The sequence below is a fragment of the Marmota marmota genome, unplaced genomic scaffold (assembly GCF_001458135.2).
Source record: "Marmota marmota marmota unplaced genomic scaffold, marMar, whole genome shotgun sequence".
NCBI lineage: Eukaryota > Metazoa > Chordata > Mammalia > Rodentia > Sciuridae > Marmota > Marmota marmota.
In genome coordinates this window covers 4,638,457-4,782,635 of record NW_026000171.1, presented here as the reverse complement: position 1 = coordinate 4,782,635, position 144,179 = coordinate 4,638,457, and the positions used below count along the sequence as shown (strand labels likewise).

Here is a 144,179-nt window from a genome sequence, read left to right as displayed (position 1 = left end):
CTGGGTATTTTTCTTCGTATTATCCTAATTGCAGTCTTACACAATACTTGGGTGTGTAAACATATATGTGTGTGTGTGTTTCTGTGTGTGTATGTGTGTTTTCCTGTCTGATCTCTTTCTCTTTTTGATCAGAAACTCCCATTAAAGATATGTTATGTATTGTTTGTTGTTGTACCATAGCTCTTGGATGCTTTGTTTATTTTTTAATTTTTTTTCTCATTTTATTTAAGTTTGTCCTTTTTTTGACCTGATTTCTAGTTTGTTGATTATTGCCTCTGATGTATCCATTCTGCTAATGAGCTCATTAAAATAATTCTTCCTCTCTGATATTGTGAATTTGATTTCTAGCATTTCCATAGGCTTTAAGAAAATTCTTTCCATCTCAGTGATGAAAATCTATGTACGTTCCTGTATGTTGTCTACCTTTTTTCTAGATCTTTTATCATAATTAGCATAGTTACTTTTTCATGTGTCTTATAATTTTCCATTCATGCTAGACATTGTGGGTAAAAGAATAGTAGAGACAGATGGATAATATTTATGCTCAGAAAAGAGGCTTTTCCTCTGTCAGGCTATTAGAATGGGGGTTTGAGTTAGTATAATCTGTAGTTGTGGACTTTGTTGTTCGCTGTAGTTACATTCATTACACCACAGTGCAGTTCTTTTCAGGAGCTAATTTTAATCCATAAACAAAAGATTCACAGGTTCCTTTGATGTTACTTTTTAATAACTAGATAGTTAACAATATTTCTTGGTGTCCAGTAGCCATTACTTCACATTCCTTCATTCAACAGATAATACATAATTGCAATAAAAAAGTTAATGCATTTGATTTGAAACATAACCCATCCCTGCTCCACTTCTGGTAAAAGAGCCTAGTGGGAGTGAACAGTCAACAGAAAGGAGAAAAAATGTCTACTCTGGCTAATCTGTTTCCTGACTAGCTGAAGGTGGGGCAGTCTAGCTGGGAGATAAGACATCAGTTAAGCCCTAGAAAGGTAATGAAAACACCAGGCATTGCAAAGGGGTATAGCATTAAATGTTGGGGAATGGATTGCAACATGAAAAGTACTATGTTACCTGCGGACCTGTACCATGCCAAGGGCTCTGACTAGGTGCTAAGGATGCAGAAGAAGAGGCCCATGGTCAGGAGTAGCTGGAGAAAGTGTCACGAGGTTCATCACTTCAGGACTTGAAAAAAGACTTTAAAGATCATATACTCCAAAGATTTCCAAACTCTGGTTGGAATTGCCTATATAGATTTTATTTTAAAAATCCAGCTTCCTGTAATTTTTGCTTTCTAGCATTTTCATTGACTTCAAAAGTTGTTTCCATCTCACTGGTAAAATTCTGCATCTATCCATGCGTGTTGTCAACCTTTTCACTGGGTATTTGAACATACTTATTATAATTACTTTAAAGTCTCTGTGGGTAATTCCAACATGTGAGTCATGTCTGAATCTGGTCCCATGACTCTTTTTTCTTTTGATATTAAGTCTTTTTTCCCCCTTTTCTACATGTCTTTTAATTTTCTATTGATACAGCAGATCTGTATGGGCCCAGGAGTCTGCATTTGAGACTGTGTTCCTGATGAACTCACAGAACCTCTAAATCAAATTTCTCATTTTACAAATAAACTCAGTGTCATACAGCTCAGAAGGCAGCAAAGCCAGAGCACAAACCAAAAGATGATAATGTCTGCTGTGTATCAAGTTCTATGTGCCGAGCACTATCTTATGCACTTTACAACTGCTATCACATTTAATCCTCATAATGACCCTGATGGCAGCTGCCATCACCATCATCATCATCATCATCATCTTTATTTTATTTATTTATTTTTCAAATTGTGCTTTTATTTGGAGTCTTTTTTTAAGCATCATGAGGGATGGACGTAGTAAGATATGGGTGGGTGACATGGACAAGGAAAAGAAATATGAGAAACAAGAACTGATTCACATCTCAGCAGTAGACACCTTAGACAAATCAATTTCAGGAAAGAGTACATATGGAAATGGAAGAGCTGGAAATGGATTTGCTTAAAGTATCCCTGTCCCTGGGAGTATTTGAAGACTCTCTTAGGAATACTCTTTAGTTGGAACTGCTGGCATAAGGCACAACCCAGGAGATCATTCTGGAGATTTTTTTTTTTCTGGAAATGGGTTCCTCACCTCTATTTTAAAGAGAAAGAAACTTCCACAGGCTTAGAGAGGATTCATTCTTGCTCAAGATGACATAGCAAATAAATGGCAGAGCTCAGATTTGAACTCCAAAGCCCAACAACCCTCAGCAACCCTCAGGATTTGCCCAACACTTCCATTGAACTCTAACGTCATGGTGGGATCCAGGAGAGACAGAGTAGGGGTGTGGCTGCTGGTCTCTTAGGGGAGGGTTTAAACTGAAAGCAGTGTGTTTTAGTATGCGTTTTCATCTGGGGAGAGGATGAACGGCTATTTCCAGGTTCTGGGAGGGGGACTTCTCTGTAGCCTGTCCTATTGCCAACCGGGCAGCTTCCTCTCCATAATGTAGGTTTCAAGTGGGAGTTTGGCACAAACCTTGGGTGATTGAATGGGATTTGGCATCTTATCTTCAAGCTGAAATTTCACAAGTGCTTACCCTTTGGGAGACGATTACTTTTCCTGCTTTCTTTCCCCCCTGAGAAAGGTCTTTATGTACCTTAGAAAAGAATCTGAATCAAAGGAGCAAGTCTTTCATTGACCGCTCTCACCCCCCCTCCTCACCGCCCCCCCCCCAACTCTGCTCCATGTACACAGGGCCATGGGTTCCCCAAGGTACTTTTTATTTTTTCCTAATGAATGCTCTAAAAAAATTAAACTTCATAAGATTTTAGAGAAAAACACTTCTACTTCAAGGCATTTATAAACCCGGTTGAATAAACAGATAAATAAGATTCAGCTGCCCAGGAATCAGCCTCTCTGCACTGTGGGGTGAGAACGTGACATAGCTGTTGCGGCCTCAGTTGGGTCTCTGCTGCTCAAGGATTAGGGGGACAAGTTTGGCTCCATGCCTACCTTCATGATTTCCCCAACGAGTGACAGGGGCCAGATTTTTTGTATGAGCCAGATGCCAAATTCTCCCAGCCACAAATTTCTTATCTCTAGTGCAGAGATATTCTCAAGGAGTTGCTGGGTACATTCAATGAAGGTGGTTAATCAGTGGTAGCAGTTATGACCATCACTGATGACCTTGAGCCATGTGATTTAATTCCATTTACTCACCAACTCTGAGACCTCAAATCTTTCTCCCTCTGAAAGAAGCATCTTATGAGTAGTCTGAAGAACAAGGCCAACGAACAAGGCTGGGATGGCTTGTACCCCACCTGCGGGCCATTCCTTATCGGATGGATCCTTAGTGCTTCATGGCCTGTGGAGACAGAAAGGCTCTCTTGGACTCACTTAGTGGAGAAAATTGAGGTTCAGAGGGTTGGGGAGTCTGCACAGGGCCTGACTTGTCAGTGACGGTGCTGGGATTCACATCTAGTCTCTTTCACTTGAAGAGCCCATGCTTCCTTAGGCTGCATTAAAGGGTCACTGGGTGGGGCTGGGAGAAAGGCGAGAGAGGGGTCTTTTGGGGAAGACAACAGCTTGAGCACAGAAATAGGAAAGCAGCTGGCATATGAGGGAGTTCATAGGACACTCGCTGGCTTAGCAAGGGGACACAAAAGTAGACACCAGGAAGAGGAATTTGGGTTTTGGTTTTATCCTAGCTCTATTCTACCTGTGTGAACATAGAGAAATTAGTTTCCCAGCCTCTCTGAACTCTAGTTTACTGAATTATAAAGTGGGCCCTGCCTTTTCTAGAGATAAAAATGAGAAAATTGGTACATTGGTAAGCTCCCCATGCAGGTAAGCAGTGCTCACTCCATTTGATGCTGGGGACGTGGGCTGCCCCCACCTTCTAAAGCATGCTGTGCTCTAGCACTGAGGAGACCACGTGAGCTTCGGGGGTCCTGCAGCCTGCCTTGACATCTCACTCTGTTCCCACAGGGTGGGAGAACGTCTATGGCTTTGACATGACCTGTATCCGGGACGTTGCCATGAAGGAGCCCCTGGTGGACATCGTGGATCCAAAGCAAGTGGTGACCAATGCCTGTTTAATAAAGGTCTGGAGACATCCTGGTTGGGCCTGGGCATGCTGGGAACCCAGCTGAGCCACCTTGGAAAGCCAGGCATGGGGTGGGCCTGGAGTGTGGGCAGAACCAGCTCCTGTGCTGCCCCATCCTAGTGATGCAAGGCCACCTTGGCCAGAGCTCAGGGTGCTCTGCGGTGACAAGTCAAAAGCTGGGGTTCTCACTGAGCAGATCCCCTGAGGGGACTCCATGGTGGCATAGCTGAAGGAAGAGGGTCCAGATCAGGGCCATGGTGGTGTGAGGAGGGATAGATGGGGGACAACCATCAAAGGATAGGATGCTGTGGAGCCAGGAGGCTATGTGCAGGCTTGAGAAAGCGAGTCCATTCAGAGCTGGCTGTGCATCTTAGGAAAGAGCTCCCCCCGGCTCAGTCTACCATGCAGTCGTCTCCACTTCCAATAGCTCTCATCTGACCCAGCCAGAGCTTCTGGCCCCTTTCTAGTCCTGCTTACTCATTTCTGCTTTTAATATCTTTTCTTCCAAGGCCTTCTTTCGTAGTGCAGATGAACAGCTAGCTGGTCAGTATCCTCTCCATAGCCGTCCTCAATGCATGCTTATTATTAGCTACTCAAACACATCCAATTAGAGCACAGATAAAAGCTCTCTTTGCCTCCCCTCCCTTCCAATCCCACACTCCTCCCGGGGTGACAGCTCTTCAAGGCTGGATTGACTCTTCCAGTTCTCATTCTATGTGTTTGCATTTATACGTGCTGATATATTATGTTGAACTGTATAAAACTACCGATATCTGAATTTTTTATGTAGAAGACATCAATTTCACATGGCTGAAATTAATCTTTAATTTAAACATATGGGTTCCTTCTGTAAGTATTCATCAGACACCTGACTCTTGTCTTGCTAAAACATACTTGCCTGCTCTGATGACATTTTTTTTTCCTGAAAGTGAAAGGAGGGACTGGAGCATTCACAGTGAGATGGGGGTGAAGGGTGGGTCTAGGGCCGAGAAGGGTGAGTTGAAGTTTCTGAAAGATTGATGCAAACTGCTGCTTTGTCCCTTTGAGAAGTGTTCTCTCCTGCTGAGCATGGGCCTTTGCAGAACTATAGTCCATGATCTGGACTATCCCTTGGAATCTCAGGGGCAAATAAAATAGCAGAGCCTCATGCAGACCTCATCAGATGCCCTCCGTTGGTGACATCCTGCTTCAGAGGTTTGGCTTCGAGTCTAAGCCTGGGACTCTGCTTTTAGGGTTCCCACTACTTTCTGAAGCAGCCTCTTCCTGTGGCAGGCAGGATTAACTGTGAGCCATTTCTTCCGACCAGCCCATCTACCCTGAAGCCTCTTCACTTGGTACCCAAACAAGAAAAGGAAGGCACCCCCCAACACACACACATACAAAAAGAAGCTCACCCACAGTGTAAAACATTTCTGTCAATATTGTAGAACAGGTGGAAGTCCACCCACACCATCAAATTGGTCAAAATGACACATGGCAACTAGAGCCACCTTTAGGCATCTGCAGGCAATGGTTTCAGCTTGAGGATGAAACTCCTTTGATGTTCTTGGACATCTGATGGATTTCTACACTTGACTCCAGGCCCATTGCAGGCTTGGCCCCTATGCTTTTGGGTCCTGTTGGTTTCCTCATGAACTGGCCTGCTTCTTCCCACAGGGGCCTGTGTCCTTCTTCCCTCCTCCCATCTCTCAGCCCAGTACCAGCAAGGGCGTCTCTTGTGGTTGCCCCTGCGTGCATCCAGGGACAAAGCAGCCAGACTGATCAAGGAGGGACAGGAGGGAGGGTGGTGTCTCTCACACACTCTTCATGAAACTAAGGGGCACTGATGGTGTCTCAGGAGGGGACATCTGTGATGCCATCCTGCCCCTCCCCCCCGCCCCAGCCTCCCTTCCTGTTTTCTGAGAGGGACTGGCTGGCTGTGTCTGCTCCTGCGGCCAGGGGAGCCCTTCCATCAGCTCTCTTGCTAATGTGCTAAGCAGCGTCTGGCCCCACCTTTTGGGAAGACGCTTGCCCTTCTTCACACACTTAATTGCTATTTTCATCGTTATTAACATTGCCTAGTGTGACACTTTATTATAATTAAGACTCTGTTTTGACCAGACTTCTGCTTGGAGACATCCATTTGTAACATGATTTAGAGGCAGGACAGCCGGCCAGGGGCTCTTCTGAGTAATTTACTCCAGAGAAACGCTCTGCTTGCTGGGGTTGCCTGAGGCCAAGGCAGTGGGTCTCCCTGGGGTCTCCAAGAGACTGCTGCATCTGTGGAAAGAAAGAAACCTTCCAGCAAAGGGCTCTGGGGTTCAGAATAAGGGGGCTGATCTGAAACCTTTGGATCTGAAGGGGGATGGGCATGAACCCAGGGGCCTTTGTCTGCAAAGCCCAGCAGTGACTGTTCCCACTTTTACATGCGGCAGGACCCTCACTCCAGAGGACCAGCTGCCTCTGTAGTTGCCAGTTTAATGTATAGCTCTACTATTGTCCCCTTGAAGGCTTTTGTTCTGAGGAGGGGGGCTATTCAAATGCAAATGTCTCCAGGACTCAGTGAACACAGTCAGCTAAAGATTTTGACAGCTGACATTTGGTTGATGGACATTTGACTGCAAGACTGGCTAGAGGTAGAGTTCCTACTGGATGGGGTGATATGGTGTGTGTGAGAGTGTGTATGTGTGTGTGTATGTGTGTGTGTGTGTGTGTGTGTGTGTGTCCTAAAAGCAATTAAGAAGTGAGGGGAGTCTAGAAGGAGAAAGTAACTAAGTCTAGCTGATAAGCCACAGGGAGTCATTGCAGATTGTGGATCCAGGGAGTAACATCCTCTGAATGAACCTTAAGGAGTTTAGCCGGTTCATGGTTATGAGAGATCTGGGGAAGGAAGGAAAGACTTCAACAGGGAGATCTGTTCTGAGAAGATGGGTCCAACAAACATTACTGTGTTTGGCGTGCTGTGTCACTCAACGAGGATGCACGGGACAATGAGGGGCAGCTTCTGCATCTCAAGGATAGGAATAAGGGTAGAGGTGATGAGGCTTCGGAGATGAGCCAAAAGCCAGGCTGGGCTGGTGGCAGAGGGACCTAAACAAAAAGATGCCCAGGACCCTGGAGAGGACCTAGAGCCTGGCTGTCCCTGGCTGAGAAGGAGATAGAAAAATCACTGCATGTGGACACTGCAAGCCAGGTAGACCATGATGGTGGCATTAATAACCATGAGGGTCACCCAGGCTCACTCTAGCGCTCAGGAGCTGGAGGGAACTTGTGGATCACGTGTGGCTGGAGGAACAGTTAGCACTATGAAGGCCCATGGGTGCTGAGTCTATGAGGGTTTCCCAGACTGGGCCCTGGCCTGTACCAACAGGATGGCATGGGTGGGTGGGGGGCTTCTAGAAGTATGTTCCAAATGGAAAAGGAAGGGCTGATGTGGGTCAGCATCATGGTCAGCTTTGAAAGTGGTGGAACTCAACAGAGTAGAAAGGCCAGGATGACAAGGGGTCCAAAACCATGACTTAGGAGAAATTGGCCAACCAGGGACAATCGATGTTACAGAAGAAAAGGTTTAGGGGGCCTGTGTGAGTGGGAAGAGCCACTGGCCTTTTCTGTGGGTGGAAGTTGCAGAGACAGAGTGGGCTGTCTGGTTCTGAAGAGGGATCTAGTGGTTGGAGATGTCTGCATGTGGTGTGAGCTGCCCCGTGGGGAGTGCAGCACCCTAAAGGGTTCCGCAAACACTAGAGGGACACTGGCTGGGAATGCTGCAGAGGGATTTTGGATTCTTACGTTGAATAAAGGACTCCACTCCAGGGGTCGTCGAGTACAATCCCATCAACTTTTGCATGCCTGGCCAGGGCTCACCCTTCGATAGTTTTATCAGAACCCAGAAAACACAGTGCAACTTGAGCTGGAAAGTCAACTCAATGAGGGGCTACCACCTTCCTGAGCCCTGCAATCCCACCCTCTTCACAACCGTCAGAGAGCTTCAGTTTCCCAGAGGCCTTCATGGCTGCTCAACCCAGGCCACAGCAGGACTCATATGATCAGCCATGACTGCTCTTCTCCCTCCTCTCTCCATCTCTGTGGAGCCAGGACTTCTCTTTGCAGGTCCCAGGCAACTATGGATGTCTTTTTTCTTTATTTATCCTAGAAATATAGAGAGATAAAAGCTATTTTCTCAATGCTACTTTGTTTCTTCATCCATCCTGCTTCTGGGTCTCAGGAGCATCCCTAGAACCAGGAAGCACACAGGTGTCTTTCTGGCTCTTAGAGAATTATCAGGACAGTGGTTCTTGCTACACAAACATGACCTGTGGGGAGTTCTTCCTTGGGCCTCCTTGGAATCTTCTGAATGCTTCTTGGGCTCCTGGTGGGGTCTCCCTGTCTCATGGCAACCAGCAAACAACAGGTCTGTGTCCTTCACACTCAAAAGAACAGCACATTGTAGACCCGTCTCTCTATTACCCTTGCTCCCCACGCAAGATTGATTTCCAGTCACTTTCGGGCTGAAATTGTGAGAATTATTAGTTCTTTGTGTTCCACATTCCCCGGCCAGACCTGAAGATTCTCGCTCTTATTTCTCCCTTTTATTTATTTTTGAAAAACTGTCCAACCTTGTTATAAATGGTTGAGAGAACTTCCTTCAGTTCAGTCTGTGACTTTGTGAGCTGAGGCTTTGATTCCTGAGACAATGCTCAGTGTCTCCTATTACTGGGAGCTTGAATAGAAAAGAAAGAAAGGAAGAAAAAAAAAACAGGAAATAAATGGTCTGGTTCATGCAAATCCCTGGGAGAGCCTGACAAACCCAGACTGCTGTTTTGATTAAATAGGTCTGGGACCCCTCCCTGCCCCACTCAGAATTTGCTCCCAGGCGATATGGATGCTGACCATCTGGGGTCCACACTTTGAGGATAACTGGATGGAGGTAGTGTCTGGACCATGACTCAGTTCAGGGATTCATTGTCTAATGGATCCTTCTCTTCCCTGCCAGCCCCCTCCAGGGCCTATCCCCAGCAGATTTACCTCCCTCATTCTGTTTCCAGTTTTTAATTCAAGTCCATTTGTACCATTCCCTGAGCACCCTCCACCCCAGAATGGATGGAGGAGGTAATCTGGAGGGTGGAGGGTAGGCCTGGATTCACTCTAAGAATAATGACACCCCCAGAGAGGCCACTGCCCACAGTCTCTCTTGGAGTGAGTCTACTGACCAGGCCCTGGACCTGGTGGAGGCCACACGTTTCCAGCATTCTCTCCTGTCTGGACTACAGGAAGTGGACATCTACACGGTGAAGACAGAGGAGTTATCGTTCACATCTGCGTTCTGCCTGCAGATACAGCGCAATGACTACGTCCACGCCCTGGTCACCTATTTTAATATTGAATTTACCAAGTGCCACAAGAAAATGGGGTTTTCCACAGGTGAGCTGTTTTTTGGTTCTCTGGACCATCCCCCTCTCCTCCTTGGGGCTTCCCTGAAGCTTTGTGGGCGAGACCAAGTCTGGCCTCAACTGATGGAGAAGGTGCTTGGGGTTCAGCCAGGGAAGAAACGGCATGTCCCACACATTGGCTCCCCAAGGAGAAGGTAAACCAAATGTAGTTGATGCTTCCAGAGCTGAGAGCAAGTACTGGGTAAGGAGGAGGCAGGGGGAAACTACTGAGGACCCTGAGAGACTCTTCAAATCAATCTATTCCATTTGCATTTACTGAGCATATTCTGTATGAGAGGTAAGGACCCAGGGTTGAATTAGACTCCTCCAGCTCCCCTGCGATACCTCTGTCGGAACTCTACCAATCTCTCACTAGACTACAAATAGATCTCTTCTTCTCTCCGTACATCTACCCCAATCCATCCTTCATTGAGTCCCTGGTTAAGTTCCCCAAAGATCACCCGCACTGTCTTAGTCTGTGGTCTGTTGCTATCACAACATACTTGAGACTGGACAATTTATAAAGACTAGAAATTTATTTGATTCTGGAGGCTGCTGGGCATTTCAACAATACGGTGCTGGCATCTGCTGGGCTCTGATGAGGGCCTTGTGCTACATCACAACATGGTAGAGGCAGCACGCGGTGAGTGAGCCAGTGTGCCGGGGGAGCTTGCTTTTATGACAAGCTGCTACCCCCCAAAGCCCATGAATCCATCCAACTATGCATGGATTAATCCATTTGTGAGGGTAGAACCCTCCTGACCCAATCACTTCCCAAGGCCCCCCCCTCAACAGTGCTGCATCGGACACTACATTTCCAACACAACAACTTTTGGGGGACAAAAATTCAAGGAGGCTTCTTGTGTCTCTGGGCTGTTGCCTCTGCAGACACCACTCCCCTGTGTATCCAGCGTGTGTCCCAGGGGTGGGAGAGTCCAAGATCCCAAGGCTTTGCGATCTCCTTTCCTCCCATGTTGGGCTGTCAAAATGAGGTGCCATAGACCCTGGGGTGTGGGGATTAGACAGCAGATGTTTATTTTCTCACATTCTGGAAACTAGAACTCCAAGACCCAGGTGTTAGCAGGTTTGGCTCCTCCTGAGCCCTCTCTCCTTGGCTTGCAGATGCCTGTCTTCTGACTGTATCCCACATGGTGGTTCCTCATGCACCCTGGGGTTTTGTCTGTGCATCCCAATCTTCTCCTCTTCTTCTTATTCTGTCTTTGTTTTGTTTTGCTTTTTTAAATCTTTATTTGTTCTCTTTAGTTATACATGACAGTAGAGTGTGTTTTGGCATACTATACATACATGGACTAGAACATCCCATTCTTGTGGTTGTGCATGATGAGGGCTTTCACAGGTTGTGAGTTCCTATATGAACACAGGAAAGTTATGTCTGATTCATTCTACTGTCTTTCCCATTTCCACCATTCTCCCTTCCCCGCACTCTGCCCTGTCCAATCCAGTGAACCTCCCCTTCTGCCCCTTCACCACAGATGTCAGCATCTGCATATGGGAGAAAACATTTGAACTTTGGTTTGGGGGGACTGGCTTATTTCACTTAGCATGATAGTCTCCAGTTCCATCCATTTACTGAAAAATGCCATAATTTCATTTTTCTTTATGGCTGAGTAATATTCCATTGTGTATACATACCACATTTTCTTTACCCATTCATCTGTTGAAGTCCACCTAGTTGGTTCCATAGCTTAGCTATTGTGGATTGAGCTCCTATAAACACGGATGTGGATGTGTCACTATAGTATGCTGATTTGAAGTCCTTTGGGTATATGCCCAGGAGTTGGGTAACTAGGTCAAATGGTGAGTCCATTCTAGGTTTTCTGAGGAATCTCCATACTGCTTTATAGAGTGATTGCACCAATTTGCAGTCCCACCAGCAATGTATGAGTGTGCCTTTTCCCCAACATCCTCACCAACATTTATTGTTACTTTTATTCTTGATAATGGCCATTCTGACTGAGATGAAATCTCAGTGTAGTTTTAATTTGCATTTCTCTAATTGCTAGTGATGTTGAACATTTTTTCATATATTTGTTGACTGATTGTATTTCTTCTGTGAAGTATCTGCCTGTTTGTTGATTGGATTATTTGTTTTTCCGGTGTGAGGTTTTTTGAGTTCTTTATGTATCCAGGAGGTTATTGCTCTATCTGAGGTGCAGGTGACAAAGATTTTCTCCCATTCTGTAGGCTCTCTCTTTATGTTCCTAATCTCTTCTTATAAGGACAGTAGACTGTGTTAGGGTCCATGCTAAGGGCCCGTTTTAATTCAATCACGTCTCTAAATAGAGTCACAGTCTGAGGTTCTGGGTGTTAGGACTTCAATATGAACATGAGTGGCTACAGTTCAGCTCACAGTACCTTCCTGGTCCCCACCTCCTTTCCTGGTCAACTCCACCACAGGTTTCACCTCTTGACAGCTCAGGTGTTACTTGGTCCTCGCCTTTCCTTCAGGTCAACTTTAGGAGTCCTTCTCAGGGCCCCTAACATCCCCTGTAAATGCCTGTTATGCCTCTGTTAAGAGTGATACATATGCACAGTAACATTAAGAAATTGGTTCAAAACAAGATAACACGTCAAGGAACAAATTCTTTGCCCCATGTGTCCCGGGCCCCTCCTCAGAGGCATATGTGATTAATGATTTCTTTCATGTCCTTCCAAAATACTTCAGTGGGTGCTCAAGCATGTAAGTATTTATACATACTGCTTTTGTGTTTTATTTTGAAATAGTTATTAGACTCACAGGAAATTGCAAAAATAGCCCACAGAGTTCTGTGAGCTCTTCACCAGTTTTCCCCACTTGTGGCATTTTATTTAACCGTAACACAATATGAAAACTACATCCTTGAGAAATCACTGGTTGAGTCATCCTACCCACCCTGCCCTTTGTACCTTTTTGTTATTCAACAACATATCTTGGAGATATTTCCATAGCCTCACAGGAATGTTTACTTTCTTTCCCTTTAAGCAACTACATGGGATTCCATAGGGGAAGCCATTCTTTATTCAACATTTCCATTCTTCTTGAAACTACCTGTCTCCCCGGAGTAGGAATCACATTTCATTCATCTCTGGCTTCTACAACACAGTTGTAAACGCATCTCTGTTACATGAGTCTAGGATGCTATGCCTCTGCCTTTGTGTTCATAAGGGGACGGAAGTCTTCCTGGGACTAGAAGCCCATCCTAAGAGGATGGGTGGGTGTGTGTGCATCAGGGAAAGAGGAAGGGGAGTTGATTGGAGGATATGATTTGAACTTTCTGAAATCAGGATGATGAAGATTCTTTGTTTACCTGTGGATAGAGAAGCCAAGAGGCTTCCCTGGTCTTTCCTAGAAATGCTTTTCCCAGAACCAGTGTCCCCTGACAACCATGGTCAAGGTATTCTTGTCTGTATCAGCTTGTCTGTGCTGATGCCCTCCTGCCCTGGGGAAAGCCAGAACCCCCACTGGTCTAAGAGACTATCAGTTGCTACCCTCCTTAGAGAGGGACTAGGGGAGTTAACCTTCTCGGTGGAGAGCCAGGACAGAGAAGGAAGATTTTACTTGACCTTGAAGGATACATAAAGCTCAGTCCCAGTGACGGTGAGGGAGTGGAGATAGTGAGAGAGCTAAAGATGAGCGTGCTTGAGGACCATGGCTGTGGTCAGGGACACAGTGTTGCGATCTGCCCAGGGCCTGCCCTGCTGCGGGTGATGAGAAAGTCAGTAGATGAGGTCACTCTGGAAAAAGGTGTGGGTTTCTAAAGCCTGGCTCTAGCTCTGCAGCACTCAGCAAGGTTTGTCTCCCTTTGAAATGATCTTTTCTCCAATCCAAGCAGTCTCTTGGCTCTGTGGGTGGCAGGGATAACATTCCCAGTGGCCCATGTGGTGGAGGCTTGGTGAAACTGGAGTTCAGAATCTGGGCTTCCTGCTAGTGAGGATTTGTCCCAAAGATGAGTGTCTAACCCATGGCTCATTTCCTTCCTATTTGTTAGCCACACCCCTACCACCCTCCCACACAATCTCACGGACTGTGGTCTAAATCCAGGTGAAAGCCTGCTCCAGTGTCTGTCTTTTGGTGGTAATAGGGTCATATGCCATCCCCTTTGCACAGAATTTCATAAAGTTAGGCTGTAAGACATTTGGAACCCCTGCAAGTCCTCTGCTCCCTATGCCTTGGTGTAGTGTGGCCCATGGATCAGCAGCCTCAGCATCACCAGAGAGCGTGTAAGGCCTCACTTCAGACCCACTCACTCAGAAATTCTGGGGGTGGGGTCCAGCAATCTTGCTCTTAACAATACTTCTAGTTAGTTGCAGTGTCTGCTCAAGTTTGGGAACCACTGTCTTTGTGAAAGACTGTCCTCAATAATGTGGTTGAGAATTAGACCAATGTGGAGCCCCTCTGGAAAGGCGATTCCGTCTCCTCTGCGCTCATTGAGACTTTGTGCTTTTGGAATAGACACAGTTTACTTTTGCCTACAGCAATCTGGAGTAAGTAGATGTCAGGGGGAATATTTGTTTGGCTGCTTTCTCAGCCACCTTGGGGTGAGAGTGTGGGGTTTGTATCCAGCACGCAGCTGGATTCTGTACTGGATCATTTGTGTTGGACAGTGGGCTCTACTCAGACATCTGCGCTCTAACCACTGACCAAGAAATTCCTTTTTGTTTTTGAGGATCCCAGATGCACAGAATTAGATTAACCCTGTTCTTGGTTTATGACACACAGCCATCATTGGACCATGCCTGGGTCACTTTTTAAAAAATATTTATTATTATTTTTTTAGTTGTAGGTGGACACAGTATCCTTATTTTATTTTTATGTGATGCTGAGGATGGAACCCAGGGCTTCACACATGCTAGGCGAGCGCTCTACCACTGAGCCACAATCCCAGCCCACCTGGGTCACTTTTTGCTTATTTATTTTTTAATATCACCAACTCTCATGAATTCACCGCCTAACTAAAAAGCTAGGATGTCAATAAAGTAGTGTTAACTAGAATGTAAGTAGTAACTAGCAATAAATTTATTATTTCTATCGGAATGTAACTCTGTTAGTGATTAAACAATAAATAATTACTAAACTATAAATATCAAATAGAAATACATTGTTAATAAATATGATTATATTTATAATCAGTGTTAATTAATAGCCGTCTTGTTATGATAATATAATACTATTGATAATAATAATAGTAATAATAATATTAATAATAATAATAGTTATCTAACTCCCTGTGAGCCCACAGAACTCAGTGACTTAAATGCTGTATCAACACCTCTGCACCTACCTGGTATGCTTCACTTCTATCCTCTTCTCCTTTATATGGCCTTCAGTTGAACATTATCCTACATTTTGTGTTCCTTATTCCCTTGCTATTTTTAATGTTTTATCACAAGTATGAATATTCCTAAACAAAGTATTTTTTGGGTCTCCGTTGTTTTTGAATTTCTTGTAAATCAGAACCTGCTGATGGGACCCCTCCCCCACAACGGCTGACTGAGTTGTTCATCCCAGCCCAGGCGCGCAGATGACTCTGGGGGGCCCACTCCAAAGCACATCACATATTGTGCAGCCTGAAAATGATCCCTGTTAATGGCTCTGGCATCTCTGCAGCTCTGGCAGAAGCTGTCACAAATAGGCACAGGCACCCAGGCTTCCAGACTCTGCCAGCCAGCAGGCAGAGCTCTCCCCACCCCCTTGGACACATCTTCAGTGGGGCGGGGGTAGGAAATGGGCACTGGGAACCCTTGGGGCTTCTGTTCAATCCAGGAAAACTGTGTAGTAGGTGGAAGGCAGTAGGCCAGGTGAAAGCAGGCTTGGTTTCAAGACCTGCTTTTTCTGGAAAAATCTTCAAGATGGGGTGGCCATTCATTGGAGATGTCCTTGAATTAGTTACTTTCTGGCTCTTGGACTTAGGCAGCCCTGCTCCAGCTTTGCCATCCTGTGACATTGGGTTATTTTCTTAGGTCAAAGAAACCTCTTGGTACATGGTAATTCTTTTAAAACTATGTGAATTCCCTAGGGAATATAATTCCAAATTTACAACTAGGAAAGTTATTATATTTCAGAAAGAAGTTTTAGCCACTTAGTCATTAGGAATCAAGTTTCCCTTTCCAAAAGCACCAGGAAAAATCTAATGAGAGCCCCCTGCCACAGCTTCCTCTATTTCCAACTCTGTCCTTCATGCTGTGTCTCTCACTGTCCACCTGACTGTCTTGTCAGGCTGTAGGGCCTGCAGGGGTGAGGGGCATGCAAAGCTCTGTTCATTTTGGTTGCTGTTCCCCCGCCCCACTGAGGATGTGTCCAAGGGGGTGGGGACCTGGCACATAAGTTTCCTAAACAAAGATCTACTGAGTGAACGAATCTGTGCATTCACACTTGGGGTGCTATGGACAGTACTGATCACATTTGCTTCAAAATATAGAACACACATTGTCCAGAATCTAGAACCCAGAGAGACTGAGGGGGAGGAGGCTCGAGAAAGGGAGAAAAGTGGAGGCAGGCAGGTGGGGCCAGAATATTTCCAAGAGGAAGGCTTTGCCACGCTAGGGAAAGCTGAAAGCCAGTACCATCTCCAGAGTTGCAGTTGGGGTAGGGGAGAGAGGGAAGGTTTGTCACTCACATGGAGAGCTCTAGATGTTATTCACAGCCCTGTGCTGGGTGCTTATCCTTTTGCTGTGCAGCAGCATTCCAGATCCTTTCCCAGGATATTCTAGGCTGCTCGAATGAGGGAGCTTACCTTTGCAGACCAGAGCCACAGTTGATGGACGAACAAAATTACATACCACTTTATGTAGTGATTAAATAATTACCAGATGCAATGGCTTAGTGATACCCTAAATACAAGCCTAATATGTTATAGGTAGGCTAACTTTATAATTTATCTTTCAATTAAGGACGCTCTGCAAATAAAAGGGAGAGCTATTAATAATTATGCCAGGAAAACAGACATAAACTGGGACTGTCCTTGGCACTGCAGGAGACTGGGTCACCCTTAGCATATGATGCTTCCCCCTTCTCCTCTCATCTTATCCTCACACTGCCTCAGGGAACAAGTATCATGTCCCATATTCCACAGATGTAGAACATGAGCCCCAGTCTGTGGCAGGTCTGTGGCAAAGTAAAGACTGGAAACAGGGCTGATGGTCGCCTAATTAAATGTCTTTTCTACAGTGATTCAGTCCTGGCTGTGTGTCCACACTACCAGGGGGGAGGTTTCATGTCTTGGCAAGCTGTCCCCTCACCCTCCTCCCTAGAGTTACTGTATTGCCATCTCTTGGAAGAGATTCAAACATCCAGATTCTAAATTTTACTGAATACTTTGATGGAGAAATAGGATTGAGAAAACTGGTTTAGACAATTAGCCCATGGCTAAGGGACCCACCGTGGAAATAGATATTTGGGGAAATCTCTAACCTTTTGGTGTTGATGTTGATAGAAAAATAATTTTCTTCCAATCTGGAGCTGGTGTGTTTTTTTTAGGCCACCTTCCGATTCAGACTTCTGGGTTCACTGGCCAGCAATTCTGAGCCAGTGACGTCTTGGTTTCTCAGAAAGTATCTGATTGGGTGACAGAAAGAGGCTGCTTGAGTCCCCTTGCCTGAAGGTCTTTAGGAAAAAGAGACACCTGTCTGAGCTGGTGTAGGTGGGAGTGGGGGCGAGAGTGCTGTCAGTCATACACTGACATGCTCCACAGACAACCAGACACCATCTTTTGACAATTTATTTAGAGGTAGTTGGCAGGGAAGTGTGCCGGGAGCAGGTGGACTTGTCCACGGCAGCAGTATGTGGGAGGCTGGGCAGGCTGGATGCGTGTGAGGACCCAGGGTCTGAGACGCACAGGTTGCACATTTAAGGTACTCCTTCTCCTTCCAAGTGCACAGACTGTGCTTTCTCCCCATGACCTTGAGTTTACATTGATTTCCAAATGAGTACTTTGAAGGCTGCGGGAGTCTATCCAAACCACTGACATTTGATCAAGCCAGTTCACTGCAGAGGGCAAAGAGAGACTCTTCACCACCATTAACAGAGATCTCCGGGAAAGATCTTAGAGGTCACCTGGTCTGAGCTGGTATGTGATGACTACACTCACTCGGGGTGGTCCTGTGAGCCCTGCCCGGGCTGGGCCTTAGGTAGCTGGTGTGATTGTGAGACAGCTCTGATTCTTCCTGGTGAACTGAAAATCTGCCTTCCAGTAATTCCTGGTGACTAGCCTTTGTTCTGCCCCAGGGCCATATCGAATGCCACATATAAGTCTCTCTTTCGACAAGTTTGAAAGGCCTTCATTGGGTCTCCCCAAGTCTTGTCATCTCTGGCACAAGATGACAAAGAGGAAGCTGGCAGAGGAAAGCAATAGCCTTGGACAAGGACCTCGCTGTAAAGCGAGTTCTTCTACAATCCATAGACTCCCAGCATCATTGACCATCTCAGGGTACGTCGAAGTGTCACAGGGATCTGCTCTTTGGGTTCCTGCCACCGTCCATTTATCTAAAACTTACAGACTGAATATCATGGCAGGCACTGAGGATGTGGTCATCAGCAGGGCTGGTATGTCCCTACCTTCATGGAGACTTAAGTCTTGTGGAAGAGGCAAATGAGTGGTGGAGGGGGAGGCCTTTAGACTGTGATGCCTTCAGCTCAGGGTGCTGTTGCAGCCCTTGATCCAGGGGTGAGTGTCCAGAGAAGGCTGACCACAAGGAATGAGGGAAAAGGAGGAGAAGAATGTTCCAGAGACAGCTGCTGCAAAAAGATGATGATGTCCCCAAAGGCAGGACCCTCATGCTTAGCTGGAGAATATGCCATGTGCTAGGGGGTTCAGTGGATAATATTGGGGTGCTGTGGGCATCATGGTGGCTGTGGAGCATGTGGGATATATGAGCTATGCACCAGAGGGTGGCAGCTGTGGAGTGAGAATCATCCCTCGTTTCTTTCTAGTCCAGTAAGGAAGGCACAGCTGGGACCCCATAGTAGCCCTGGACCAAGGTGCTGGGCTCAGTTCCAGGACACAGAGTCACAGGCAGGGAAAGTTTTGAGGACTGAGGATCAAGTACATGGGATGTCAAAGGAATCAGGAAGCTGGTTTAGCCATGGAGTTTGCATAAATGATGCCATTTGAGGGGAGATGGGGGGCCTACTACACAAATTTTCCCCCCACACTATTTGAAAGTCTTAACTCTGTTGAACTAGTTGAAACAGCAGCATGGTGAGTTCATTGGCGCTAATGAGGTTCGTTGGTGAGAGGGCATTCATCATGCACCCTTGGTATGAACTTGTAATATCAGCTTCTTTCTCGGCTGATCCATGGTTGTGAATAACAGCCCTGCAGGGGTGGGGACTTGAAGGGAAGAGAGGGCATTGGGGCTGAGTGGGGAGTTCTGGTGGGGGCTCAGACTGGGCATCTGACTCCACAAGATTGTCAGTGAGTCCCATGGGAAGCCTCGCCCTTCTACAGACATAACCTCTGACTCCTCCTTCTCACCTCCTCTGATCTTCACCCCTCAGCCCCTGATGCTCCCTACACCCACTGGAAGCAGACCGTCTTCTACTTGGAAGATTACCTCACTGTCCGGAGGGGGGAGGAAATCTATGGAACCATATCCATGAAGCCAAATGCCAAAAACGTGGTGAGTGCTGAGGAGCCTGGTGTGGCCAGGGTCACCAAGGAGAAAGGTCCTAGGGAGCCCCCAGGACTCACTCTCCCAGGATCAAACGTCGTGTGTACAACTGGAAAAGTTCCCAAGGGAGGCAGTAGCTGGCTACATTTGGGGGTGACATGTGATTAGGCATAATGGAAGGACTCCCACCTTCACTCTTCAAAATCTGGCAACTGGGAGCCTTCTCTAGGTTCCCCCTGGACTCTCAGCCTTGAGGCAGCTCCCAACCTTCACATGAGGTGCTCTGAGGATGGACTCTGTCGAATGACTGGGTTCTACCTCGGTTAGGATGAGCTAGGCCACAAAATAACAGTTTCTGGTGCCTGAAAGACATTTGGTGTATATTTCTTCACCTTGCTTGGTAGATTGGACACCAGTTCTTCTTGAGTAACCCCAAGTGTACAGAATACTTGGAAGGTTATGGAATAGAACATTCAAGCACTCCCCCCGCCCCATTTTTTCCCAGGATGAAATCTGAGAGAACATTTTTACATTAGAACAGAAAGGATTTAGGTTAGAAATCAAAGAACTTCCTGTGAGAATAATGAGGCACCAGAATAGATCCTGAGGACGGTTCATAGAGAGGCCCTAGCTAGAAACCCTTAAGAAGCCCGAGACTGCCCACCCGCCTGGCACCAGGAGGAGGGCTCAACTTCCCTACCCAAACTAACGCGGCAACCCTTTGCTCTTTCTTTGCAGCGAGACCTCGATTTCACAGTGGACTTGGATTTTAAGGGACAGCTGTGTGAAACATCTGTATCTAATGACTACAAAATGCGTTAGCACATGTGGGAAAGCGCAGAGAACGAGCGGGAAAAGGAACTCTCACCTCGATCTGCCGCGCTGTCCCAAGGAACACTGTTCGCAGGACTACACACTCTAAAACCAGAGCTTTCAATTCTGCCTTGAAGATTGGTGGACTCACCAGGGCTCCGGTGGGCCCCGCCATGGACGGAAGGCCTCCAGCTCCTCCGCTCTGCCCTGGGAGCCTGCCACAAAGGCTTTGTCGTCGCCAACAAAGAGCAACCTCATGCGCTGTGGCTGGGCCCTGAGGATGGAAAAGCCCCTGTGTCTCCCCATCGTCCTCCTAAACTGTGACTCTGGATCTTCCAAGTTTTGCATGCTGCAGGCATCTAGGACAGATTGCTTCCACTAGAACCTGGAGACTAGTGTCTTTGATAGCATAAGCCAGATTATCTGTCTGTGTGGTGGTGTGTGTGTGTGCGCGTGCGTGTGTGTGCACAGCATATATATTAGTTTATTTGCCCACAAACACTGTTGTATATGCATGCATATACAACCAAGTGGGTATACTTCCGTGTTCATCCAGAGGGGTGTGTGCGTGCGTGTGTGCGTGCGCGTACCATATATATTACTCTCAGAGGAGATTCTGTTGCTTTCGAATAGGAATTTGTTTTGTGATTAGTTCTCCCCTTCCCCACCCTTTAACAGATGTTATGCAGCTATGAAAAATTCTCTGTACTAGCTCTGGTCTCCTTTGGACTAGACAGTGGCTCCGAACCCTGAGCACAGTACCACGGGCCCCGTGGGCACTCAATAAACACACATGAGAACGAAATGATGGGATGTCTGTGTTCCTGGTGCTCTGGAGGGGTGGGGAGGGCTGGGTGTGGGGAGCCAGAAGTCACAGTGGATGGGGAAAATTAAAGATGACAGCCTCCTCCACAAGTGACTGTGTTTACCCTCCGAAGGAAAGTGCCACAGCAGTAGCAGCCCAGAAGTCAGAGCCAGGTCTGAGAGCATCTTTCCTGCATACTGCAAGGTCCTGCCCCGGGGGAGAAGAGGGCTGGGAGGCCAGGGTTGGGGGAATAGGAGCTGACTGAGAGTGCTCCCCAATGGGAAGCTACCGATAGTCTGGGAGCTATGTGTGGCCTAAAGACCTGTTGGGAAAACTGCCAGCCTTGGCCTGAGTGTGGAATCAGAATCTCCATAGGAGATGGACGGATCCCATACTTTGCCAGGTGTGGTGGAATATTCGGATTTGGTTTCTTTTTAGGTTATTCATTAATTTCCTAGACCATTGGTCTCATCTATGTCATTTCCCCTGGGAGAGTCATTCCTGGTGCTGGGGAGGAAAGAGGGTCATTTAGAAACGGTGGGAGGAGCCGAGGGGGCTGGGAAGTCTTGTCAAGGAACTGTTCAGGATGATCTGCTGACAGGGTGGAGCACAGGGGCTGGTGACAGGCAGCACATCCTAGCACTAGCCCGACTCCCATGCCATATACCCTGGAGCCTCTCCAGGACCACCAGGCTGCAGTCCCTCTGAACTCCCCAGGAGATGCCAACATTTTCTCTTTATTTTTCTTCTTCTTTTATTGGTTCTTTTTAGTTATACATAACATCAGGATTATTTGGACATAATTATAAAGATATGGAATGGAATTTGCTCTAGCTCAGTCCCCAGTGTTTCCCCTTTCCCCGCCTCATCCTCCCCCTGTTCCTTTCCTTCAACTCTGCTGATCTTTCTACTATTTACTATTTTTTTTTGTAAGTTAGTGTTGTGTGAATTCACCCTTTACTTTCATAAAGCCACCTCTTGGAAGCTGTCACACTAGATAGACACAAGCTTCCATAAACTCTATGGCATTTCCATGATAATAACTGAATCTTGGGTCATGGGCTGTCGCTCAGTGGTAGAGCATTTGCCTTGCATGTCTGAGGCACTGGGTTCCATCCTCAGCACCACGTGAAAATAATAAAGTAAGGATATAGTGTCATCTACAACTAAAAAATATTTAAAAAAAATAATAACTGAATCCAATTGCAAAGGACCTTATGCTTCCAGAACCTTCTGATACCAATGCATTTTTATCAACTTCTGCCAAAAGCTTGGGAGTTAGGCACAGAGACATTATGGCCCATTTTATAGCTGAGGCATATTAAGACCCAGGGAGAAAAGTAGAGTCTGTGGTGGAGGTGGGCCAGAACCTCAAACCCAGTTTCACATGCTCTTTGCTGCCCCTTGTTGATTCTTCTGAGCCACAGAACCAGAGAGTAAGATGTTTATGGTACCTACAGTGAAAATTATCTGATCCTTTCTATTCATCTGTATCACACAAGAAAAATAGAGAAACTTAAAAGGGGACAAAGGCACATATATTAGAAAGGACCTTGAAGAAGGAGATCAAGGTGGGGCTCTCTCATTACAGTTTCCATTGTAGGAGCCTCCATTGTCGTAGGAACTGGGGCCTCTGCATTCTGCCTATTGTAACCAGCCCAGCCTCCGACAGGGAGTTCCTCCCACCTCCTGGAGGACTCCATCCAACAGGGCCAAATCCCACATTGTCGGAGCCCAGGGGAGGTGACAGGATGACCAATTTCAGGACCTCCAGGATTTGGAGCCTGTAGACATCCCTGGTGCCACTCCATCTCTCAGGTCCTCAGAGGTGAGGGTCTTTAGCTTCTGGAGGTGCCCTAGTCCCTGCTGGGAAGCCACGGAAGAGCAAGTCCACAGCTGCCTCCTCCCGCCTGCTCCTGGGGATGCTCCACTGGGAATTGTAACTTCCCTCTGTTTCAGTGGAAAATATCTGTTAGGAGCCTGTTCTGAGTGGAAGTCAGTGCATAAAACGAGCTCCCAGGGTGACAATAGGGATGCTATAAAGATGACTTCACGTGTGAAGTCTGTTTTTTTTTTTTGTCCCCAATCCATTGCCTTTTTTTTTTTTTCTGAGACTGTACCAACTCATCAGTGGCTCTCTCCCCTCTGGAGAACTTCCTTCCAGTGTCCACTCACATCTCTCAAGCTTGCAGCCAGGGGGCCTCTATTGTGATGGCATTGGGTTGGTTTATACCTGGGCTGCTGTGGCCATGTTCCTTAGTCCATTGCAGGGGTGATCTCTCTGCCTAACTAGAACTCAAGCTCCAAGAATGGAACCTGCCTAAACAGGGTGAGCTGCAGGAACTGGTGACAGGGCAGCAGCATATCCCAGCACTAGCTGGACTCCCATGCAATGAGCCCATAGCTTCTGCCGGACCACCAGGCTCCAGTCCCTCTGTCTGTGCTCCCCAGGAGATGCCGAAATTTTCTTTGCTTTCATAAAAGCCGCCACTTGCAGGCTGTCTCCCCAGTGAGACATGAGACTCCATAAGCTCCATAAGCAGAAAAGAGGACTTCACGGGACCCTACTCCTCCCCATCTCTGCAGCCTCCCTCTCTTCTTGGAATTGCACCCAGCTTCACATGTGGAAGCCCAGCCTGACCCCAGATCTCAGTAGTAGCATGGGATGCAGCCAGATAGCTCAGTCCATCTGCTGTTCTTTGAATAGGGTTTCTCTTCAATAAAACCCACATTGAGCTTGGTTCCCAGTGTGGCAGTGTTGGGAGGTGGAGCCTGATGGGAGGTTTGGGGTCCTGGGGGTAAAGGGATTCATGCCTTTCTCTTACGAGTGCATTCCTGCTCTTGTTTAGTTATTGCGGGAGCCTGTTGTTGTAGAGTGAGGTTGCCGATTGTATTTTGTCTCTTCTCTACACACCTGCTTGCCTTTCTGTTTTCTGCTGTGAATTGGAGTAGTTTGAGGCCATCACTGTCACCTTGTTCCTGGACTTCACAACCTCTAGAACCATGAATGAAAATAAACTTCTTTCCTTATAAATTACCCAGACTCAGGTATTTTGTTATAGCAACAGAAAATGGACTAAGATGGCATTTCTATATTGGGATCACTGGGTACCTGCCCTACCTTGATTCCTTGTCATAACCAGATCCTCACATAGAATGCAAGCAACATCTTGTTCTTGCAAATCCCCCTCCCTGCTGAGGGACCCTAGCCTGATTCCTGGAGCTCTATTTGTGAACAAACATGTTTCCTGATCCCCATAATCTGCCTGCCTTGGATCTTGAATGGCACCTCCCTGGATACCTTGTTTATGTGTGTAGCTCTACAGGGGTGGGTGGGGGGGTGGTGGGTAGCCTATCTTGCCTTAGACACTTGGACTGTCATGTGTTGTATGCAATCCTTGACCTGTTACCTTATGACTTCCAGGAACAAGTCTGACTCCCTGAGAATGAGTGGTCTCCTCGTGACTTGCTCAGCTACAACCTGTATACTCAGCTCTGGGTCTAGAGCCCCTAAGGTCCCTGTCTCATGGAATTAATCATCCCATATTCAGCAAAAGCTCAGACACAACGCATCCCAGAATCAGGAGATCCGCAACGAACTTCCACTGGGTAATTCATAAGTTCCAGGCACGGAACTGGGCACCAGCAAACAGCTGAGGCAGCAGACACCATCTCCATCTTCACGGAACTCACTGTGTTAACCTCTGAGTGGGCTGGGCTAGCTCTTACCTAAATCCTGAGAGAGAGGGTCCCATAGCCGTCCTCCTAACCAGCTCCAGCTCGGCCCTTCCCAGCTGTGGGCCATCCATAGGTCCTCTAGGAGAAGTGGTGAGGACTCTTTCTTCCTTCATCTAGGCTCTGGAAACAGGGAACACTTAAAAATTTCTCTGCTATCTAAATTCCACAGGAAGGCCCAACCTGCCATTTTAAGTGAATGCTAGTCCTCAAGGGAGCCTAGGACCATTTTTCTTGCTGGCAGTAGGTCATTTCTCACAACAGAAGTGCCGAAGGGACTTCATTGACCGTTAGCTAATATCTCAGTCTCAAAGGCAGCCAGAGCAAACTGGGCCGAGAAAACTCCTGGCCGGCTGGGTCTTTGGCTCAACCTGGCCCAATCCCCTCCTGCCCGATTCCAAAGGTGACCGGCAGTCACTGGACAGCTCTGCCACAGGACATGAGATCTGGAGCCATATGACGGATGGTGCGACTTTGGGGCAAGTCACTGTCCACCCAGGAGACTCAACATGTTCATGTGCCAAAAAGGACATGACTCAGAACAAAATGAAATAGACATAAAACAGGTTTGGAAACTGCACAGCACTGTGGAACATCCAGTCATAGTCATGTCGTCATAATAATACTGCCCTGAATTACAGTTCTGTTACTGCGAAGCACTGCTGGGTGCCAGGGCCTGGGTCCCATGGGCTCAGCAGATCCCAAGAGGCAGCAGATGCTGCAGTCAGAGACCAGAGCAGCCCCAGGCCAGGCCCCAGGGCCGCAGGCACTGGCCCAGAGTTTAGGAACAGCACTGCAGTGACAAGCACATGAAATTTGCCTGAAGCCCTGGACAGTGGTGGCCCTGCTTTATGGTTCTGCTTCATTAGCTCTTTAGAGGCTTTAAAAGTCCTGAGGAGGTCTTAAAATCCCTCTGGCAGGGAGTGACTAGCTGGCATCAGTAGATATGTGTCCTTAGTATGAAAAGTCATCAATTACAGTTTTGCCACAGTCCCACCTAGTATGCTGGGCAGGGGCTCACCTTCTGGCTGTCCCCACACCCATTTCCAATCACTGGAACTTCCTGGTGACCTTGAGGCAGAGCCAAGGGCCTTTGATTTAGTGCCTGCTTTGTGCTACCTGGAGAAGAAGGGGAGACAACCCAAGCATTTGTTTTACTTGGGGATTCAATATATGCTGCTTTTCCCAGGAGACTTACTCCTCTAGTCACACTTAGTTTTCGTTAATAACATATTGAGTTTGTATACTTGAAGTACTTATTCCCTTTGATGGCCAGAGTTAGTGGTTCAGAGACAGATTCTAAGAACTGGAAAGGGGAACAGAGTGGGAACCAGGCTAAAAACTGGGTCTGTACATCAAGACTTGAGAGTTGTTTGGCTGCATTTAATAGCAAATAACCAGCCAATTCTCCACTGTCATAAAGTGATACTAATATGACGGAGGCATGTGCCCATATGGCTTTGTGAGTCAGAGACACTAGAAGAATAGAACTATGGAGCTCCTTCTTCTTGCCCAGAAAAGGGTAGAGCTTCCTGAAAGCATTTGTGCAGAAAAGGCAGAACAAAGCCCAGAGATATGAAAATAGTACTTGTGTTAGTCAGCTTTCCATCACTGTGACAAGATACCTGAGATAAACAACTTAATAAGGAAAACATATTTTTGCTCACAGTTTCAGAGGGTCACTTTGCCCTATTGCCTAGTGGGTCTGTGGTGAGGAAATATATCATGGCAGGAAGCATGGGCAGAGGAAACTGTTCCCCTTAGGGCACTTGGGAAGCAAAGACCGAGACAGGAAATGGCTAAAATCCAAAAGCTCCTTCGAGGGCACACCCCCAAAGACCTAACCTTCTCCCACTAGGCCCCACCTCCTAAAGGTTCCACAACCTCCCAGTAGTGACAGGTTGGGGAGACCAAGCCTACAACATTTGGGCCTTTGGGGAACATTTAAGATCTAAACCACAGCCATGCTGCACACAAGTTAGACGGTCTGCGAACAGTGCGTCACCGTGAAACATGGAAGATCTATTTGGAAGAAGGAGGGAGAGATATACTTGCTGCCTGTCATCTGGATGCAGGGCAAGGTTCTCAGATAAGCACGGGGTACTGTTTCATTCAGAACGGTGGTTCCTGTTAAGGTCCCAGTTGGAACCAGGAGCGCTGAGTGAGCGGTCTCTCCCAACATCCTCCAGTTTGTAAATATTTCTCCTCGTGCATGGCGGACTCTATGCTAAGCTCGGGGAATAAACCAGTGAACAGAACAGACACCATCCTGCCCTCCTGGGATTTCCAGGCTGCTGGAAAACCAGGCGCAAAACACGAGGGATAAAAATCATGAAAAGAGAAGCACAGAGGCTGAGGAAGCAAGAGACTGGAACTATTGGGAGAGGAGGGGAGAGCTGGAAGGTGGCGGGAGATGCAGAGCATCCGGTGGAAACAGCATGCACCAAGGCCCAGCTCACAACAGCTCAGAGGGGTCGGCACAATGGAAAAACAGGCATGAGTAGGGGGCGGCGGGGGCCGGGGGCAGCATGAAGAGAGCCGGGAAAGGCAGCCTGAACTCCACGGTCAAGGGCCTTGTAAACCATGTCAAGGACACTTTTTCCTTAGCAATGAGAAGACGCTGAAGGAGTTTAATCAGGGAAGTGACAGGACAAGATTTGCATGCCACACATGCTCACCATTTAATGAGTTCAATTTGGCAGTAGCTTCCCCTGGAAATTGGTAATAGACTTAACCCATTGTCTACTTCAGAAAATTAACCACAGAAAATGTACATGGAAAGGCGGCAGAAGCTCTAGGGGCCAAGAGTGGAGGAAATTAGATCGAAGCTTCTCTGGGTTGCTGTTGTTAGAAAATGGCTTGAATACAGATCGCTTCGTTTTAGGATTGCCTTGTTCGCCAGTAGGGAATCTGCCACCTGCCGATTTGTGCGACTCTGAGATCATTTGCATTATCCTTTCTGGTGCCATGTCATCCTGTTCTTCCTACAAGAACAGGCTCCTCTGGGCTCAGAGGATGTCATTGTCTGGAAGGCAGAAGGCGGTTGGTAGGGTCTGTGTAAGACTGGATCTGCCTTTCAGGATTGTTCTGCTGTCTTCAAGCCCTGGGCAGCTGTTTCCAGGGAAGCATAATGCTTGGCTTGCTTTCAACTCACAGAATGTATTCTCGAAGCACCTTTCGGGGGCTCTGTGGGTCATAATGGGTTTCTGTTACGATGACAATTGCTTTCTGGCCACGGTTGGTTGGCTCAGTTGGATAGAGCATCGTGCTCGAAGCCAAAGGCACAGGCTTCACAGACTCGCGGCATGGTTTCATGGTCATGGATGATGCCTTGAACCCCAGCCAGCCTTGGAAAAGCATAGTCCTGAGGTGGAGCCTGACTCTTCCAGAGAATGACTGTGAGACCTGCAGTGAGATTCTTGAATCTCTTGCCTGCTCCCCTGTGAATTCTTTCCTTACAAAATGGGAATGATAATAACACTTTCCTCCTATGGTTGTTGCAAAGTGTCAAATGAGATAACATGAAGTTGCACAGTGATGTGCCCTGCATGGTGAGTGGCACATGGGGGCTGCTTAGAACTGTTGGCTCTCGCTGTTCTTGGAATGAGAGCCCCAAATGACAACACACAGATGCTCTGGGCAAGCCCTGGGAGAGAGGGAGAAACAGCTCCAAACTCTCCCCACAGTGGGGCAGAGTGCTTGTTTCATGTGGCCAAAGAGAAGGCACATGACCTCTGTTGCCTGGAAACAATTTTGAAGGTGGCCTTGGAGATGCCTGGATTAGAGATGCTGTGGGAATTCACAGCAGGGCCAGGAATTGTGGAGACCTGAGGTCATGCAATTCAGGGCCAGAGGTTTAGTGCAGAATCGGGTACCAGGTACCAACTGGCCAAAGGGCAGGAGGTTTCCCATGGCATCTTCCATGAAGGACCCAGAGGCCCCCGAGATAAAAGGAAGGACAGGACAGTGGTTAGGAGTGTAGAGCTGGAGGACTGAGGAATCAAAGCCTGATTCCCCCACTTGAGCCTGTGTAACCTCGAGCAAGTCATAATCTCTGCCTCCACTTCCATTCTGGTAAACTGGTGGCAATCATATTGTCAACCCCATAGGACTGTGATGAGAATTAAGTGAGAAGTGTGTCTGATGTGAGAATCAGTGCATGCGATAGCTGTGTATTACTATTATTTAGTAATATTAGTGTATAATATATATGCTAATCTGAAAGGCTTTACTACTTCCTGGAGCTAGAGACCTGGGCCCCTTCTGAGCCCATGGTTTGGCTTCTGTGCCCTCTAGGTGATACCTGTACTACACAGATCAGCATCAGCATCAGGTTTTGTGTTCATCTCCCCTCCGTGAGGGCAGGCTGGATGTCTCATTTATGTTGTATTTCAGTATCAGTTGTAGACCCTGATCATTCCCGGGTGTTCACTAAAGATTTGCTGTATGAACAGATGACGGTCTGTTGCCATGACATTCTAGTCAGTTGCCAGTTGCTTCAATTCTCACTGGGAACCTCCTGTGTGCCCTTGAGCAAGTCACTCACCATCTCTGGGCCTCAATTTTCTCATTCACGAAATGAAAGTATTAGCAATTTCCAGGTCCCCACCCAACTTGAGGAATCTGTGATTTTTCTGGTTTTACAGCTTTTATTTTTATAATCCTGGAGTTTTCCAAGAAGATTCTGTCACTAACTTTTTAGTGGAGGGGAATAGAATGGCTGCTGGGCTTTTTTGGGGGTGGTATGGGAAGGAGTGGGGTGTGGGGCTAAAAATGAAGTCTGAGAGAGCAAAGAAAATTTATGGCAGGGTTGTAGAAAGGTGTCAAGGAGCTTGGCCAAGGGGGAGCTAGAGGAAACGGGAGGGCGGGTCAAGCAGCGAGGCTCCTCCAGGGCTTGACTGCAGTTTATTAGTCTGGACTCCATAGAGATGGGTTATCTCTTGGAAGACCATTTTAATAACAGAGAGGACAGGGAATTAAGGATGCTGGCTGCTGGCTGGCCAGGGCTGGGTGACTCTTATTCAGACATGGAGTTAATTTGTCTTTGCTAAAATTGCCCATCTGATTAGATTCTCTTTCAGGTGTCACTCCCCAAGGAGTTTCTATCGAGGCGGCTCTGGAGATGTGGCTGCTAAGGACTTTGTGAGGGGAGACCATTGGGAAGTTGTCCAGACTCAGAGGAGGCCAAGGGGGGGAAGGCCAGCGGGGGGACACTGAGGGCAGTGAGCCATGTGTAAATGCAGAGCCTATGGCCCTGCACCTGTGGGTCCTGGGGCCAGACAAGTCTCAGCTCTGCTGCTTGCTAGTCGTGCTGTGGGGGCGGGCCTCACTTTCTCCCACCCCCAATTTTCACTGACAGAAAAGATTCCCCAGAGCATCATAGAAGTATCTTGTAAACTCACTCCCTTCAGTCCATATGCCACAGCTGGCTTTGGTTATTCACATTCGTGGAGGAGACTATGGCCTGGAGAACTCCAAGTAGTGGAGAAGACATGGAGTTGAATTGGGCTTGAGGCTTGCAGTCTATGATTCCCACGCCCCCGCCCCCTTTCTGAGAATCTGCTTTCCTAACAGTGTCAGGGCTGACATTGGAACAGGTAGCCAGCATGGTTCCTCAGAGCATGTGTGTCCAGGACCCTGAGCCCCACCTCCTCCTCCTGTCGATGACCAATCAGGGTTGATCTGCTGTCAGAGGCCTGGGCAGGGCTGGGGACCCTCAGAACATTGTCAAGCCATGTGCTTTACTATGGACCCACTGCATGGCATAGGCAAGTTGCTGAAATTCTCTGAAAGCCTCCAGACACAGGGAATGGCTTGGGCAAAGACATGGTGGCATCAAAGAGCAGATCCAAAAATCACAGCATCATTTGCACGTTTAGGAGTTTTTCACTATTATTCCATTTCACTAGCATTGTTGCTAATGATAGTAATGTTAAACAATTAAAAATAAAACTCTTCCAACTTTTAATTAAGTCAGAATCTCAGGTGGAGGGGGGTGGAGGTGGCAAGGATTGGCTTTGTTTTTTTTTTAGTAATAAAATAAATAAAACAGTTAAAAGTAAGATAAATGAAAATAAACTAGCAAAAAAAATAGAGAAAGTTCCCCAGGTGATTTGAACATGCACCCGAGGTTGAGCACTACAGCCAGGAGCCTTGCATGGGCTGGGCGGGCTGGGGTCACCATGTACACAGTTCAGGGCCAGTGGCACTAGCCAGGGAACAGCTACCTGCCACAGATGGAGGATGTGCTGTGGGGCCACATCAAATTTCAAAGATGACGCTCAGGGATTGGAGGAAATGTGACTTAATTTATAGCAAGAGAAATTGGGTTAGGTCAATGGAAGTGGGTCAAGGCCCCAGAAAGGTTCCCGGTGGACACTGTCCTTTGTGATGAAGGGACAGAATGGGGACTCTGCTGTGCAAAGAACTGTGAAACTCTCATTGGTGCGATACAGAGAGTGTGGGGTTGAAATGCTCCACCTGTGTGGCTTGGGAGACACTCACCCCCCTTCCTGGGCACTCAGTGGAAACTTTGGAAGGCCTGGGTTGAGTTGGTGTGGGTGGCAAGAGCTTTGGGCCGGGAGCCACACTGGTTGCCCACTGATCTTAAGCTCTGGGCAAGTCCCTCCTCCCACCTGGGTCACAGTCTCCTTTCTCACCTGGGACCTGAGGGAGCTGGGTGAAGGCAGGTCAGTCCCATGCTTCCTGTGCCCACACTATTCAGTGCCAAAGACTGTACAGGGCAGATGAGGAGTGGCCGGGGTAAAACCCCTCCTTTACGCTGCAGTGGGCAACCTCCTCGGTTCCCACAGAGCAGAGCCACTGAGAGAAGTCACTGAGAGAAGGGGCAGTGTGGGGAGTCGGGGGAGAGGGGCCTCATGAATGGAAACTGCTTTGGGAGGGGGCAGGGGAGGAGAGCTGGAGGAAGGGGACAGAGGGCCGGGAGGGCACGTGGAAGAAGGAAAATACAGCCTCATCTGCTTGTTTGTGTTTCTTGTATGTAAGATGTGGACTCCTAGCATATTTTTAAATCCATCAGACATGAAAAGCTGATTTAAATAGCCCCACAGTGTGAAGCTGGTAATTTCACTTGCCACGATGGAGAAGCTGGCAGGGCTCCGGCAGGACTCAGCACCTCTGCCCACGCCTGGGAAGCTGTGGAGCACGAAGCGCTCTGGGCTAGGCTTTCAGGCCAGGTGCCATCCTCTCCATGACTGGGGATCACAGAGAGAGGGAGGGAAAGAAGACAGTCGATGGGAGAAGAGGTCACATCCTTCACTTCACTCGGATCTCCAGAATGGCAAGGTGGAGGCCGGGACCTTCTCATTCATTGTGTCTCCTTTCTTCCCAGCATTCCTAAGAACCAAGTGTCAGGGAGCTCACTTCCTAGCAGGCAGCCTGGCCCAATGCTCAACAGTGCTGAGATAAACTCCTTTGGGATAAACTGGCCTTCCCTGATTCTAGTCCTGCCCCCATGAGTCACTCAGAACAAGCTTAATGCCAAAGTCAGGCCTTCCTCCTTGAACGGAGCACTCAGGTTCCCACTTCTACTTTAATCCTTCTTTACCATAAATGATTATAAAGAAAATGTGTGCAAGACCAAAATATTTTGGAGTGCTCATGAATGTATTTCCTGCTCTAGTCAATGTGACAAAATTCCAAGAACAACCAAAGACTTCCATCATTTTTGAGTTGTCACCTAAAACTAGCTACTCTAGGCCAGGCTAGGTGCTCCTGTTGGCATGCAGGACAGAGTTCCCACCAACAGGGAGTCCGTCTACAGATGATGGGGGCAAAGTCGCAAAGAGAAGTCTGTGGGGGCCGGAAGTACCAGGAGCACAGAGGCTCCCTCTGCAGAGTCCAGGAGGGCTGGGTGGAGGTCCCCGCGGGGATGCCCTCAGGTGTTGCAGCGGCTGTTAATCTATACTGGTGGGCTTCTAGGCCTCCCCACCCGCCGCTCGTCTTGCTTTCTAGCTCCCTCATCCCTTGATGTTTCCCAAGACCAACCAGAGCAGCTTAGGGTTTCAGTTGCTGGGGATAGAAAAGAATCACTCCTTTTCTTCATGGAACATACAAGCTTGTGAACATTTTTTTTTTGTTTTTAATTTTTATTGTAGTAAACTATACATAACATAAAATCTACAATTTTAACTATATCAAAATGTGCAATTCAACGGCATTAAGTACGTTCACAATATTGCATGTGTAGTCATCACCACCAGTCATCTCCAGAAGTATCCACCACCCTGATGTGAAAGTGCTTTATAACCCACATATACAAAGGTGGGTGCTTTAGGAAGGCACTCTCTAAAAGTCTGCCCTGGGCAGCAAACTCATCCATTCACCCACCTAGTGTCTCTTCTGTACCAGGCCCTGCTATATACAAAAATGAAAGTCAGAACCTTGCCAGCAAGACCTTGTATTCTGCGACCCTGGCCCCCTATGCAACTTTAATGCATGGTAGAGATGGGTGGGATGGTGCACGCCTATAATCACAATAACTTGGGGGAGGCTGAGGCAGGAAGATTGCAAATTCAAAGCCAGCCTCAGGAATTTAGCAAGGCCCTAATAAGCAACTTAGCAAGAACCCATCTCAAAATTGTTTAAAATGCAGGGCATAGGGGTTTGGGGACTTGGGGATATGGCTCAGTGGTTAAGCTCCCTGGGTTCCATTCCTGGTGCCCCCCAAAAGCATGGTAGAAAGAAACAAAGTGTACTTACATGAAAGTGTCTAGTTGAAAGGAATGCAAGTTTTACTTATTCTCCTTTCAAAGAGAAATGGGAAGTTCTTTGACCCATGACCGCAGCTTCTCCAAGTTACAGGGAACATTCTTTCTAACCCACTTTGTTGGGCTTTGGTCTCTTGCATAGGGTGCAGAGTTGGGTGGGGGGAGCAGGTGATGATGTTGTTTAAAGCCTTTCCGTGGATTAAGCTCTTTCCCTAGACTTCTCATTTGCTTTCCCACTACCTTGGGGGAGGGGAGGTAAGGCAGAGAGTACTATTTTACAGATGTGGATGTGGATTCAGAGCATCCAGCTGTTCCAGGTTTTGCCCATGGTTGCATAATTTGTATGCAGGTCCTTATTCTGAAGAGGCTAGAGAAAGCTTTTGGGAGAGGCACAATGGGGTACGTACAGCTGGTTCCACACCAGGAAGAAAGAGAACTGGGAAGGGACGCATCTTGTATGCACAGAGGCATGGAATCCAAGTTAAATTGAGACATTGGCTGCCTGAAGATAATATATTGCCACTGGCAGCAGCTGGGGAGGCTGCAGGGGGGTGAGAGAGGGTGCTTTGATGGGCATCACATTGAAGGCAATTGAATCGCAGCAGCTGGAATGCTCCCCAGGATGTTCTTGCAAAAAGCAGAGACAGCACCTCATTTGAACCAGGGAGGCAAAACTCAATTGATCTGCCCAAGCCACAGAGACTCAGTTGTCTAGTTTTGGAGACCCTGGGGTTCCAGTGAAGCAGCTCCAGCCTTTGGGGGTGTGGGGTGACGACCTTGTTCTAAAGAAATGATGCTCTGTTTTCAACTCCTATCAGGCAAACACAGTTTGCTAGACACTGGACCAAATGTGAGGCTCAGAGATGAATGTTCCTGCCCTACGTAACTTGATCCAGTTCCTAGTCCAGTCTTTTGCTCTTTAGAGCCTAGTAGGCAGCATGTCTGCATAACCATCCTGCAAAGTGGCACAACTAGCATCATTACAAAGGGGTCGGGAGACCGTGCACCTGTTGTTGGACCACACCCAATGCTCTGCCTTTGATGCCGTGCTGCACCTGCTCAGTGAATCCCACTTCCACCCCTACCTTTCTCAAATCCTGCTGAGTTCCACATCCACATGTTTCAATTCTTGTTCCCAAGTTTTAAAAGAATGCAATCCCATTCTCTCTGCATTCTTCAGACATTTTTGCTTAGTGGTGCAGTGTTTTTATGGGCAGTATTTATTTTTATAGGTCAGACAGATCCAGCCATAATTCATTATGATAGTACAGGCATTATTGGTCCTAGGAGTCCTCATTTGTAGGAAGAAAAGTCTCCTGGTGCTATGACAAGGGTCTCCAAGTACCACTTTTGAATCCTAGCCAAAGCCTTGATGAGGTCCCAATTTGGAACAAGGGTCAGTGCTTGGACCTGACTCAGCCCTGGCCCCAGAGTGATAAATGATACAGCCTCGCCTGTGCTCCTCAGTTTCCACATTGATTTCAGTTGTCTGCCAAGCACCATATGGCTTCCCAACCCCCATCATTTCCAGCACTGTTCTCCTAAGTAGGGCACTTTGATTAAATTGGCTCCGCTGAATTGGGTGAAAGGTGGAGTTATGATGTTCTTCGTTATTGCTATTGCTGGTAACTCTATTAATAGAAACACCAACAGAGGTAGGAATGGGTGTTGGACGTTCCGAAAGTGCTTGCATCCTGTCAATCACCCCTCTCTATAAGGAGGGAGGAATAACCCATAAAGAAAGACCTGTGGCTTTTGATTGAATTTGTTTAGCCTCTTTCTGATTCTTGGGTGAAAGGAGGAGAGGTGGCAGTACTTCCCGGGCCAGCCCCTGAAGCCAAGTTGAGGCTTTAATTCCAACCTGCAGGAACATACCACGTAGGTCTTGGGACTTTTATGTTTGTGGACTGTAATTTTTATTTATGTTGAAGTAAACTGCCTTTTCATTTCAAGCTTCAGATCTGGTGTGCTGTCTTCCCACATCCATCCCTTCGCAGCAGAGCTTTGCAGGGTGCTCTTGCCAGCACAGGGAGTCCTGCCTGAGGATGTCTGTCCTCCCCTGACTTCCCCAAGGGACTGAGCACCTCCCTGGGCAGCTCGCCTCCAGCAGGCAGCAGGGCATCTAGAAGCTCAGGTGGAAGGGAGGGTCTCTCAGGTCTCAAGGCCCTCTTCCCTTCTTCAATTCAGAAGAAAGGAGAGACTTAGGGTAGGTGGTCAGAAGTGGAGTTAAGCGATGGAACCAGATCCCAGTTGTGTTTTGTAGAATGTGAGAAAGGAAGCAGGGAATGGTGAGTAGAACTTGATTTGTGCCCAGGGAAGGTTTGAGATTTTAAATATAAACTGAAGTATGTTTAAACACCTAAAGTAAGACATGTCCAAAGAATAAGAGGAAAGGATGAGAATAATGTCCTACTAAGTAAAGAAGATCGATAAAGACAGAACGATTATGATATGGTACCAAATAGAAACTCTGGAGTTGAAAAATCCAATAAAGGAAATGAAAAATGCACTAAAATGTGCATAAAATTCCTATTTGATTAGGTAGAAGGAAGAATAAATGAACTTGAAAATAGGTTAACTGTGATTAGCCATTCTGAGGGACACAAAGAAAAAGGAAGAACAGAGTCTCAGAAACCTGAGGGACACCATCAAGAGTGCCAGATATGTACAATAAAAGTTCCAGAAGGAAAGGAGAAGGAGAAAAAGGTAGAAAGAATATTTGAAGAAATGAAGACAAAAAACTCTCCAGAGGGAGGGAACCATAGATTGGGGCTGAAATCATGCATCAGGCTCTGCTAGGCAGAGAACAAACAAGAGCAAGGGACAGCAAGGCCATGAGACAAAGCCAGCTCTGAGCTCAAAACCTAGGGAATGGGCTGGGCAGAGACACTCACTGAGGTAGTGTTTATAAAAGGGCTCAGTTCAGGGTAGATGCTTGGTAATTGTCAGCTGGATCCAAATTTGAAACTGAAGCAAGGCAAACGGGCTAGGTAGCGACTCAATGTTGACAACCCAAATTGACCTTGGTACTGTGCTAAATACTTCACCTCCATTACCCCCTTAAGCATTTGAAATATCCCTGTGAGGTAGACATTGAAACCTCCAATCTACACGTGAATGAGAAAACTGGGTTCAGGTCAAGGTCACTACCAAATGGGTTGGAGCCAGAAGGTTCTTCTGAGTAGTCTGTCAGTGGGCGACACCATGTGGGTATCTCTGACCCACATGATAGCTTAAAAGAAATGGGAGGAGGGGAGGTTGTGAGCAGGGGACAAGTATTACACCGAGTCCCCTGCTGTCCCCTCTTCTCTTCTCTTTTACAGTGAGGCTGGAGAAGGGAGCAGCAAAGGTGTCCCTGCCCCTGCTTCTCTGCCTGGACCTGTGAAGAACCATGGGAGTTACCCCACATGCCAGAAGGCCTGGCACCAGTGTGGTCACACCCTCCTCTGTATGGGAAAAATGTAACCTGGAAAGGGACAAGTGACTTGAATAAAGGCGTCTGTGGGCTTAGGGAACCCCAGGGGTAACCTGCTCCTCCTCCTGGTTTTCTCTCTCCATGACCATCACTACCTTCTACTGCCCACCCCACATACACAGAGGTATTGAGGGCCACCTCTGGGTGTCCCACACATCCCCCTTTCCTGCCAAAGTCCAATTATGAGGCTGCCACCACCGCCCTTCCCTTAGGAAAGGAGTTTCCTGTGAGTTCTTCAGAGTGAGGTCTGGGGCCACTGATGAAGGAAAGTGAATATGCCACTGTAAGCATCTGAGCAGGAAGCTCTGGAGCATCAAGTAGCCCCTCCCTCCATTTTCTAGAAGAGGCGGGGGCCCAGGGAGGAAGCTAGCTTGCTAAGATTATGGAGCATTTTCAGGAGCTCAGGCTTGGATATTGTTTGGCACCTCTATGGGCTCCCCCTACAAGTGCTGGAGCAGTGAGAGAGAAGACTGCAAAGAGGCACTTGCCGGAGACCTACAGGGGCTCTGAGTGTTTGGGGCCTGGGGAGGAGGCTGGAGCAACATCCTTGGGAACTCTAGTTAGTGGCTTCTCCCCTGTCCATTTGGCTGTGTGGGGGTGTCTTTAACCATCTTCTTGGAGGCCTGTGGACACCTTCTGCCCTCTGTCTCAGTGTGCTCCCCTTGAGTATGTTCCACCCACTTTCCTCTAGGACCTGAGTCTGCAGCCCTGAACTTATAACTGGCCATGATCTTTGTGACCTTTTTATCTAATCGGCCACCCAGGGCAAAAATGTCCTTGCCAGCACCCCGACAGCCAGCCAATGATGCTGGAACCTGGCTAGCGTCTGGGAATATACTGCCACCCAGCCGAAGGAACCCCACAGGGGCCCTGATTGTTCCTGCAGTCCAAGTGCCCTGTGGCAAAGCCACCAGCTACACTCGGTTTGCTTCTCAAACACCAGCAAAATGTCAACATCACAGCCGTGCAGTCCCTTGGAATAAAGGAAAATAAAATATAATGAAGCCGGTAACTATGGACCTAGTGTTGGGCCTCACTGCCGGCCTGCCAATCTACCCTGTTAATCATCATGTATGGTTTTTTGAAGAGCTATTTTGAGAAACATTTAGAAAATTGCTTTTATATAGCTATATAGACCTTATTCATACCCTCCAGAAATGGTCGCTTTTTTCTGCAGCAGATGGTTTTCCCCTTGGTTCTTTTCATCTCTTATTCAAAGTTAAGTAGGAAATAAGCCCACTCCCTAACTCCAGGCAAGAATTTGTCACCCACAGTTTACCCTGGAGTCAGGGTTGGGGGCGAGGGTAGCTGTGGCAGGAAAGGCTGTGGATTCTTTGTGAGGCACTGCTCCAGAGAGCTCGAGAGGGTAGAGCCAGTGGGCACTGTGACCACTGAGAGGCTCCAAAGTTTGGGATTAGGGAAAGAGCAGAGCCCCTGGGCTGGAGCTGGAGGGGCAGCTTAGAATATAGGTTCCTGGTTTGCTTCTCTCAGCAACTCAGGGCCCTTGAAGTTCATGAAGTACACATCAAGAACATTACTTTGACCTCTGGAGAATAGGGTCCAAAGCAAGACAAGACACCCTGGCCTTGCCCAAGTGGTCCATTTTGGCCCACAGGAAGCTGCAAGTCTGCCCTGCATGGTTGCCATGGCAACTGTAGTACAGAGGCTCCTAAGGACAAGGGGAGGAGATGGGAGGTGGAGAAGGCATATTGTGGCTTTTCTGGAAAAGCCCTTGTGTTTCTTTCCCCCAGGAAACCAGGCTGGAGGAAAACAAAACACAATAAAAATTTATAGGCATTTGGGGTCTAGCAGAGAAAGCAGAGCATAGACTCCACAATGCTCTAAGAGTATCATTCTTGACCACATGTGCCTCCTTCCTTTGGGGGAGGCAAGTTAGGACAAAGACATAGCTCTGCACGGGCCTGGCCAGGTGGTGCCACACAGCAGCCCATTTGCAGGATTGGGGTAGCCCTGAAATCTTAGGCTCTGTGGGACTAGTCCTTGAAAATAGTCCCTGCTATCCACCACAGCAGGATTTCTTCTTGGCAGGGCGACCAACCTGAATGGTGTCCATCCTTACTGTGTCTTCATGTTCCTTGAGGAACCTGGGAGAAGGCAAGAAACAGTGTCAGTGGCAGAAAAGCTGTTAAGTTTGGGGGCTGGCTGCATGGACTAGGCACTCTTATAGGATACAGATCTTTGGAGTAATTTAGAGAGCACCCCACTTCACCAGAGAATCAGACAACGTGTTTAAGTCTCCTGTGGGTAGGACAGGAGTGTGACTCTAATTGTAAAGCCAAAGGGTTTAATCAATACATATTCTTCAAAACACCTTCTCTAAAAGTCCCTCTTGACTCTCACTTGATTTGACTCTGAGCCTTTTCTCTTGGAACCCCATCACCCAGAATCATAATGCTTTTGGCCATATCCCTCACCGTAGTATGAGCTGCTTCAAGGCAGAGCTTTGGCCTTTACCTCTGTGTCTCCACAGCCTATCACCGTGATTGGCACACTGTTCGGGCTCAGAAAATAGATTTATTGGTTGTTAACTCTACAGAAGGGCTGCACCATGTGGCCACAGCTCCAGATGAAATGTAGGAGGTGAGGGATTAAAAATAATGGTAAGCGTCTTATCCCTGTTTTATGCTCTCAAAATACTTTCATCTTCTACGTCTCCTTTGATTCTCACAACAACCTGTGAGAGGGTGATTGATGTTCCTACATTACCAACAAAGCTTGGAGAGCCTTACCCAGGGAGTCAGAGGCAGAGGAAATTCTAGAACTTTCCCCAGAGTACGTACCATATCCATAATACCTCCAATGCTTGGAAGAGTTGCTCTGGGTTCTTAATTACTCAAATTCAAATATTTCAAATGCCCCAGCATGAGGGCTGAGTGTGACAGGAGCACTATTAAGTATTTATTGGGTGGATAGGTGGATGGATGGAATGGAATGAATGCCCAGATGGAGAGATGAATGAATGGATGCCTACGTATTGACAATGGCTCCCAGTGTGGTTTTGTTTTCTAAATATTTGGCGTAGGCAGGGTCTTAAGGAACAAATCTTTCTATGTGACTGGTCCTTTTAGCACCATGACTGTGGGTACCTCTGACTGAGTCTCCATCACAGCCCTGCCTCTTTCTGGTTCCTCCCCCTCCACCCCAGGAACTCCTATTATAACCCAGGCTTGTTCCCAGCTGGCTACCAACTAATCCCTGCTTTGATATTAGCCAGTACTGAGGGACAACTAATATGACCTTTCCCAAGAGCATCTGCATTTAAAAAAGAATCTCTGCAAAAAAGCAGCCTTTAAGACTCAGAAGAAGACTGCAATGGGGGTGACAGGCAGGGATGCTTCCTTTCTCTTCATTACTGTGTTTCAGAAGGCTGCACCTTATGGCTGAAATCCCACACAAAGGCGGTGGTCCCCACAGCCTGAACTCAGAGCACTGGAGCCCACACAGAGGGAGGGCCCAGGGGTATGGTTTGGGTGGAGGTGAACACAGGCCCCCATCAGGCCTGGCACAGGTTGGTCAGAAGATTCCTCCACCTGCTGACTGTCTTCCTACCTGGCTAGATGGAGCAGGGACTCCTTGGTATTGTGACCAGAATGGGCGCTGCATTCATAGAAGATCAGATTATTTTCCTAGAATCACAAAACAGAGAGAATTGGGGGAGTAAGAGTTAACTGTGAGAGATGTCTGCTTCTGTCTACCACCCTCAACTCCTCCTGCAGACCCTTGAACTCTTCACACCCCTTTGCACCCCAATGTGGTTGGTTTCTGGCTCCAAGGCTCCCTGCCTGATGCAAGTTTCTCTGGGGTGAGCCATTACAATTGTAAAACAACAAAGCTGTGTGCTGCTTAGGACTTTAGACTTTCTTGAATCACTCTCAAGACTGGATGTGCTCATTTCATGTTCACACCAGCCCTGGGGCCCAGGCAGAGGCACTGAAAAACCAGCCTCTATCTCAGAGCAAAACCTGTCCAAGGAAGGGACATGGCCTTTGTCCTTGGAAAGACCCACAGAGCACTCCTAAGCACATTCCCACCCTGCTAAGTTGTTTATCTACAAATAACAGGAGAGATCTGCTGCGCCAGGTGTCCCTGACTCAGTCAGGCTACGTGGGGATCCATAGCAGTCCCCTAGCAGCCACCAATCAGCATGAGACAGGGAAATACCTGGGATGCCAGATGACCCTCCCAGTAGTTTATGGTGTTGGGAAACAGTGTAGTTCAGCACGTACACCCCTCTTGGCTTAAGCCAATCAGTTCAAATGAATACCCCTTTTGTACTGACCAATCACCCCTACCCAACTTGTTCCCTCCAGTGAATGTGCTAATCATGTTTTAGAGTTGTTATTTGATTTTCTCGCGGTGTGTGATGATTTGCTATGATGTATGTGAAGTCCCTGCCTTCTCCAAAGAATGTATAAAACTGCTGCAAACTCTGGGCTCGGGGCCTCTCAGCGTCACCAGTTGCTGTGTGTGCGCGCGCGGAGGACCGAGCTAGCTCGCAATAAACACCTCTTTGCTGCTTACATCGATCTTGGGTCTCTGGTGGTCTTTGGGGGTCCCGAATTCTAGCATAACAGCACAAAGGCCAGGGCAGGCACCATGCTTCTCACTTCCCAGGAAGGGAAACCAAGGCTGAGAGGCCATGGCAGGTGGCTTGCCCAGGTCACACATTTAGTAAATGGCTTTTTTTTACCAGTAGCATGCTTTGCCCAGGATGCTGGTGTTCCGTGGACCTTAGGCAGACATCATGAGCCACTCCAAGTCTGAATTCTCCTCTACACCAGGAAATTAATATTCTGGCTGCCCAGGCTGTCATCACTGGGCACAGGACAATTGTCCATCGCCTCATCAGTCTGTGCTGCATGCATGGGGGGCCCTTGCCCAAGGCTCACCAGACTCCAGTTCTCATTTGCACTAAGAGTGCTTGCTTCATTATAATGCTGATGCCATTGGGCTCTCGCTCTTAGATGCTCTTTCTCTGGAAGCTCATACTTGTGGGGATCCAGACAGGTTGAGTGAGGAGGCTTCTGTGGTTGCAGTTGGCTTGCAGTCAGCTTTCCCATTCCCCTCCCCAGGCTCAGATCCATCCTCTGCCTGCTATACCCAGCTTCATCTCTCCCTGTCTCCCATCCAAGCACTAATTAGACCGCTTAGCTTCCAACACCAGGGAGATCGGTGTGTTTGGGATGGTGTGTCCACAGACTCATCTCTCCCTGTCCACACTTCTATCAGATCCTGACTCTGGGTCAGTCTATCAAAGAGTAGAGACTTTAAAAGTGGGGGTGGGGATGGGAGAAGAAGGCATAGGACCTATTATTGGAAAGCATGATTTGCCTTCCAGCCCCAAGTGCCAATCCCACCACTGATGAGTTGTGTGATAATTTGAATGAATCACTCAACTCCTGTCTCACTGCTTTTTTTTTTTTAACAGATCAAAAAGAGAAAAGAAGAAAAGAAAATGGAATAATAATTATATAGGTCTGCAGTTTCTTAACCAAAATCTTTAAATCTAGCTATATTTTGGGAATCAGAATTTTTTGAATTTTGAAAGGTAATGCATGTATATACTATATATTATAAAATGTCCTCAGGGGATCTGGGACTGCACTCTATAATCAAATAAATTAGCATTTCTTCAGTGAGACATTTGAATATTCATTCATTCAAAGTGAGGTAAAGCCCCATGTCAGTTCTAGTCAGATTTTCCTGCCAGATGAAACGTTAAGGAAACTTTGTATCTTCAGAGTGCTTTGGATTTCAGAATTGTAGACATGTAACCACATGTAGACCCTTCACCTAGTCACCTGCCAGCCTGGTCTCTATCCTTTCTTCTTGGGTCTTACTCCCTGTGCTCCTTTCCCAGGCTCTGAGCTCATGACTTCCTGTTCAGGCCAAGTGCACAAAGAACTGTAAAATCTCAGGGTTGGCCAGTATGCATGTGTATCCTCCCAGATACACAGCTCCATGAAAACCAAACGGAGGCCAAAAAGATGCCCAGCAACAAGCAAGCACTGCCTCATGGCCTGGTTTCCATTAGGCCCTGCTGGTCCCATTCTTGGGCCAGGGGGCGGATGCTGATTGTGGACTTTCCAATGCCTGCCCTGAATTAATTTTGAGGCTCCATCTTGACAGAAAGGAGGACTCATGAGCAGAGCAGTCCAAAGAAAAGCAAACTGCCCTGAAGATAGATAGAAATTTTCATCTTTGAGAGTAATCAAGGAGTGACACAGATGATGGGGTTCAAGCCTCAGTGGGGGATTGAAATAAGTGACCTCACTATCGATTATATAATTTATGATTCTACATTCCAAGGATTGGGATTTAGGATATTTGCCCATTCCCAGTGGCCCTCAGCCAACTCCTTCTGATGATATGTGTCTTTCTATGGAAAATGCTCAATGCATAGAAGTCAGGCTATTCCCATGATGCGGAGACATTCATCTTGCTTCCTTCTCAAGGGACTTCCAGAAGTTCCCATCAAGGCTCTTGGGTTCTTAGAGTCTGAGAGATGGTAATACTGGTTCTTACCTTAGCAAGCTGCTCTCCGAGGCCTTGGGGGACTTCTCGCTCCTTCTCGTTGTCAAGTTTATTGCCCAGCAGAAGAATGGGAACATGGCCTCCCACAGCTTCCTACAGAACAGAGAATCCCTCAGCTGAGAGAAGCATCCATAGGAGAGCCCAGGTGGGCAGGCTTACAGTGCTGATTGGAAAGATACAATGTGGTTTGAGAGTGCCCTGGTTTGAGAGCTGCCAAAACTGTGACCAAGACCTGAGAGAAGGGCCATCTTGTCTGATAGCCTCAGTTCACCATGCTTCTGCAAGAAGCCTGGACCTGCCTGTTGGTCTCTTTGTGACGCCTGCTCTCCTTTCACCACTCTCCCTGGATCTGAACAGAGCCTGCGGGCTCCCAGGTGTGCTGAGGGGAGGCAGCAGGACAAGGGGAGTGTTGACAAGAATGGCTGGCAGGTTCTTTCCAGGGCTCATCTCGAGGGCATTCCTAAGTGACCAAACTTGGTCTAAGGAGCCAAAATGGATCAAGGCAATTAATCAACATGGTTTGGGTCTGTTTTTCAGGCCGCTTTGATTAGAAGTGGTATGTCCAGCCGGATGTGTTGATGCACGCCTGTAGACCCAGTGCCTCAGGAGGCTGAAGCAGGAAGATTGCAAGTTCAAATCCAGCCTCAACAACTTAGTGAGGCACTAAGCAACTCGGTGAGACCCTGTCTCTAAATAAAATTTAAAAAAGGGCTGGGAATGTGGCTCAGTGATTAAGTGCCCCTGGGTTCCATCCCTGGTACCGAAAAATAAAAGTGGTTATATCCAGAGACCTTGTTGATACCTAAACTCCCTGAGGGTTGGATCCAAATCTGACTCACTGTATGGGGCCCACAGAGCTCCAAAAATGACTGCCGTGTGCCTAACTGGAGGTGGGCACTACAGATCTATGTCACTGGGTGCTGTGGTTCTAAAGAAAGTTCCGCACCAGAAAGAACCATGTGGCTACAGCAGCTGATGCTGGCGATGGAACTCAGGGCTGGCATCGCACCACCAAGCCGCCCCTCAGTGGCATTTCTTGGGTTCATTCAAGGTGTTGATTCTATTTACTCCTGCACTGACTGTGGCACATCAGCCAGGGGCCTGCTTCCCGGGGTCTCTGCCCTTCCTTGAGAGGGGATACTGCATGAGAACAAAGGCCCCAGGACTTACAGCTATTCAGTGAGGAAATATGGTAATGTTCACATTTAAGAAGGTTGTTATTTTTACTTTGTGAAATATTTAATTAGAGGCTTTTAATCATAATTTAGTAACGAATAGTTATTCATCATAGCTAAATGTTTTACTAAACACAGGGGGCCACAGGATAACAGAAGCTTATAAGCAGTTACAGTTTTGCTAATACTTTAGCTACTTTACTGCTGCATTTCTAATAGATGTCTAAAGTCCATCTGAAAGGCATACTTATTTTAAGTTTAAATGCAATTACCTTTCAAATTAAAGCCTCAATGTTTCCTTAATCTGTACATTTGTTTTTATTGCAGTTCAGTAGTAGAAGAAAAAAAATTCTCATTTACTAAATGAGAACATTAGGCTCACAGAAAACAGAAGAACATTCGACAATGAAGTCACTGAGTTGTGGGGACTGTTCAGTACTTGGCTCCACAATTCTCTCACCTTTCTGTCTAGATTCTTACTTCCAATGAACTCTCTGCCTCTTAGTGTCTTACTAAATAGAACTCTCTAAAAATGGCATCCATTGGTAGGATGGTAATTAATGTGCATAATGATGACTCAAAGGCACTTCAAGATCTTACAGTGTCTTCTGATTCATCAAAAATAAATTAAACTGGGCATGGTGGCTCATGTCTGTAATCCCAGGGATCTGGGAGTCTGAGGTGGGAGGATCGCAAGAGGGAGGCCAGCCTCGGCAACTTAGCAAGGCCTAAGCAACTTAGTGTGACTCTGTTTCAGAACGGAAAATTTTAAAAAAGTATTGAGGATGCAGCTTAATGATCAAGCATCCCTGGATTCAATCCCCAGTATCTAAATAAATTAATTAATTTGATTGTGTGCACTGTTGTTGATGTGTCAAGTAGATTGTATCATCTTCCAATTATCTGAAAGTGAGTAACACACTCATGGCATATAGACTTGATGGCTCCCTATTAGCCAGAGTTTTAGTTAATGGGATTACTCCCCTTTCTCCAACTGTACGTGAGACTGCATACTTATGTGAAGAGTTTTTCACTGAAAAGGAAGAAAAGAGGAGGAAACAGGGAACTGGGCCAAAAGGCTTGCTGTTTAGAGCACATGAGAAAGATATATTTGTAGATTTATGTGTGAGGAATGACTAAGGCTTGTGGGGTTTCTTGACATGGAAACTCTCTAAAAAGATGAGCATCAGACTGAAAATCACAGGGTAGAATTCTAACCTGCATTTTTGTTATTACTTGGCATGTGCGATGGCTGCAGTTTCCTCACTTGCAAAGGGGAGACTGAATGACCAAAAGGGACAATGTAGGGCACAAGTCATAAGCCCAAATTCTGGGCCCTATGCATTATGAACAGCAGTGCTGTCTCTTGTGGGAAAAAAGGGGGCAGTCTCCTTCTTCTTTTTTAAAAAAGCAATTCCTAGATATAAAAATAAGAGTTTAGAAGGAACAGAAAAAGAAGCACAGCACCCAGCTGAAGCTGTGGTTTCTGTTCTCTGCATTGTTCCTCTTATCCAAGCGCTCTGGACAAGTCACTTCCTTCCCTCTGGTGGCTATGGCCTGCCACTGATAGAGGAGAAGTCGGTCCATCTCTAAAGAAATGGCATAAAGAAATGAGAACACACATAAGGCCAGAGAGTGTGTTATCACAGGCAATCTGTCCTCATCATGTTGGCCTGAGGTTAGTCTCTGACCCAGAAGCATAGGGAAGGACTGGGTGTCTCATGACCCTCTTCAACTTTAAGTCCAAAGGTCTTGAACTATGTCTATACTTTAATACCTTTCTTTTTTTCTAACTAGGTTTTCAACCTGTCCACCACTTGGTATAACGAGGTTCATAATTATGCATTAGGTGACCCAACACCCCTTTTCCCCCCACTGTCATTGAGGGTAGAACCCAGAGCTTTATGCATACTATGCAAGCACTCCACCATTGAACTATGCCTCCAGCCCTACACTTCCCTTTCAAGGTCCAAAGTGTACCTCCTTCAAGCCTCTGGGGCTTTGGTGAACAAGTTTCAGGTCCACATGAGCTCTGTTGTTGATACCATTATGGATGCTAGTAAAGATCTCAGGGGCATGACAGGCCAGAATGAGAAAGCTTAGCTCCTCAGCCAGAGACACACAACCTCCGCTCAGGAGACTGGGGTTCTGCCATTTGTGACTTGTCTGATGCTTCCTCTCCTCTGAGTCTAATCTCTATCTATAAAATAGAGTTCTAGAGGTGACTTCTGTTCTAGGACTTTCTGACAGAGAAGCCTCTCTACACCTTCGATCATTTTAGCTGCCTTTCTCTGAATTTGAGTTTTTGGGAAGACAGATTTGTTGAAATTCAAAAGATTACCCATCTCTGACTTTAAATAATAAGAGCTGTCAACGTGGAGCAGAGGATTGGCATTCAGCTCAGGATGTGCAGCTGCTGGATTTGGTGGTTGTAGGGGGTGTGTGTGTGTGTGTGTGTGTGTGTATGTGTGTTAATATCTGTTTGCTGGGAGGCATGAAAAAGCACTTAGCTAGGATGGTGCTGTTATTTCTCTGGAGCCAGAACAAAAAAATTTCTCAGCACATTAAAGTATGCTGTTATGCTAAGAAAAAAAAATGACTGCAAAATTATATCTTGGGGGTTTCCATATTTATCCACCCCCCTGGACTATGAGTCAAAACAAGATTTATTTGTGTAGTTCGTTTTAAACTGCCAGCACTTCAAGCTCAACTTGGAACGTGGGGAAAAAAATCAAACTGCTATTTTTGCTCCATGCTATACATTGTCACCAAGGACAAAGATCAAGAGAATGAGATTTAGCTCGCAGCCCAGGAAAGGAGAAGGAAGTGGGCCAGAGTCCCTGGAGCCGAAGAACTCAAGAAGGACTGAAAAAGAAATGAACACTTATTTCTCAGCAGCAGATTTCATCCATGGACCATGTGACCAGAGAGAAGCACAGTGCAGTGGCAGGGCCTAGATTCTAGTTCTGGCTATGCTACTGACAAGCTGTAGGTGCCTTGGACAAGTCGTTTCCTTTCTTTAGATTTTGATTTTTTTCTCACCTATATTTATTTTAAAAAATGTATTGATCTCCAAGTTTTTTGTTTGTGTTAATCCCCAAGTTTTCTTCCAACTCAGAGATAAAGGTCTATCTGGTTTACCAATTTCGGTCATATTCTACTTCCTTGACTTACAGTCCTAACACTATAGTGTTACCAAAAGGTTGGTCCTTGTCTGGATGCCAATCCAATAATGAGGATACAGTTTTGAGAAAAAGGAAAAGAAGGTTTATTGCTTTGAAAGCAAAGGAGAAACACAGGGACTCCTGTCCCAGAGGCTGTGATTCTGCCCATCAGCAGGAACAGGAGGCTTTTAAAGAAGTGGTTCAAAGGCTACATTCCATGTGTTCTTTGTTGGAGTTGTAATTCACTCATTAATTTGGGAGACAGTCATTTCTAAGACCTTCTGGTGCCACCCACGAAGTCTGAATTACTTGTTCCTGTGGTGGGTGTGTGCTCAAGGACAGATAATTCTGTCTAGGATGGGGAAGAAAGATAATCCTGTCTCTATTACCCCCCACACATATATGATTACATGACCTGTGTAACTCTACATCATGTACAACCAGAAGAATGAGAAGTTATACTCCATTTATATATGATGTGTCAAAATGCATTCTACTGTCATATATAAATAATTAGAACAAATAAAAATATATCAAAAAAAGAAAGGTAATACTGTTTCCCCCGAGATTAGGGAGGGGGAGAAATTAGGGAGGAGCAGGGAGAGAAGAAGAGAAAGAAATATGTGCATTTTAAAAACAAGTCACAATATCAGAGCAGCAAGGGCTAATTCAAAGCATAAAGTGGACCACTGTTAAAATAGTGCCATCAGAATGACCAAAAAAAAAAAAATGGGGGGGATCTAAACAAGAAGTTTAACATCCTAGGACTATAGACATTGGAGATCAAAAATATGGATTTGAGAGGAAATATCAGCTCATACCGACCTATGCCCAAGTTGACTTTCTGTACCTGAAATAGGTCTCAAGATCTTCAGAGGTCTAGTTTGTCCCAGGGTCTTAATATGGAGCACCTAGGGCCTAAGAAGTGTCTTCTCCAAATTGGAATGGTTAGACTAGCTTTACCAATGGAGATGAGAAGAGCTTGGGGTGGGTTGGGAATACAGAGCTGGCACGAGTGACTGTCTGCTTTGACTTCCTACAAGGTGCACTGGAGAATTGGCAGAGCGTTGCTGGGTCCAGCTTAGCCTCTTCTCAGAGGGTCTGAAGGCAAGGGGAAGCTGCCCAGGTGGAGTGAATACTGGGAGGGGTGTGGTAGAACAGTCCTGAGAGCAGAAGCCTCCCATCTCATCCAGAAAGGAAGGTGTCTTGGTTCTCAGTATGAAGTTGGGAGGTGGGACCTTTGAGAGGTGGAGACCAGTGGGAGGGCATAAGGTCATTGAGGCTGTGTCCTTGGAAAAGATGAAGGTAGTTCTTGTGGGATCTTGCTTAGTTCTCCTGAGAAGGTTGTCATAAAGACAGTACGCCTGACCCCTCCTCTTCTTTTTGGCTTCCTGTTTGGTGATACAATTTATTCCTCCCACACTTGCTCCTGCCATGATGTGATCTGCCATGATGTGATGTGGCCAAGAGGGTCCTCACCAGAGCTAAGTCAGTGCAGGTGACATTCCCTTGATCCTTTTGAACTGTGAGCTAAGTAAACTTCTTTATGAGTAGCTTTCCTCAGATATTTTGTCATAGTAATGAAAAATAGACTAACACTGTAGGTATTTCCTTGCCTGAGGGTTTTGATTCCCTTTAGCAGAAAGGATTAAGGGTCCTCTCATTCATACATACTCCCACTCTATCCTAGCCTCCTTAAAAGAGTCCAGTGCCATCTACTGTAGAATTTGGGGTCAGTAGGAACATTTCAGATCATTGATCTACTCTCCCCTGAATGACTGACCAGAGTTTCATGGCCAGGAAGTGGCTGAGCTGGGATGGTAAGAACTTCCTTTCCCATTGCCTCCCCCACACAAACTCTTGCTGCCCATCTATGGCATGTATGGAAATTTAAGGCCTCTTTTCTTGTACTGATTTTCAGGTTGAGGGAGGAAGGGGCACTGCGAACAGCTGGCCACCATTCAGTTAATAATAAGGCTTGAGAACCATGAAGACTGTTATTAATGCTCCCCCTCCATCCTCCTTCCCCAGGCGAGGGAGTTAGTAAAGTGCTTGGAGCTCTTTGGAAAAATAAGGTGCTCCACAAATATAAAGTACTTATTATTTTCAGTTCTCCTTAGATCAAATTAGGTGTCAAGTTTTAATCTATCACCTGACATCTCTGATTGCTGGTTGCCAAGGCAGAATGACTTAGCTTTTCAAGAATCAGGAGAATAATTGCATTATGATGCCTCTGTTCCACACCTTCAACACACACTCTGCCACTTGACACAGCCTTCTGTGCTTGCTGCTGAAACCCTGTGCCACTGAACTGAATGCATTTCCTGGTCTATCATACGGAAATCTCTGGAATGCCAAGTGAATGCTGGGCACACAGTTTATGTTCAGCAAATTCTTGTTGAGGGGTCACAAATGTCTTTGAAAAGGATTCAGAGCATTGTTACTCAAAGAGTCGTCCATGGACTTGCAGCATTGTCCTTCCGTGGAATTTTTTTAGAAATATAAGATCTCAGCCCCCAGTCTAGTTTTACTGACATAGCCTGCAATTTAGCAAGAGCCCCAGGTATAGGTGAGTTTGAGAAGCACTTGTTTGGGCTGGGATGACTGAGAATCAAAACCACCAGGGGAACTGTATGTATGTATATAAACATACATATATAAATTTTCAGGCCCTTGATCATCTGTTTGGAAAAGAAGTTCTTAGGATCAGCATTGTTTAAAAGTCTAAAGGTGATCCTGATGTTTATCTGGAGTTCGAATCATGGTTTAGAGTTTAATTATACTTCTTGCTAAAAATTTTTTAAATGAAAAACTCTGACTACAAATTAAGCACAGTTAGATAATCCTGAGTTATCCAAGTATGGATTTATCACCTCATCCTGGCATTGAAGCCCAGGGTTGCTCCAAGGCTTCTGTGGGACATCTTACCAGGCATGTGCTGATGGCGCTGTCAGCCCCTTCCCACCAAGGAATCACTAAACACCCTGTGCTCAGTACACAGTTGTCTGGACAATGATTGAGCCCCAAGCTGCAAAGATGGCCTTCTGAGATTTCTTCACCTCTACCTCCACCACTGAATTCAACCTGCTGTTCCTTCTCTCACTAGATCCCAGTTCTCAAGATCCCTGGAAACTATACCCTTAATGATGGCAGAGATCACAGTTCCATAAATGTGTGTCCATCCACTCTTATTAATCCTGGACTGTCTCTGTCCATTCTAGTATAGATCATAGATATTAGGACAGAATTAAATGCCTCTGGAAAAAGAACAGGTGGCTTTGAAGAAGTTATAGCCTCCATTTCTTCATTCTAGAATGAGACAGGTATACCAGATTGAACTAAATTGGTGATTTTCAAGGGGAAACACTTTTGTCTAATAAAACTATACCTAGACTTCCAGTAAGTATACAAAGCTGAAAGAAACTGAGCAGAGCTGACTGAGAAAGGGAGATGAGGGGGGCTGGGGATGTGGCTCAAGCGGTAGCGCGCTCACCTGGCATGCGTGCGGCCCAGGTTCGATCCTCAGCACCACATACAAACAAAGATGTTGTGTCCACCGAAAACTAAAAAATAAATATTAAAAAATTCTCTCTCTCTCTCTCTCTCTCTCTCTCTCTCTCTCTCACTCTCTCTTTAAAAAAAAAAAGAAAAGAAAAGAAAGGGAGATGAAGGGACCAGAACTGTGACCATTGACGTTCCAGGGAATATCAGTCTCAGACTCCAGGGCTCTGAGAACACAAGTCTGAAGACTGCTGGGTTAGGTAGCCCCTGATGGTTCTCCTGGTGCCGCCCACAACAATGAAGAGAAAGAGGAGAAGGAAAAGGAATCCATTTTCTATAGGCCATTATTAGCTTGGAGTATAGATGATCCACTATATTTCAGAACTTACATTTTCTCATTTGTGTTTATATTTTTTTGTGGGGTGGGGGGGAGTACCAGGGATTGAACCCAGGGGCGCTTTACAACTGGGCCACATCCCCAGCCCTTTTTAAAATATTTTATTTAGAGACAGGTCTTGCTGAGTTGCCTAGGCCCTCACTAAGTTGCTGAGGCTGGCTTTGAACTCTCAATCCTCCTGCTTCAGCCTCCTGAACTGCTAGGATTATAGGTGTGTGCCACCATGCCTGGCTCCTCATTTATGTTTTATGCACAGTCATTGTTTGAGAACTGGTTTGTATTAAGAAAATTTCTGAGAAACCCTTGAATCTGGCTTCCATTCTGTTCCTTTTTTTTCTTGGTAATGGGAAGGGTGCAGATTAATAGCAGAAGAGAGTGGCTCAGCCCTTCAAAATCACACAAAAAACAGATATAAATGGGAGAAATAATAGATCTCAGTGCAAAAAGGGATGAAGAAATCAGTAAGTCCAGTGTCGTGTCTTTACGACAAAAGAGCATCTATCCATTCATTCTTCCCCCAATTACTTGGGGCCCCACACCAAGCATCCGGTTACAATCATGCAGCTCCAGTTCTCAGGAGGCACAGGGTCTGGCAGGGGATTCAGATGGGGAGCATGGGACTTACCACAGTGACAAGTATGTGACAGGGCTGCTCAGGCCTCATGAGCTTGGAGCAGGAGGCTGAACACACCCTCATGAGGGCAGGAGCTCTGCCTCTTTTATTTACTGCTTTAATTCTTGGTCCGGTAGAGAAGAACCTGGTGGTGTTTTGACAAATGCACGAACAAATGATGGATCCTGTTACTGGAATGATTAGTACATGCTACCTGAGTAATTTGTGAAAGTGATAAGTGGTGTATCCACACCACCCTTGGCCTTGAGAACATGCATGAAAGAATTATAGGAAGAACCTGCCATTGAACAGGAAGTGCTTTGCACTTACAAGGCAATATATAGCCACTATGAATCAAGAAGGTAGATCTTGCAGGTAATCCAGAATGCAAGGAACACAGTGGCTTCAGAGCCCTAGCAGGTCTCTGGCTGTGGGGGAAGCTTGGAACCCTTGTGCCATTGATCATGCTCCTCTGTGGGAAGGGTGGTGACAGAGGCCCCTGAACACTGAATGGAGTGGCTCTTGGACAGGGTGTAGCTGGACCCCGTAGAGCCATAAAGACTTAGGGGGTGGGAGAGAGATGGTGAAAGAGGGAAGAAAGACTCTAGAATGAATCAGACATAACTTTCCTACATTCATATATGAACACACCACCAGTGAATCCACATCATATACAAGCACAAGAATGGAAGTTACACTCCATGTATGGATGATATGTCAAAACACATTATACTGTCATGTGTAACTAGAAAGAACAAATAAAAAAATAAATTTTATTAAAAAAAGAATAAGGGAAGAACTCATCTGTGACTCAACTTAAACACTGATTCCTCAGGGGAACCTTCTTCTGTGCCCCTCCACCAGAAAAATCCCCCTTACTCTAGCGCTCAGCAATTGTAAGGATGCGATTACTGGCTGTCTCACTCTGTGTCTGTGTTGCGATAACTGAACACCACAGACTGAGGCATTTGTAAAGAATAAAGCTTATCTAGCTTATGGCTCTGAAGGCTGGGAAACTCAACATCAGGTAATCCAGAATGCAAGGAACACAGTTCCTATGTCTGGGAGGTCCTTATCACTGATAGGTCCCAAGGCCCCACAAGAGACACATGGTGAGACAGGTACCCTTGCTCAGGTTTCTTCTCTACTTCTTATAAAGCCACAGTCCCAATGGATTAGGGCAGCAACCTTAGGGCCTCTTGTAACCCAACAGTCCCACTTCTAATACCACAGGTGGATTAAGTAAGTCCCTGTACTCGGTACACAGTTGTCTGGACTCACAATAGGGGTAAATTTCACCATGAGTTTTGGTGGGAACATTCAAACTGGAGCACTGGTATAATCAGTATTTCTCGTGTCCCCTCTCTCCCTGAGAGTGGGAACTGTGTCTGCCTTGTTGGCTTCTGACTCACTAGTGTGGCCCTGGGAACCTGGATGACCAGGTGAGTAATTGCCTGACACGGTTTGTTCCTGGGCAGGTGAATTCCGAATCGGGATGTGAAAGCACAGAGGGCCAGGAGGGATTGGGCAGGGAAGAAAAAAGAAGTAATAGCAAGTAGGAGGGTCCCTAGGAGGTGGCCATCGTTACCTCCACGCTGCTCAGCCACTGCCGGACCGACAGGAACGACTGCTTGACCGTGAGATCGTACATGATGATGACGCCGTCCACCTTCCGGAAGAACTGCTGGGTGATGCAGCGATACCTGCCACAGGAGGCCAGGGGTCAGGGTGCACAGCCTTCCCAGCAGCCCAAGCCTCCAGAGGCAGCTCCTCACCTCTCTTGCCCTGCTGTGTCCCACAGCTGCAGGGCCACCTGGGAGTCGTCCACATTCACTGTCTTCACGCGATAATCAATGCCTGTGGGTGGAACAGGCCAGTCAGGGCTGCCCTGGGTCAGAGGCATCCTCACTTCCACCTCAGGAAATGAAGCCAGGGTGATATCATGTCAGGTCCAGGCTGATGACCTGCCCCTGCAGTTTCTGGGAAGCAGTGTGGGAAAATGCCTAGAGCACAGGACTGACTGGGTGGTGAGGGGACTGAGTTCTGGTCCTGTCTGCTCTTTCTGCTGTGGAACCTTGGTCCAGTCACTTAACCTCTTCCAACTACAAGCTCCTCATTGTAATGTAATCTTCAAGGTCTTTAGGGGATCAAGACCATAATTATAAAATCAACACGTCAATGCACAGGCAATTGTTAGTATTCATGAATTTACTTCTTCATTGGGAAAATGACAGAGGAGGAAAGAAGGTCCCCAAACTTATTCCCTCTCTCCCTCCCTCCTCTCCTCCCCTTCTTTCCTCCTTTCTTTCTTCCATCCTCCCTTCTCCTTTCTCTTTCTTCTTTCAGATAAAATCCTTTCCAAGTTTCCCTAATAGAATTCAAACACCCTCAGAGTTTGGATCATACTTTAAGATTTCCATCAGTGGGTTCAAAGACGTGTGGAGAAGAGGAGGAAGAAGGAAGGGAGGAAGCACGGCAGGAGGAGTGAAGGGTTACATTTGCCCTTGAGATAGTTTAGAATGCTAATCCATCATTGGCCATTGACAATCTTCTCTCCAGGGGTGTGATGCCCCCTGGGGTCCTCTACCTCAGAGAGTGACATGCATTTTGTATCTGACATCAGCCCTTGGATATAATGACCTCAATAAGGCTCTTTAATATTAGGCAGTCCTCTCTCTTAGCCACACCTAAGAATGTTCACAAATGCATAAAGATGTTCCAAAAGTCTCGGCTCTTAAGTACCTGATCTTAAGTACCTCTTAAGTACCTTGAGGGCATCCCCTCCCACCTTCAGAAAGGCCTGTGAGGTCCTAGCCCTGGAGAGCTCAGGAAAAGGAAGAACAATAGCAGCTGGGACAGAGAGCAACAGAAGAGACCAGACAGATAATGCAGAGGCAGGAAATGGAAAATGTCATCCAGCCCCTGCTGGATGCACTGGCAGCAGGGGCCAGGGCACTGAAGGAGCTGTGAGTATAGGAGAGGCAAGGGTCATCCTCCTCTGGAATATCAGAACCAGCAGGGACTCTAGAAGCCCTTTGCTTCACAGGTGAGGGTGAGACAGGAGTGGGTTTTTCTACACTGCAGAAAAAAAAAAAGCTAAATGCTTTGTATTTCCAGAGTTTCCATTGGCTGGGTTTCCATCTTCACTGTCCCTGTGACATCCACGTGAGAGGTACTCTCTGCTCAAACACATATGTACATTCACACATGTACACACACGTACCATGGAGAGATGGAGGAGCAGCAGCCCAGCAGCTGTGCCCTGCCCGAGCTGGCCAGCAGCTGCTGCAAGGTGCAAGCCCAGCTCTGAGGCTCACTGCTCTATGACAACAGTGCATCAAGTACAGGATGCCCAGCGTTTCGTTGCACCCAGAAAGCTGAGCGCCAAGTGTTCCCATCAAACAGATGACCTATGGAAATCAGTATGGAAGTTCCTCTTAGAAAACTAGGAATGGAAACACCATATGACCCAGAACTGAAGAACTATCCTATCCTAAAGAGCTAAAGTCAGCATGCTATCGCAATGTATGTGTACCCATGTTTATAGCAGCACAATTCACTAGAGCCAAATTATGGATCCAACCTAGGCGTCTGTCAAGGGATGAATGGATAAAGAAAATGTGGTATTTATACACAGTGGAGTTTATTCAGAAGAATGAAATTATGTCACTGTAGAAAATGGACAGAACTTGAGATCATTAGGTTAAACAATATAAGTGAAACTTAGAAAGCCAAGACTTGTAGATTTTTACTCATGTGGAAGCTAGAGAGAATAAAGGCAAACAAAGGTGTGTGTATGCATGTGTGTGTGTGTATGTATGTGTTTTGTTGGAGGTATCTCATGAAATAGAAGGGAGACCAGAAGAATAGAGGAAGAGGACCAGGGAGAGGGAGTAGGGAAAGGAGAGGCACTGGGGGATAAAATTTACCATTATACATTGTTATATTGCATTGCATGTACAAGTATGTAACGACAAATCTCACTATTATTGGTAATTATAATGTACCAATAAAAACCAGGACAGAGCTAGGCATGGTGGCACATGCCTGTACTCCCAGCGGAGGCTGAGCAGGAGGATCACAAGTTCAAAGCTAGCCTCAGCAATTTAGTGAGGTCCTAAGCAATTTAGCGAGACCCTGTCTCTAAATAAAATATAAAAAAGGGCTGGGGATGTGGCTGAGTTGTTGAGTGCCCCTGGGTTTAATCCCCAGTACCAACCCCCCCAAAAAATCTGAACAACAACAACAACAACAAAAGGATGACAAGGGTGAGTTTTCTTCTTGGTGAAAGCAGAGGAGCTTCCCTGGTCTATGCCGAGACTGAAGGGGCTGCCCTCTTTCTGATAACTACTCAGGAGAAAGTCCGCAATGCTCAATACCCCCACACCCCTGCAGGGCCAGATATGAATCAGCTGATGGGTCCAAAGCCCCAAAGGACAGCCCTCTGCTTGCTGGCAAGACACACAGGAGGTCAGCAGGTGGGAGCTGCCCTCAGCATACCTGCTGTACCTTTCCGGTTAGTTACTTTGTTGGAAGATGGGGAGCTCTGTGTCACAGGAAGTGGGGCAGACAAAGGGGTGCTGGGAAAATGTGTTCTGTGTGTGGTGAGCTTGGGAAGACTCCCTGCGGGACATGCAATGCCCATCTCTGCAGCCTCAGACAGGCAGGCCAAGGAAGCAGACAAGCCCACAGGGGTTGGGCGTATGGTCAGGAGATACAAGGAGAATAGAGGAGGTGCGGATGGAGACACAGCACATGCACACCTGTGGCAGGAGAATACAAGAGTCCAACAGAAGAGGCAGCACAGAAGATCATGGGGTCAGAGGCCCTGGATCAAACTGATTTTAAGACCACCACCAGCTCCAAAGGTCCAGGTATCAAGGAACCTGTGTTCTGTGTTCCTGCCATTGCCCAGCAGTGTGACCATGGTGACATGACTTTACCTCATTTGGGGATGGTTCACTTTCTTCTTCTATTAACTGAGGTGAGATGGAGGGTGTGTGGGGGGCTAAGTTGGGTATTCATGATCTTTAAGTTCAGCTGTAGCAGTCCATGACCACACTAAGGTGACCTTCAGTTGCAAGCTGATTGGTTCCTGCGTGACAGGTGAAGTCAGGAGCCACTGTCACTGGAAGTGCATTGTAGAAGTGGTATGGATTAGAGACGGATCCCCCAGAAGGTGACAGTAACCTTTCTGGAGAAGACAGGCTCATACTGTCACTGGGTAGCAGAGATGTGGAGTAGGGAGTGCCACCAAGTTTTCATGGAGAAAAGCCCAAGGTGGGGATGCTCCAGGGATTTCTCTGGAAGGAGGTGGAGTGGGATAGAAATCAGACTGATGCCAAGATAGGACAAAGGGCATTCTATCAGGAAATGCTTCGAGGAGAAATACCTTGGGCTCTGGACTATGATTTAAAGCAAACAGGTCGAGAACCAGCTTGGAGTCTTGGGTGCTAGTGAGCTTTCGTTTCTAATATTCAGCCTGATTGTGGACTTCAGTTTTCTCCCATACAACAGGACGGGATATGAACAGAACACCTATAGGGTTTGTTCCAGCGCCAGTATTCTACAAACCCATCATTTAATATCTCTAAGACATTCACAGGCCCCGGCAGCTGCTCTTGAAGGAATAGGCTGGCTCCTAAAGTGGGGTAGGTAGGATAACATGTGTTTTGAGCAGGGTGATGAAGGGCATTCCTGATTTGGAAACTTTGATTTTTTTCCCACTTCCTAAATTGTATGTGTTTCCATAATTGGTCTCTTGGGAAGTGCAAATTAGTCTGATTTTCTCTTTTTCAGGGCCTTCCATCTCAGGGCCATAGGTTGAAAATGTAAATGGAACCTGATCTTGTTGACACGAGAGGCACAGTGCTGGGAGGGGTGGCAGCAGGTCTTTAAGGGTCTGAGGCTGTCCATGCCCCTGCCTCCCATCTGTGCTGGAGCCATGACTTGGGCCCACTTCCTGGAGTGATCTCCAGAGGAGGTGCGTCCTCCCCACAGTCATTGATTCCTGCCTCACCACCTGGAAATAATCACTCAGCTTACAGATGACAGAAAACTGAAGCCCAAAGAGGGATCATGTCCTCTCAAGGTTACATAGTTGGTCAGTGGCAGAGCTGGGAGGAGGACACAGGACTTGTGATGTCTCACTGAACCTCCACAGCCTCTCCTGCTTGCACCAACCTCTCCTTGCTCCCAAGGCAGAGAAAGGTCCCTATCACCCACAGAGTACCAGTGCATACAACTCGATGTTATTTGGGGCTTTGTGGAATGGGATAGAAGGTGTGTTGGGGGGATTAGGGATTAGTATTAACCAACTGATAGAAGTGTGGACAAGCCTCTTAACCTCTCAGGGCCTCAGTCTCCTGATCTGACTATTGTGCTAATAACAATACCTGTCCTAAGGGTGTTAGGAAGATAGACTGAGATGATGAACATAACAGTCCTTGGTCAATACTCAGATCATCTAAATACATTAAGTACAGTTGATTTCTCCATCGGGTTAAATAGTACATGGTAGCCCTTCAATGTATTTATATTTTGTTGAGTGATTCGACTTGGTGGAAGCTAAAAGGTCAATATGCCCTTGGGTCTTGCTACGTATTCCAATGCAATGTGCAACTTAGGGTGAAGCAATTAATAGCCTCTATTTAAGTAAAATATTATCCAAGAGTGGGAATACATCCAGCCATGATCATCCATTAATGCTAAGCCTAATGAGCTTCCACAATTAATTCCAGCTGTCACCCAGCAGGACTGGGATGTAGGACAGGTAAAATTCAATTGGTAAGCAGAACACTGTGACACATCTGTGTACACACACACACACACACACACACACACACACTTGTGTGCACTTGAAGAGGCAAGGCAAGGAAGTACCAGTCCCTTTTCAAAGGCAGAGGGGTGTGGTGGCAGGGCATGAGTCCCTGGAGAAGCCCTGGTCAGTCCTGGGGGAGCATGAAGATTCTGGGTCTTGCTGACAAGGGGGAAGGAGCCGTGCAAGGTGGGTGGGAGCTCACACAATAAAAGGGCCCCAAATCCATCTTTGCCCACCTTCATCCCATAAACCCAGGGCTAGTTTATGGAGCATTCAGGGCTTCCATCACACGCGAATGAGCTCAGTGGCCCAGCAACGTCCCAGCCCCTCTAGGCCACCATCGAACCAATAGCAGACACTAGTGTCCCTACCAGCCAGTCCCATGGCCCCTCCTGTGGGCTCCTAATCCCTCTCTGGGACAGAACTCACCAACAGTGGCCGCCATGCCTGGGGAGAACCGTTCTTCACAGAACCGCCTGAGGAAAGATGTCTTCCCCACCGCTGAGTTGCCCACAAACACAATCTTGAAGAGCCGGTCTGGGGTAGAGGGAGAGCTTTCCTCCTGCTGAGGGCAGACAGTCTGGTCACCTCCTGGGCACGTCCACTAGCCCCTGCTGCTGCCAGGACTCGCCCTTCACCTGTCTCTGCTGGGCTCCACAGAAGATAGCACCAGGGCCGCCACTTCAGACCCAGAATGCAGTTAGGGCCCGGGTGTGGCATGGAAGCTCCTTCTAGCATCAGTAGAGGGGAAGAGAAATAGCCACCAACCAAGGGAAGCCCACCTGCTGTGACCCGGGAGGAGGCAGGCCCTGGTTGAGGTGCAGAGGAAGAGGCAGGCATGGAAGCAAACTATTAAAGCACAATGCTCCAAGAGTTCTGAGAGCATAGCGGAGGAGCCAAGGGTTCAGAGAGCAGGGCCTGAGGAGGAGCCAGGAAGCCTCTATGTGGGGAAGAACACACTGGGGCGTTTGCAGGGGGAAAGAGAGATGGAGAGAAGAAGGCCTATTCTTTAGTCAGGGTACAGAGATATCCGCATTTGCCCTGCCCTTGAAAGTCTGGATGGAAGGAGGATACTCTTGCCTCCCTGCACCTGGCTCTTGTGTCTTCTGTGTGACATCTTCCTCCAGTAATGAAGGCCTCCACTCAGTAAGTTGGGAAGTCCCATGATGTTCCCAGAAGCAGCCAGTAACAGTGCTGCTTCTCCCTGACCCACAGAGGGACAGAGCTGGGAACTAACCTGCCTATCAATCTGAGACATTAAAAGACAGAAATGGGACAGATTTGCTCTTGGACACCAAGTGCGTAGGAGGTGGTATAAAGAGTGGGTGGCTTTCCTGCACGGGTTCCCTTCTGCTCAGCGGTCGGTTCTTCCTTCCAAAGCACAGCTTGCTCTCCTGAGCCTTGCCTGCATCCCAGCTCAGCCCTGCCTGGCCAAAGGAGGAGCTCTTTGGAATCTATTTAAAAGTGGATTTGGGGGAAGTTAGCTGCTCTCATTGAGCAAATACTATAATGGAGGAGCAGCAGCGGATATTAGCAGCACTTGAGTTTTAGAGAAAAACCACTAACAACCTTTGGGGGAGAAATCTATTTCATACAGTACTTAGGAAGAAACTCAAGGTCAACTACAGGAATGTAAACTAAAAGTTAAAAGAAACAACAACAACCCACACTCAAAAATAATGCTCCCTGCCCCACTTTATTTATTCATGCAAAGCACAAGGGCACTGGTTCTCTGCCAGCATCTTGTCCCTGTGCCTTAATTATCATTTGTTTGAGATTAAAATGTAGTACACCCATCTGTTTACCCCCAGGCACAGACACAAGGTGGAGAATGGGGAGCACAGGAAGGAGGAGGCTGTCCTGGTGGCCAAGGCACTGCCTGACCCTTAACTCTGTGGTTACCACCCCTTTCCCCTGGGAAGAGGACTTTCTTTTGCAGGCCCACAAACAAACACAAAGATGGTTCAGCTTCAGGCAGGGCTTACCTCAGAAGAGCAGTGACCCACTGCTCACATTCAGGCACTGGGCCTGCTGTCCCCCCTGAGGGACAATCCACCTGCTGGTAACAGTGAACTGGGCTGCAGTCTGAGACAAAGGAAACCTCGGCTGGGAGTGGGAGGTGCGCTCATCTTCCCTCATATATGCCTTTTTAAAAAAGAACTCCCCAAAATGAAAGTAATATGTACTAATTTTTTAAATTAGGAAATACAGAAAAGTAGGAAGGAAAAAATAATCCTTCCTCAGCTACTCTATTTAAGGAGATTCGAGATATTTTTACGTAAAATATAAGTATACATACTCACACGAATGATATATAGTTGTATCTTCTTTTGTCATAGTCATATATATATATATATATATTCTGGTACCAGGGATTGAACCCAGGGGTACTGAACCACCTAACCACTGAGCCTCATCCCCAGCCCTTTTAAAATTTGAGACAGGTTCTTGCTAAGTTGCTTAGGGCCTCGATAAGTTGCCAAGACTGGCTTTGAACTTGTGATCCTTATGTCTCAGCCTCCAAAGCTGATGGCATTACAGGCATGTGGCACTGCACCTGTCTCTAATTTCATTTTTTTGTCATAATTATTAAATTATATGTATTTCTTCGAGTTGCTTTTTTTAAAAAATGTGATTTTTAACAACTGTATACTATTCCATTAAATTAATATAGTATAATTGATGGTTGGGTGATTTTTCAGCCATATGCTATTTTATTTATTTATTTATTTATTTGGTACTGAGAATTGAACCCAGGGATGCTTTACCACTGAGCTACATCCTCACTTTTTAAAATTTTGAGACAGGGCCTCACTAAGTTGCTTAGGGCCTCACCAAGTTGTTGAGGCTGGCCTTGAACTTGTGATCCTCCTGCTTCAGCCTCCTGAGTTGCTGGGTATAATCCTGACTACCATGTGTTATTTTGAATAACACATTCTTGACTTAAATCTTTACCCAATTTTGGTTATTTCCTTTGAAAAAAAAATTGCTAGAAGTGCTGGTTCTAAAGATATATTTTTTAAACTCTTCATTTCTATTGGGTACCATTTTATGCCTCCCCAGTCCTGTATAGCAGAGCCTGCCTCACATCAGCCTTCCAAAGAGCAGCCCCTCTTTGACACAGTCACGTGGCTTCTAGCAAATTATGTTTCCTCTCCATTGCAGTTTCTATTCCCAGCAAAATGGCAACATGGACTCACAGGGAGAGTACAGACATGAGAATGTGACTGTTAAAAGTGCACCCTCCCTTCTGCTAAGAGCCCAGCAGAGGGGCGGGGCCTCAGCCCTTAGGGCTCCTACTTTCCCATCTGTTAAGGGGGCCAAGCATTTCTGATAGGCCGCATCAGATAATGCCTCAGCAGATTTGCAAGTGTAGCTTTTTTCTTTACTCCAGTCTCCTACCGACCTCTTGACACTTCACCTTTTGGGAGGATACCCAGAGGCACTGAAAACATCACTTGTGCCCGCTGAAAAGCACATGCAGGTCTGAGCATGCACGGAGATGTGGACGGGCATGTTGGAGGAAGGGGCTCCACCAGTGGGTGCTACCCAGCTGCCCACTTTTTCCTTGTAATAAGATCTTCAAAGGGGAGAGATGTAGGCATGCACCCCAGGCCCCAAATGGCCACCAGTGTCAAGAAGTTCAGTGGTAATGGCCTCTTGCACATTGCTATGACATTTCTGAAGCTGTTTCAGAGGGTCAAGCAAAGAATGAGGACCTGAGCAGTTTATTTTGAGGTTTAGGTCACAAAGGAGGAGAAGGATATCATTACCACGAGCCAGAAGAAGACTTTTCACATGGTCTCCTTTCTCCCTGTGGAATTTAGCAGGCAACCTGGTGGGGAATGGGAGGTGGGTGGGATCACACTGAAGGGATGCTCAGGCCAGACATTTGAGAATAAACGGTGATTAGCTGATTAAAAACCTAAGAACCAAGAGAAAAATTATGGCATGCACACTTTTTTGAACTCAGGTTTTGAACTCAGGGGGTACTTAACCACTGAGCCACTTCCTCAGCTCTTTAAAAATTTTTATTTAGAGACAGGGTCTCACTAAGTTGTTTAGGGCCTTGCTAAATTGCTGAGGCTAGTTTTGAATTTGCGATCCTCCTGCCTCAGGAGGTGTGTACCACCATAATTCTAATGCAGGGATTGTAACTCAAGAGCAGTTACAAACTGTGCAACTTTGAACATATCTGATGGGATTATTGTTATTGCTTAATTTACTTTTTCTATTTGCAAGTATCTGATGTTGTATGCTAAGAGTCCAGCAGAAGGTGTAGCTTAAGTAGGTGCTCAATAAATGTTTCAGATCTGAATCAGAAGAGAAGGAAAAGGATGGAGAATGAGGCAAATAGCAGTTATAAAGGAAATGTGTCAGGACCCCTGGGTCTCTCCCCATGACATTCAACTAAGCAGGGGAAGGTGGCATTTGTAAGACACAAATGTGGTGAATCACAGGACCTACTACAAGTGACCTTCTGAGAGCCCCACAGGGCTCCTGGGCTCAAAGGCCAGGGACAGATCATAGGAGTGAGGTCTACAAATTGAGTCGTGCCGTGTCCTTACCTTATAGAGGGCTTCTTTGCCAACAGGTTGTCCTCTGGGAGATGTGGGGGTGAGTTCCAAAGGCGTGGCCTGCCGGATTTGTCTTCCTCCTGCCTGTTCAGAGGCTTCCCTCTCCTCTGGACATTTGCTCAGTGGCTGCTCAAAGCCACTACCCAGGAGCTGGGGCAGGGGATCTTCCTCAATGGAGATGATTCTGCGGAGGGCCCTGCGGGGTGGACCCCCAGCCCCTGTCTCCCCAGTCCCTGAGTCTTCTTCTGTAAGAGGATATCCACTCAGGCCCAGGGAGCTCTTCCTTCTCTGCAGGCTAAACACATCTTCCTCCTCCTCTGACTGGCTGTTGGGATTGGGGAGAAAGACACGTGGGAGAATGTCAGAAAGCCTGTCAATACCGAGGCCGAGGGCGGCCTGATGACCTCCGTGATAGCTGAAGAGCACCCTTGCTTTGGAGAAGAGAACTCCAGAAAGGAAAGGAAGACAACAGAGCCATCATTCTTCAGCTCGTACCTTCCACACACTCCCACTCAGGGCCTGAGGCTGTGGATGGGGAGAGTGTGCCCAGGTGCTAAGACCTAGGCAGGACGGGGCGGACACAGGCCCCATCTTCATGGAGTGCTGGGTCAGAGGGAGACCAAAGCAAAAATGACACAAATAAACACGTTTTCATAAGTGGCGAGAGGCCTGTGAAGGAGAAGGTAGTGAAGAAAGGCGCGCCAGACTCAGAATAAAGCACCCAGATTGACAATCAGCTGCCAGGTTCTGCTCCAGCACCAGCTGTTATTATCTGTGTGCCATCAGGTAAGGCACTTCCACTCCTCCAGCCCCCCCCCCCCACTTCGGCCCACCCTTGCCTCACAGATGAGATGATGACAGAAAACAGGTAGGTTCACACAGCCTCCTCAGCTCGGTGAGGGTACAGTTGTTTGGAGAAGACCCCCACCCCACACAGCAGGTGTCCACCAGCTCAGAGGCAGCTGCCCCTTGAGAAGGGGCCCTGGGTCAGAAGGCATGTCCATCTCTTTCCTTCCTCTCTCCGTTTCTCTTTCTGTGTCCCTAGAAATCAGAGCCAGGAGTAAGTGTACCTAAGTGCATACTTGCTTCTAGAAGCATTTGAACATTAATGGTGAGGAGGAGCAGCAGGAAGTGGGGGTACTGGGCACCTGGAATGTAGAGTAAATGCACTTTCAATTGTAAGGCAGAATATTTTCAGTAGTATTTTTGTTTGTTTGTTCATTTGTTTTGCAGTATTGAGGATTGGATCTGGGGCCTTGCACATGCTAGGTAAGTGCTTTACCCTGGGCTACACACCAGCCCTTTGTAAGGTTTTGAGAGCAAAAGTCTCACAGATCCTCCTGAGCATGGGAGTTCCTTTAGGTCTGTGTGAACAAGTAAAGCTGAGAATCGTCTTAGAAGGGATGGAAATTTGTCAGGCAATCTCTCTCTCTCTCTCTCTCTCTCTCTCACACACACACACACACACACACACACGCACATACACACGCACACACACACACACACACACATGAACTAGAAAACAGAATGGAATAGGGATAAAGTAATGAGGTGACATAGCCAAAGAAGGAAAGCAAGTGAAAGACACAGGATATACAGAATAGAGAAACATCTTTACTTTGCCCCCTAGCTTATCATATTTATTATCCCTAAGAACAAACAGTGGGAAGGAAAAGAAAACCAAAATGCACATGTCACCAAAATGCATTCTGAAAGATAAATTAATATCCAGTGCTTGCTCACAACAGTGATGAACTAGTTTGGATTCTTGATAGAAAAATAAGAGATCTGTAGCAATTCAAACACCTTTACTTTTCCTTATAAAATCATATTTTTAAGTAAAAGCCAACTGGCTTCTTTCCAGCATGCTTCCTATATATGCTCTCAAGCCTGTTAACTGGTTGTATGATGCAGAACAAATTAGAATTCCTGTCCATTTTCATTTGCTTATTTACACACAGTGTGAATATTTGTGTGCATGTGTGAGCAAATGTGCAAGTTTTTTCAGAGGCCTTACAATCAGAAAAGAAATAGCCACTTAGGCCCTAAAATGTAATATTTCTTGGAAAAAGCTTTTTATTTGGGAAATTCTTAAGTCCTCTTGACATTCTATAAAACTTCAGCTTAGCGTGATAAAGTTCATTTTTGGTTTTGCCACCAAATGCTCTCTGCCAGCAGTAGAGAGAGCAGCTACTTCTGCCTGGGTCTGTATTGGAATTTAGAGTTCACAATTTGTTGCTTATTGGATTATTGTCTCTTTCCTCTACTCAGCTCAAAGTTCATTGAACAGAGATGGGTTTATTTTTCTTACCACTGCATATCCAGTTCATGGCACAATAACATACACATAGTAGGCAATCAAAAATATTCACTAAATCAGCATTTAATAATGGATATTAATGATGGGATCCACATATAATTTCTTTGGAGCCTTTAAAAAATTCAAATGAATGTCTGGTATGGAGTACATAATCAATAAGGCCTGCGGAATCAGTCAATCAATGAATTCTTTCAGTACTGAGGGACCAACAGGGCAACTACTATTACATAAATTTTGTTCCCAAATTGTATCTTATTATTCAGCTATTTAGAGAAGGAATTCATGAGAATCAGACTCACAGATTTTACTGATTAGCTGATTTACATTCCCAAAGTCACTTTGCCTTTGCGTATCTTTTTATTTTGTGCTTGCAATCTTCAGGGTCTTCTACATGAGCAAGTTTATAGACTTTCTTCCTGGATCTGATCCTGAAGGGTCTGACTCCCCCTGCATCTCTGTGGCCATCTAGGTGTGCTTCTACCTTTTTGTGGCCATCTATGTTTTTACAGCACATGCCGAAAAGAGGAGGGGGCAGGGGACTGGTTTGAGTAATAGGCCAACTCTTTGGGTACTCAAACTCAATCATGTGCTTTCCAACAGCAACAAAACATGTTATCTTTGAGTTAGTTAAATATGAATCCCTGAAATGTTCTGTCAAAGCCCCAATCTTTTCTCTATGAGTTCAACTAGAATGTATCCAAATAGATAACTGCTGTCATGTATAACTAAAAAACAAATTAGAAAAAAAAAAGTTCAACCAGTGGAGACTCCATGTGACACTTCAATGAACTTTTACAGACAAGACAGTCATATTCCTGAAAAACTATGTGTCCATTCTGCTCAACAGACAACAGCACTGCCCTCCATCGCTCTCTTCCTCGAATCCCTCTCCCCTCCTCATTCTGTTTGTCTGTAGCACCCTTCAGTCCTCCACAGGCACATACTAGGGTGGGGTAGCAAGAAGACAATGCCCTGTCCTAGGGGTTTGCTCTGCATGGATGTGACAAGAGGAAGTGTTGTGCCCTCAAAGAATCGAGGAGAGTGCATGCAGCTGACCTCAGGCCTCCCTATCAGGATCATAACACCAGGAGCCAATCTGCACTGAGCGTAGGCCCAGAACTGGCTCCCAAAGAGCAGGAGATGAATGAATGGACGAAGGAGTACATGGCGACTTACCTTCTGAGAATCCCTCTGCTGTCCATATATTTGCCGATCACAGAGCCAGATCTCTGCTTCCTGCTTGCCTTGGGCGCAGCCTTGTCAGCCGTGGCTGCCTTTTCTTTCTGTAGAAACACAAAAGGCCCTGAGATCCATGCCTGTGGATTTGCCCCATTGTCTGAATAGAAAATGGCACACCATTCCCACCTCCTAGGTCAGACTCCAGACAAGACTGGAGTAAGCAAGTAGTGTCCTGGACTCCCTGTTACCACTCTCTCCCTCTCCACTTTTCCAACCTCCCCCACCAAAATTCCTCCATCTCCTTTCCAATAGTCCTAAAAAAATGAACAAATAATTTTGAGCCTAGGGTCTACCATGTTATTCTACACATAAGCATTATAATTTGCAAGAGGACAAAGAAGAGAAATGTTGAATGCATAAGAAAAAAAATATTTTAAAGTATAAAAAGACTTCTTTGCATTTTATTATTTGATTTATTTTCTTCTTCTTCTCCTCCTCCTCCTCCTCCTCCTCCTCCTCCTCCTCCTCCTCCTTTTTTCAGTGCTGGGAGTAGAACTAGGACCTCACACATGGCTAGGCAAGTGCTCTACCTACCACTGAGCTGCACTCCCCACACATTTCTGTGCATTTTAAATCACACTCTAATCCCTCTTTTTTCCAAATCCCCCAATATGATGAGAAAGGGACTAGCCTAGAGGGTCAATTAACCCAGTCCATCATGCTGTTCATGACTCCTATGCTAGTGTAAAATTTTTCAGATGTCTTGTATTAGCAGGTTGGGTGTAAACTGCTCAAACATCTGTAACAGAGAACCTGAGTGAAGTGGAGGCTTATGATCCCCTTTGCCAAGGCTCCCAAACAGATGTCTTCCAGGAGATGGGTTGGTTGGGGTGGGGGGTGTTAGATCACAGGAAGAACCTCTCATTAATCAGTCATCCCATGATTCCCAATGATCCTTAATGAGGGGAAGAGGTGCTGCGAGCTCCCAGGGCCCCTGAAGGTATGGCTTTAATGATGCCAATGAATCTTTAATTACTATTCACATCGACAGGATTTTATCCCTCTTCCTTCAATCTCCCACTGGAGTTCTTCATTCTACCGGCTTTTCAAAGCAGAATGAGTTTGGCAGGTAAAGGGAAGCCAAGTCAAGGGATTACGATGACATTTGTTTGAAAGTTTGAAAAAAAAATCAGTGTTAGTTCTAAAACAATTATAACCATTATCATCATCAAGCAAACATGTGTAGGCTTAAGCCTTGCTCTGATAGTACACACAGGTGGGCGGCAGAGATGTTTGCTGCCAGTTGGGAATATCAAAGAAATGATGGTATTACAAAGTTCCTTAGGGACTGGCAGTAAAAACCAGGTTGGGACCAGTTCAGGGTAATCTAGCTGCCTTAGGCTGACCATAATTAGGTTACTATTTAGCCAAAGGTCCAGTACCCATTATTCTCTTTCCAAGAACTTTTCTTGAAAACTTCTAGAACATGGGAAGACAAAAGGATAGGGATTCTCTTTCCTCATGTGACAGTAGGTCATGGTCCAAGATAGTTAATGACTTTCTCAAGAACACACACATGATTTGTACTATGATAATCCTGTAATTAGGAGGACATGTCAATCAATCTTGCTCCACTTTTCTTCCCTTAGAGAATTCAATGGCAACTTCTAAAGGGAATGATGAGCAGGGGAGCATGAAATATTAGATTTTGTTTCATGTGACCTACAGTGAAGACCTCTACATAAATATAGGATTTTATGTTATTTGGAAATAACATACATGAGTATGATGCTCAAATATGGAAGAGGAGGGGTCCCCTACAGAGTAGCAAAATGGCACATAAAATGGACTATGTAAATAGCAATATATGCATTTTTAATTTATTCTATGGCAGTGTAAAAATGCAAAATTTAAAGGAAAGCAAGAAACTAAACATTTTGATTTAAAAGTGATAGTGACATTTCAACTGTGCCATTTCATGGAAGGAACTATCATTTCTGCATTCAAGAAATATGTAGCCCACCCAAATTGTTGTTGTGCCAAGAGGAGGGTGTATTACTTCATGGAAAATTCACATACTCTTACCCAGTAGTCTACCTTACATTTTTATTATTGGCAAAACATCTTAGGCCATAGACCTGCCCACATCCAAAATATAAAACTCATCCCAAATGTCTAGATGACCTTGGGTCAGTCCAGGCATCGATCTGGTTGCCTCTGGACCACCACCCTTGTTTCCTGCTGTTCCCACCCCCCAGAGGCATCAGCCAATTACCTGAAAACTTATATCCTGTTCATCCCGAAGGTGTTTGTTCCTTTCCCTGTAGATAGTAAGGGGAAAGGTATTCAAATATGGAGTTTGAAGTTGACCAACCCAATAGTAGCCAATTTACTGTTCAGCTGTGTTCAGCGGAAGACCTGTTATAGAGGGCCCCGGGAGCCTGCATTGTCTTTCCTTAAGAAAGTGGCTGAAGACAGGAGAGTTTGTATGTAAATTAGCTCAGAGGAAATGAACGAGACAAATGGCTTTTTGCCCCACTGTTCTTCAGGCTCATGCCAGGTCCCCATTACTAGGGGTTGCCTCCCCCTCTGGGCTTGTTATGGGCCTCCCCTTTCTGAACCATTCATTCATTCTTCAAATGTCTCCTGAGCATCCACTATTTTTCAGGCCCTGTTCTAGTTATCAAGGACACATACATGAGTATGATGCTCACCTTGGTGAATAAAACACCACGTTCCTATCTCAGGGGATAACTGCTATTGAGAAGATACAGGGGGCAAGTGGAAAGAGGAGAGTGGCATGCTATTTTAACTAGAGTGGTCAGAAAAGGCCTTGATGGTAAGGCAGCCTCTGAGCAGAGACTTGAAGGGGAGGAGAGGAGCTAGGCAGGTACCTGGGGAGAACATTCCAGGAAGAGCAGAGCAAGGCAAAACCTGGAGTTGAAATGTGGCTGGTGTATGTGAGAAACAGGATAGCATAGAGTGCTCAAAGGGAGAGAAGTTAAAAGATGAGGTCAGAGAAAAATGTGTGTGTTGTGGGGCGAGCTGGCACTGCCCATGAACAGTGGCATGTGGATCACTGTAAGAACTTTGAGTACTAAGAGGGCATCACAGTCTGATTACAGCTTTAACAAGGGAGGGACCCTGAGAGCAGAGTAATATTTTAGTGAGGATAAGAACCATTTCAATGGAACAATAGCAAGACGGTGGAGGGTTAAGAATGTGAAGAAAAGGATGCAGATAGTAAAGGAAAATGACTTTTTTGAAAGTTATAAAGGGTTGGAAGAAATGGAAAGTACCTGGATGGGGAAGTGAAGACAAAAGATGTTAATTAAGTACAAAATGTTAGAGTATATTTGTAGGTCTCTTCCCCAAAGAGAAAGACCTGACAATGGAAGAGAACGAGAACAAATAGTCCTTGAGGAGGTGAGAGGAGGTAGGATCGATTCTAGAACACAGGCTGGGGACAGGGGTAGGGTGGGGTGGTCTCTGATAGGAGAACAAGGGGCTCACCCACCACAACAGCGAAGAAGGCAGAGACATGGGCACAGATCAGCATAGGAGCAAGATCTTTCTTGTGTAATGGTTCTGGCTGTCTCTGAACCAGGAGCCTAATCATGAGGGTGAAAAGGGGAGCTGGAGGCTTGATGAAAGAGGAGTGGGGGTGATGGTGAGTAGACTCTGGATGTAGTGTGACTGAAGGATGCACTTGAGGTTAATGTTGGCAATTTTATCTCTTAATGCAAGTGGTCGGGAGGGTGAACAGGTGACTTCAAAGTGCCTTGGCCTTGCAGTTCTGTGATTCTGTGACTCACTGGACCAGTGGCCTCTGAACCAATGCACATTTTTGAAGGAGAAGGGCAGGCACAGTTATGGTCAGGTCCCTAATGCAGCCATTTATTGGGTATTACTGTGGGCAAGGCATTCTGCTGAGCACACTATAAACTGTAGGAACAGACTTCAGGCAGGCCCCAGGAATGGCAGCCAGGACACCTGACCTCCAATTTCCCTAGTCTTGCAGAAAACATTAAGAATATGCCAGGGTTGTTTTCAGTTACCTGCAGATGAGTGGGTACAGCCAAGATGTTTGGGACAAGTCAGGGGCAGGGGCGTGGAGGGTATTTTGGAAACTCTGAGAATGGCCAAGTGAAATGCTCATGCCAGAAGGACCTTTGCTCTGTGCAGGCAGCAGGTAAGCAGGCTTGTTCCTGCATAGAGACGTGAGGACCTGAGATGCCACACCTTAAGCTGTGCTGTTTCCTGCCTTGTGTAGCCATCTCCATGCAGAAGTTTCAGTATTTGAAGAAACACTGCATTCTTTATATGTATCTGCTTTCATCCACACCATTGCCCTGTCGGGATTCTCATTCACACGTAGCATCTAATTCTTCAGTCACCCATGAGCTAGGCAGGAGAAAGTTAAGGCTCCAGCTGCTTAAGTCATCTACCCAAGGTTACACAAGACCATGAGGGGCAGTGTCTGTAACCAGATCCAACTCCAAGGTGCCTGCTCCCAGGCCACTGCCCTGAACTTGCATCTGTTTGCTCCCATTCTTGTTAGGCCGGTAGTCCTCCTCACATGCCATGTTGCAGCCATGGTTCAGATCCCATGGCCAGGCCTACCCCCACATTCCCACTGCCCTCCCCTCCCCACCCCAGGCATTATCTCTCCCCTGGATTCCTGGTGATTTCACTGTAATAGGAAAAAGGTCTGCTCTGCATTTATAGAGCACTGCTCTTTCATTAATTTTTTTTCTATTTTTTTCTTTGCAATAGAAAAAGAAATAAAAAACCTGTCCTTGTACATCTGGTTCTCTTCCTTTCATGAAAGCCTGCCTAAGAATAAGATCTCCTCTAAATGGGTGAGAACCTGGCCACCTAAGAGTCCCCTCCATCTCCCTGCCTGTAGATGCCGGCTTACTTCAGGCTTTGAGTGGAGAGTGTCTGAACTAGGTGGAGGGTCCTTTCCATCTGGCTCCATCATCGATACCAGACTTGGGGACCTAGCCTTGTTGTCACAAAGCCAAAACCCCAAACACCAAAACATATCTGGGCAGTGATTCACAAAGCACATATTCTTTAAAAATCAGGACCCAGAGCCCTTCTGATTAATCACTGTGCCCAAGAGGGGACCAGCAGGTAGCAGGTACAGTGACATAGAAACCTCAGAGGCAAAACTGAAAATTCCATCTTACCCCACATGAGTTTTTCTTGTTATCCTCCCCTACTCCCTTGCTCCCTCCCTCTGTCCTCCCTCCCTTCATTTCTTTCTTTCTCTTTCTTCTTCCTCTTCCTCTTCCTCCTCCTTTTCTTCTTCTTTGCACATTCCAGATTTGAATGTTATTTTTTTTTTAGAAAGCTCAGGAAACTCTTTTCTTGGTGCTGTTTGTGTTCATTTACTCAGTCCACAAACAGAAGCTGAATACAACTGAGCAAAAAGAACCATCCAGACATGGATTTCAATTCTGGCTCATCAGTGAGAAGCTATGTCTCTTATGATAAATTATTTCATTTCTCTAACATCAACTTCTTTATCAGTGAAGCACTGGGTTAACAACTGCCCTACTTACCTAACAGCTTTGTTGAAGATGAAAGAGATAATGTATCTGGCATAAAGTAGTTGCTCAATAAATCCAGTTCCAATCCTACTTGAGCAAGTACTATGCACAATACAATGAGGGACCCCAACAATGAGACAGTGCTTATCCACAAAGAAGAGCAAACTGTACAGGAGATGGGAAAGTGTGCAAAAGGACCCATCACAGAGTGTAGTACTCAGTTATAAACCATACATTGGAGACCAAGGGCATGAGCAGTCAGTCTCTCAGCATGTAGGCAGTGAAGAACTTTCAGAATGGCCCTCTGACCTGGGGCTTCTGTGATGTGCCCCACATGCACCTGAGGAAATCCAGCTGCTTCAGAAGTCCAGACTTCTCCCGCTGTAGACTCTCTGTCACCCGGTACACTTCCCTGAGGAGGAGGCAGACACAGCATGGTCAACATGATGAGTAGTGGCCAACAGGGGAGGGAAGGGGATGACAGGATCTGAGGCACTGTGCTGAAGTTAGAGGGAGGGAACCCTCATGCTGGAAACCAGCAGGCACAGCCTGCACTCGGGACAGAGCAGATGGAGAAACATGACCTTCCCTTGGAGAGCACATTCCCTTGGAGAGCATGTACAACGTACAGGTGCTTATGGCCTCAGCTCAGCTGCTCCTCCAGACATTGTATCTGAACATGAGAACATCCTTGTTTAACAGACAGGGACAGTCAGAGAAGCTTGATGACTCTCCCAGGTCACATGGACAGCTACATCTAGACCTCTGCCCCCAACCTGCTCATTCCAGGTCACGTGCCTGTTCCACCGTTCCAAGCTTCAAACCATCCTGTCCTCTCTAGACTCTAGGGAATTAATCTTCTCCAGCCTGACTTTGGATAGTGAGAGCAAAATTTGCATGATCCCACACACCCTACTAGATGCTGATTTTGTTTGTTTGGGGGGCCTCTAGAAGAAATCTTTCCCCTCTTCCACCTTCCCCCTCAAATCCCTAATATGTTCCTAGATCTCTGGAATTTTTCCACTGATGGGCATTCATTTCTTTGACAGGGTTTTTCAGTCTCTGGCTATAATAGAAAGATTGAATATATCAATTGCAATCACTCATTTATATCACAGTGTGAGCTTATCAGTCATATCAGGACTCTCAAGAAAGGTGGAGAGAGAGAGGAGAGGCTGATACACAGGACAACCCAGACTGGGAGACAGAGGCCATGCCCTACAAGCTTAACCCAGGGCCTGGCCTGGAGACCTGGTTCACAAATTGAAGCAGGAAGAAGAAATGAGGTGAGGGGAGGGGAGAAGTAAGGAGGGGAAAGCAGGAGGAAGAGGAGAAGGAAGGAGGGTGGGTGGGAGGGAATGTGGAAGAGAGGAAGGGAGGAGGGAAAGAGGGAAGGAAGGAATTGGGAGGTCTTCAGCATCACTCACAAAGGAAAGAGAAAGAAAAATATAAAGCAGAATTGGTTGACCTCGGGAAACTTGCTTCACAATGCTGCTGTACTTTGAACCACGGTTTAGAAATTTTCAAATCATTCTCCAATTTAACCACAAAGGCCTGGAGTGCACACTCCCAGGGCACAGCACAGTTGTTAGCATAGGAGCCTCCTACAACCTGATGAAGGGGTCACTTTTGGCAAGCAGTCCAGGCAGCCTGGCCTGTGTTCACTGGGCTGAGAGGGCAGTCACCCCTCTGCCATCCTATTGATATCATTACTGAGGGTGACAGGACTGGGTCCACAGGACTGTCCTGCTAAGCACCCAGTAATCGGATTCCTTAAGAGGAATCATGTTCTGTCTCTCTCTCTTTTTTTCTCCTTTATGGAACAATTATGAAGTCACTCTATGACAATAACAGACTGAATCAAATTCCAAGTTCACCTCAGACAATCCTAATTAAGCAGTAAAACTTCTCTGGCTCCTACAGAGCCACAAATTCCTCACATTTTATTACCAACTATATTTAATTTCAACTTAAGGGAAAACAATGCATTTCTCATTATCCAAATCGGGTCCCCGAACTCTGGTTTAGGACTTTGCTCTGATTAACACGAAGTGTGCCGATCTGCCTGTTCCTCCCTCTGTGCCCTGGGAGCTGCCAATTGCCTGTGCCTGTCTCTATGGTTCTCCCACCCCAGCCCTGGCTCCTGACTCTCTCCAGGGATAGCTACAGCAGATAGCTTTTCCCCTACTGAGGAAAAATCACCCACTGGAGATCCAAGGCCTGGGTTCTCACTGAGTGTTTGAGAAGCCAATTCCTAAATCACAATGCATTCTGGACCTTCTCCAGCCCTGTCTACAGCACCAGGGGATGGATGGAGATGCACAAACATGTGAAGGACATACATGATTTTGCTTGTTTATAGTGAAATGCATGGTCCTTCCACAACCAGCCATCCAAGAATTTGGATGGAAAGACTTGTGCAAATATATGTGTTATCTCCTTGTCCAGTGCACACATGTCTATTTAGATAAAAGTGCATGCACCCCCCCACACACACATATTCAGATACTTTTTGTGTGTTGACATAAAAAGAAAGGCTCTGGGAAAAAAATCACATGTGGATATTTGGCTCGCTGATTTTTAACCTCTAAGCTAGAGGTTCACAAATTCTAGTCCTTGGTAATATGCAAACTGAAAGAGAAAGAACCTGCTGTTTTTTGTTGTAGTCATTGGCAGGAGGTTTATGGGTCCCTTTAGGGAACTGCTGTTGGCTTGGTTTTTAGGAAAGAGAAGAGATATGGAACACTTTACAAAATACATTGTCAAGTGAGAAATGCAAGATTAAGCAGCACAGAATGCCTGGTATGCTACCATCTCCTAAAGAAAAACACACACATGTGTGAGTGTGAGTGTGTGTGTGTGTGTGTGTACATGCACATGTTTACACAAATGGAGCATACTCTGGAAGGACCCACTAGAGGACCCACCATGTCTGGTGGCCTCTGGGTGACAGGAGACCCTAGTCCTGGGGATGGGCAGTGTACACCTCTTTGGGTGTTTATGCTTTTGAGCTTGTCATAAACTACCCACTCAAGATAAAAGTTAATTAAAAAATAAACAGAGAAGTGCTTATCAGCTGACCTTCATCTTTATATTATCTCTCAGCTTGAGAGTTCTTTCCTGAATCTCATTTTAAAATCTAGTTCTCCTACCTTGAGCATCTTCGGAGAACAGGAAAATTAATTTTGCTTGTACAGAATTCTTGCTGATAAGTGTCTAAGTCTGTTTACCTTGAACCCTACCCTCTCCCCTCCCAGCTGCTCTGGAGCAGCATCAGGAAGCAAGACTTTGTCAGGGGGACACAGGAACATCAGAAGAACTAGGCTCTGTCCTTGGTTTCTGGCAGTAGCTAGCTTTGGGTGGAATCTGGGTGGCCACTACCCTCTCTGAGCCTCAACTTCTTCCTGCATAAAGCGAAGGTGGTGGGTTCGAGCGCTGAGGTCCTGTCAGTGGTGCTGGTCTGCAATTCCATTCTACAGAGAACAAGCTGGGGCTCTCCCTGCTCTTCTCCCTGGGGCTCCCTGGGTGGGACTTGCTCTCTGGGCCCCAGCAAAGCTTTTAGCTGCACAAGAATATTTCTTGAAAAGGAGTTGTGAAGGTTGTGGGATCTTATATCTCTCTTCCTTCTTACCCTCTTCCTCTCCCTCTTTTCAATTCTGGACCTCCAGGGATTGTGCCTGGCTTGGTTAATTAAGATAAGACTTCGGGAGGCTCTGGATCTCCTGCTGAGCTGAGCTGCAACTCTGCAGCTCTGGGTGTTGATTTCCATTTGCTGTTCTAATGCTTGTTGTGCCCTCAGATGCTGGTTGCTTTGAGAACTTGATTGAATTTTAAGAGCCTGAATCCTTAATTCTGTTTGTAAAGTTAAATGCCTATGCCTTGTTGACCTGCTCTCAATGAGGAGGAACTGATTTTGCTTGTTTATAATGAAATACATGGTCCCTTCCTCAACTGGCCATCCAAGAGTTGGAAGGGAAGGACTTGGCTGTGGTTTTGTTTATACTTTCTTTATACTGGGGATTGAAAGCAGGGGTGCATCCCCAGCCCTTTTTATTTTTTATTTTGAAACAGTGTCTCCCTAAGTTGCTTAGGACCTTGTTAAGTTGCTGAGGCTGTCCTTGAACTTGAGATCCTCCTGCCTCAGCCTCCCTAGGCAATAGGATTACCAACCTGGCTTAGCTTTGTTTTAAGTCAACTACTTGGGAGTGTTCTATTTGTTCAAACTGGAGATCTCTTACTAGGGTAAAATTTCCAGTCCAAACACATTTCCTTCCTTGCATCCTTATCCAAATGGTACAGGATTCCACAGTTGAACAAAATTGATTTAGGCACATTTGATTTAGGCCTATGCACCAGAATCTTGCAGTGGTCAGACAAATAGAGTGAGGGCTTTCACTTAATAGGGGGTGTAAACATACGCAAAGCATTACTACTGGACTTTTTCTCTGGAATAAGACTTTCAGTGTTCACTGGCACCATTCAGGACCAGACACACAATGACTTTTTGCAGAATGAATGCAGGCGTAAGTAAGTGAATGATGGCCAGTCCCACTCCTGTGTAAGGATTTTCTGGCTGGCTCATTGTTTTCTGGGGGTGTCAGCAGGGTGTGTCTAACACTCAGCATCCTGAGGCTGATACTGAAAACCTCTGATCCTTGGTTTCCTCATCTGTAAATCAGAATTTATAATAGTACCAGCCACATCAGGATGCTATAAGATCAAATGAGATGATGTCAAATTATTAATATAAATGAGTATGTTAATGGTTCTGTGTGATACCTAGCATGGAACAGTTTGCAATAAATGTCTGTCAAATGAAAAAGTCAATGAATGTGTTGATAAATGAGCGGGCAAATAAACAAGTGAGATGTCTCTGCCCTGGTCTCAAAATACATTTTTTGGGGAACACCTAACATGCCTAAGACAAGATAAAGAACTGATTTTGTAGCAATCCCTTTAGCTTAATATAAGGTTCCCACTCAGGTGTGCCTTTGTTTAGCCAACTGAGCCAATGGTCAGAGACCAAAAGGAGTCCACAGGCAAATCAAGACCTGAGAGATGTGGGCTTCCCTGCACTGGGCCCACTGGGCTCACAGAAGAACACTGCTAGGGGAAAATGGGCAGAACTACAGTGACCGGTTCAGAGACTTGCCACACACCTATCAAATTACCTGCTGACTTCAGAAGTCTGTCAATTTCCTTGACATCTGCATAGAATGCTGCACATTTATGGGTGGAATAGCATGTCTTTCTAGCCACGTAATCAGTTTACTGAGATGAGGGCTACCTGTTTCTTGTGGATCCCAGGTTATGCGTGGCACAGACTGCTTCACAGTCTCTGAATTCTAGAAGGGTGTTAGGAGAAGAATCAGGGAAGAAAGAGCTCAAGGATATGGAGTCTCTAAGAGGGAAGATAACGTGCAGTCAAGGGGGTGGGAGAACAGCAGGAGGGTACAAAATGGTACTTACAGCTCCTTCTCCTGCTGCAGTTTACAGGCCTCTTGCTGGAGGATTTCCAGCTGCTGCTGAGCATCCTGGAGCTCCCGGGCCGTCCGCTCCAGCTCCCGTGCCAGCTCCTGGTTAGTAAGCTTTAGCTTGGTATTCTCAGCCGTGGTCTCATGCTTGTCGTTATGCAGGGCTGTGCACTGGCCTTCCAGCTGGAAAGGAACGTGGAAGCAGAGGGAAGTGACAAGCCACCATCATCAGCAAGCCACCTGCCCAGGCCTCTCCTTGCTTTCCTGGGTGGGCAGACAGGGACCATCACTGCCCCCACTCCTTGGTCCCCAGCCTAAATCAGCATTTTCTGCTGTTCACTGACACACAGGCACTCCTGCACTGAGAAAGGAGCTTTTGGAGCACATCTCTTCTCTCCCCTGTCTTCATAGGACCACTAAACATGCCAGCAAGGGGCGTGGACTGCTCCGTTCAAAAGGACCACTAGCAAAGGAAATTCCATAATCCATCTGTGTCTCTCATCCCAAAGTCAGAATAGTCTTGAGATCTAACCTAAATCCCTTTGTCCTCTAAGCTAATTTCTTTTCCTTGGTCTTGACACAGTTAAGTGGCGCTCTTCATAAAACCATCCTTCCCAATTATGAATGCTGAGAGAAAATCTGTTTATTCCATTGTTATCTCTCAGCTAAATAAGTTCAGTTCCTTTAATCTCTGTCAAAAAAAAATCTTTCCAGAAACCCAGGAAACTCTTAGGGAATAACTAAAACTGGTCACATAGATCCCACATTTTCTCACGTCCCTAAAGCAAATAAAAACCCTGTATTTTGATAACTTTGGCTTCGCTCAGCTAGGAATGATGCTTTGCAGGACTTCCAACCCTCTCACCAGAGGAATCGGCCAACCAAGGCGAATATATCAATAAATCCCCTTTAATGAATGTGGCCAGTAAAGGGAGGAGGAAGCAACAACAAGGAATTTTGTGCAACACTGAAGAGGCTCCTGTGTAATCAGGCAAGCATGCAGTAATTAAACTGAGTGGCAATCATTCATTTGAGGAATAAATCTAATTGCTAAGATGTAATGTGTTGTGGTGGGGGAGGCAGAAGAGTAGGAGAAGCAAGGTGCTGCTGTGGACGGGGACTGGCAAGGGGACTAGCAGTTCCTGGAGTGAACATCACCTGGCTGCAGAAAGAACGAAACCCAAGTTCAAAGCTGGGCGGCAGCCACAGTCCCCAGCCTTAGCAGGGGTGGCTTTAAGCTTATTTTAATGTATCGCTAAAAATAGCTCTCTCTATTTGCAGGGAAGCAAAGTGTCTGGGTCTTTCCAGGGCTGGATTCCTTCCAGAACCAGGCAAAATGAACAGGAGGCCAGAGGCATCCTAGCCTCTCTCCCCCATAAGCCCTTACTTTGGAAAGCAGGCCACTGAGCCTGAGGCTCTCCTAGGCAATCAGTCTTCCTGGGGCTGTGAGCCAGGTGTCCCCAGCCATAATGACACTGTCCTGAATAGCACACCATCTAGTCTGCCTCCTGGAGGGTCAGGCAGTCAGAGAGGAGTGTCTGTGCCTGCATCCATCCTGCAGGGTGATGGGGGCTATGGAGCCTAAAGAACTTTGCCCAGGTGTGTGGGCAGGCAGAGAAGGGACACACTAAACTTTGAAGAGCCTTTTCAAGCCAGAGATGTCCATAGGCATCTTGGAGGGGAGCAAATTGTCTGAAGCCCTTTTCCAAATAAGTTCAAGTTTTGGCATTCTCGTGGCCCCTGGGCATGACTACATGAAAATGTCTGTAGTTTCCTCTTGGAATTCTTAGTGATATTTTCAAATTAAACACCTGGCATTGGAGAAGTAAAGGCTTTACCTGGGATCAGCAAGGCTTTCCCTGGGACTTTTAATGCTACCTTGTACATTCATATGGTTCTTCTTGGATTAAATTTAAAAGTTTATAAGTGAATGGCAGGGAAAGCAAGCTAGAGCCAGAGACAAGGGTGGAAGAAAGATCCTGATACTCTGAGGACACTGGCAAAACATACCCTTTTCTGCTTCTGGTTGAGTCTCTCCAGCTCCTGCTCCTTAGCAATTAGCTTCTTTTCCAGCTCCTGACTGCGGGCCTGGAACCTCTCCGTGTCCTGCCAAATAAGGTAGAGGGGATGCACGGGGCACACAGTGCACCTGGGTTGTAGACTTGTCCTTCTACTTGAAACTACTCTTCAGCAGGACAGGCCACCCGCCCCTTTGTACTTTGAGGCCCTTCCACCACATTCCAGGGCTTTGGTGACCTGCCTGCCCTATCAGTAAGGAATCATGAGACAGAGAAAGCACAAGAGCTCAGTGATGCACTATGTGAAGTATCACCAAGTGTGACCATGTCCCACACCCATGCACCACCACTTTTCCTCTACCCCCTCCCCCCAAATTGACCCAGTGTCAATTAGTGGTGGAATACTGGACAGGAAGAATAGGGTCCTCACTGAAATCTTGGGTCTCTCTTTCCTCATCTGTAAATTGTGGGTAGAAGGCGGGGAGGTAGATGGTCTCAAAAATCCCTTCCAATTTGGAGATTCTTTTCCACATGGGGCACTGCCATTGGGTCACTTAACCTTATCCTCACTCTCTAAACACTTCTTCTTGAGAGTCTGAGTCCTCACTATTTTCCATTGTGAGTGAGTCTCCCAGGCCCTGCTGCTTGTGATATCTCTGCCTCTGAGCTCAGCAACCCCCTCCCCTCCAGCCTTAGACTGGACTTCCCCACTCAGAGATGCTGAGGCCCTAATGATTCAGGTGTAAAGGGAGCTGGCTATGGGATAGAGAAGAAAGTGTGTGGGGATGCCTGACACTCTCAACAGAGCCAGGTCTAGTGGAAGGGCCCTGAGTGGGACCTCAGGAGACTTGGCTTTAGCCCTTGAATCTCCCGATTAAATTGTATCATTCTTCTGGATCATCGTTTCTCTGCTCACGGAGTAAAAACAAAAATGCTCATGCTACTCTCAGTCTGGAGTTGGAGGTACAAGTGATCAAAAACTAACTTTCATTCTGACTAAACCCAATGGAAAGTGTAGAGCCAGGATCCAAACCTGGTTAAGGGTTGTCCACAATGTCATAAACTGTGATATCACTATCCTCACTCTATGGCCTGGCAGAAGTTCATGTATCTAAATGCTTAATAGCACTACCAAAGACATCATAAGAGTTCCCATGTTCATGGGAATTGAGGTTTCTGGGTATTCGGATTCAAGAAGAGAGAAGGGGACAGCTAAGGGGCATGGTATCATAAGCCAGATCCTAAATGGTCCTAATTTGTTCCTGAATTTTTCCTCTGACCTCTGTCCACTCCCAACCTCCTCGCCAAGGCCCACCATTAGCTTCTGAAATATGCGTTCAGCCTGTAGGCATGGACCAGGTAGAGGGGGCAAAATGCCTGCAGAGCTTGTCCCCTCTATATCTCATGTCATTTGGGATGAAGAGTTGGCTCTTCTATCACAGGGGCCAGGGGAAGTTGCTGTTGCAGAGACTATTTTAGATTTGCTGATGGAAGGGTGTGAGCAGTGCTTACGCACATTCAACAACCGGGGACAGCCAGAGGTTTCCAAGCTCTAAAAGAAAATCAGGGTGGTCCAACACATTGACAAGCCTCCAGGGGCTACGGTTGGAGAACATGGCTGGATTTTTCTGAGAAGCATTCCCATTTCTCTCAGTTTGAATGACATCTGTGATAATAAGTGGAGTAATGGTGTGGATAATTTGAAGCAGCATAAAATTAGAAATTGGTCCAAGGGAAGGGGTTGGGACAACAGCCCAGGCTCAGTGCTGAGAAGCAGTGGAGGCTGTTATTCCACAGCTTTTCTTTTTCTTTTCTTTTTCAGTGCGGTGGATCAAACCCAGGGCCTTGTGCGTGCTAGGCAAGCACTCTAGCACTGAGCTGCATCTCCAGCCTTCAGCTTTTCTTTTCTTTTTTTTTAATGAACATATTCCACAAAGACCTTGCTGAGCTTGGTAAGGGAAAGCTTCACCAGTCTTGACCTCCCAAGATAAACAGCAGGACTTGGTAAGATCCAAGTATGTGTCAGACTAGGAACAAGGGATGTGAGCTTCACATTTTCGCCCATGGTATCTGAGGTTTTTTTCCTTGACTATTACATTTTCTAGGTGTCTAAGGGAAAAGAATGAGCAGTCTAATTTCCAAAGGTTGTCCTGTTGGGGCATGGAGTAAAATGGACTGGTGTATTTGAGTGAGTCTGCTACATAGGTTTGGGGCCAGCCAATGTCAAACCCAATCTCCAGGCTACTTCAGCTGCTAAAGTTTGCCCTGTCATCCATCCCTTCACCCATCCATCCATCCATCCATCCATCCATCCATCCACCAGCCCATTCATTCATTGACTCAACAAATATTTGTTGAGTACCTACTATGTTCTAAGCATCACCTAAGAAATAAGGAGACATTCGTAAGTAAAAGATAAAAGATTCCTGCTTTGTGGAGTTTACATGTGAGGGAGATAGACAACAATCAATAAAAATAAACAACTACATTATATGTCATGTTCAAAGGTGACAAATGCCTTGGGGAAAAATAAAACAGAGAAAGTAGCATTACCAACAGGAGTATTGCAATCTTACATTCAGGGGTGGTGAATATGTCAACTTGGCTAAGCCCAGGGAGTGGACACTCACTTTCAGGAGAAACTGCTCCCTCTCGCTTTTGATTTGTTGTTCCATCTCCTCATAGAGATGCTGGATCTCTTCATCATAAGCAGCGATTTTCCTACAGAGGTGGCAAAAGGAGAGTATGATGGGGTCTGCTCCGAGATCCCCTATCCCACAGTGATAATTCCAAGAGCTCAGACACTAGCTCCTTCTGGAGCTGTGGGTGGTGGGGGTGACTGACAGATCAGGTCAGCCATGGCTGCAGGATCAGTCCCTTGGGATCAGCTGACCTAAAAGGTATGCAGACCACCAAGGCCCAGCTGGACCTACTCTGACTGCTGGTAGATGTCATGGGACCTCTCCTCCTTGCATCTCCCAGGCACCACTCTCAGCTTATCCAGATGCTTCTCAGTGAAGCTTCCTTGGACCAATCTTCCCTGTATTCTGCTTTATTTCAAGGCCCCAGCCTTTGCCAAACTCACCATTGCTCCTTCTGCTGATCCCTGTACTTGGGGACAGTATGAAGTTACATTGTGTGGGCTTCTCTCCTGTTCAGTGAGGTTTACCTCATTTCCAGTTTGGATGATTTCTCTACCTGTCTACATCAGCACTATCTGACACTGCTCTGTCAGAAGACTCTCCCTGAAATTGTGTGTGTAAGTTTGTGAGATCCATAATTCTTGTATGATAATGGATTAAAGGCTGGTGATGATAATGCCATGTCCTCGTGCCTACTTTCACTCTTGCCATCCTCTCCCTGCTCTGAAGAGCCCCCAGGACAGAAAGTGAGTGCCTGGGAACTCTGCTTCTACAGAAAAAGACAAAGCTGTGGGGATGAGGTTTGCAGGTCTTCCTCAGGAATGATTTTTTTTGGTTCCCCTTTCTCTCCTAACAATAGGCTCTCCTTCTAATGCTCTTACAAATTAAAACAGGAAGGACCCAACATCACCATTTGGCCTGAAACTAGAAGTTATAATAAGAAGCATCAAAAAATCCAAGTACTTACATTTTTATACCTTTTCTCTGACAAGGAAGTGAATACACCTCTCTTGGGCCTCTATTCCCTGACCTCTCCCCTCCAATCAAGAGAACTCCTGGTTCCATGAACAGGCTGACGTCATAGCTCTTAAGGCCTATTTTGAATGTGTAACACACATGCACAGACACATCCCAAAGTTTGTCATCTGCCATTATAAATGCTAATGATGGCAAGCCCACTCTGCCCCAATCCAAGAGATTTCAATAATTGAGAAAATGGCCCTAGTTCCCAGTTCTAAGAAGTACTGGGAAGATTTCTGAACAAAAAATGATGGCTGTCCACTTGGGACTTTAATCCAGAGCTAGACCTTCCCTGTGTTCTAGGCTTTATCACAGACCAATTCTGCCCCTTCTTCTCTTATTGCCAGTAGGGGGTACATTTGCACCACATGCTCAGACTCAGAAATGAACATGGTGCCATTTTGACTGGCATTCTTCCAGCTCTTCAGAAAACTTGGTGTGAGTCTCTATAGTCAAGTTCATTCAAAATAGAGCACCAACCTCCGAGTAGCCATTCTTGGCTGTACCCTCAAAACTAGACTTAACATTCAGAAGTTGTACCTCAATGGCCTTTGGGTATGCTCAGCAAAGATGGACGTCCTCCAAGACCTCCATGAACTGAGACCCTGTCTTTATGAATGTGTTTGTTATCCTTGATGTAACAAGTATCTTTTGGCTAAGAGTAAGACACCTCTTCTTGATAAATGACAGGTGTTCAAGATTGTTACATTTGCTTCAGCTAACCCATGACAATTAAAAAGGAAATCCTGGAGGGAAAGTAAGAAGAAAAAGCCAATCTATTGAATAGAAACATGTTACAGTCAGAAACAGATACAGTTGGAAGAAACTTTTGAAAAGCAAGATGGTTTTCTTTTGGTCCCTGGAACTATCTTCCATGTTTGAAGAAATTCAGATGCTAGGTAGCAAAGGGTATTAAGGAAAATTTTAGCTAGTGATTTCAACTATATAAATATTGGAGAACTAATAAGGTGAGATGAGAGCAACTTAAAAATTGATTTGGCTCTGCTAAAGCAATGCTAATTACAGACATTCATGTAAACTGTTTACCATTTATGCCTAATAACCATGCAGGACATTAATTCTATGATATCATTAAAAGTCTTCTATTAATTTTGCTTGAAGGTTCACTTGATTAAATTGACACTCTCTCTGATTTTCACGTTCACATGCCAGTTTGCTTGTCATGAATTAAATTATTTTACAAACCATTATAAACAAATGGAGGGAAAGCAGATAGAGTCTCTAAATGGTGTCTACTGCCAGACCTTGCTCACAAAGCCTCTCTACAGCCAAGGAACCCTGGGATTCTATGTGGGCATTGGTGATCCTGGGCTCAGCCAGACTCAAATGTGGAACCAAGCCTTTGGAAATACCAGTCTCCTGGGAAACTCTGCAGGCTTAAATGACATCATGACAAGCCTGAGTTAGAACATGTCAGTCCCAGGAACATGGAACATGAAGGTGCTACTCCCACCAATTGTGTCACTGAGCCAACTCAGGGGTCAGTCACAAGTCCTGGATCCTAATCTCTGATTTTAGAATTGGCTCATTTCCTCCACGTGACCTTGGGCTAGTGCTCTGACCTCTTGCCATCGAAGGTAGCACCTGCCCTGCATTCCTCCTGACATTGTCAGGATAAACAGTAAAGTGGATGTGCAGTGGTCAGAAACACCATGTCCTAAATAAACTTACAGGGTTATTTATTCTTGTGATTATTATCATGAGCTGAGGAGGGCAAGGGAACAGTGCTCTCTGAGAGGAAGAAGGTCTTAGTTTCAAGGATAACAGGGTTGCTGGGTTTGGAAAGGCTCAGGGGCAATCAGAAAATGAAGAAAAAGCTCGGTCAATAAAAGCTCTTGTCAGAGCAATGCATTAGAGACGCAGGTTGCGTGTGAGCTGGAACTACAGAGCACAAGCCTGTGTCAGCAGGGAGCTCCGCAGGGGCTGTGAAAGCAGCAGTGGTTAGAGACACTCTGAAAGGATCTGCACACCTGGCATGCAGTGTTCCAACCAGGCACGCCACATCCTGCCATCAAAGGAGAGAGAACCATCATGTTTGCTTATTTATATATATCATAGATAATCTTTGTACCACAATTTCTAAAACCACTCATGTTGCCTAATGCATACCAGCACAGACTTTGTAGTCTTCTCCAGGAGGATTGCTCCCATCCTTCTGACCCTTGCCAAACCCTTGTTTGAACTCCTGTTGAGTGTCTTCATTTGATTACCAGATGTTTAATTTTCAGTATTCCCAAATTCTTCAGGTTTCACTTGGGTTCAGACTATCTCTATCAGTCATGTACTCTCAAATCTTCATGTGTGAAAAATGTTAATGTTGGACTCTGCTTAATTAGCAATTTGGGGTACCAGACTCAGAAGTTCAGGGGCCATATTGAGGGAATACCATATTCTAGGGGAATTGAATAATTTCAGGGTTGGGAGTTTTGCAAGGTCCAACCACCTCTCTTTTCCAGTGTTAAAATCCTTGCCACAATCAAGTATTCACCCAATTTGGTAAGAACACCTCCAGCAATAGGGAACTTGCTATCTCTTCATGCACTCCTTTCATCTTTGGAATATTCTGGATCATAGAAATCTGCCTTCTCATGACCTTACCCCTCTTCTGCATAACAGTGCTTCATATGTTTGAGAATAGCATCAAGACTTCAAGGAGCTGCCTTGGGTTCAGGCTAAACTTACTACTTCCTCCAACTGTGTCTCAGATTTTTTTTTTTTTAAGTCTCTATATCATTGCCTTCGCTCTTCTCTGAATGGGCTCTAATCATCTTTGCTGAGCCATGGAACCCACACTGAATGCCCAGTGCATGAGTCTGATTAGAGCTGGCAATTGTCTCTCTTGTTCTAGATGGCACATTATCTACCCATGCAGCCTAAAATCAAATTGACTTTTCTTGGTAGCATGTCAAAGCTGATGAATGCTTAACCAATTTGTCAACTAAAACCTCTAAATCTTACACCCATGTGACTGTTTTTGTTTTACAGATGGTGATGCTGCATCATATCTCCTCCACGTGTGCTCCTGCTGTTAGCTTTCTGGACATGGAGGATGGTCTCAAATGCATTTCTGTTAGATTTCATGTTCACTAGTGTCTGTCCATTTTTACAGCTTGTCATTATATAAGTGGATCCCAACTGGCCATCCAGTGTGCTCAATGGCCTCCTCAGTTTTGATATTGCAAATTTGGCTTACACTCAGAATGTACACTAAGTAATGTATGGTTTTTATAATTTAATTTATTCAAGAATTATTTAGAAGAGTGTTTTTTTAAATGTACAAACTATTGGTTTCTAGTTTCATAGTCAGAGAATATTCTGGTAAGGTATTTACACTTTGAAATCTATTGACTTATCTTCTGTAGCTAAAAACAATTAATCAATTTTTTAATAAATTCTGTCAGAAAAATACAAATTCTATTTGTAAGGCATGCAATTCTATATTCATTTCTTAAGCTTACTGTTTTGATGGTTTTAAATTCTTTATATCCTGAGTGTTTTGCCTGGCTAATGTGTCAAATCTGAGATGTTTGTTAAAGTCTTCCAAAGTCTTGTTTTCATCAGATTTTCTTTGTTTTTCTAAAAGTTTCTGCCTATGCATGTTGCTTCTATGTCATTTGGTACATAAAGATTTATATATGTTGCATTTTCTATTTGGATGGGATTTTTTTATTACTATAAAACATTCTCCCTTATTTTCCCTTATCCATACTTTGGTGAAAATATCGAATAAGACAAGGACAACAAACTGTAGAACAGCTATCTGTGCTATCAATTAATAATGCCTGGCATAACTCTCAACCTGTCTTCTATTAGCCATTCTCACCAAATACTCCCTCTAACTCCTGACCCACCCAGTGTCTAATTATCCCAATCTTTGGTATCTGACCCCAGTCATTTTGAATTATATGAGGAGGGGGAGACACAGAAGAGATATTAAGAAAAGGGAGTGAAAGAGACATGTGTTCTCAGTAAGAGAGAAAGTCAAGTGTGCAGAGAAGTAGCCAGAGTTAGCAATAGTCATAGGCACTAATTTCTGTCCTCCTTTGTTTTTTCTCTCCCATGATAGCTGAATAGTTCCTATAGCACCTTCCATAGCAGTTTAGATCAGAACCCTTTGCTGACACAGTTGCTTCAGAGTTCATTAGACCCAGAATTAGAAGACCTGGGTTCAAATCCTGGTTCTGACATTTAAAAGCCTTCTGATTTTGGACAAGATGCATAATCTCAGTAAGCCAAGGTTCTATATATCTAAAAATTCAGATGATAATATCTGCTTTAGAAAGAATTTGTGAAAATTAAGGAAGATAATGAATATGGAAGTGTCCAGCCCAATAGGTAATAAAATGCACTTAACAAATTCTAATTAAATAAGTTCTCTGATTCTCAAAGGCCTCTTGACCCCATTTGGAAATCTCTATTACTCATCTATTACTAGATGTCAACCCAAGGGGAAAATATAAACTGGAGATAATCCTGCATTAGCTTGGCACACATGACATGAAGAAATGTGTGCAGGAGTGGTGTGGCATCAGCAGACAGAAGACACAGGGGTGGAAAACCCAAGGTCAAGGAGACTGAAAATGGAAAGAAGAGATTGATAAATCACCACCTAAAATATTGATTAACTCCTCCTTAAAGTATCACTCAATAAGACAGTGCAGACTTAAGTCATGGTGCCTGCACACCAGGCATCTAGCATCTTGGAACACCAAGTCCAGTGCAACAGGGAGGAAAGGGATGGGCAGAAGTCACACACCATCAAGACAGGTGCTTGCCTGGGTTCTGGCTGACAGTAATCCCGTGACCTCAGAACCTGGCTGGAAGGAAGTGGAGAGATCCCCCTGCTCTGATGGTAGGGAGGATGGTGGGGTTCTTAGGGAAAAAGTTAAGAAATGCTGAGTCCAGAAAAAAGAGATTTTCAACAGGTGAGAGAAAGGAATAACAGTTTTATACTGACAATGTCACAAGGAGTGACAGATCTGAAACTAGGGCAGAATCCTGGGTCCAATTCAGAGGATAAAATGTCACCTGGGAATGTCAAGCACTTGTAAATGTTCATCTCTATAGGCTGACCATGAGTGTGTGGGGGGCAGGGGGGTTACTGGGGAGCTGAGGAGGGAATGCGTGAGAAGGAAGTAGGGATGGAGAAATCATGATTCCATAATGTAAATAAAAGGCTTAGATTCTGAGAGGCCTTTAAAGCAAAGAACTGGAAGGTGAGATGCAGTTAGCAATAGCTTACCTTGCCAGCCTCCCACAGGAACTGTGAAAATTAATTAACTTTCACAAAGTGTTTTGCACACTGAGGATTATTAGTACTCAACACCACCAGGGCTCCAGCTCCTGCAATGGGCCAAGGCCTTCCTGCTACAGAATACTGGTTGGTCAAAATATTTTGTTCCTGTTTCTTTTCTCCTTTGCCTTCACTTATGAATAAAATCTGTTGGGAGTTCAGAAGGTCTCAGGAAGTTATCCAGTCCTCTTCTGGGTTCTAGGTAATTCCAAAGCAAGCTAATACAAAGAGCCATGCAGTTGAGGCCTTCCCAGGTCTGAGAACCCTATAGAATAGAAGGGCCACCTGCTGTATATCATTCCAAGAAAAAATTAATTATTTCCTTCCTAAATAAATGGGGTAACCTTGATCTCAGAAGGAAGAGGTGGCTTTCTCTACACATTTCAGGAGCTTGAACCCAAGGCAGAGTTTCAGATGTGGCCTCTGGCCTTGGACGGCTGTAATTCTAATGTCATGTGTCTCTTTGGGGGTGGGCAGTTGTTTGATCAGTGTGGTTCCTGGTTTGTAAAGATTGGCAAGAGACAAATGCAAAGGCAGGGGGATCCATTCCTCTCCATTATAGATGGTGAGCTTCTAAAGCTCATATATCTCCAACACCCCAACACCCCCCGCCTTTTTTTCTTTTTTGCATGTGAAGGAGGGTAAAACAGTGAAGTGATCAAATCACCAAGGGCCAGAGCAGGGAGAACACCCAGGTCTTGACTCCAGGTCCCATGATTCCATGTTCCACAATTCCATCCATAGCATCCCAGTGTTTTCCTAAGCGTCCAAAGGTATAAAACTGACAACTCCATACATTTGCATTTAGGATTGTCAGTGTCCCAAATTCCATCTGGAATCTGTCAGTTGGAGAATGAGCCTGAACAGAGAAAGGCACGTGGCTGACCAAGTGCACTGCCTGGGATGAAGAGGGGCAAGATCATGCCAGCCACAGAACAGAGTGAGGACCCTGGGCTGTGGAACTCTCAAAGAGAAAGTGGAAGCAGATCTGCCTCAGCCAGCTTTGGGATGAGAATGGCAAATAGGGACTCGGCCTCACCACTGCCCCCTGCTGCCTTCTTCAGGAAGCTTCAGTCTATAGACAGTGAACAGAGAAATCCTGTTTTTAGGATTTTTGCGTTCCTCTGAAAGCAATCTATGACTCTGTATTGCTTATCTGTTTTTCTCTGTCCCTCTCTCTCTATCTCTCTCTCTCTCTCTCTCTCTCACACACACACACACACACACACACTACAGATGAATGAAAGGAAACCACAGAGTTTGTAGAAAATTCTGCAAAGGCTGTGAAGTTGCCAGTTGGATTTTCAAGATGGATGGTTTTTTCCTAATTAGATTCTGCTGTCTGATATAAACTAACTTTGCGGCTTTCTCCCATCCTATAAAGCAAACTGTTTTTCATTAGTCAGGTTTACAAATCATGCCCGTGGTGTGCACAGAGCACAAACAGCCCTCACCCTTCAATTTGTTCACAGGGCCTTGTTCACAGTGTACTTCTGCCTTGGATAATAATATGCCCATAAAATGCATGTGTTGGATTAAGTCATCACCTCATTGAGAGTCCTCATCAAGAACTCTTTATCTTTATCCTATAAACAGGACTAAAATGACAGATTGGAAGAGCACCCCAGGGTGTACCTTCTGCAGGCTGATACCTCTGGAAGAACAGGCCAGAGCAGTATGTCCTGAAGCATGGTCTGCAGCCTGTCTGATTAGAATCACCTTGGATGTCACTGTGATACTCATTCCTGGGCCTACTTCCTGACACATGCAGATTTAGACTCCCCAGGGAAGGGCCTCAGAATCAACCTTTTAAATAAAAGTGTCCTCAGGTAATTCCAAAGCAAGCTAATACACAAAAGCCACGCAGGTGAGGCCTTGCACAGGTCTGAGAACCCTACAGAATAAAAGGGCCATCTGCTGTATATACGATGCTTAATTGGCTGCTCTATCTGGAGGCAAGACCAAGGACATGGTGACATCCCTCCCTGCAAATATTCTAACATCCCCAGAGCTCCACACCACAGAATACCAATTCTTAGAGGCTGGGGTGCCAGCTATTTTAGTTCAGCTGCCTGTCAGACTGCAGGACATATTTCTTCCTTGTCTGTCACCCTCATGGAGCCTAGGGAAATAACTCTAGATAGAAAGTGCCTGGACAGTGGCTGAGAAGGGCTGCAATTTAAGGGTCTCTGAGCTTCCAAGAGACTGTCTGTGGCCTGATTCAGCTGGACCAGGTAAGACTGGGCAGATGAAGCACTGATTCCAAGGAGAGAACAGGAGTTATTGCCAAGTTCATTGAGGCCAAGCATGACCTTCCAATGACAGGAAACAGGCAGTCAGTGTGGTATCCCCAGGCCACTAAGCTACGGAAGATTGAGCCTGAGCAAGGCTGACAGTTCAGCCTGTGGCTGGCCTTTGATCTAGAAAGCACTTTCCTTCAGAGAGCTCAAAGCACTCCCCAGACACAGTGTAATTTATCCTTACCTCAATGTTTTAAAAATGCAGACTTTAAACTCCCACGGAAGAACAAGTAAATTGGGACCCCTTGGGGTGGGACCCCAGTATCCCTAAGTGATTCTGGCAAAGATCTGAAACTTTTGATGCTCCACATAGCAGCATTCTATGTACCCTAGAGATTTTAAGCTTTTTTTTTTTTTTCCAGAAAAGGTAAATGTAAATCATGCTTTCCATGACAAAGACCTTCCTAATTGTGATGGCTGGAAGTTCTTCCTTAAGTCTAAACTCCCCATAGCCATCATACTAAAATGTACAGTTCTCTGAATTTCTGCACTGGGAATTCAGTTGCAATAGCTGGAAAAGATCTTAGTCCCCAAGTTTAGTGGAGACACTAGTCTTCAGTCCCCAGTTTTGCATTAGACTTTGTTCTCTACCTTACCCCATGGGCCTGTAGCTACTTCCAAGTGGACACGCATCAGAGCCAAACACCATACCTGGATTCTGACACAAATCTGAGATTTCCACAACCACTGCCCTAAAAGACAAGGGTGTGGGAGATTAGATGTTCTCATACTTGTCTCCTCCTCTTATTTTCAATATGCAGTGAAAAATCTCCAGTAATAAGGTGAGGTGAGTTCTGGTTATTTCTGACCATGCGCCAGTCAGCACGCTCTGAGGTTGGGTCTCTGACACCTGCTGTCAGGAGCTTTCCTAAGCACATACAAGACCATCAGGAAGCCCATAAAAGCAGCACCACTTACAGTTAAGAGTAAAAACTCTGAAGGGGGAATGAGGCTGTCAGTCGCTGCTTACCCACTGAAAAGGGCAGATGCACTCCTGGGCCTTCACTCCTGGCTCCTTGGCACTTAAAGGCCTGAGAGCTGTTCTTCCCTGCTCTCCTGCCCTGGCTCCAGGCGTGTTAGCTATTCAGAGCAAGATGCGACCTTCCCCACCCACTCACTCTCAAACAGTCTTCAAGGTCTCAGAAACCAGATGTGTCATTAAAGCTTGACACCTTCAAGAACAAACAACCTAAAGGATGACACTGTTGAGGAGTCACGGAAGCAGCATGTCGCCAGGACACTTAACTTGTTACTCGAATGATTTGTGTTTTCAGCACTCCCCACCGATGTGTTCTCTAGCAGCTACAGCAACTCTTCTCACAGAGCAAAGATGTGGATGCAAGAAGCAGGGTCAATATGAGAGACAGAACTTTGGCACCAGGAGAATTAATGACTCCCTCTCCCTCAAGGCTGAAGTGCTGGCCCCAGAAAAGAAAAACACCTTTTGAAAAGCACTTAAACCCAATTAACAAAACTCTAGCCCACCCCTCCCACCCTTTCTACTTGGATAAAATTATCTCTCTCCTTTGTCCTTTGGCCAGCTTGACATTCTCTGAGTCAGTCTCTCCCTGCTTGAGCAAGAGGTCCCAATAAAGAGTTTGTTCCTGTTATATCTATGCCTTTATCTGGTTCTTTTAATGGAGAGCACAAGAATCTACTGGAGCCTTAACACAATTACCCCAACAGCTTCTCCATTCCTCCTGGGACCTGCGAGCGACTGTAAGGAGGAGTGGACTTTTTTACTCACTGAAGCAACACTGTACCCCTGAGGGTTATGGCCCAGCCTGGGGATCTGGGGTCAGGGAGTGTACCTCCTGCATACCTGGGGGAAGGCCAGACTTCCCAAGAAGTCAGTCTCATTTTCTCTGTGCCCCATGAGAAGAAAAAACAAAGTGTGTGGTTTGCAAAAAGAGAGGCAGCAGAGGCTCTAGTCGCCAAGTAATGTTTCCATGTGGGAACTTTCTGGTCAGCTTTGTGCAGAATTTGGTATAAGCTCTGCCTAGTTAGTGTGATCATGAACTCTTCAAGGGTAAGGACTCTGGGCTCTATCTGCCTACCTCAGAGCCTGGCACAGTGTAAGCGCTTATTAAATGCCAAGTACTGATAACATGTGAATCAGATTGCATTCCCCTCTGACTCCAGCCCTGGGAGGGACACACAGCAGCTATGACTTACACTCATTTCCATCATCTATGGCACCTTCCAGATGGAGTTAAATGTCAGACCTGTGCTGAAAAGCAAAGGTAAGCCTGTGGCAGAGCCTGCGAGACATTCTGACAGCTCACTGGGATGGCTGTTGCTGGGACTCCACTGGACTCCCATTCTGAATCAGGCCTTTCCCAGCACTTCCTCCCACTTCCTTCTCTAAAGCCTGGACTTGCCCCTCCCCCAAACCAGTCCAAACCATCAAACTCACTTTATAAAAGATGTCTCAGAATCACTTAACCTCACCCTGGGTTATCTGCAAAGAATCCTATTCAAATATTTTATACTCCATTGAGATGTCCTGGTTTCTTGATTGACTTGTTGTAACAGTGGTGGCCCTTTGGGAGTTGTCCTAGACAGGGTTGTCTCCCTTCCCTTTGCCTGGCATTCTAAATTATGAAGAAAAGTCACACTTGAGTGACATCTCTGTCAAATGTTAAACAATCTTTCTTCCAGATGTACAGAGCCCAGAACATCTGGGGCCTTCAGAGAACACCAGAATGGGCAACACTCCTCCTTATTCTTGAATTCTGCGCATTAACTAACACAAAACATATAAATTGATGCAATATTTAGCTTGCAGAAATGCAATATGTTTGTAAATAGTTCCAGGGGGCGAAGGTCTCTTGTAGTGTGGTCAGATTGGGGGAAGAAAGAGACACAAACCCTGGATGATCAGGACCCTGGGCAGCAGGAAGCTTGCTTGTCCTTTGTCCCCTGCTTTAACTTTGTTCCCTGATCCTCCTTTCCTTCCTTATAAAAGCCCTTGGTGACCCCTGAATTCCCTAAGAAGGGGCTCTGAGGCAATAGCTCCCCCATTGTTCAAGATGCTGGACCTTGAATAAAACTGATCTCCTTCCCACCAACACTCATCTCCAGAGTACTGGATTTCCAGCAGCGAGCAGCTGGACCTGGGTCTAGTACCATTCTGAGCTGCAGAAGTTATAGATCGTCTGGTACTTTAGAGATGGTCTGGTCTACCAGCAATGTGGGACAGACCTTATTTTTTTTTAATAGAATAAAAAAGACTCTAATATAAAAACCTCAGTGTCACATGTAATAAGGGTGAGTACAATTTCATAGAACTTTGGTTTCAGCTACACCTACATAGGAGTGTATGAGGATTGCAAAGTGAAATGTATCTCTTCTAGTGAGTCACCATCTCAAAGAGTCTGAAAAACACCAATCTCCTTCACCCATGTTGCCAAGAAGGAAATTAATGCACAGACAGGTAAAGCATGTTGCCTGAGGCCACCAAGCTGGTGGTTTAGGAAGAGCTCCAGGTCCTCCTCCTTCCTAGGTCAGTGCTCTGCTCACTACTACCTGCAATTCTTTGGTTCTGTGCCAGAGAATACCTCCAGAATAAGGCTGTCAGAGACCCCAGTGAGTCCCCAGTCTTGCCAGAGCAGGACTTGATCAGCTGACCTCAGGCAGGGGTAGCTGGCATGGAGGGACTGGAAGCTTTGGCTGAGATGGTTTTGTACACACAGCCAAAAGTGGCCTTGACTTTCATCTCAACAACTTTTAAAGCAATTACTAAATTAGGGCAAAAGCACTTACAGAGGCCACTTGAAGATGGATGTCAGGGCTAAGAGGCTCTCCAGCATGCCAGTGGCATTTGTCTCTATCTGCAGGAGAGCAGGCCAGCAGAGGAGGCCTGCGATGAGATTCTAGGCTGCGATCTGGGTAATCGCTCACCCATTCAGACTCAGTTGCTCTCTCTAGGTACACAAAGAGTACCCCCCTCTGGAAGGGCTGCCTGACTTTGCAGTGCCTCCTCCAGGTCAGAGGGAATGGGGTGAGGTGGGGTAGAAACTGATCCAGCTCCCTCACTTTATAGATTAGAAAACTGAGGCTCAGAGCGGCCAAGAGACTTGAGCAAGATCACAGAGCTAGCGGGTTGCTTTGCCATACCTGATTCAGATCTTCTGATTTCCAGCCCCCCCATATCTCAAATCTACACACAAAGCACCTGGATATTTTGTTACAATGCAGATTCAGTGTGGCTGGGGTGAAGCCCAACATTCTGTGCATCCCTAAGGTATTTCAAGTGATGCCCAATGCTGCTGGTCCATGTACCACACTTGGTGTAGCCAGCCTCGACACCATGTTGTCTAGAAGGATAAAAGCTCCTTTAAACTTCACCTCTGATTATATCAAGGCCCAAACTCCCTGCTTCAGGCAGACAAATCCTCTAATACCGACAAAGATACTAATTTAAGACAATAATTATTCTTTTGACATGCATCAATTACTGGTATGCAAGTGCTGTTCCAAATACTCACACATATGATCACATTTAATGCTTACAACTCTGACCATCCCTATCTGACAGATAAGGAAACTGAGATTCAGAGAGGTTAAGTAACTTGGCCTAAATTGCACAGCTAGTAAGTGGCAGAACCAAGATTCTCACTCAAGTCTGTCTGATACCATGGTTTAATGATGTAAAAGTTACATACAAGTGCCTCCCTCAGATCTTCCCTTCTCTGAGCCTTGGCCACCTCTCCCCAGGATTCTCTTAACAGTCCTCCAGCCACTGTGCATCCTTTAGCACTACAGGCCTCAACTCCCCCAGAATGTGGACTCTTTTCCCCCCAGATTTGTATCTATCCCAGTGAGCTATTTTGGGAGTTATGTGGGGAAGGCCCAGGATGAAAAGGAGCTGGGGCTCAGGGTGATAGGTAGATGGAAGCTTATGGTGATCTATTCTTTTTTGATCGGTTGTGCTTCCTTTAGGGCTATTTCAGCATAGACTCTAAAATCCCTCCACACAGGAGCAAACTTTGTAGGGAGGGATCTGCACAGTGGGCAGGTGGTCTGCAGATTCACATAGCTGTGGACTTGTTGGGGATAGATTCCTACAGAATACGAGCAGACCCTTGGAGCAGGACAGGGGTGTGAGGCAGAGGCATGGGGTGGTACTGTCCTGTTGGTATACATCCAACCTCTGCCCAAACCCAGCCCTGGGTTTCAGCTTCACCTTCAGGGTTTCAAACCACCCTTAGTTATACCACATTCAATCCCATGCTTCCCAAATGTGAGCTTACTGTGTTGAACGTCTACAGTGATTGAATAAACACAGTGCCCGTGATCACATGTCAGTTCTCATGATGGACCTCATGCCCCTGTCTCCTGTCTCCTGGAGAAGCCGTAGAGGCAGAGAGAGCAACGAGGACAGGGGAGAAGTCAGGAGAGGCAAATTCATTAGGCCACCATATAGATGTGCTGCCTCTACAGAGGGAGGGCCAATTCAGAGTCGGGAGGGGCCCAGAATGCCAGATAGGCCATCTGGCTCTATCACTTAGAAACTGCATTCTGGGGCATGTTACTTAACATTTCTGTGTCTCAAAGTCCTCATCTGTAAAATGTGGATACCAGTAGATGGTCCCTAGCTCAAAAGGGTTGTGAGATTCGGAGTGTATGGTTAGCACTAAGTAAATATGAGCAAGGGCTTAAAAGTAGATATGTGATAGAAGACACCCCTACTCCACCCAGACAGTGATAAGGAGGCATCACACAAGGTTCCATGGAAAACTGAAAGTGCTCTTTATGTTTCTGGTTTCTACACACAGGCACAGAGAGCACAGAGAGTGGTTGAGACTGGGTACCCACCTTTTTAGGGCGCATTCCAGTTCAATCTTCTCCTCATGGGCTTCTTGGAGTTGGGAGATGATTCTGGTTAGAAAATCTTCAAAGGTGGACAGCAGGTGAGGTTCGTCCTTCTTCAGCTGCAGCCAGAGTTGCTTCACGTCTTCTTCGCTGCAAGAGAAGGAAGGACGTTGAGGTGAGAGTGGAGAAATGAGTCTCTGCAGGAAACGCAGTGGTTCCCAGAAAGGAAGTGGACAGCTGGAGACGACATCACCATCATCATCATAAAAATGAGAGTAAGAGAGCTGCTCCAGAGGCTGAGGCAGGAAGATTGCAAGTTCAAAGCCACCCTCAGCAATTTAGCAAAGCTCCAAGCAACTAAGCGAGACCCTGCTCAAAATACAAAATATAAAGGGCTAGGGCTTGTGGCTCGGTGGTTAAGCACCCCTGAGTTCAATCTCTGGTACCAAAAATTCAAATAAAATAAAATAAAACAGTAAAAGAACTAGGGAGTAAAGTTGATACAATTACGCTATGTGCAAGTATGATCATATCACAATGCATTCCAGTTTTATATCCAACTATAGTGCACCAATTAAAAATAAATGAATGATAGTAGCTAACATTTATTGAGTGCACCGTAGACCTGGAGACCCAGGGTTGGCTCCATTGCAGGTAGGAATACTGGTGAGCTGACGTCAACAGGAAGCATTAGAGAAGAGTCAGAGTGAACCCTAAGGCCTGGCCTGGACCTCTGATGTGGGAGCACCCCTTGGAGGATGAGGCAGACCTAAGATTTGTGATGATAATGTTCAGCAGGAAGGGAAAAGTGGAGAGGGCAGGAGAGAAGGAGAATAGGAATATTTGCCAAATTTAAAAAAATATAATGTAGAGACAGATCTGACTGGCAAAGGGCAGGATGTAAGAAGCAGGGAGCCTCGCTGGTCAACCATGGGGACTGTCACTGCAGGCTTAGCAAATATGAATTATTATTGAGCAGATGAACAAATTCCTCCTAGGTTGGGCTCCATCCCAGGTTGCCATTCCCACTTACTCTTCCAAAACTTTTTGGGCTCCTAGTTTGTCCATCAACCTCTGGAACTGATCAGCTTCCTCATCTTGGTCCATGTTGCCCAAATCTTCATCCCCTCGGAACTGGTACACCTTCTCCTCTTGGAGCCGGGCCACCTGTTCACCTGTATCCTCCTGACCTGGATTATTCTGGCTGAAGAAGAAGTGACCTGGGGGTACAGGGCACAAGCATCTCAATTAGACAATCCTCACCCAGGAAGGGCTTGGCTTACTCTGTTGCCAGGAGTCATTTGAAGTTCATTTGAGAGAAACAAAAGGGAAAACCTCTGATAGCAAAGATCTGTGGGCATAATGCCCCAGACTTTGTGTCTTGTGTTTCCATAAGATTCTTCTTGATGCCAGACCCTGGGAAAGGCAGATGCCTGACAGGTGGGAGGACTCCTTTGTGGTTCTCAATCCTCTACAGTCTGGTTTAGAATACATTTATTTGCTGGTTTTTACTTTAAACAAAAATGTCTTTTAAAAACCTCTATTGCCCTCCAGCAGCCTGAAGACCCGTGGTCCAGAGCATCATTCCTGTCATCCTCCCTAGACCTGCTCCCCTTCACAGGTATGTGTTACTCTCCACACTCATACTGGATATAATAGAAATGTTGCTGGTTGGTTTTTCTGATCTGATAATATGTCTGGGTTCATTATCCTTTTTGTGGATCTCAATTCTCCTTCTTGCTGGTTATTTTGAGAAGGACTGGTCTACTCAAATGCTCTAGGAATTTCTCTGATGGCTGGTATCCCTCAACCCATCTGACTCAGCAACCCTCAAATTGAAATAATTCATATAGTAGTCCCATTTCTTTTCCTTTTCACTTTTTTTTTGTATATCAAGGCAGAAAAAGAGGGGCTGAGACTCTCATCACAGCTCCCTCTTTGTGCTAAGCCTTCTCCAGAGCTCCCCTCCATTCCCCTTGCCATTCTCAGTGGGAGGGGCCTGGGCAGGGACACTGGATGGGTAGTGGTGTAAGCAGTTGATGTGGGCATGTGAAAGAGGCCCCCAGTCATCTAGAGTCTGGCAGCCTTGAGCTCTGCACCCCTGAGATGAGGATAGGAAAGCCCGTACTGAATGTTCTGCAGACCTAGAGGGGAAAGAAATGCACTTTATGTAGCATTAGGCAGACTCACCTGGGGTGAGTCCTGGGACTCCTAGTACCTATCTAAACTTACTAAATCCAGTGGTGAACTCCTCCGGGGTCAGGAAGCCATTTCCATCAGCATCCAGGGCATCGAACACATCTTCCAGTTCCTCCAGGCTGAGGGGCAGCTCCTTGTGGAGCCTCTGAAAGCAATCCAGACCACACTGGTTAATGCTTTGACAGTCCTGGGGGCTGACCAGGGCTGCAGGGCCTTCTGCCTAAAGTGTCTAGAGTTTGACTGTCCTACAAGAGCCAGGAGACAGCTGCTGTGTCCAGACTGCTTTCCAGTCTTCCTCCTCCCATGCCAGGGAGAACAGCTGCCACAGGTATAAAGCTACCAAATTTTTGGTGATATAAAGCTACCAAATTTTTGGTGGTAGAGGGGGGCTACCAGGGATTGAACGCAGGGGCACTTGACCACTGAGCCACATCCCCAGCCCTATTTTGTATTTGTGTTTTATTTAGAGATAGGATCTCACTGAGTTGCTTAGTGCCTCACTGTTGCTGAGGCTGGCTTTGAACTTGCAATCTTACTGCCTCAGCCTCCTGAACCACTGGGATTACAGGCGTGCCTCACTGTGCCTGGCTCCAAACTCTTAATATCTGTACAGGACCAAATATCTGTAGGAAGACACTTCCATGACATGGTGATATAAAGCTAAATGAAATAAGGAAAGTAAAGTACAGGACACAGCACGTGGTCTGTGAGAGAAGGCACTCAATTAAAGTGGAGAGGGAGGGGAAAAAGGAGCAAAGGAGGGAGGAAGGGAGGGAGGGAGACCAAAGACACAGAGAGAGTGACCCTCCATGGCCTGGAGGCACCTGGTAAGTGAATGGCAGAGTTAGGTTCTCCATCCTGGTCTTTCCCTCTACACAAACCTCTTTGCCATGCTGCCTCCCCAGGGAGCAGGTGCAGGTCACTCACTCTCAGAGGCCTTCTATGTTGGAGGCCCCTCATGCCCCAGTGCCCCAGTACCACTTTTGTAAGTTTCTGGATGCACACTTTGGTTCTCAGCTCTGAGGGGATGCATAGCTCCTCTTCCCTTTGAGTGGCCCATGCTCATTACCCCTAGTGTGTGTTCCACTCTGCTCCCCATGGCTGACCCCTAATTCCTGATAAGGTAGTAACTACCAATGGCTTAAGGTATCAACCCCCAAGAGTATTTATACTTTAAAGGTGGGACAGAACAAGATGGTGTGAGGGGTCATAAAAAAAACACTGGACATGACCCCTGGGCTGAGTAGCCCTTGATGGCATGAGGAACAAGTGTCTGAGCTGTTGATGTTTCCTTCTGGCCTTCTGCCTGATGGGCAATGGCTCCAGGTCAAGGTTAATGTGCTTTATTGAAGCCAGTGTCCTCTCATGCCCTAATAATCTGTGTCCAAATGAGGACTCCCCAAGGAAGTTCATAACGTCTCAGCTGATCAACTACCCCTCAGCTGATCAACTACCCCTCTTCCTCCCAGTCACCCAAGGGGCAATTGCACAAAACTGCTCCCTTGAAAGTGACAGCTGAAGACAATGAATATAGAGCTTTATGGAAAGGAAGGTATATACTCACCCGAACAATAAAACAGAGCTGCAGGTGTGAAAGCCTGTAACATGGCTTGCAAGAACACTTGGCGAGATACTACAGCAATCTCCTAGCTGATAAGCCATGAAGTTTAATTTGACAGGTACACGCATTACGGGAGACTAAGATGCATTACAAAGTGGGGAGAGAGAATGATGTGAAACCCATTTTGAAAAACTGAATTAAATATGTATGGGTTTTTCAAAAAAGAAAAGAGAATGAGAGGATGTGCAAAGATACTAGAAACACATCTGCTCAGCATACAGCAGCATCTCTGGCTTAGCACAATCTATAAACCAGCTGTCTCAAAAACCTCAGCAAGGGAACATGGGGTGAAGATGGAGTCAATTTTGCAAGCAGGAAGTTTATGAGCTCTACTTGAAACAAAAGGTATCACTGGAGCTCCTGGCAAAGCCAGATTCCAGTCCTTTCCTTGGGATAAGCCTTCCTCCCTCCCCTTCTCAGCCTGGGATTGCTGGATCTGATGGAAAATAGGGGATCTCATGTTGTGCTGGACCTTGAAATATGCTGGAAAGAAAGCCCAGAGGTCTGTGGGACCTTCAAATGCCTTCCCCCCACACCCTGTCTCCTGCTAGCATGAACCAGGGAAGATCTTCCATACCTTATTTGGGCACATTCCTCAATCTAACAATACTTGGACCACAAATGCCCCAGATTATCTAATCCTAATCCCTCTTCTCTACATTGCAAATCTGAACAATAAAACAGAGCTGCAGGTGTGAAAGCCTGTAACATGGCTATTTTTTTTTTTTTTTGGTATTGGGGATTAAACCCAGGGGCAATGTACCATTGAGTCACATCCCCAGCTTTTAAAAAATTGTTTAGAGACAGGGTCTTGCTCAACTACCAAAACTGGCCTTGAACTTGCAATGCTCTTGCCTCAGATTCCAAGTTGTTGGGATATGAGGCATGCGCCACCTGGCCATATCACACCTGGCCAACTTCCTCTCTCTACTGTAGGTGAAGATGGGGAGAGCTATGCTCTGTCTTCCAAGTAATTCCTCCTCTTGGCCTGGCAATTAATGCTGACTGCTTCTTTAGCCTTTTTTGCAAGATGTACTACAGCAGTTTCTTTAACCTTTTTTTTGTTGGCTTTACTTGAAAAGTCTTTTAGTCTTAATAACCATAATTATCTCTTATTTATCTTTCTTCTCAGGGCCTGCAGAGCCATGTAAAATCAATTTATTCTGGTATGGTCCCCTGGGCACCTGGTGCTGTCTCCATTTTTAACGGAGATAAGTAGGGTGGAGGGGAACAAGATTATTTATTCCACTGCGCAATAGGCCCTGGAGGTACCGAGATCCTCTGAAAGTGGCAGTGGAGACCAGAGCTGGGATAAAGAACCGATTTCTCATTCAGGGCCTAAGGAAAAGTCTAATGGTTTTCTAATGTCTAAATTCTTACCTCTGTGTCTGCTCTACACCTTTCCACCTACCAACCCACCACCACCACCACCATCAAGTTCAAGGTCTCTCTTGCCAGTCCTACCAGGAACTAGTCTTCTGCTTCACTTATCACATTTTGCACATAGCAATGGGAAGAAGGTCTATTTGCCCTGGTCACACTGCCCACAGCCCCAGGGGCTCTTGAGGCCTCCCTGACTCCTTGAAACCCCAAACTCCTTGAAACTCCTTTTTCATTCTCAGCTCCTGTGTCATTTCCTCAGTAAGACCTTTGCAGACATACAGACTCCCTGAGCTGCATTTCCCTTGTTTACAGTCTTATCTCAGTTTGCATTTTGTATACCCACAGATACAATTAGCTAAATGTCCTCTCCTGTGGTATGCGGAGAACAGGGATCTTGTTCATTTTTACTCACTGTTGTGTCCCCAGGGTCTAGTCCAATGCTGACAAATGTGAAGTATTTGGGTATATGTTGAACAAATGAGTAAATAACTGCATGACTAAGAGCGATGGCAGGAGATCCTGGTATCTTCGTATCTTCAGGGCGTTGGTCTAGACCTGAATGTGCTCCAGATCCTGACTAGCCATGCTGCTGATTCTAAGCAAGGGCTTACAAAGTGAGACTTTCCAGGACCTGGCACGGAAAGTGAGCCTGCAACAGCAGTACTGAGGGCTCTGACTCCCGAGCCATGGCAAAATGATGGCTTTCCTCGTACTCCAGCCAGATCCCTGGACCTTCCTGGTCACCGGTCCAGGAACATGCCTCATGTGGCTTAAAGCACGAGGTTGCACAGCTTCAAACATGCTAAAGCAAAACTTCCATTAGAGAGAAAGCCAGAGGAGGTCCACGTTTATGATGAGAATTGAACTCTTCTGCCTTTGGAGGCATCCACAGCATTCTGTTCTGCCTTTGCTGGGGTATACAGCCCAGCTCCCTTTCACCCTAGGGGGGATGGGAGGTTGGAGGAGGCAGCATCAACCTCTACCCTGCTCTGTACCTTGGTGTGCTTGGCTTGGGCTGCCTCACCTTGAGCCCTAAGGAATGGAGCCAGCTAGCTATAGAGTGAGACTTCTGAGGCTGTGAGTCCTCAAATAAACTTCCTCTTGGTATAGACCCAGGTCTCCCAACATCTGCATTCCTGACATCTGGGAATAGAAAATCCTTTGTTGTGGGGGCCAGTGGAAGGGAAGGAGGTGGGGGAGTGTCCTGTGCATTCTAGGTTATTCAGCAGTGTTCCTAGCCTTTACCTACTAGATGCCAGTAGCAGCTCCTTCTCCAGTCATTTCAATCAAAAACACATTTCCAGGCATTGCCCGAGGTCCTCTGGGGAGGCAAAATCATTGCCACTCATGTAGACTGGACACAAACAAGAGTAGCAGCCACTGGGCAGGACTGGAAAGTGCCCTTTTTAGCAGAAATGCCCTTTTTTTTTTTTTATCTCTGAGGCAGGACAGATGACTCACACCTAAAGTCACACTGGATGGTGTAGCCACTGTGGAAAATGGGATGATGTTTCCTCAAAAAGTTAAAAATAGAATTGGCAAATAATCCAGCATTCTAACCCCAAAGAATTGAAAGCAAGAACTTGAAGAGCTATTTGGACACCCATAGCCACAGCAGCTATTATGGTATGGATGTGATTTATCCCCCAAAAGCTCAGGTGTGAGATGATGCAAGAAGGTTCAGAAGAGAAATTATTGGGTTGTGAAGTCTTAACACAATCAGTGAATTAATCCTGTGTGGTAACTGAAGACTGGTAGGGTGTGGCTGGAGGAGGTGGGCATTGGGGGTATGTCTTTGGGGTATATATTTGTATCTGGTGAGTAGAGTCTTTTTTCTCTGCTTCCTGATCATGTGAGCCACTTCCCTCTGCTATACTCTTTCGCAGTGAGTCTCCTGCCTCACCTTGAGCCCTAAGGAATGGAGCCAGCTAGCTATAGAGTGAGACTTCTGAGGCTGTGAGTCCTCAAATAAACTTTTCCTCTACAATTGTTCTTGTTGGGTTATTTAGTCACAGAAGCTAAAAAGCTGATTAAAACAGCAGTGTTTTTCACAAACAGCCAAGGGGTGTAAGCATCCCGAGAGCCGACTGACAGATGTTTAAACTTAAAGTGGTACATACTTAACAGTGGGACATTCAGCCCTATAAAGGAAGGAAATTCTGACATGGGCTACAATGTGGATGAACTCTGAAGATGCTAAGTGAAATAAACAGATGCAGAAGGACACAGGTCGGATGATTCCATAAAGAACAGGTACTTACTGTCGAGAAATTCCTGGAGACAGAGAATAGATAGTGATTGCAGGGGCTGGGGGAGGGATAGTGGGGACTTACTGTTTTGTCAGTACAGAGTTTCTGCTTTGCAAGATGAAAAGAGTTCTGGAGATTGATGGTAGTAATGGTTGCCCAACAATGTGAATGTACTTAATGCCATCAAACTGGTTAAAAATGGTTATGGTGGCAAATTTCATGTAATGCACATTTTAACACAACTTAAAAACATCACAGTATGGAGAATACCAGGGACCAGGCTGAGATGTGGTACCCACACTGTGCATTTAGGGAGGGATCTCCAGGTCCCGGTGTTGCAGCTAAGTGCCCTACATGCATACGCTCATTTAATTCTCCTCTAATGCTAGAAGGTAGCTATTAATAATTCACAGCTAAGGAACCATGGCCTGAGGGGTTAAGAGATATACAAATTCACATTACTAGTAAGCTGCCAATCTGAGATCACAACCCAAGTCAATTAACCACAAAAATCTTTTAAAGTTTTCAAGTTAAACTAAATCAGAAGTCAGCTAACTTCTTCTGTAATTAACCTAAATCAGAAGTCAGCTAACTTCTTGTGTAAAAAGCTAGATAATATGCATCCATTCAGTCTTTGTCACTACTACTCAACTCGGCCCCTATCTTGGGAACATGTAAATGGATGAGCACAGCTGTGTTCCAACAAAACTTTACTTATAGAAACGGGTATTGGGTCAGATTTGGTTAGCCTGCCAACCTCTAAAGGATTCTTAGCCATTTGGCTTAGCCTGAATTCTAAGACAGTGTTATGGTTTGGACATGAGGTGTCCCTTCAAAACTCCTGAGTTTATGCAGGAATATTCAGAGGTGAGCTGATTGGATTGTGAAAGCTGTAACCTAATCAATCCATTCTAGTTTGAATGGAGTGACAGGGTGGAAGCTCTAGGCAGGTGCAGGATGGCTGGAGAAGGGGAGTCATTGCGGGTATGCCTGAGGGTGTATCCTCTGGGCCTTCTTTCCCTCTCTCTGCTTCCTGGTCCCCAGGAGGTGAGAAGATTTCCTCCACTGTGCCATTCGGCTTTCATGTTCTGCCTCATCGTGGGTCCAGGGCAATGGACTCAGCTGTCTGTGTACTGAGATCTCTGAAACCAGGAGCCCCAAATAAACTTTCCCTTCTCTGAGCTGTTCTTGTGAGGTATCTTGGTCACAGGGACAAAAATCTGACTTAACACAGGGAAGTGGATACTTGGTGTTGGTAGACAATCCTGTTAGACCTCTGAAAGCCAGAGAAGTAGGGTTTTTGAGGCTCTCAGTTTTTTCAGAGAGCCCTTTGGCTCCTTCTTTCCCCATCTTCCTCTGTGGAGAGGGGGAGTCCCTCAGGTCCTCCCCAGACCTCTCATGAGTGTCCTTGAGGCAGGACTGGTACTTGGGACCCTCTGTTTCTCTAGGGTACTGCGTTAGAACCAACCCTGAAAAGCAGCAATAGCCCCATCTCTGCCTGGAGGCGTCTCCATGAAACCCGAGAGTTCCTTGGGGAGGATGGTGTGACGCCGAGGGCCCACTGGTGAGGCGCAGGACTCGAAACTCCCATACCCCTGTTCACACAGGTCAGTGTCCATCACCTGCAGCCCTATACCAGGAGGTCCCCACGTGGAGCTCAAGCATCGGGCAGCTCGTGCTCCTACTCTCCACGCCACCCACCTCCGCTTCCTCCAGGGTTCCTTCAGGGACCTCAATTTGAAAAATCTGCAGGACTCCTCCTTTGTTCTAGGTGCATGCAGTATCCTTTCGGGCTAGCTACCTGCTGGTGGGCTCGGACCACTGTGGCAGTCTCCCCACCTTTTGGATAATTGCTAAGTTGATCTTGCCGTCTGCAAAAAAGGTGTTTTTTGTCTGTTTGTTTGTTTTTAAGAATGAGAAAGAAGGTAAAACACATCAAGGGAGGAGTTTAACTTACTTTCTCCTTTCTCAAAACAATTACAGGCTCTGCAGAACCTTCTTCCAACTGTGCTTCTTCACCAGCTCCTGCGACCACTACTTTTCCCCTCCACTGAGCCCAGTCTCCCATGACAAATGTGAGCTCTCTCCTTTCCCTTCCCATGAGGCTGCACTGGGGACTGAAGGCAAAAAGGCAGTGGAGGCCGGGCCCAAGGAATGGGAGTCATCCCAGGGAGTGGTTGCACCCAGAGAGCGACAAGCCAAGATGCCTTAGAATCTGCCAGGACAAGCAAGGACAGGGGGATACCCACAGGCAGCCATGGTCAACTCTGAGAAGGCTGAAGGCTGCTCTTCCTCATGTCTGTCTTCCCATCCTATCTGCCTCCTTGGGTGGCCAGAGGGATGGCGGTTTCATGACCTGCTTTGCTCTCTCTCCATCACACCTTGTCAGTCTGAAAGCTTCAAAGGCTCCATTGCCCACAAATGGAGGAAAACTTTGAGAATTAAGTAGATAGTAGAAATAAATGGCTTGAGTGCAGCAGCCTGGGCTCCTTGGCTCCTCCATCTCCTTTTCCTCCCACCTGGATCAGGAGGGAGGTGGAGAGGAAGGTAGCTGGGACTAATGTTTCTGATCACATCCCAAGTCGAATACAAATGATTTATCTATAAATGTATACTTGGCAGTTGAAGTTCACTGAGTCTCTTCCATTCTCATTAAAGAGAGGGGTTCAATGAGAGTTAATGGGGAATAGATACCGCAAGTACTGAGCTAACAGCACACATGGCCCAGAGTCAATGCTCAATGCATGTGAATTCCTTTTCTTTTTTTCTAGCTGAGCTAGGCAGGCAGGGTCTGGCAGGACAGTCCAGTGGCACTTGCCTAGCACTGCCTAGCGTGAGCAAGGCCCTGGGCTTCATCCCCAGCACCCCCGCCCCCCCCAAAAGTTAAGCATGTCCATTAAAACCACCCTAGCAAACACTTCTACTGTGGACCTGTGAATGACAATTATGAAGCTCCTAGGTAGAGGTTAGTCAAAGGGCTCCTTGAAATACCCCAAATCTGGCCTTCCATGTGGAGTGGGACTTGGGGAATCTGTTTCAGCAACAGAAACTTATTAGGGAGCCAGTTGCTGAAAACAAAGGGGTGCAGAGCTGGTGTTGCTGCCCAGGTCTCTTCCCTGGATGTGCATAATGGTGGGATGACCCTAGGAAATGCATGCAAACCCCATCCTGTGGGGCCAGGCAGAGGAAGAATCCAACACTTCATTTCATCCGGGTTACAGGCTCCTGCTGCGTAGCTCCCAGGGACGAGTGGAGATGGCATGATACTGATGAGTGTTCATATTTCATTGCCCAATTTTACTATATTCTGAAAATTTAGACTTAAACAAAACCTGACCATCATAGATTTTCATCCTGACAGCACAGGCACACATCTTTTCCAAAAATGCTTTTAACAGAGCACACAAAGATGAGGTGGGGGCTAAGAGTTGCTTTCACAGTACTCGAGTGGGGCCTGTTTTATTTACTTCCAACTGGGTGACATCATCAGTAAGACAGTGAGAAGACATTGTGACAATTAAGGTGGAAACTCACTAAACCAGGGCTTGGAAACTACACCCCTGAGCTGAACCTGGCTGTAACCTCTATTTCTATGGTCTATGAGAATAGTTTTTATAGTTTTTAAATGGCTGAAAAAGAAATACCCAAAGAAGACTAACATTTGATGACATCATGAAATTATATAAAATTTGAATTCCAGTTCCATAAATAAAGATTTCTGGGAACTCGGCATGCTCATCTATCTGTTTATACATTGTCTGTGGATGACTTCAGGCTGTAACCACCAAGTTGGTGAAGGTGAGAGAGACTACCCACCTACAAAACAGAAAACACTGGTTCTCTGGACCTTTATAAGAAGTTTGCTGAGCCCGCCCTAGCAATGGTGGGCCCCTAGGCTCTGCCACAGGCTCTCCCTCCAGATGTGCTTTGAGAGGGTTGAGAGCAAAGGTGAGATGACGCTCAGAAATGCCCTCTCCCAGCATGCCGCATTGGACACTGTCCTATCCTAAGGCACACGCAGCAGAGATGACTTCGTTGAAAGCAACAGATCTGTGCCTTTCTATCTCTACTCTCAGAAGGTTCTTCTCTGTGTCTTACTTAAGTCTCTTATGTTACTATCATCATTTCTCACAATCCTGGGGAGTTACTCAATCAGAGAAGAAAAACGACCCCCAGTCTGACCTCAGGTAAAGGACAGAAATAGAATGAATGCAGGAGGTCCGGGTCCCAGTAGAGTTTGGGCTGACCTTCCAGAACTGAACTGAGGTCTTTTCTGTTAAGGATGTCACCTCCTGTGGGGCAGTTCTAGCTCAGGACAAGAATTTCCAGGTGCCTGGGTGTTCCAGGTGGGCTGGCCCAGCTGGGACCCTTCTTACCTGCAAGTCCCTTCTGGCGATGAAGCCCTTGCCTTCGGCATCACAGGTCTGGAAAAATTCCTGGGACTTCCTCAGCATGGCCAGCTGGCCTGGCGCCTGCTCCTGGGTCTCCCTGCGCTCCAGGTGGTGCTGCGGACTCAGGCAGGCGCCGCTCCCATCTGGCTCCCCACCAAGTCCCTGGGGTCTGCGGACCACTCTCTCACCAGGGGTAGCCATACAGATCGGCCAACTTCTCTGTCTTTTCCGAACCTAAGTATGAAGATGGGTGAGAGAAACAGGTGTGACGAGGACAGAGTGGGGCTGGAAAAGAACCAGAGGGGATGAGAGGAAGGTGCAGAGCCAGTCGCCGGTGTGTCCTGACATCTCTTAGCAACCGCCTCTTAATTAATAGAAGCTCAGGACGCAGAAGAAGTGTGCCAGGATCGACAGCTAAGAGATCAGCTAGTCCGCAGGAGGGGAGGAGGCAAAGGTAGAGAAACAGGAATTTCCATATTGGAAGGAGACGGGTAGAGGAAGCCTGAAAGCAATTTCTCCTTATTTAAACAGCCACACAACAACTAAAACAGATCCTGATAAGCCAGCCCTTTATTGTTTTCTTAGAGGCAGACACTTTGTCATAGCCTCAATATATACTTTTTTTTTTCATGGAATTTTCACATCCCTTTGAGATGGATATTATTCACTCCCTTTTAGAATCCAGAATAAATCCATTTTACCAATGAGAACATTGAGGATCAGAGAGGTTGAGTGACTTGACCAACATCACACAGCAAGTTAATGCAAAAGCTGAGATTTCAATTGAAACTCATATAACTTGTACAGTATTCCATCTTAATCTCACACTGTCCTAACTTCTCAGCACCACCAAGGGTGGAGAACTTCCCTCGTTCACATGCATTCTCTCCAACATCACTCACAATCAACAGGTTCTTGCTGAGCTCTTACCCAGTACTGCAGACATCTGCCAGGATCATGAGCTCTGCAGTTCAAGTAGGGGAAAGTACAACCTATCCTCAAGGAGCTTCATGCTGAACTGCACTTGCCAGGCCTTGGTGATACCCTAGCCTGTGTTCATCCAAAATAGAACCGAAGACTAACAAAGGAATATTATAAAAAAAACTTTATGCCAATAAAATTGGTAATTTGGCTAAGATGGGAAACTCCTTGAAAAACACACCAGAGATCAAAGTTCTTTCAAGAAGAAACAGAGACAAATGACCCTATTAATGAAATTAAACTGATAGTTAAAAATATTCCTATAAGAAAACTTTAGGTCCAAAAGCTAAATTGAAAAATTCTACCAAATATTTAAAGAAGAACTTACACCAATTCTACCCAAGCTCTTCCAAAAAACTGATGTGTAGGAACTACTTTCTAAGAGTATACAAAGGCCAATATTATCCTGACACCAAAAGCTGTAAAAAGATAGTACAAGGAAAGAAAAATACAGTCCAACTTCCCTTGTGAACATAAATGCAAAAGATCTGTAGAAAATTTTAGCAGATTGAATCCAACTTCATATATAAAGACAGGGTAGTATATCCTGACCAAGCAGGGTTTATCCCAGGAATGCAAGGATGGCTTAACATTTGAAAACCAATAATACAATTCACCATGCTAACAAATTTAGAAGGAAAAACCTTATGATCATCTTTATAGATGCAAGAAAAGTATTTAACAAAATTCACTCCTGACAAAAACTCTCAAATAACTAGGAATAGGAAGGACCTTTCTATCCCAACCTGAACAAGGGCATCTTCCAAACAAATCAAAAACACCACCAGCTAACATTGTCCCTAATCGTGAAAAACCAACGTTCTTCCCTACCATCCATGAAAAGACAAGAAGGTCTGCTCTTACCACTTCTATTCAGCATTGTGATGAAGATTCTAGCCAGTTCAAGGAGACAAAAAAAGAAATAGAAGAAATTCATATTGGAAAGGAAAAGGTAAATCATAGTTAGTCCCAGTAGCATGATTATTCATGTAAAAAAAAATGATGAAGTTCACCAAAGTTACTAGAACTGTAAGTGAAATTGACAAGGTGGTAGGACACCAGCTCTAATCATAAAAATCAATTGCATTTTTCCTATGCCCATGATAAAAAGTTAAAATAGAAATACCACTTACAGTAGCATTTAAAATATGAAATGTTATAGTACTTTTAAACTGAAAGCTGCCAGTCATTGATGAGAAAAGTTAAAGATCTAAAAAAAAAAAAGTGGGTGGGGGGGGGAGATATGCCATACATATTGGTTGGAAGACTCAATATTAAGAAGCTATTTCTTCCTAAATTCAATATATTTATCTCACTCCCAGTCAAAAGCCCAACAGGCTTTTGTTGTTGTTGTAGAAATTGACAAGTTGACTTACACAGAAAGGCCAAGTGCAGAGAATAGCTAAACACTTTGAAAAAGAACAAAATTGGAAGATGAACACACCTGATTTCAAGGCTTATTATAAAGCTACTGTAATAAAGACAGTGTAGCATTGGCATTAAGAGTCACAAATAGCTCTGTGCAGGCTGAGGTGTAGCTCAGTGGTATACTACTTGTTTAGTATGTGTAAGGCTCTGGGTTCAATCCCCAGCACTGGAAGAAAGTATACAGAACAGAATAGAAAACAGAGAATCCATAAATATATTATAATAATTTGAGGCAAAGACACAAAAGTAAATCAGGGAATAAATGGTAGGTTTTTTTTTTCAACAAATACTACCAGAAAAAATGGATGCCCATTTTCAAAAAGAACTTCAAACTATACCTTATATTATATACAAAAATCAACTCAGAATGTACCATGGACCTAAATATAAAGACCAACACAGGAAACTTCAATGAGAAAATACTTTTGTGGCCATAGCTTAGGCAATGATATCTTAGCCCCATAGCAATAGCAAATCCATAAAATCCTGATATATTGAACTTTAACAAAATCCAAAATCTCTGCACTTTGAATGACATTCGTTAAAGAGAATGAAAAGCAAAGCACAGACAAAGTATTTATAAAACACTTATCTGAGAGAGAATTTTGACCCAGAATATATAAAGAACTCTTAAAAACTCATTAAGAAAACAAACTCAAATTTTTTTTTAAGGGGCAAAACTTTTGAACAGGCACTTTATTAAATAAGATACATTGATGCCAATTAACTACATCAAAAGATGTTCACCGACATTGGTCACAAGGGAAATGCAACTGAAAGCCACAATAAAATACCACTACCACTTATTAAAACGGCCAACATTAAAAGAACTTGACCAGACCAATTCTTGGCAAAGATGTGGAGCAATTGGAATTCTAATACATGGCTGATGGGGATTTTAAAGGGAACAACCTCTTTAGAAAATCTTTGGCAGCTTTATAAAAAGTCAAGCTCTCACTATATGATCCAGCCATCCCATTCATAAATGTAGCCAAAATAATAAAAGCATGTGTACATACAAAGACTTGTACATGAATGTTCATAGCACTTTGATTTATAACAGTCCAAAACAACAGTCCAGACATTCACCAAGAGGTGAATGGATAAAGTGATTGTGTGGCATATCTGAAAGGCCAAGGTTCGTCGTCGGAGATTAAAATGCACACACACAGATAGCAGTGACAAAGATGAAGCACCTTATTGCAAGCTGGTGCTAGCTTATATAGAAAGTGAAAGTCAATTATCTTAAACCAGGAAGCTCCCGGGGCCTATCATAGTAAAGGTCAGGTCATCACTTACGGTGCACGCACATACGCCTTGCATTAGATTCATGGGGATCACGAACTGTTGAACTCGGAAGATGGGAGGATCAATTCGAAAATTTTCAAAACAACTTGTTGTCCGCCCACTGGCAACTTGCCTGCCACCATGTCTGAAAGGCCTGGGGAGTTCTCAGGGAGACTCCCAACAATATCCATATGATGGAAAGCTACTCTGCATTGCAGGGAATGAGCTCAGCAACAAAATGGATAAATCTCAAAATAAGCGTGAGAGTAAAAAAAGCCAGAAAAAAAAAGAAAAGAAAAACAAGCACATGTTATATGATTCTATATACATATTTAAAATTCTAAAAAATGGAAACTGATGTATAATGATATAAAGAAAATAGGGGAGGGAGAGGGGGATGGAAAGGAGAAAAAAGCAGGGCAAAAGAAAATTTGGGGATATATGTGGATATGTTCACTGTCTTAATTTCACGAGTATGATATATGAATCCATGAGTTTCATGGATTTATTTAGTTGGTTAGTGTTATGGTTTGGATGTGAGGTACCTCCCAAAAGCTCACTGTGAGACAATGCAAGAGGGTTCAGAGAGGAAATGATTGGGTTGTGATTAACACAATCAGTGCATTAATCTCCTGATGGTATTAACTGAGTGGTAACTGGAGGCAGGTGGGATGTGTCTGGAGGAGGTGGGTCATTGGGGGCATGGCTTTGGGGTATATTCATACTTGACAAGTGCAGCTCTCTCTCTCTCTCTCTCTCTCTCTCTCTCTCTCTCTCTCCCTCCCTCCCTCTCTCCTTTCTGATCATCATGTGAGCTGCTTTCCTCTGCCACATTCCTCCACCATCATGTTCTGCCTCACCTTGAGTCTCAGGGATGGAGCCTGCTCTCTATGGAATGAAACCTCTGAAACCATGAACTCCTAAATAAACTTTTCCTTCTCTAACATTATTCTGGATGGGTCTTTTAGTCACAGCAGTGAAAAAGCTCACTAAAACAGTTACGTCCAGTAGTCCCTCTGTATCCACGAGGGATTGGTTCCAGGATCTTCCAAGGAGAACCAAAATCCATGGGTGTTCAAGTTCTTTTTTATAAATGGTAAAATAGTTGCATATAATCTATATGCCCCAACTTGTATACTTTAAATCATCTCTAGGTTATTTATAATACCTAGTATAGTAAGATGTTATGTAACTGATTTGTCCAAGGAATAATGACAAGCAAAAAAATTTGGATGTGTTTGGGGTAGAAGCAATTTTCCCCAAATACTTTTAATCTGCAAGTGTATTGAATGCAGAACCTACATACATGAAGAGCTGATCATGTTTAATCCTCTATCAGATATGTATTTTATTATTATTTTTATTTTTAAATGTATTTTATAAATACACATGTATATATAAATACACATATCAAAACTTAACAAATTGCTGTCTTTTTTTTTTTAGAGTTTGAAAAAATCCAATACTTTGGTTATTCTTTTTTTTTTTTTACTTAAGTTATTCTTGAATTATGCATTTCTATTTATTTTAGAGTACATAAAGTGACTGGGAAAGCAAATTTTCATTTCCCTTCTATAATATGATCATTTTTTTAAAAGGCGTAGATTTAAAATATGTGCAGTTTATTGTATGTCAATAGCTCAATAAATGTATATTTTCAAAAGAAGAAAAATGAGTCTGGGTCAGAAGCTTCCTCTATATCTGCAGGCCTCAAAAATGTAACCCAGCCTATTGTATTTATCCCCCAAATTCTTCCTTTTACATTCAGTTCTGGCAATCAGGAAATGACTGAAAATGTAGCAATTTCTCTGTGGAAATTTTCAGTCTGCTTGTTGAGGGGACCTACATGAACCCTAAAAATAAAGAAGCTGGACAGAGTCCCTCCTGAAGGCCACTTATCTGTGGCAAGTTCAGCCTCCTTTCTCTGACCTCGTATGCTCTGGCTTGGCTTCAAATCTTTGCCCAGTGTCTGTGGGTTTTTCAAGGGCAACGAGAGACAAAACAACAGAAGAACATCTACTTTCATTTCAAAATAAAGTGGAAGCTCTGTCATGAACTCAGCCATCTCACATTTGGATGAAGCCCAAGGAAGCCTTAATCTTCAGGCTAGACGGGGGGGTTTTTGTCTCAAGGATTTTCCATTAAACCAGCAGGGAGTACAAACATAAAAGGGAAGGGTGAGCATATTCCAAAGACAAAGGGAAAAGGCCATCGCAAAGGAAGAGGAAAAAGAAAATGTGTTGGTGCTAGGGATGGAAACTAGGGCCCCACACACGCCTAGCGCATGCTCTACCACAGAGCTACCCACCCCCACTTTTTACCTGGCAGCCTCCATGAGTGTTTCCAGACTTCTCTTTCCCCCTCCAGAATGGTTCCATGAAAGGCTTTATATGCAGATGGAAATTATCCAGTCCTTAAACATTTAGGAAGATTTCCCAGATACCCAGAGTAATCCTGGCAGCTTAGGAACTATTCAATCAGAAAGTTCATAGACCCAACCTAAATCCTTTCTAGGGGTTCTACGTGAATTCCCCCCTTAATCTGGGCTCAGTGGGATGGAGAATAGCACTACCTCCCTCCCCATCATACCTGTTGCAAACTTGAAAGCAATCACTAAGTCACCCTGATTTCCTTTAAATCCCTCCTGCAACAGACTGTTAGGAAATCAAAAGTGCCAAAAATATCCCCAGGAGCTATTCAGATTTCTTTAATTGTTCAGGCTTCAGTAGGAGAAACACTCCATGTGCAGCAGTCTCATTGACTGACTCTGAGCTAGCAATGTTGAAGGGAGGCAGAGACAGGGGGTCTTGCCAAACTACGGGGCCAGGGGGTGGGGGTGGGGGTGGAGGGTTGCCGAGCAAGGGGTTTCCATCACAGCTCTAACATAAATGGAAGCAGGATGCTCAGCATGTAGTAGGTTCCCTGGGAAGGAAAGTTAAGGAAGAATCAAGGCCTCAAATGAGAGGTGTTTACCGTTCCTAGGGTTGCTGTCATAAAGGGCCCATAAAGGCAGTTTCTTTCAGCAACAGAAACTCATTTTCTCATCTTCCTGGAGACTAGATGTGGAAATCAAGGTATTAGCCAGGCGATGCTCCATTTGAGACTCTGGGTAGAATCCTTTCTCCTTCTAGCTTTTGGAGCTGGTCATCCATTTTTGGCCTCCCCTGGCTTGCAGCAGTATCATTCTAATCTCTATCTCGATGGTGATATGAGCCTCTATTCAAATCATCATCCCCCCTTACAAGGACTCCTGCCATATTGGATTAAAGGCCCATACTAATGATCTCACCTTCACTTGACTGACTACAATTTCAATGACCCTATTTTTTTTTTTTTTTTTTTGGTACCAGGGATTGAACTCAGGGGCACTTAACCACTGAGCCACATCCCCAGCCATTTTTTAATTTTACTTAGAAACAAGGTCTCACTGAGTTGCTTAGGACCTTGCTAAGTTGCTGAGGCTGGTTTTGAACTTGTGATCCTCTTGCCTTAGCCTCCTGAGCCTGGGATTACAGGCATGCACCACTGTGTCTGACCTCAGTGACTTTATTTTGAAAGAAGGCTGTATGCTAAGGTAACAGAGGTTGGGAATTCAACATATCTTTTTGGGAGATGGAATTCAACCTATTTCACATGGATGACCCTGTCACAAAGATTTGAATGGAAGTGGTTTGTGGAAGGGACAGGAAATCCTGTTCAGGGAGTGGGAAGTGAAATGAAGAAAGAAGGCAGTCACGAAAGGGTGCCACAGCCAGTCAGCTACCAGACAACTGGCTCTGGGCTATTGGAGCTTCATTCCTCTGGAGAACTCTGCAATTTGGTGCAGAGCACACAGATCACTGATCCAACCCAAGAGGCAAAGAGCTGCGGTATTTACACACTGACCCCCATCAGCCATTGGGTGAGGCTGCTCCTGAGTGGGGTTAATTCCACAGCATTCTAGCATTCTTGCATGTTATGGCTCTGGAGAAACCCCCTGGCAGTCACAAACATTTCAGATGGAAATTGCCAGAGGACACTGACATGGCCAGGCCCCAGTGACAAGAGTAAAGCACTGACAACATCAACAGGGGCATGAAGGAAGGAGAGGCTCTGGGCCACCTCCATGGCAGACTGAATAGGCCCTAACCCTACTTTTTTTTGCTAGGGAGAGAGAATATGGAGGGTGAGGTAGGGAAAGGTAGATAAAAGAAGCTCAGAGAACTTCATTTCTCTTCTTTCTCCCCATGGAAAAAGGAATACCGCCCTGCTTGAGCTGTTTAAAGGTCATGTAGCAAAGTGCTAAGAGCCAAATGGTCCTAGGTCCAAATCCTGGCTCCACCACTTCCTAGCTGTGTGACACTGAGTGAGTTATGTAACCTCTCCAGGCCTCAATTTCTCCATCTGTAAAATTCAGAAGGCAGCATCCACTCCATGAAAGGACTAAAGCAGCTTGAAACTCATAAAACACTTAGAAACCAGACCTGGAACAGAGTGAACAGTTGGGAAATGTTAGCTCTTATGATTACGTCTAAGGCATTTCCAGAATTATCCTTTTCAGTTCAAAATTCTGATAGTGAGATGACTCCTTGGGAGGTAATGAAATAATGAAAGGCACAAAGTAATATCAATACTAATCGCACTTTGCAGTTTAAAAAGAAATTCACTTTGACAATTTCATTTCATTTCCAATTCTGGAAATGTTTTAGAAATAATCACAAAAGATGACATTTCCCAGTGGCTCACTATGTGACAGGCATAATTTCTAGGTTCTTTATATGTTTTAAGTTGCTTCGTCCTCTTGTGAAGTGAGTGCTGCATTTTATAGATGGGGAAATGGACGCCTGGAGAGGTTACCTAACTAACTCAGTGTCACACAGTGAGGCTCTCAGGACTGATCCTCTTTTTTTCTGCCTTATTAATGAGAATCTCAGGATCCAATAGGTTAAGTGCTCTGTCCAGGGTCATGATTAAGCAGGGCTGGGACTCAAACTTACCACTAAAGAGAAGAGAAAATATCAGGTGCATAATGGGGTTCCATTTGGTTTTTTGGGAGACTCAACAAAGGAAAGACTTTTTATTTCTTCTCCTCTTATAAGAACACACCATAGGTCCTCTCTAGCTGTTACTATTGTAGATAACTTCATGGCCCCATTCCAAGTCCACCTCCTCTCATAAATCTTCCCTGACCACCCAGTCTGGACTGCTTGGGCTCTCTATTTCTCTGAGCACCTACTGACCCTTTCATGCATTAGGTATTCAGACACACTGCTTTGTCAGGTTGGTTAGAGATTCCAAGTGTACAGAATATGTCTTATTTCATCCTTGAAGACAGAGGGGCTCCATCTCAATACCTTTCAGTAAATACAAAATTGATATTTGATTATTTAATTGAATAAAAATCCCTCCAATTCCCAGCTTGGTACCTTGCATTTAACAAGTGCTCAATAAATGCACATGAACTTCTTAACTGACCATTGAGAGGAAGGACTGACAGTGGTATAACAAAAAATGCATATTTGATCTTTGTTTCTGATTCCTGGCACAGAGCTCCAAAATCTTTGGAATTTCCTGCATGCTAAGGTTATTTATAACCAGCCCCTTTCAAGTACCCTTGAGTTTAAGCTAATGCTGTGACCCTTGGTGGGACCCATGGATAGCTGCAGAATTGGATTAGAGGTTGGAACTGTCCCCTCACCTCTGGGGAAGGGAGATGGCCTGGAGCTTGAGATCAGTCACTAATGGTGAATGACTTAAGTCCCTAAATGATGGATTTGGAGAGCTTCCTGGAACCCAAAGAAGGCATGGAAGCTCCATGTTGCACCCCAATAGGGCCTTCCCTGGCCCTATACATCTCATCCATGGGCTGTTCCTTAATTGCATCCTTTATAATAAGCCAATAATAATAGGTAAATCACTTTCCTTAGTTCTGTGAGCCATTCCAGCAAATTATTGAATGTAAAGAGGGAATTATAAGAATCTCTAAATTTATAATTGGTTAGTTAGAAGTATGTGCAGAAACCTGGGGACTTGTGACTAGTATGTGACATAGGTGCAGTCTTATGGAACTCAGCCCTTAGCCTCTGGGATCTGCACTAACTCTGGAAGGCATCAGAATTGAATTAAATTATAGTACACACACTTGGTATTAGAAAAAGACATTAAAATGTTTAACAACCAATTATCCAGAGTAGGGGTGGGAGAAAGGCGTGATTTGTAGCATCTGCCTATTTCTGTGGTATCAGTATTCCCATCAGACCCAATATCAACCTACCAGCAATTAGTTGGCTCTCAGCAAGAAAGAAACCTTATTTCTGCACAGAGTATCATGAGAAGATCTCTATCCCTGGTACTGTTTCCAAAGGCCATACTAGCTAATACGTTTTTATGTTGGGCCTCTTCTGCCTTAAACTTATAGTGCAGGGCCCATTATTAAATCAATCTTAGAACTCAGGGGAAATGTGCTTTAATGAAACCCTAAGGTGTCACAGGTGGCTTACCAATTATTCACACCTGTGCTTTCCCATACTTAATGGGACCAGGAGATGAGGCAGAGATAAGGATCCCTTCAGTGAAGAATGGAGAGGGTGACCTGCTTCTACTTAGGGCCCCTTTCCTCACCCCATTGCCCAAGACTAAAGAATGCAGCACAGGAAACAACCAGTCCAGAAATGAGATCCTCCCTGTTCTCTGTGGAACTGTTATTTACTTCTTGGACTTATAGTAAAGGTAGGGGAAGCTTTGGACAAACACTACCTCTTCTTGGACAGCCCCCCTACTACGATAGTTAAGAATGCAGATTCTTGGAACAAGACAGGGATGCCCTCTCTCTCCACTTCTGTTCAACATAGTTCTCGAAACACTGGCCAGAGCAATTAGACAGACGAAAGAAATTAAAGGCATCAAAATAGGAAAAGAGGAACTTAAATTATCACTGTTTGCAGATGATATGATTCTATACCTAGCAGACCCAAAAGGCTCTACAAANATAAAAAAAAAAAAAAAAAAAAAAAAAAAGAATGCAGATTCTAAGGCTAGACTGCTTGGGTCAGGAGCATACAGACAGCTTTATTGAGCTTTCTGAACCCCACTTTCCTCATATGTGAGATGAAGAGTCAGCATAGTACCTTGTGAGTATTAGCCTTATTATTATTATTATTATTATTATTATTAACTATTATTGAAATCAAATTGCCTTCCTCCACTCCTGGTTACATTTAGCAAAACTAAGTAACTGAAGAAGAAAAACCCAAACAACTATAATCAGGAGGCCCTTAAGTCTAACACTGACTCTCCAGCTGGATGGATTCTGTGGTGTGACCTTACCAGCCCTAGCCACTAAGAAGATGGACATGACCCACCATCCCGGATGAAGGGGCAGGTATGTGGAGGCACCATTGACAGAGGCCATCTCTGCAGCCTGCAGTCTGCTGCAGCTTATGCAATGCTCCACCCAGCATCCTTTCTCCTCAAATTAGGTCCAATTTCCTTGTTCTGGCCTCCAGGGAGACAGGGAACAGCTGTCCTACCTCTATAAAATAACTCTTCCAGGTCTGGATAACTATTATTAAACATCCCCCTTCACACTTCCCTTGCTCTATTATAAGATACATTAAAGGCCCTTGCTAATGGTTTGAGGTCTCCGTGAGATGGTTGCTGTTCACCCTAATTCCTCTAATAATTAGTGGTTGTAAACCACTTTGAAGATAAAAGGCATTTTATAAAAGCTAAGTCCCATTATGATTAGCTTTCCAATACTTCTTACTGATGCTGATGAGCACATCAAAGCCAGACACAGTCACAGCATGATATCTGGTGGTTAATTAGATGTATTTCAAGGCAGCTGGTATATATTAAAGAAACTGCTGCAAAATTTATCAACATTAAGAAAGTGTCCACTTTCTTCCTAATATGAACAAGCTCTTTTCAAAGGCTGTCAGCGGTGATGCCTGCAAGACAGGAGTCCGGAGAGACCCAGTGCTAATACATGCTCTGGGCCTGGAAGAGAAAGGCCCAGTAACAGAACCTGACTTTGAACATCTTATCCTTGTTGACAAGGCATGTACCATGCCTTGCTTTGTTTTGTTTTTGCAATTGTGCTGTGATATAAGCAAGTAAAGTAACACAATCCCTGCTTTATGGATGAACAAGCTGCATAAGGTCATGGATTTTCAAGACATTGACATCAGTGTGGTGTAGCAGAACACAGTTAAGGCTCAGACCTATTATCAAGGTGACATTATTGATGTTCCTTTCAAATGCTCTCAAATATTTGTGCATCCTCCCCCTGCGTCTGTGTGGTTTTGCTTCTCATTCCCGGCACCTGCGACTCTTAGATGGTGGACCCTTAAGCTATTGAAGCCACTTTGTCCAAAGGGACAGAGCAAGAAGTACCCAGAAGCTCCTTGACCCTTCCAAATAGCTCTTAGCCAATGACCTAATTGCCTCTCAAAAGCCCCATTTCATAATACTATCCAACTTGGAACAATGAAAGCCCAGTACCCCTGTCCTCAGTGGGGACAAAGTCTGAGTTGTTTTTTTTTACACTCTAGAATACTTTGTAGGATAAGACAAAGGCTGGAACTTTCTGAAACTTTGCCTGAGCTCTCACTCCATCTGACTTCTTCATCCTCCCTTACAGAGTTCTCATGGGAACTTTTCCTCATTAAATCACCTCTCTGAGTCAATGTCTGGAAACCCATCCTAAGACAACTCTCTTGACTCCGCATTAATGAGAACATTTTGGATATTTTATATGGAATATATTCTTACAGATTCCCTTAGGTACAAATCTTCCTTTCCAGCTCTCCATACACACACACACACACACACACACAAGTGTTTGTGTGTGTGTGTGTGTTTTCTGTGTCTGCCCTATGCCTTCAACTCTTAGCTCTGTAAGCAGGATGTTCCAACTGCTTCTGGAAAAATGAATTATTATACTCTGCCCAGCCACGTGAAAGGCACTGAACCAGGGAGGGCCAAGGAAGAGACATGTTTAAGACTTTCATTTCTTTGGTGAACTTACTTATCAGAGGGACATGATTAGAGCCATATGTGCACACAATGAAAACTACAAGAGCAAATGATTCTTGGAGTGGTACCCCCAAATGAAGCCACTTTCTAATGATTCTCCATACCATTCAATTATGGCTCATTTACTTAAATGTTTGAATCTGAAGCTACTCTTGAATATTTAAGAAAATGAAGGTCAAGATAATCCAAATGAGTAGATAATCCAAAAAAAGGAGTTTAAAATTTAAATCTAGTTTGCATTACTATTATTATTATTGTTGTTGTTATTAATTTTTATAGTATCACTTTAGGAAGCTGCCTAAGAAAGTTAAGAAATCTGCCCTACAAAAATAGCTAATTAGTAATAGAGTTCGAATTCAATTTTAATTTGCCTGACTCTTTAAATTTTGTTTCTTTATTGGTCACATGGGGCTAATAATAAGTCTTACCTTGCAGAATCTTTGTGAGGATTAAACAAAAATAATGTGTATAGCCTACCAAAATACCTGTTACAATAAGCACTACAGAGTAATTGGCATTATTAGTCCCAAGTGGAATATCATTGATCCCCAGGGTATCCCTATAATTTGGATGTGGCTTGTGCCCCAAAGGTTCATATGCTGGAAGCTTGGTCTCCAAAGCAACAGCATTGAGAGGTGGTGGGTCCTTCAAGCAGTGGGACCTAGTGGGGGGTGAAGGGATGAACACTGGCCCCTTGGGATGGTTTGGGTCTCACAGAGTAGACTAGCTGCTCCCAGAGCAGGTTTCAATAAAAAATGGAGCCTGGCCCCTCCCTCTTGTTTCCTCTCCCACCATGTGACCTCTGTGGGTCCCACATATTCTTGTCACGGGATGCTATCAGCCACGAAGCCCTCACCAGAAACTGATGCTTGTACCCTGCTCTTGGCCCTCCAGATCTGTGACCAAACCTCTCTCCTCTTTCATTTGTAAAGAAACCAGCTTTGCATATTTTACTTTACCAATACAAAGCAGACTAAGATAGGCAATTTATATGTATATTTTAAAAGATACATTAATACCACACTAATTTCCAGGAAACCATTAAATAAACCCATAAAACACCAAGGAGATCTACCTAAAATGCAGACCTGATTGTTACTTTCAGGATGTATCTTAAACACACAGGACAACTACTATCTCCTTAGTGCCATCTCCCATCTCCCCTCCCACATTCTCTTCCCTCCAAATTATTTCCTCTTCCCTCCACTCTTTGGTGCCTTGGCATTTTCAAACATATTGCCTACTCATCTGGCATTTCCTGGCCGTCTGTCTGAGCTAAGTCCTACTAAGACTTAATGTCTTAGTCCATTTAATCTGACATGACATTTAAGCTGTGCCCTGAAGGTTCACATGTTGGAAGCTTGGGTGGCCTTTAAACAACAGAAATGTATTTCTCACAGTTCTGGAGGCTGGAAGTCTGAGGTCAGGTGCCAGCATGGTTCTCATCAGAACCTTTTCCAAATGGCCAGCTGCTGACACCTCACAGGGTCCTCACATGGTAGAGGGGGGCTTGGGAGTTTTCCTAGTTCTCTTTTATGAAGGTAAAAATCTAATTTATGAAAGTAGTTCTCATGACCTAATTGCCTCTCAAAAGCCCTATTTCATAATACTATCCAACTTGGGGGTTAGGTTTCAATGTATGCATTTTAGAGGATACCATTATGATTCAGTCCATATAGCACTCTGCCCCAGGTACCCCCAAATTCAAGCCCTTCTCAAATGCAAAATACATTCATTCTAACCCAGCAGCCTCAAAGGTCTTAATTTGTTCCAGCATCCACTCAGTCTGATGAATTCAAGTTCTCAAATCTAAGAACTCACTGTCTGAGCTCACAAACAGAGTGGCCTGCATAGCCACAGGTTCTGCATCAGCAGCCCGAACAAACCAAGAATGGAAAAATATCTTAAAAGTAATAAAAACTGTGTTTGTACTGAACCCATTATTACCTAAATAATACAGAATAACCATTATTTACATATCATTTGCATTGTTTTAGGCATTATAAGTTCTCTGGATGTGATTCAAAGTATACATGAGGATGTGAGTAGGTTACAGGAAAATACTATGCCATTTTTATATAAGCAACTTGAGTATCTGCAGATTTTGCTATCTGCAGGGGTCCTAGAATCACTCCCTTCTGATGCTGAGGGACAACAGTTATTTAAAGCAGCAAGAATGGCAGAATGTAGGGCCTGGAATTGCGAGGCCTTTGGAGGCAGATCAAACATGCTGCAGACTGTCTATCTCTCCTTCCTCACTCACCTGTGGCTCCCTGCTCTCTGAGAACTGGTAATCTCTTCACTTCTGGAAGGCGCTTTTGCTACTGGTGATTTGAACTCCACCTAGGAAACACAGAAAAGATGAATCACATCTTGTTTTCCACTGGGGACCACGGTGCAAGGGGCTTCCTGGAAATTTGGGGGAAACTGGTGAGAAACATCCCTCCTAGCAGGGTTGCAATGTCCCAGAAGAAAAAGGCCTTGTCCCTTCCTCTTCCAGGCTTTGAAGAGAAAAAAAGAAGGCTCAGGTGTAGCACTGGTAAGTCTGCTTAGCAACCCCAAATCTGAAGCCTGTGTCTAGGCTGATGAGGTCAGAGCCTTGTGCAGGAGAAGTAAGTAGACTAGGGACAAACTGATCACCCCTTCCCAGGAGCACCACCTCTCAGCAAGTTTTCTTTTTCTTGCATCCAATCCATAGATGCTGTTTGCACCGCTGAAGTTTTGAAGACAGAGAGTAGAATTGTGGCCAGACTCACTTCCAAAAGAAAGAAATGCAGTGGGGTTATGAGAAAGTCTAAAGGACCCACAAAGAGAGCAAGCTAAAAGTGATTGCTATGATTTAGTTGTGGTTTGTCCCGCAAGGGTTCATGTTTTGGAAACTTGGTCCCCAGTGTGGAGATATTGAGAAGTGGTGGATCCTTAAGAGGTGGAGTCCATTGGGAAGTCACTGGGGATGCTGCCTTCAAAAATAATTTATTCTTGTGGTACCCTGAGTTGGTTCTCACAAGAGCAAGTTGTTATAAAATCTGGAGCCTGACCCTAAATCACTCTCTGGTTTCTGTCTTGCCGTGTGATTTCTTATTTTCACATGTTCTCCCTCCATGATGCCATCTCTCTCAATGTGACCTAGCCAGGGGAACCTTGCCAGAGCCAATAGCATGCTGTTTGGACTTTCAGCCTCCAATTGGTGAGCTTAATAAACTTCTTTTCTTTATAAAGTACCCAGCACCACGTATTGTATTATAATAACAGAAATAGACTAATACAGCATCAGAGGAGGAACAGGCTTTGGCTCAGGGAGAAGACAAACCTTCTTGACTAGAGCAATTTGAAGGTTTTAAGACTGAACTAGGAAAGGAACTTTGCAGAATGCTTTGCCTCATGATCTAAAGGCATGTTTGAAAAGACTGGAGATAGCAATAGTGATTGCAAAGGACATTAGAATTATCTATCCCATTGTATGCTAAGGCCAAAGTTCAACCCACACTAGATCTGACAGACCAAATATATATATTACCATTGAATACAGCCTTGGTGGAGCTCATGTACACAATCCATCTGAGGAATATTCTTCAAGTACTTCTCATTCTATATGAGGTAACAGAGTGCTTGAGTATTCTTTTGTTTATTCAATAAATATTTACGAGGTGCAGACCCTCCTTTGGGTATCAAAGGATTAGTAACAGGCAAGTTTAGCAAATGTTGTCTTCATGGAGCTTACATCATAGGAGAGAGACAGGCAATAAACACCAGACACTATCAGATAGTGAAATGTACTTGCAGAAGATAACCCCTTCTTTAAGCCCCCTGGGGTACCCACTCCAGTCCCCCGACCCACTGGCATTGCTACTAGGATGCTGCAGCAGCCACAAAGGGGAGGCTCCACCCTCTAGTTGTTTCCCAGGCAGGAGCCCACAGCAAAGCCAGGGGAGTAGAAGGACAGGAAGAGATTGCTGCCCTGTCCTGCCCATAGCTGCCAACTCCTGGGATCTTATTTAGAAAAAAAAAAAAAAAACTATTTGGCCAAACATACGATGTTAATAGTATTATTTCTAGATAGTAATCCTAAGAAATTATTTTTATTTTCTTCTGAATCTTCTAACTTTTTTATTATTACAATTTATTGTGTTTGCCATAAGGAGAGAAAAACATTTTTCAATGATTGGTATACCCTAACTAAATTAAGAAGAAATACATTTGAACAACCAGGCAGGGAGCAGATCTTGGGGTGATGAATAACATTTCACTATGCCATTTTAAGGTTTATGAAGCAATTTCACAAACACATTTCCTTCAACTTGCAAGACTTTCTCAAGGTCACATAGAAAATAAACCTTAGCACAGGAAAATGATCTGCAGGTCCCAGATTCCTAGGCCATTATGTTTTCCATTACTGCACAGCCCATCTGTAGCTGACCTTACTTCTCTTCACAGATGAAGCCCCGAGAAAGCTGCTGAGCACCCTAGGTCCTAACTCTCCTCCTTCCAACCATGCCCTCTCCTCCAGAAGCCAAACTGATTCATACAGAACTAGTTTGTACTAAGCACCTGCCAGGCACTGTTCTGGGTACTTGGAGTAACTGCAATAAAAGAAAGTTACAAGGTATTATGCAAGTGACCAGCATCAAAGGAGGCTGACTGGATGGGGGCACAACCCCCTCACTTGGTCCAGCCATGTACTGTCACTGATTGAACCAAGACAGGTCAGACAGATACTCTAAAATGAAGACTAACTACCAAAAGCCTGCCTGATTCTTAAAGGTAGTCTATTTTAGATGGAGAGATATACAAAGCCAAATGAAAAGTTAATTAAAGACATGGCGTACACTTGCAATCATGAAACAGCCCCTTTATGCTCTCTCTGGAACTTAGTGGGGCTTACCAACCAGATCATTAGAGAGGTCCCAAGTCCACACATCATGGTCTCTGGGAGAGGTCACAGGAGGCTGGGAATGGAAAGAAAGGGCACAACCAGACAGAAAGTATGTCGATAACAATATAAGGCAGAGACACAGCTTTCAATACTACAGGACATTGGGGTGGATGGGATGGGAGAAGGCAGCTGAAATGTCAGGATCCATTTCTGTGAGGGAGGTGAGACTCAGAGTGGGCCTCAGAGACTGAAATAGATTCAGATGGTCTTCATGGTAACCCCATTCAGCAAGACCAGGGAAGGCTTAGCACAGTCTTTGGGCCTCTCTTTTCTGAGGCTGGTGGCTGGATTTCTGGCCCCTCTCCCATCTTGGGTCTTGGTTGGTGGTGAGGGCTGGGGTCCCTCCATCCTGTCTACAGGTTTTTAGGTGTCTCTCTGCCAGGAGTGCTGCTAGAACCCCAAGATTGATGAGGACCCCTGACAGTACTGGGCAAATCAACTAGTGCTGACGATGCCTGGCTGGTTAGTTTGCACACACGCTGGGTTTTTATTGCAGTATTTCTATAAGCAAACCTCAAAAACTTCCAGGTGCTGGAGCCCAGTGGGGACAGAAAATTCAAGGTATTGGAGTTTGCCGGAGCTATCTCTGCAATCTGGGCTAATGTGAGCTCCCTGGCACATAATCTAATGAACAATAACAACAATAATTATCATACCATGAATGACAGCCAACTTTCATCTACAAAGTCTACAAAGATGTTTGTAATCTATGCCTATCATTTATGAGTTAATGTCTTAGTTCGTAACACACAAACATTATTATATGACTTTCAAAGACTGTACTATCTTATTGTAATAAAAACATGCCAGCTGTTATAGATCCTGGCTGACAGCTGTTGGAGGGCTGGGTCTGGAGATGCTACATGTCTCATATATAGCCTTCCATGTGAAAGTCATCCTCAATGGCACTTTAGTCTCCAAAGCATTCCCACTTGGTACAGAGACTTTTGAAAGGCCAATGAGAGCCTTAGATGAAGACTCAGGAGCTTGGGCTCAGTTCCCATGTTGCCATGGATGGACCTAAGTCTGTGTTTTCTCTCTGTTAAGAACAAATGGGGGAACGTGAAAGGAATGGAGGAACTTTAGATAGGGCAATGGGGAGGGAGGGGAATGGAGGGGGCATGGGGGTAGGAAAGACAGTGGAATGAGTTAGACATCATTACCCTAAGAACATGTATGAAGACACGAATGATGTGAAAATGTATACAACCAGTGACTTGAAAAATTGTTGCTCTATATGTGTAATATGAAATGAATTGCATTCTGCCATCACATATAACAGATTAGAATAAATAAATAATTTAATTAAATTTTAAAAAAGAACAAAATACTTTGGATTTAGATGGCTCTGGGTTCAAGCTTCCACTCACTACCTGTGTGAGCCTCACCAAGTAATCGAACTTCTCCGAGCCTGTTTCCTCCTTAAACATGGATAATAACAGCACGTCTTTGTAAAAGTCACTGTGAAGATAACAAGATTCACAGCTCAAGATGGGCTTAGTGCATAGTGGGGTCCATACTAAGTGCTAACTATGTGCTAATTATGCTATTGTTTCTGTTAGAGGACAAGGCACAGTGCACCTACAGCCTAGGTCAGAATCTGTGGCATAGAATCCTCCCTCTTTTGGCATGAAATCAGCAAGCTTTAGCAGGGTGGGGCTGAGGCCCCAGGAGAGGGCACCTGTGTGGGGAAGGCAGGCCTCTCCCTTGAGCAGCAGGGTTTGTAGCGAAGCGCTTCCTGCATCTGGTACAGATGGCATTGGCCTGATCCTCATCCCTAGAATTTCATTGTCCAATGCAGTAGTCACAAGCCACATGAGGCTATTGAGCATTTGACATGGGGCGAGTCCAAATTGTTATGCAAGAGTAAAATACATCCCAGGTCTCAAAGTCTGAGTTCTAAAGAAAGGAATGTAAAAATCTCAATCATTTTTAATGATAAAAAATTATCATGCCAAAATGATGATATGTTGGGTATACTGGGTTAAATTACATGTTGTTAAGATTAATTTCAACTCACTTTTTTACTTTCTTCATCTGGCTATTAGGACACTGAAAGCTGGACATGTGGCTCAGGTCGCATTTCCATTGCACAGTGCTGGTTGGGACTGTGAGCTCCATGAAGGCAGAGACTTTGTTCAGATCCCTGCTGTCACCCCAGCACCTGGAATGATTTCTGAATGAAGGGGTGATCCAGTGAGTGTGTGAGGCCCAGGGACAAGCTTATAAGAAGCCAGGGGTCACACTTGAGCAGATGGGGACAACTCCTGGGCCGTTTGATTATGTAAAGATGAGGAAACAGGCTGTAAAGATAATAAGAACTTGTCCCCGGTCAGAATTTAAATTGAACACACCTTAACCTATGCTCTTGCTACTGAATCCCGTTACCTCCCATAGTCACTGTAGAGTTACAGAAAGAAAACTATATTTAGAATTAAAAAAAAAAAATCACATTCCCTCAGGTTACCCTTTTTGATCTAATCTTGTGTATATCACCTGGCTTTCTTGGGTCTTGGCTTCTTAGGTCCTCATTGGTATCCCATGTAAAAACCACAGTTTTTGTCCATCTCTTTTTAATGATGTAGAGCCGTAGGAAACCCCGTCCTAGAAGGTATCTCAAAGGCTGAGCCCTACATCTTTCCTAATTCTCCTTTCCTCTCTCTCTTGCTCCAAAAACTGCTCTCTGACAGAGGTTTCTTTGCATCACACATATAAGTGATTGTTTATCTTAAGAGTTCTCTTTGATTTAACTTGATTTCTGATGTTTTTCATCAGAAGTCAAAACCTTGCAGACTCTTCCCTTGATCCCATAATGAAATTTCCTAAGAGATATTTAGTTCTAGAAACAGCCTGACACCACCCTCCCTTTCAAGAAAAAAAAAATCTAAAATAACAAGCATCCTGCCATATTCAAATAAACATCTCAGGTGGAAAGTGGATCTGTTTCCCTTATATCTGCTTTTAAAGCTCTGTTGCCATCCATACAGATGAATGTCCTACACTGAGGTCCTTAGCCTACCACCAGCCTCTCATGTTTCTACACATGTCTTGAAGGGATTCTGATGCTGTGTTAGCATTTTCTTCTATTTATTCCCCCAAATTGGTCTTTCTTGAGTTCTCTGATTTGCTTTCACCTGTGGCTGTTGAGTAAATTCCCCACTGACTTGGTCCCAGACTCCCCACATTGAGATTTTTGGAAAAGAATTCCCAATCCTAACTCAAGAGCCTCTTGAATTTTATGTCTAAGCAAAGAATATGTTGGAGCCCAAACTGACTCCTCGGGGAAGAACATCTCACCCACTGGCCCTAGGTAAAATGTTCGCTCTACTTCTGATCAGGGGATAAGGAAAGATTTGCCAGAATCAACTGTGTCATTGAGGCAGAGCCATTTTTCAACATGCCTGATGCAGGATGCAGATCCCACTTAAGCACTTGCCTGTGACTCGGTGACTTATTGAGTCATTACAAATTTTTGATCCCTTTCTCCAGACTCCTAGCAGAGAGTTGACTGCCCAGCACTTGCTGGTGCTTAAAGAATGTGTGTGAGTCTCCAAAAGCAGCCAGTATGGGGTCAGCAAATCTGCTTCCTCCAAATAATAATCTGCTGAATTCCAAAGCCAAACCAATTCACCCAGTGTCTTGACTCAGAGACAGAAGGACCTCTGGTACAAGATGTTGTGTTTAATAACAGATAAAAAAAAAGCAAGGGCCACGTTATCCTTGCTCTCAAGTAGCTTACAGTCTGAGATTATTATCTAATGGAGATTAATGACAATTGAGATCATTATCTAATTGAGATTATTATCTAATTGATAATTAGGTAGAATGAGAAAGGACAATAAGAAGTGGTGTGTGTGTGTGTGTGTATGTGTGGTGAGTGTGTGTGTGTGCATGCACATGTGCACACGTGCAATTGTAAAAAGACTAGGAGGAAATATGGGAGAGGGTTAGCAGTGGTTATCTTTGTTTTTCAGCTTACGGGTGATATTTATTTTCTTCTTTACTGTTAGCTATATTCTCTGGGTTTATTTCACAATAAACATTTATTGCTTTTACAATAAAATTTTGTTTCGAAAAATTGGAACAAATGGTAAAGAACAATGATTTGGGTGATGGATTAAGACTATGGAGTTAAGAATAGAAATGGAACCACAATATGACCCAGCTATACCTTGGTATTTATCCTAAAGAATTAAAGTCAGCATACTACAGTGATACATGCATACCCATGTTTATAGCAGTACAATTCACAATAGCCCAACTACGGAACCCAGTCTAGGTGTCCATCAAAGGATGAGTGAATAAAGAAAATGTGATATATATTTTTTAGAGTTTTATTCAGTCATAAGGAAGAATGAAATTGTGTCATTTGCAGGAAAATGGATGGAACTTCAGACCATTATGTTAAATAAGATAGCAAAAATCAGAAAGTCAACAGTCATATGCTTTCTCAAACATGTGGGAACTAGAGAGGAAACAGGAACAGAGAGGTGGCTGGGGGATGTCTCATGAAAACTGAAGGGAGATCAATAAAGTAGAGAAAAGGCATCAGGGAAAAAGGAGGGGAGGGAGGGGAAAAATACTGGGGAACGATATTGACCAAATTATATTGTTCTATTGTGTGCATGTATGATTATGTAACAAGGAATCCCACCATTGTGTACAACTATAATGCACCAATAAAAACATGGGAAGTGGGAGTGAAGGGGAGACTGTGGAATTAGGGGTAAGCACATGGGCCTGCAGAGTAGTTAGTAAGAATTGGGCAGTGAAAAGATGAGGAAGAGGATTCCAAGCAAAAGGAACAGTGAGCGATGGCCTCAGGCTACAGGGATCGGAGGAGGTCAAAATCAAGTCCTGCAGTGTGTATTTGGGGGAATGTGAGCACTGGCCTAAGGACAGAGTGAGGGGTAGGCCTGGGAGGGCAGGACAGCCTCAAATGGCATGCAAGGGACTTAGCTCTTCACTCTCGGTGTTCCCATGGCTCCTTGTGTTTGTTCCTAGCGGGCCACTTATCACACTGCATTATATTTGGTTGTAAATATGTCTGTTCTACTAAATTCTTAACTCCCCAAAGTCAGGGATCATGGTTCATCCATTATGGAACCACAGTGCCCAGCACAGGAACTAGCATAAAACAGTCAACAAAATCTTGGATGAATTGAATTCTAACAAGGTTACTTCTTTATTCGTATGTAATAAGGAGACATCATGAATTTCACTACCTAATGTACTTCAAGGACATTAATATGGGAATATGTGCCAGGCACTGTGCTAGGTGCCATAACTGTTTTAATGGCTCTGACCTAAAACCCTGTGAGATATTCTCCACATTCATTTACACATGATGCTCAGAAAGGTCAAGTAAACTACCTATCAGCAGACAGTAATTACAGAGGCCAGGGCAGGCTGAAGGCAGTGTGAAGGCTGGGGTCAAACAGAGAAAAGTAAGAAGATCCGGCCAGTGGGAGGCTATGGGAACCTAGACCACTCAGAGAACAGAGTGAGGGAAAGCTGGGCAGGCAGTGCTGCAACTGAGAGCCCATAAGTTCCTTAGCTGTGCCTCAAGCACATCTAGTATCTCTGCTGGCCACCTAGGGACAAACGGCATCAAAATGGACTCGCCCTTTATACTTAGAATAGCTCCAACCTACAAGATGCAGGACTTGTAGAAAGAAGCTCCCATCAGGCTGTGAACAGTTACCCTCCCTTCTCCTATCCACCGAAAGTCAATGTTGATAAAGCTGGCCCTGATCACAAATGTAAACCAATTCCCCGGCCCAATCAAAACAGAACAGGGTGTCAGAAATGGTTTCTAGACCCATCTTGAGAACTGACTAGGCAATCCCTGTCAACTTCCTCACCTTCCCATATCTGTAAATGTACTGGGCTGGACAAGGTGACTTTTAAGACCCTCCAGTCTAGGTCTGTGACTGTACATTCTCATGGGCTTCATGTTCCTCCTTAACATTTCTATGGCCATCATAATTAATTCCATGTGTTAGTAGTTAATATCTGTTTTCTCTACTAGACTATGGGCCCTCTGGGCCAGGGCCTATCTGTCTTGTTCCCAGTAAGATTCCCAGCATCTTTCAAGAGTGTGAGCGTGAAGTAGCATTCCATGTCTGTCAACAGCAGATGGCTGGTTTCTGGCCTGGTTTTACCTAGAGGCCACTTTTTCTCTCCATGGTTCAGGAGATCCATTAATGTCACATTTACCTACCCCTCCACCTCTCTAGAAAAACCTCTTGGGTTTTCTATGAAACAGGGGGAGGTCAGCAGTGGAAGTTCTGAAACCATTCATATGTTTGTGTACTCCACACACTATTTGTACAGTATTCAGAATACTCCCTTGCTCAGTTGAAACATTTTCACTGGTCCTCTGCCCTTGGGGCAGGGAAATTAAGGCCTCCATAGGGGACAACTAAATTCCCCAGTGAGGCCTAGCACCAGCAACAGTCCTCTATCCTGCTCCCTAACCCCAGTCCCACATCTCAGTTCAAGATGCCAGGCCTTCCTAATATATTGGGGAAGGATGAGTGATGGGGCTTCGTGAGGCAGGAGGATGACCAGAATGAATTCTACCAGGGCCTCCTGTCCAGAAGCTCCCAAATCTTCTCTTTGGGACCAATGACTCCATCTGGCCTGTGCCCAGCATTCTGAAGCACCTCCCTCAACCAGTAGCCACCACCTAACACTGTCATATGGTGTATCCATGGAAAGAGGAGACCTCCTTTCTTAAAGATGTTTATTCCCAGAAAATGAAAAAAAAAAAAAAAAAAAAAAGAAGAAGAAGAAGAAGTTCCTATGCTTTTTGTTCACTTCTAGGACAATGGGTAATATCAAATCCCCCCAAAAGTTGACCACCAAAACCTAAGAATAACTTCATCAGCGGCTGCCCTGTTTCCTCTTCCTTGTCCATTTAACCAAGCCCCCTCTCTGTGCCCACAGTTCAGTGCTGGGCAGCCCCTGGATGTTTCCTGCCTGGCAACATTTAATGTCTTCTTCTCTACCTTTCAGGTGATATCATCCTTGGGGTGACCTCTCTGCTTTAATTTTACTGACCCTTCCTGAGCCAGGCTGATCAAAATGGGCCCTGGGAAATGCACATGCAAAACCCAGTGATGTGATTATGAGTTCCTGTACAGGCATTCCGGCACTTTTTTAGCCCCTGCTGAGCCAGCCAGAAGAGTCAAGGAGGACTCTGCTTTCATGGGTATTGTTAAGCAAAGTTTCCCTTGTATAAGTTTGCAGAAAGTAGGGCATGGATCTGTGCTTCATCATCAGTGTCCCGCGAGATGCCTGCCCAAGACAACCGGCTGGTTATCAAGTAAATGCAGTTGGCATTGTGTGTGCTTTGGGGTTGGCTGTTCTTACTTCAACTTGGTAGTCTGAAAATGGGATCAGATGGTCCCTCTGGAGAAGTGAAACATGACTTAATTTAGGGATATGCTGAAGTTATTAACTTCTAAGACATCAGCAGATCCACCTGATGACATCAGCACTATCACCAGACCTTTCCGGGTGGGGGAAACAGATGGTTTGCTCACACGCACAAGGCCACCACCTTAAGGTGATGCTGCTGGTGTCAGAGAGAGGTGGAGAGCGGATGAATATGGTGGCCAGTTACCTGAATCAGCAATGGAAAAGCAGACCTATGACCTTGGACTATAATCTGCTTTTTTTTAAAAAGAAGTTTTTGTGTAAATCTACTGCTTTTTAAGTGTTCCATAGAATGTCAGAGACCTTAAAAGATCATTTAACACAGCAGTGTTCCACCAATCTAATTGATGACCCACTGTAGCAAAACATGTTTGGAAATATCCTCTTTACCAACTGAAATTAAGTTCCTAGATAAGTTAGTTGATCCATGTGCATTATTTAGCCCCAACTAGGAATGTGATTTATAATAATATATATGTCAGTATGTAAGTGCTCACGCATGACTGCATTGGAACACACCATGAAGTAGTCAGTGCACACATCTGCTTACCATGGATACGTTTAAACCTAACAGAAGACAAGTAGAAGCGACTCCACAGAAAAAGGACAAGGAAATAAAAGAGGTGAGTGATGAAAGAAGGCAACAGAATTTTTTTAAATGAAAGAATAAAAAACAGCAAGGCTATTTTTCTGTCTATATTAACAGGAAGAAGAAAATAACCTTAACTGAGATAGAGAGAACAAGGCGAATCAAATTACAAATGTATAGTTAGACAATAAAAGTTGCATATTACTTCTAAACTAATGAGCTAAGTCTTATATATAAATGTAATTTATTATGACGAGGTATGGGATAGGCCAATGACAAAGTATCATGGCAAATATGTCCCCAATCTGGAAATTCCATCCACATTGTTGAGCATAATTCAGTCTTTACCATTAGGGAAAAAAATTTAAAGCCCTTGGAAATAATATCCTTTTAGTATAGGCAGTGCAGAAAGGAGGATGAATTTTGAAAAATTGTTTGGTACATCTCTAAGTGAGATATTAAAGACCAAAACATGGTCTTTAATTGTAAATAATTGTAATGTTCAATTTTTGCAAGAGATTTCTTATTTTATTGCAAATTTAATCATACATATAATATGAGAATAAACTATTTTATAACAAAGTTCATTGAAATGGTGACATTTTATTTACTTCTGCTAAGTTAATCATATTCGGTCCCATGTCTGTTAGACAAAGTCTCCAAGCTACAAATCTGCCAGTGGTCTCCTGCTCTCACAGTCACTACATACCACACTGGAGCCCTCTTCAGGTCAATGTCTGTCTGGAATGCTTCACCTAAACAGAATGCATGAAGTAGGGGAGCTATCTCAACATTTCAACATCTCAAGACTTTGTCTCTACTCCTTTTAAACTTCTCTTTCCTAAATTACTGAGCTTCTGGTTTAACTCTGAAAATTTGCAAATCCCCTCTAGGTGGCAGTAATGACCTCATTGAGAATATTGATCAAGGCCAATCTCATTCCTTTGCCTGGCCCAAGAGGGTGTGTCAGCTGTATCTTTTGCTCCCTTTCCTGTCACTAGTTTCCTAAGTCAAGAAAGGTATGGGGGATATTACCACCATGCAGCTGTCAGCACAGGGAAGCACATGTAGCTGTGGACCTAGAAATGCCTAGAAACATCTGAATTCCATAAGGACTCCCAATTCTCCCTTTTAACTGTAAACAACTAGTTCCTAATTACTCATCCATCAGAGACACAAGCAATAGGGCTCCAGAAATCACTAGGGACTGAGTTTCAATGTCTTTGTTTTGTACAATGTCACTACTAACACCATTTGCCCTAAGACCAATAGGTAGCATTTGAATGAGAAGTGACAGGTTCCCTCTGGACCTCCTCTGCCTGTTGGCTGCTGTGGTTTGCACCACACTCAGTTGAAGAATAAACAAAAAGCAAAACCCCAGTCAGTCTAAGATAACAACAGAGATGACATATGTTTTACATGCAACTTGAGAGAGACGAAGAAAAAGCAGAAACAATAAAAAGCCAGGAAAGCATGATGAAAGAATCCCTGACTGACAAATCCTTTTGCTAAGCTGCAATTTTTTCAGTGGAATATGGTGACCTGTGAATGGTGCTCTCCTGGTCCCACCCCACCCCAGTTGGCTGAGTTTAGAATTTCTTCACTGGGGAAGAGGGTGAATGTCCTACAATGAGGCCACCAGTTGACAGGCTGAATGAATATCCAGGAATGAGAAAAGCTGAGAGCAGAAGGGAAAGGCAGTTTCCTTCAGCCCACTTTTCAACCCTGACTGGGCCAGTCTCCAAAGACCTCACAGCCTCCAGAGCTGCAGTCATTATCATGTTGTCACAGTCACCGTGGGCTGTGGGCAGAATGATGGCTCAATACCTTAGCTTACAACCTCCACTTCCGGGCCCTCACTTCCTTCCTTCATCAAGCAAAGTAAAATGATGAAGACCCAAGACAGCTGGAAACCCCCACCTTGTTACTCCATGTAAATTTATGTCTTTTTTTGCACTCAGGACCCAGCCTGCCATGTCTACTTCACTCCAATACTACACTTACCTGGTGGAAGCTTTCTGTTGTCCCATCCTAACCCGGCTCCAAGCACCAGGGTATGGCTTATTCATCTTATCTCTCAAACCCAACATTGTGCCTTCAGAGGTTGTTCAATAAGTGTTTGGGGACTGAAGAGCAAAAAGTGGTGGTAGAGATAATCCAATTGAGAAAATGTGAAAGGCCATGAAGGGTGAGCTGTCACCCTTGACAGAACAAAAATGCTTTCTCTGGGTCATGTGGCTATGTCACCTGTTTTCAGAGATGCTTTAACCTTAGTCATGCCCATTATCACCACAACATTAATGATGACATACTTAGAAGGTGTGAAAGGTAACTATAAACCACACCTATTTTTTTATAAAGGCAATATGATATATTGGCTTAAACACCAAGTTTTAGCCAGAACTGCATGCATTTCAATCCTAGTTTTACCATGTATGAGTTAAGGGTAGTGGTGAAAATTTTTCACTCTGCTGATGCTTCCTTATCTGTAAAATGAGGATAGTAATACCACCTCCTCATGGGTTTCAGGTGAGATCATATGTGTAATACAACAATGCTTTTCATGGTCTCGTTCATTGTTTATTGCTGATCTCAAGCACCTGCTCAGTGCTAAAGCAACCAGAGAACTGAGTTCCTACCCTTCTGCTTTTGCAATGAGGGAATGGCATGAATCTAACAAGGCAGGTCAAACTCAAAAGTGTCCAAACATGTAACTGACATGGGCCAAGTAGTCAGGTGCAAATGAAGCAGAATCATATTCACATGGAAATCCACCCTTTCCCTCTGGGCTGGAAAAGACAGACTCCATGGCTCTCACTTCCTACTTTGAAGAAACTTGAATATAAGAGTGATTTCCCTTGCTTCTTAATCTCTGTAAGAGAAACAACATAATTGTGACACTAAATGGGAATCAACCTTTGAGCTTCATGAGAGACAGTGAGAGGTGGTGGGAAGATGTCAGATGGGAGCAGGCAAGTCCTACCTAAAGGGACAGATACTACTCCTCCCAAACAGCTGTCAACACACAGTCATTGAACCTACTGTTTAGAGGCTTTTTGATAATTCAAAGATAACTCAGAATTTTTTAATATTATGCATGTTCAAATACCATGTACAAAATGGCAAGCAAATTCATTGCAGAATTATTTGTAATAATGAATGACTGAAAACTATCTGTGTTTAAGTAAATTGTATGCATCCATACAATGGGATGCTGTGGCTCTGTAAGAAAGAATGAGGAAATTCTGGAAAGATTGATAGAGGAATAAAAAACCAACAAGATAAGTGAAATAAAAGCACAAGGTTTTGTTTAAAGTGTGTACAGTATGCTAAAATTATGTAAGAAAGGAAAGGATTCATATTATGTATTTGAATAGGCTCATATTTGCAAAAAGAAGCCCTGAACATATACATAAGAAAGTAATAAAAGGGGTTACTGGGGCAGGGGCAGAATGGACAGATGGAGACAAGGATAAGATCTCACTAAATATCTTTCTACAGTGATTTGATTTTTCAAGCATGTGAAAGTATTTGCTTATACAAAAAATAATATAAAGACATTGCACATAGCAGCCACTGTGAACAAAACACATCTACAGGCTGCCAATGGATTCCCAAACTAGAGAGGCAGACCAGTTGGCAACATAGGGTCCAAGTTTTACTAGGTTTGGAAACAAGCAGGTTGTCAAAATCTGGCACCTGGGACTCTCTCTGGATTGCCTGGCAATAAGCTAACTGAGCCCAGTAGCTCCCCTCTCCCAGGGGAAAGGGATGCCCTGCTACCTCCCTTTGGGTAAACTGCCCAATAATTCAGGTTCCCATGAATCTGGGGAGCTCTAAGGCCTCCGGCTGAAGGGCAGGTGGAGTTTCCCAATGTTCCTCAACAGTTAAGTCTGCCTGGAACCCAGATGGTCTGTTTGTTCCCCTCTGTCAACAGTCTGCCCCACTCGATCTAAGATATGGAGAGTGACAGGAAGGTGAAGCTCCTCCCCTGGAGCACAGCTGGACCCCACTGCAGCACACTTCTCTAGAGAATGCCAGAAACAGAGGTTATGTGCTCCTCCTGACCCTTCTCCCTGACACTGCCAGGCAGCACCACAGGACACAGTTCACACCCACTCCTAGACCTATGCAAGTCCTCAGCTTTGTCACTAGGAACAAGCAACGCACCTATTATGGGTTGAATTGTGACCTCCAAAGCAAAGATATTTTGAAGACCTAATGCTTACCCTGGCATCTCAGAGTGTGACTTTGTTTGGAAAGTGGGTTGTTACAGATATAATTAGTTAAGCAGAGGAAATCCTGGAGTAGGTTGGGCCCTTCATCCAATGAGACTGTGCTCTTATAAGATGTCAAAGAGAGACACACACGGAGAATGCCACGTGATAATGAAGGAAGAGTCCAGAGCAATGTGCTTGCAAGTTAAAGAACACTCAGGATGGCCAACAAACCACCAGCAGCTGCGAAGAGGCAGGAAAGAAGCCTCCTGAACAAGGAGAGGAAGCAAACGTATTCTCCCCCAGTGCTCTTGGCCTCCAGAACTGGGGGACAATACGTTTCTGCTGTAAATCACACAGTTTGTGAAACTTTGTTATGTTAGCCCTAGGAAACATAGTTAGCAACCTTGGTCCAGCTCAAATGGCAAAAGTGTCTGAGAGTGTTCCATCTTAGCATGTGCTTAACAGATATTGATGACAACTCTGCCCAAATGAATGAATGATCAAGGACCTTGATGATCAAGTTTCTAGGACCTTGAATGATCAAGTTTCATTTTATAGAAATATATCCAAAAATCACCCAATAAACAGTAATTTAATACTGACCTTGTGAAGAATATAAGATAAATAAAATATTCTATTGCTGCCCTAAAGGAATTGAAAGTCTTCTTGAAGATTCAAGAAAGACACATAAAATGTAACAACACTTATCATAATAGACAAATAAGCATCATCTTACACCCCCCTTCCCAGCCCTGCCAGTGAATGCCACAGGTGTCACTCTGAACTACATCCCACTGTGCTCCAGCCGGGTTCAACCTTCAATTGCATCTCATTTTAACTGCTCCTGAAATGTGTGTGTGGAAGAACAGGTTTCCCAGTTCTGCAGGACATTCTTTAGAATGCCAGGCTGTTGGACAATTTCTAGAAGCTGTCACCACTGCTCCTGGCATGGAATCTAAGCCTCCTGCACATTGCAGACACCCACTCTCATTCACATTCATTATCTGGTGCCCTTGGTCTGAGTCTCCCCATCAATTTCTCAACAGCTCTCTCTTCCTGGTTAAAAAGGCAGACCCTGGAGGGACATGAGCCTACTCTGCAGCTCTCAGTGAATCTGACAACAAAACACAGGAGATCCGGGTGGTGTTGGGGTCCACTTTGGAGGGTTGACAGGGTTTTGAAAGGAAGGAAACACTACAGAAAAATCAGAGACCCCTAGAAGAGATATTATTTTCCTTATCCTCTTTCAGAACATTTGTTTGTCTGGCTCAGTCTTCTTGCAGGTGGCTACTCCCAGCAAACCCCACATCTAGCAACCTCGGAGTCTCACCACAATCTCACCTCATGTCCATCTACACATCTGAGGGGAGAAGAGACAGAATACTTGCCTGAAACTTCCTGGAGCTCTGTCTGGGTCCCAGGGCTCTGGAGTCTGGCTCCCTCGGGTTCCTTCCCCAGCTCTCTCCTTAGGAAGACGTGGCAGTGCCAAGTGCCCAGTGGAGGCCCTGGCTGGGCTCATGGAGGAAGAGTGGCATGTCCTGCTGCCCCACCCTTGACAAGCAGCCTGAGGATCTAGCTGTGGCTCTGTGCCAGCCTCCCAAAGGGCAGCTGTGGTCAAAGCACAACCTGCTGGTAGAACAGAGGAAAAGGTTCTTTGCTTTGACTTTGAGAAATTCACTATGGAGTCTCCAGCTAGAAAAGACTTTAACACTCAACTTTCAGCCTGTGGTCTGCATCGAGCTTTGAGGTAGACACTCTGCCTGATGAGCAATATCCATTGATCCCTTCCTCCCATCTAGCAGGACTCTAATGTTGTTCACCATTCAGGGTAGTAAGCTTATCCCCAGATCAGAAGACTCATCCATTCAAAACAAAAGCAGGCCCCTTGCCAGTGAACAAGTTGGGATGTCCCATTATGAGATATGAGAGGAGACTTGCTGGGGGAGCTCCTGCAAATGCTTTCCTGGCTCTGTCTCTGCTGGTTATTATACTGTCTGGAACTTCTGCAGCCACATTTTGACTATGAGGGGAAGCCTGAGGACAGAGCAGAAAGAAAGAACCGGTCTTTGATAGCATTGCTGAACTACTGAATTAGACAACCCTGACTTCTCATAAGTATCATTATTTAAACCTATTGAGTGAGGTTTTTGATACTTACAGCTAAGATTTCCTAAGTGATGTGTATTCAGGTGTCCCTGAGGACATGGACTATATGCCTGAATCACAATCCCACTGATCTGACTACAACATATACAAACTTCATGTCACACACACACTGTCTCTTCTCCCTACCATTCCTGGGTGCTCAGTTTCTTCTCCAGACCCATTTTACCATATTTTCAATATAGTACTATATTCTACAACATATGTCAATACCATTAATTAAGAAACACTTTTACCCCCTCTGAGGTACCAGACACTTTGCTGGGCTCCAGGGACTCAAAAATGAAGCCTTGAAAATAGTCTGGAGGTTCCTAAAAAAAAATAAAAATAGAACTACCACATGATCCAGCAATCCTACTTCTGGGCATATACCCAAGGGAAACAACATCAGTAGCTCAAAGACATTTCGTGTTGCCATGTCACTGCAGCATTACTCAAAACAACCAAGACATGGTAATGACTGAAGTCCACTGTCCTCGGACAATGAACAAAAAAAGAAATTTGAACAATAATAAATTCTGGAGAGGCTGTGGAGAAAAAAGAACACTTCTACACTGTAGGTGGGAGTGTAAATTAGTATGACCTTAAAGGAAATCAGTATGGAGGCTCCTCAAAAGACTAGGCATGGAACCATCATATGACCCGACTATACCTCTCCTCAGTGTTTATCCTGAAGAATTAAAGTCATCATGCTACAGTGATACATGCATGTCCATGTTTATAACAGTACAACTCACAATATCCAAACTATGGAGCCAGCCTAGGTGTCAATCAACGGATGAATCTATAAGGAAAATGTGATATATATATACACACACACACACACACACACACACACACACATACACACACAGAGTTTTATTCAGTCACAAAAATGAAATTATGTCATTTGCCGTAAAATAAATAGAACTAGAGACATTTTATTAAGAGAAGTAAGTCAACTCAGAAGAACAAGGGTCATAGGTTCTCTCTTATATGGGGAAGAGGACGAAGGAAAAGAAACATGATGGGGATTGGGGGGAATCTCATGAGGATCAAAGGGAGATCAGTAGACTAGAGGAAGTGACCAGGAGGTAGAAGGAGGGGAGAAGGGGGGAAGTGCAGAAGAGTGACACTGGCCAAATTATATTGTTATATTGTGTGCATGTAGGAATATGTGACATGAAATCCACCATTGTGTACAACTATAAAGCACCAATAGAAAACATGGACAAAAAAAGAAATTGTGAAATACCCACCCCCCCACACACATAATATTATACTGTATATACTGCAGTAAGGAATATGTGTGTATAATGGATATATAATGAAATATCATTCAGCCCAAAAAGAAGGAAATACTGCCATTTGCAACAACATGACTGAAACTTGAGGGCATTATGCCAAGTAAAATAAGTCAGAGAAAGACAAACACTGTGTGGTCTCATCTTACATGTGAAATACAAAAAGCTGAAGTCTTAGAAACAAAGAATAGAGTGGTGATTGCCAGGGGTTGGGGGGAGGGGCAGGTAGCTGAGGGAAGGTTGTCAAATGGTGGAGTATCAGCCAGGCACAGTGGCGCACACCTATAATTCCAGTGGCTCGGGAGGCTGAGGCAGGAGGATCACAAGTTCAAATCCACCCTCAGCAAAAGTGAGGTGCTAAGCAACTCGGTGAGATCCTGTCTCTAAATAAAATATAAAATAGGGCTGGGGATGTGGCTCAGTGACTGAGTGCCCCTGGGTTCAATCCCCAGTACCACACCCTGCACCCCACCAAAAAAAAAGGCGGAGCACTGCAGTTACAAGATGAATAAGTTCTGGGGACCTCACACACAGCACGACAACTATGGTTAACCATACTGCATGTATACTTAAAATCTGCTCAGGAGAGTATCTTCAAGGTTCTTGCCATACATGAAACATGGTAACTAGATGAGGTGGTGGATGTGATCACTAACTTGATTGTAGGAATTCTTTCATAAAATATGCATGTATTGAATCATCATGTTGCACACTTTAAATTGATACCATTTCACTTGTCAATTATAGCTCAATAAAAATGAAGACTTGAGGAATATGCAGTGGGTGAGACACCCCCTTGGTAAATAGACAAGTTCAAGATGGCAAATGTTATGCAGACGTACACTGTTCTGCATTGAGTACAAAGGACCAGGGAGACCAGGCTGGGACAATGCTAGCACAATGACCCGCTGAACACAGATGTGTTCTTGCAGAAATTTGCAAGCAAAAGAGAGTGAGGAAGACAGACCTTCTAAACGAAGGATAGAAATAATGATAAAAGTAAATAAACAACAGTGGCAGCTAACAGTTCCTGGTTACAAAGCACCAAGCAACATTTTAAGTGATTTCCAAGTATTAACATAATTAATCCTCCTTCAAAACCTATGAGGCAGCTCTGAGTATTAGCCCCATTTTATGGATAAGCAAACTGAGGTATGAAGAGGTTGAGTGATACAGGAAGTGGTAGCAGAAGCAGGATTTCAGCCAAGGTGATACGTCTCAGGGCTTATAATGGTTACTGGTTTACACCAGTAGTTCTCACAGTGGTCACCAGAAAAGTGGTAGCAGCAGCCCCTGGGAACTTGTTACCAATTCAAATCCTGGGCCTCATCTCAGATCCACTGAGTCGGGTCCTCTGGAGATAAGATCCCGTATGTTATGCTTTAACAAGCCTTCCTCATAATTCTGTGGCCTGCTAATGTTTGAGAAAGCCATAAACATGTGATGAGAAGGTCTGACCTACTCAGAAGGTATGAATGGTACAAAGGAGGCAAAAGTCAGAGGGAAGCTAGGGTCAGTTGGGAGGCTCTTGCTTCTCCTCCTAAGGAGAATGGGTTTTATTGTGTGGGCTTTAAGGACAAAGGTGGGGATGAAGCTGGACAGTGGCCTGATTGAGCTTTGTTTGTTGGGACAGGGTCTCTGCCGTTAGTGCCAGTAATGGACTGGAAGGGGAAGAGCACAGAAGGAATCCAGGAAGAGGCTGATGTGACGATCCAGACAAACAATAGCAGGGGCTGCATTAAGGTGGAGGCAGTGCAGAGAGGAGGAATGGGGACCAGTTCAGGACAGATTGTGAAAAGGATCACTGAGATTGCAGAAATGTCTAGGAGGGCTCTATGGCTTCTGGCTTCAAAG

General features: G+C 45.2%; 2 protein-coding genes across 10 annotated transcripts in view; one reads left to right on the top strand and one right to left on the bottom strand.

Moving 5' to 3' along the window:
- Prmt8 (protein arginine methyltransferase 8) overlaps positions 1–20,753 on the top strand; it is an 86,688-nt gene extending 65,935 nt beyond the window's left edge. For both annotated transcript variants that reach the window (XM_015500632.2, XM_048787681.1), the window contains 4 exons: positions 4,008–4,123; positions 9,372–9,522; positions 19,027–19,148; positions 19,878–20,753. In XM_015500632.2, coding sequence (XP_015356118.1) covers positions 4,008–4,123; positions 9,372–9,522; positions 19,027–19,148; positions 19,878–19,961 — 473 coding nt within the window. In that variant the 3' untranslated portion in view covers positions 19,962–20,753. The remainder of the gene's footprint in view (positions 1–4,007; positions 4,124–9,371; positions 9,523–19,026; positions 19,149–19,877) is intronic.
- A 13,658-nt stretch (positions 20,754–34,411) lies between these two features.
- Cracr2a (calcium release activated channel regulator 2A) lies at positions 34,412–140,893 on the bottom strand. 8 transcript variants are annotated; one of them, XM_048787670.1, is made up of 20 exons: positions 140,268–140,878; positions 123,958–124,037; positions 108,969–109,217; positions 99,373–99,484; positions 98,174–98,360; positions 97,144–97,290; positions 82,678–82,768; positions 80,040–80,135; positions 78,025–78,212; positions 72,896–72,967; positions 69,273–69,318; positions 66,995–67,101; positions 63,490–63,823; positions 59,351–59,486; positions 53,877–53,958; positions 53,690–53,804; positions 43,243–43,344; positions 40,267–40,343; positions 38,756–38,801; positions 34,412–34,852 (listed from the first exon to the last, which is right to left on the bottom strand). In XM_048787670.1, exons 3-20 carry the CDS (start codon positions 109,182–109,184, stop codon positions 34,838–34,840), a joined length of 2,169 nt encoding a protein of 722 aa, XP_048643627.1. In that variant the 5' UTR covers positions 109,185–109,217; positions 123,958–124,037; positions 140,268–140,878; the 3' UTR covers positions 34,412–34,837. The 8 variants fall into 8 exon arrangements, with proteins under 8 accessions (XP_048643627.1, XP_015356236.1, XP_048643625.1 ...); XM_015500750.2 differs by having other exon boundaries at positions 34,412–38,801; positions 140,268–140,893; XM_048787668.1 differs by having other exon boundaries at positions 34,412–38,801; positions 59,351–59,483; positions 140,268–140,879.
- Between the last annotated feature and the right edge of the window lie 3,286 nt (positions 140,894–144,179).

Coding starts and splice junctions, on each gene's coding strand:
- Cracr2a (XM_015500750.2), bottom strand. CDS start 109,184: ATGGCTACCCCTGGTGAGAGAGTGGTCCGCAGACCCCAGGGACTTGGT. Junction 99,485..108,968: donor TCGCCAGAAGGGACTTGCAG/GTAAGAAGGGTC, acceptor GATTGCTTTCAG/AGGCTCCACAAGGAGCTGCC. Junction 82,769..97,143: donor CTGGAATGCGCCCTAAAAAG/GTGGGTACCCAG, acceptor CCACCTCTGTAG/GAAAATCGCTGCTTATGATG.